Source organism: Nannobrachium achirus (assembly GCF_963921795.1).
Source record: "Nannobrachium achirus genome assembly, chromosome: 15".
In the NCBI taxonomy this organism is placed as follows: Eukaryota; Metazoa; Chordata; class Actinopteri; order Myctophiformes; family Myctophidae; genus Nannobrachium; species Nannobrachium achirus.
In genome coordinates, this window is record NC_137822.1 from 44573947 (window position 1) to 44718125 (window position 144179).

The following is a 144179-nucleotide window of genomic DNA, read 5'->3' on the forward strand; positions in this document are numbered from 1 at the left end:
AAGCGGGGGGGGGGGTATTGGAGCCGGCGTTGAGCCGGTCGTCACATCATTCTCGTTCAGAGCCGTGACCGATAATCAGTCGAGTTCAGTCAGTCAGTCAGTCAGTCAGTCAGTCAAGCACAAGCAGTCAAAAACACACCTCTTTCCTCTCTGCCTGACTGTTTCGGTCAGATGACAGACTCTGGATGCCTGGCTTGTGAACGTGACCTGACGAAGATGATGTATTGACATCGAAACGTTGCTTTTCCCTGTAGTGCCCTGCACCCTAAAAGAATAAAAATCGGAGTAGGCTTTTTCCACGACTGGTGCACGCACGCATATCAATCAAAAACATTCACACCGTCGCCGCACGCTCTATCATTATAAAACGTCCAAGATCACTCAAAAGCGCAAATTAACATTTCACCCGTTCAGAGAATGAACGATTATCCCTTACCATTAGCATTACGTTCACACTTCATGAATTAACATGACACTGGCTCAATGGTCCATTGTATGAGATGAGATGTGTTACTATAGGCTACTTGTAGGATAGATTAATGCCATAGTGTTTTCTATGGCTTATCTTCTAGCATTCTTTTGTATAGAACTGTACCGCTTTTTTTGCAAACTTAATACAGTAGTCAGTCAGTCAGTCAGTCAGTCAGTCAGTCAGTCTGCAGTCTCGTAGGGTAGGCTAGTAATCAGGCTAGTAATTAGAACATCCCGTCCAAAGAATGAACGATAACACCCTTTTCACTCGCAGGCAGTCAGTCGGTCTCGGTCAATCAATCATCAGTCACAACTCTTCTCGCGGTCGGAGGCAGTGCGCTGCTCCGTAACTGTAGGTCCCTGATTTCTGTTCCACACCCCCACGCACACACAGTCCTCAGAGTCCTGCTTCTCTGAGGGAGAGCCCGCCTCCAGCCCACTACAGTGTCCAATAAGGAAAGAGGAACGGTGGAAAGGAGGGACGGAACGGTCGGTCGGGTCTGTCTTCTCTTGTGAGATACGTTGAATGAACCGTCTCTCTCTCTCTCTCGTCGCATTTGCAACTGAACGCTGTGAACGGTTGAACGGGTCTTTTCCGGATGGTGACCCGTTCGATCTCGTTCACCATAAAGATCCGTTCATTTGAACGGGTCATTCATGACCGACACATCTCTAGAGGCTAAGTGCTTTTCTACCACAAATGAAAGAAAACACAGTTGTAACTTGCAATCTTGGAAATGTTACAACTGCAACACAACAGTGGGCAGGGTCCATGAGCCAACTCAAGGTTGTTGACTGATTTACCACTGTTTTAAGCTAATCTGAATCCAGTATCTGAACATGTGACCACAAAAAGTGGTAGAAGGACAGTTTGTTCTGGTCACCTCCAGTCCACAGATTTGGAGCTGGCATCTGCCAATGATCTGGTCTGTTCAGTTATCAATACCCTAAGCGAGAGAATCGCGTTTGTCATATTAGTATTATTCATTATTGTTTGTTGCCAAAATTCATGAGCCCCCGCCCTAAAAAAGCCAGCCCCCCCATAGCCCACCCCAGTCACAATTCTCTGGATCCGTCGCTGGACAGACATATGGACATAAACACACGGTCAGTTGTTGGAGCGGCTGGCACCGCTCAAAAAAGAAAGAGGAAAAGGAGGGAGCCGTCTAGAGTGGCATCAGTCTTCACATGACTGAGCAGAGTGCCTGAAGTTGAAGTTCATAACTCTGCTAACATTGTCCCGTTTCAAGGATGGCTGCCTTGCATTCACCAAATGGGAAGTTTGCACGGCCCAGAGAAATAGTACTTCACTATCATGTCGAAGCATTGTTCTTCAACTTCCTCTTTGGTGACCTTAATTTTAACAACAAGTTGTTGTACAGATTCAGTCTGACAATGAACTACAATGACTGAGGAAGTGTATGTCAACACCGGGCCAGACCTGACCAAGATGGTCAGATTTGTTCGAGGACTGACCAAGAAGTTCAGATTTGTTCGAGGACTGACCAAGAAGTTCAGATTTGTTCGAGGACTGACCAAGCTAAGTTCAGATTTGTTCGAGGAGAGAGACAGATGGAGAGGGAGCAGAGAGGAGAGAGACCAGAGCCTGTAGAACAGTGTTTTCCCTAGGCAGAAGCTGAAGGAGTGGGGGAGAGTTGCGGGGAGCGGCATAGCGTGCATGTACAGCGTGGGGCGCAGAACAATTTCCCTCTTTCGGGTCGGGTGTGTTTGTGCGATTTTAACTTATTTAAAAAATAAATATAGGCTATATACATAGATTTGTATTTTATAACAACATTAGCCATCATCTTCTGATTTCTTTTTTTTTATAATCAACATTGAACATCATCTTCTGATTTTTATTTTATAATTATCAACATTTGCCATCATCTTCAGTTTCAAAGTGCTTTATTTACACACAAAAATAAATGCTATTTGGCTCTTCAAGCTTAAGTAAATAACCTAAGTAAGTTTTGTTGTCAGATGTGTCAGTAGGAATAAACAACCAGGTCTATGGAAGCAAGCCCAAAATACGTGAATATAGGCCACATGAGCACTTTAAACCTCAATACTTCCCCTATTTGAAAATAGCCGATATACAAGCTCACAAGCAACCACCATTATTTACAAGCAACTTTACAGAAATAAAAGCCCAACATGGCTTATAATAGTCAGACCTGGCAACACTGCATGGTATTGCATCCAACCTAGCCCAACATGGCTTATATTATCAGACCTGGCAACAGCATGTTGTTATTTCTCCACACACTGTAGGCCATCCACGCGGGAACTAATAAATCTTAGGGGGGGCTGGGGCCGAGCTCGGAGACACGCACGCGTGTGGGACTTTTAGAAACGGTTTCGGTCGGTGATTTCCCCCCACACAATGGTGTATAGCAAGGAGCAACAGACAGACAGGCAACACACACACACTACAATGCCCTGTTCTGTTTCACCAACAGTGTGTTTCAAAAATATAAAACCCCCAGCTATGCAGAATAATAAACTACAGCGCAAAGCCCACAATAGCCTGAAAAAAACAACAACTGCACACTTAAGCTTGCTTAACAACAATAATGATTTTTTTTATTACAGGCCAGCCACATAACGTCTACAAACTGAACTGCACAGCGGCAGACGCACGTGGGTGGGTGACGTGACGTAGCGTTTTCGCTGTCCTCGGTGTCAAACATGTATAAATAAAAAATATATTTGTCAAAAACCTTCTGAATATTGTGCAGGACATTAAGCTTTATGTGAACTTACTCAAGATTAAAACATTTCATTCCTCATTTCTTCAGAATCTTCAACCAAACATGGTAAATGTCATCTGGTGTGACTGTCCCGACCTTGTTTCTCAAAGTGGGAACTTGAATAAAACTAAGAAAAAGAATTGCTAAAATTCATTTAAAAATGAATTTAGGCAAAAAAAATGTCTATTTGTGAGCCTATATCTTTTCAAAGTCCAAGCATAATGTTTTCAGTCATTTCTGATCAAAAAGATTTTGTCCCCCAAACCAAAATCATCTGGTGTGACACTAGTTTGGAAAAATTAAACAGGCAATAATTTGGACACCTACTGGGCTAGAGAGGTCCTTCTTCTGTAAGGCTATTCAGCACTCCCAGCACAACTGCAAGACAGGTGTCTGAGGTGAGTTATGATTTTAACATTTTCATGAAATGCCATCTTGTTGAAACTTTGACAAGTGTGGCACTTCTGGATGTCATCTGGTGTGACACCTTTTTCATTAATAAAGCAAAAGTTATTTGAAACTTTGGTCATAATTACATGTAAATCTAGGTTGTTTTGTTATAGCTAGCATGTTGTTAGCATGCTAATGTGTACCTGGTAGCCTCAAGGTAGTCCTAAATGCAGAAAACGTCATCTGGTGTGACACTTCGTCATCTGGTGTGACATATCTGCTTGTCACGCCAGATGACTTGATTGTCACACCAGATGATATATACTGTATTTTCCTACAGACATAACAATAAATAACAAGTCCCATGTTTCTTTTGTCCATTTAAAACATTTTAACATGTTTAAAACAAAGTTTTAAACATTTTTACATAATTTAATTTAGCTTCATTCGGTGATACAGCAAATTCATCAGACAGAGCAGAAACCCCTTCACAGAAACCTAAACCTTATATTGTGGTAACACTTTATAATAACTATCCGTTATAAGCAGTTAATATAAGACACTTGACAACAGAAAATGGGTGGTACAGAAAATGTGATTTTATTATTTCCAAAATACACAAACATACTGTATAGTGATGAATGAATGGATATGGAGGAAGGGCATAAACAAAACCATAGCTGTTCTTATCCTTACTTGGATACAGCAAAACAAAAAAAAAGAAGGAAAAAAAGTAGGACTACTAGTTATAGATTTAGCACAATTCAAATAAATTGATTAATTTGGACAAATTGCACATTGCACATAGCTTGCTTGCAAACAGTCTAGGTCCTGCTAGCTCAACCACCACACTTTAGCATAGCAAATATAGACAACAAAATACATTTTTTTAAAGAACATATAAATGAATTCTGGCCAACTAAATTGATACAAGATTAATTAATTAAGAGCAGGAAGTTGTCTGTGGCATAGCAGAACCGCAACAGGGCAAACGGTTTGCTACCCTCACCAAATGTGACTGGCTGATGTACAATACAGTCTAAATGTCTATACCCTCACCAAATGTGACTGGCTGATGTACAATGCAGTCTAAATGTCTATTCTAATCTAATCTAATACTTTTGTACTTTCACTCACTGGACTGGACAATGAGGTAAGGTAGGACCCGAGACAAACATAGCGAAAATAGCTGATCTACAAGCTCTCAACGCATTGTGCTGCGAGAGCTTGTAGATCATCTATTTTCGGAGTTGCACAACCCAGCACTCTTTAGCTAGTGGAGATGTGGTGTAACGACATGATTCGTAAATAAATTTGTTCAACTCAAAATGCTGTGTTCAAGTTCAGGAGACTTCGGAAAAAAGTAATACACCTGAATGCTGAGTTGTTTCCAATAATTGGTGTTAATAAAATGTTGCCTTGGCTCCCAGTGTGGCTATGCACCTTATTGTCTCTTTAAGATCCTTCTGCCGTGGGCCGGCAGAAGACTTAGGTGTGCGTAGCATTCCTTTGCACATCCTCATCATCCATCTACTACTACAATTCTTTGTTATCCTATGTTAAGGCCCAACAATACTATCCTGTTCAGAAATATTAAGGCCATGTTATTTAATGTTAAAGCAATTTTACTGTTGCTGTTTTTCCTGGGTAATTGTTTAATCAATCAGTAAAGTTCAGTACTCACTAATAGGTAGGTTAAAACACAGTTTGCTTTGACACATGAAGATATGGTCATCTGGTGTGACACTAAGTCATCTGGTGTGACATTCCAAATAGTGAGAAATCATACCTTGAAACCGAAAAAATGTGTATGGTTTACATAGAAAATAGTATCAGGAAGAGTCACAAATATTTGTGTAATTTTAAAGAAAGCTTTTGTCAGAATAAAATTAAAATATGTTGAAAGATCGACAACATGGGCCTCACACAGAGTGTTGATTATGAAAAAAATATACAGATTCAATTAATTTTCACAAAACTATAGTGGATCACAGGTTAGTTATGATAAAGGACTTTGATAAAGTGAGTAACTTAAGAAAGGTGTACTCCATTTTCATTTTATGAACAATTATTGTCATGTCACACCAGATGACGGTTTTAGGCACAAGTACAACAAACTGCTCAATAAAGTCTGATTCCAATAAAATATCTAAAAACAAAATGTGTTTCCATAAAGTTGAGAGTGAGTAGAACAAAAGTAAATAATTTTTATGCCTGCTATTTAAAGTTTTTTTAAAAACATGTTTTTTGGGGCGTCACGTCACTGACCCACGTATAAAGTACAGTATAGGCCGATCAGAAAACAAACTGGATCTACAGCCACAGAATCCACTGGTCTATTTTTGTGTATACAACTGAAACAAACACATATACTGGAAACAAGGCTCGAAATGTATGTATACAGCAATAGGCTATTACTGCACGGCGGCAGACAGTTTTGCAAATAAGTCATGCTTTTTGCATTCACAGCGGCAGCATTATAAGAAATATATTCCTCCAAAGGGGAGGGAGAGATAAAGAAAGAGAGAGAGAGAGAGAGAGAGAGAGAGAGAGAGAGAGAGAGAGAGCTCTCAGAGCACATTATAAAGTCAATCTTCTTACCTTGTTAAAACCTCACTTTATCCTTGATAGCGAATGAACTGTCCATGATGTCATGGATTTCATCTCCATCCAATGAGTGTACCAGAGGAGCGCTATAATCTCCTTCCAACCGTAGCTAACCGAGAGAACAACGCTATTCTAAACACGAATCACGTTGTTGTGAAAATAATTCCTCTGCAAAAAACAAACAACAAAAAAAACAGAAAAAATCATAGCGGCGGACGGATTTTAAGGGGCGGCGGCCCGCCGCTCCTGTGTGATCTGTGTGACGCTAGAGCGCCACCCATAGGATGGAGTTCTGAACTGAACAGAACGCAGATAAACACTTACTAGTAGGAAATAACATTTACAAATTAATTTATCCTGAAGCTATTCCTAACTGATTTCCAGTAAATACCTCAGCACTTTTTTTCTTAAAGGCTGAATTATTTTGTGTTAGACGAATGTTAAGTGGTAATGTGTTCCAATAGTCTATGGCTCTATAAAGACAGTTTTTTTCATTGAATTTGAGTTTGAACTTTGGTACAATAATATGACCATAAACAGCATATTTAGTATTGTAAGAATGCCTGTTATTACAATAATCTACCTGGTCAAACAGAAACAAGGGAATCTTTGAATTAATAATACAACAGAGAAATGTACAGAGAAAAGTAGGGGTGCGGAGGGGCGGCCGCACCCCCTCCCCCTTGACACAGCACCCTTGCAACTACCACAAGTAGTTAGCCTGGCTCCAGCCAATAGACCCGCCCACTCTCTGAGTGAACTGCATCTCTTGGTCTGGATGTGTCATATGACGCGTCTCTTGATACGGTGTCTTGGCGAACCGAGTCAACCGACCAATGAATTCAAAGCAAGAGAGAGGGGGGGGGGGGGTCTAACAGTAGGCTCGCAGCACTCAGAGAGTGGGAGGGTCGACGGAAGTGTAGTCTTCTTGTGATTGGGGATTTCAAATTTGAAATCCCCTCCCCTTTTCAATCAAATAGAATGGAGACACGTTCAGACTCAAGCCCCAGCGTAGAGTCGGAAATCAGGCTAACAAGTAGTAGCATGTTGCAAGGAGTTGCGTCTGGAATCATGGGTGTGGCCTGACCTTTACAATGAGGCTATAAGTTCCTACACAACCTGTAAGAAATAAAGAAGTCATTCATCATGATTAACAGACCGTGCCATTGATAGATGCAAATTCACCAGTGTCATTGTATTGAGTTTCCTCTGACATTTGTTGACGTTACATCAGTTAAGGTTATAGGCTGCTTGGCATTCATCAAATGGGAAGTTATAGCATTAGACTAGTTCACTATTCTTTCAAAGCATTCATCTTCATCTTCCTCTTTTGCGACTTTAATTTTCCAACAAGCTGTAGAACAGATTCAGTCTGACAATGAGCTACAATGACTGAGGTTGTGTATGAGGTCAGATATGGCCGAGGAGAGAGACAGATGGAGATGGAGGAGAGAGGAGAGAGAGATGAGACGATAGAAGATATCTATCTCACTCCAGACGACCAAGCACCCATCATCACTCCAGACGACCAAACCCATATCTATGCCACTCCAGATGACCAAGACCCCATCTATGTGACTCCAATCGACCAAGACCCTGTCTATGTGTCTCCAGACGAACTTGACCCTGAGGCACAGCAGGATGCTGCACAGAACAACACAGCACAAGAGCAGCAAGGAGGTAAAATTAAAGAACATGAATTACTTATGTGTGACAGCGTCACAACTTTTAAAACCTGTCACATCTTTAAGACCTGGAACGCAATTCTGTATTTAGCCACTTTAACCATTATTTTATGCTTTTAACTATTAAAAAATAACAACAGCTGCAAGCTTGTAGATCTGCTAGTTTGGAAAAAAATGTTGACAATTTGATCAAGTCTTTGATTATGTTGACCCGATTCTATAAATCTCTCCTAAATCTTAATGGGTTTCTGAGAAACCTATTTTTCTATGTCAGTGGTGCTCAAACCTTTCATGTCAAGGACCCCCAAAAATGATTTGGCCAAGAACCCCCATCCCCAAATATTTAGTTCCAGTGACTATCAAATCTGAAATATTCAAAGATTGGCACATATTTTCACAACTTTTCAAAAATAGCAGATCTACAAGCTCGCAGTATATCTGCTATTTATTAATAGCATGAAATAATGGTTAAAAGATAATGCGTAATAATGGTTATTTTGTAACAACACTCTTTTAAACCAAAGGTGAGTGATGATGATGAGTCTTAATGTTGGTGTTTTTCAGGCTCTGAAGATTCAAAGCTGAATCGCTACATAGCTGCTGCATTGTGTGTGGGGCTGGGTCTTCTCCTATTGGCTGGCATCATTATCCTGGTCATCCTCTGTGAGTAGCATTCTATAAACACTATTATATCTTGACTGGCTCTATTGTGAGGCAGGTGGAGTGGTGTGAGACATGCAGTGGACAGAGGCACATTTAAAATGTATGTAGGTGAAGTGTCTTGTTTTTTTGTGCTTGTGTGTTTGGTGTTTCAGGGACTCATGGTGAACAGGTGTGGGAGGAGAGGTGTAGTTGACTTCTCACACTGTTATATTTGGATCTGAGCTTCAAGTAGTCAGCATAATTGAATCTTTTCTTCAGCTGTTTATGTACAGTAGTGTTTAAACACCCACTGACATTTTAAAATTATTTTATTTGCTAATATTTTGATGACATACTTTTGGGCAATCACAATGAGCCAATCAAATTAATTTAATATACTTACTGTAGGCTACATTCTCATCCTACCGCCCCCTACAACTTCCTCGGCTCACACTCCGTGTACAAACAAGGAAGTAACTCTTTATAAATCTATATAAAAATATATTTCCACACACATCTGGTTGTTACATGAACATTGTTCACGTGAATACGTCTTAGTTATTTAAAATTAGCCCCTAGAGGAGGAAAAAATCCTAAAAAAGAGCCTTAGTTTTTGAGGTACCCCTACCCGGGGTAGAACAAAACGCGACATAGTTTTTTCATATCTTTAGGATGTCCCCTTCATGAAATGGATTGTCCCAAGTTTTACTTTGACTGCAAAAGTCATGAAATTGATCCATGAAGGGACTCATCACATAGGCAAAAAAACGCCTATCCTGAAAGATGGAGTTCCAAGTCAATCCTTTGTCATTTTCTACCTGCAGGTTGTTTTTACCTCATACTTGCACAGATGGTCCACAGGTAGTGTCCTTACATCCCAGAACAATCAGAATGCAAAAATATGGTTCTGTTTTGAATCTGCAGCCTTTTATATAAGGACTTTCTATAGGCGGAAATTACATTTCTAAGGAATGTTCCCCTGTAAGTCTGGTGATAATCTTCTATAAGGGGTAGAACAAAACGCGACATAGTTTTTTCATATCTTTAGGATGTCCCCTTCATGAAATGCACTGTCCCGAGTTTTACTTTTACTGCCAAAGTCATGAAATTGTTCCATGAAGGGACTCACCACATACTGTAGGCAAAAATCGCCTACCCTGAAAGATGGGGTTCCAATTCAATCCTTTGTCATTTTCTACCTGCAGGTTGCTTTTACCTCATACTTGCACAGATGGTCTACAAGTAGTGTCCTTACATCCCAGAACAATCAGAATGCAAAAATATGGTTCTGTTTTGAATCTGCAGCCTTTAATATAAGGACTTTCTATAGGCGGAAATGACATTCCTAAGGAAGAATCCCCTGTGATCCTGGAGATAATCTTCTATAAGGGGTAGTACAAACCCTGACAGTGTTTTTACTTGTCCTCTTCATGAAATGGATGGTCAGTAGTTTTACTTTTACTGCAGAAGTCATGAAATTGATCCATAAAGGTACCCACCATAAAAAAGCCTACCCTGAAAGATGGAGTTCCAAGTCAATCCTTTGTCATTTTCTACCTGCTGGTTGTTTCATCTCATATTGCACAGATGGTCTACAGGTAGTGTCCCTACATCCCAAGGGGGGGGGGGCTCTCTCCATTCCGACATGTCGCCACTCCGAAATGGACTTCTTATTGTCGGAGTGGCGACACTCCCATGGGCCTAAGGTTTAGGGTTAGGGGTAGAGATAGGGTTAGTGTCGGAATGCAGACATGTCGGAAAGGAGACATGTCGGAGTGGAGAGATGCACCCATCCCAAGGCCTAATTCTCTTCACCTCAAAAGCAGCAAACATATTGTTCTATAAGCAGTCTATGGTATTCAGACTTAAATGCAGTACATTATATATGTAAGCCTATATTCAGTAGAATACACTACACTTTGTGCGCCATTCTTAATGCCAAATAATCAGCAGCCTTTTCTCATTTTCATTTATTTCTTTTTCAATCAACAACTATTTTGAGCAGTGTAAGGGAGACTGACCAATGTTTGATTATTTGGCATGCAGTAAGCCAAAGATTCTCAGATCCTGAAGTTCATGAATGTGCTTCGCCAGCTTGTTGAAAGCTGTATTATTGCTTATTCTGAACAGGCTGCTTGTTGCATTGCATCCAGTCAATGCGTGCCATGCTAGAAGACTCTCACACAAAGCCACTCCCAATGTATTTGTAATATCAGACATTGGGATGTATCGTTGTCTATCCCATGACCAGCATGCATGAAAATGGCAGCTATTCCAAGGAGTTGTTGACTGACATAGTAGGCGAGCAACACAAGTATATCCATAGTACTGTACATATAAATTAGGTCAGGGTCTGAGAACCTTTGGCTTGACAGATAGTCTACCAGAGGCTTCAGGATGTTCAAGACAATATGCCCTCACTCTCTATGGCCTAAAAAAGAAGGCAAAGGGCCAGGTGTGTTCTAGTCTTGATGAGCTCCGTTGTATTCTTGCATCAACGACAGACATGCCAGTCTCACACCTGCCTCCCACTGAGGATATTTTTGAATGTTCAACAGGCTATGTACCAAACTGGTACAGTATATGGTGCCACAATCATGTCCCCAAACCCCTTTTGTGGAATCCAGTTGGGAAGGGTTGGATGCTAAAGGATACATCACTAAAGCCTGTCCTGTTCAAAAAATAGCCTGCACCAAGCAGTAAGAGACCTCACCCAACTCTACTGCTATGATAAGGATTGTTGCAGTCAAAGTAGTACGTGCCTCAATGTCTCTCTGTGGGATTGTGTTGTACATAATATTGCTCCTGTATTTACAGTACATTGCCTGTAAACTAAAATAAACAAGAAATGACACAATCCTTTTATACCAGCTTGTGCCTTGTGGACCAGCCTTGACTGTAGAGCATTGTAGTGGCCCTTGGTTGTAATCCACTGGGAACTGAATTCCTTCTTACCGTTTATATTATAATAATATATACCATCATACCATATTTATTACCATAACATAAATAGTAAGACTGAATTCAATTAATCCATTGACCAGCCATTGACCAATAGATACACAGCCGATTACGTCACGAACAAACTCCTGACAAAATTATGTCTGAATTTGGGAGATCACAGCTTTGTATCCATTGACCAGCTTTGCAAATTGGTCAGTCCCCCTCACACTCAAATTAGTTGTTGATATGAAAATATTGAAAAAGAAATAAACGAAATAAATTAAAATGAGAAAAAGCTGCTGTTTGATTATTTGGCATGCAGTAAGAATGGCACACATATATAGAAAAACTCCTGATTCACAATACAAGCATATTATTTATGACATATTCTTCTGGTTTATTTTGGTTGTTGGTGTATTCCCTATTGACAATCTGAATGGAGTTTGTTAATTTGTATTGATAATGAGCACCTTATCGATCCTGCTTATTGACCCATGGGCTTTTATCGAGCCCACTGTTGAGCGCTTTATAATATTTTGTGGGAAGATGTGAGATGTGAGATTCTGAACAGAACTGGTATCTTTTTGCATTGGCCAGTTGTTGTGAGTCTGAGTTTGTCTATGAGAATGAGAATTGACAAAAGTAAAAAATATTGTCATTTAATATCTTTAGAAAATCATTCATTAGTGTGCAGTAAGTGTTAAATGGCTATATATTATGAATAGTACTGTAACAATGTATTAATCGCCTCTTGTCTTGATTATTTAAACATGATGTCATGGGCCGCTATGCTTAATAACAAGCTTGATAAGCCCAAAGCTTATTGATACCGGGATATCAAGTTTGTAGTAGGCCCTTGTTTCCAGCTCCTTCCCTACCAGTAAGTGGAAATGGTGTATGATTAACTTGTGGGGATATTTCTGCCCTTTCTTCGTAAATCACTTTTTTGCATTCTGATTATTTTGGGATTTAAGGACGCTACCTGTAGACCATCTGTGCAAGAATGAGGTAAAAACAACCAGCAATAGAAAATTACAAAGGATTGACTTGGAACTCCATCTTTCAGGGTAGGCGTATTTTTTGCCTATGTGGTGAGTCCCTTCATGGATCAATTTCATGACTTTTGCAGTAAAAGCAAAACTACTGACCAACCATTTCATGAAGAGGACAAGTAAAAGTTATGAAAAAACTTTGTCATAGTTTGTACTACCCCTTATAGAAGGATTACAGGGGAATTTTCCTTAGGAATGTCATTTCCGCCTATAGAAGGTCCTTATATAAAAGGCAGCAGATTAAAAACAGAACCATATTTTTGCATTCTGATTGTTCTGGGATGTAAGGACACTACCTGTAGACCTTCTGTGCAAGTATGGGGTGAAAACAACCTGCAGGTAGAAAATGACAAAGGTTTGACTTGGAACTCCATCTTTCAGGATAGGCGTTTTTTTGCTTATGTGATGAGTCCCTTCATGGATCAATTTCATGACTTTTGCAGTAAAAGCAAAACTCGGGACAATCCATTTCATGAAAGGGACATCCTAAAGATATGAAAAAACTATGTCGCGTTTTGTTCTACCCCGGGTAGGGGTATGGTCAACTTCTGGCCTATTTTTTCCTCTACTATCTCCAGCGAGAGGCCAAGCTTGACTCTCCCCGCTTGACAGGGCTCTAGACCGGGCAGGGGTAGGAGAGACAGACAGCCTTTTCCTCGTTGGGAGAAATGCTGATAGCACAGCGTTTCTGAAACTAGTCATTTGATGAATGCAAGCTTCAATCGCTATGTTGCTTTCTGCAATGGAGAGCAGGGGTAGGATTAGGAATAGTGGAATAGACAAAAAACATACCAGCGAGGCATTTATGTAATTTCCAACATCAAAAACCCCAAATATTAACAACAATCAATGGGTCGACATGTCTCAGATCGTGCCTACTTTCGCCATTTGATTTGTCCTGACTCCTAATTGGCCTCCCCAGCCCAGAACGGGTGGGGAGGTGGGGCCACGGCCGCTTAGCTCATCCATTACACATGGCCACGCATCGCATGGGACTGGAGTTATTATTTAGGTGGCGTAGAAAATTCCAGTAACTATATACATATATATTTTTTTACCATTAGTGTCCATGTGTGCCTTTTTGTTAATGATAAATCTTGGATATAATCTCACTACCTTAATCAGAATACGTACCAGCCAGTCTGTCCGCATTTCTGCTAACTCTGTGTCCGTTGTTCAATTGTGTAAAAAACATAATACAAAAATGCCTCAGCCTCGCTGATCATGTACTTTTCCTGTGGCTGGGCAGGTGGCGCAGGGCCGGCCCTAGGTGGCTGTCTGGGGCCCCACGCAGTCAGGGCCGTGTTTTGCTGTAGGCCATTTCTTCCCTTTAACTGGCCAATAGGGATATGTGGGCACTTGGAGAGGTGGCCACCTAGACAACTGGGCACCAGGGACATAAGCCCCCGCAGGGGGCTTTTTTTCTAGTATATAATATATATGTATATGTGACGGAGAGAGTCGCAGCCCCAGCCTTGAAGCCTCAAAAGTCTAGTATCTCCCCCGGACCAAAGAGATGTCTCTTTGGTCTAGTGGTTAAGATATTGGACTTTCGTGTGGGAGACCCGGGTACGAAGCCGGGTGGGGAGGTTCGGATCACCTCCGTTACATTGGTGCCGTGACCCGGATTCGGGCTTCCCCGTAGAAGGAGGTCAAAGGGGGGTGAGTGTGACGGCGAGAGTCGCAGCCCCAGCCTTGAAGCCTCAAAAGTCTAGTATCTCCCCCGGACCAAAGAGATGTCTCTTTGGTCTAATGGTTAAGATATTGGACTTTCGCGTGGGAGACCTGGGTATGAAGCCGGGTGGGGAGGTTCGGATCATCTCTGTTACACATATATATATATACCTGTATATAACATCGTTCATAAGAAGTTGTTTTTTTATCCTAATTTATTGAAATTATAACGCTCACGCTCCACCCACTAATCGTTGTCACACTCTGTCACTGATGAGCCCTTGCGCCGCACAAAAGGTTGCGCACCCTCTCGTCTGTAGTAAAAAAAACAAAAAACATATGGTTTCTTTACTCACCAAAACAAAGACGGCATTAGGGAGTTGAAAGTCTACTTTCATTAGTGGGAACACTCATCGGTGACATAGCGTTAAGGAGAACTCATTCTAATGCTAGTCAGTTGAAAGATATCCTAATATATATATATATATATATATATATATATATATATATATATATATATATATATATAAACTCAGCACAAAAAGAAAGGAAACTTGACTTCAGCCCATTATATCTCCCCTTTAATAATACCAATTTGTATTGTGTTTTATATAATTTTTATTGTTTATTTGCCACCTTTACAACGAGGTACAGCTTGTAAGCATCAGGCATTCAAGGCATGAGCTACACAGCCAAACGTGTAGGTAGCGCCAACCAAAATGTTGCCAAAATGGCCTGCAATATACTGTTCTGCTGGCATTTACTCTCGTTTTGGGCTTCCCTGACATTGAGTTTAAAAATAACGAAGTGTAAAAATGGCCAATATATGTTTTCTTTTCTTCTTATTACTGTGGGAGAGTGCAATCATTCAATGAACCAAGCAACAAAGGTGAACACCAAAAGAACAGTATTGCAGGCCTGCCAGGCCATTTTGTGAATGAGTGTTTTGATTTTTGGAGGGGCGCTACCCTACTCGTTTGGCTGTGTTGCTCATTCCACGAATGCCAGATCCTGACAAGCTGTACCTCGTTGTAAAGGTGACAAATCAACAATATCAAACACAATACCATTTAGCATAATTAAAGGGGAGATATAATCAGGGCCGGTTCTAGGGTTCAGGTGGCCCTAAGCAAGACTATTTTTGGTGGCCCCCCACTGACGGACTCGCGCACTTATTAACCGTCTTTGAATCGCCAAAACCAAAGTTATAAATAATAATGTCTTCTTCTATCTAGTATGTTGTGACTGTTGTTAGCACTCAAGCATGTATCTACTACACACACATAGGGTTGCCAAAACCCCTGAAATGCATAGAAAACAACAATTAATTTTAATCTGATTCATACAAAACATCACAAACCGTTATCCTGTGTTCTTTTCGTCTCAAATTGCAACTTGCATCCAACTGTACAGTATGTGGCATATTTTCAAATCTGCTGTGTTTTGTGTGAGATCTTAATTTTATTGCATATTAAAATAATACATCGTTTTTGTATAGGGCAGGAGTGGGCAACTTTGATGATGGAGAGGGCCACTATATTTCACAATCATTCCAAAAGGCCACAATGCATACGTAGGCCTATAGTCAAAAATAGTTGATCTACAAGCATCGCAGTGTGATGCGTTTTGAGCTTGTAGATCTGCTATTTTCACCATTTAAAAAAGAAATTTGAATCATGTATTTATTTTTTATTTTATTTTTACCCTTATAATTTTTTGCTATTTTTTAATTGGAATCCTGAAAGGTAACATTATTATTTTATTTCAAATACATTTATTTGTATTATATAATTTGCATGTTTGAAATTGTAACAGCTGAAATCAATAATATATCAGCATTCCGATATTAACCTGCGGGCTGCATTAAGTGAAGGTCTTGGCCACACGTCGAGAGGTCCACTTCACGCTCACTCCAGAGGGCCACAATGCATATAGTGAAAAATAGGTGATCTACAAGCTCAAAACGTGTTGCAATCTTCTCCCTGTGATGTGGCCCCCTTAGTGGTTGTGGCCCTAAGCGACCGCTTTGCTTATGCCTAGAACCGGCCCTGGATATAATGGACCGAATGTTGGCAAATTTTGGGTCGGCGCTACCCACACGTTTGGCTGTGTAGCTCATGCATCGAATGCCTGATGGCTGATGCTTACAAGCTGTACCTCATTGTAAAGGTGGCGAATCAACGATAAAAAAGATATACAACACAATACAAATTGGTATTACCAGTAAGACTCCCTAATCGGGAGATAAGCGACCGTTGGTCGCTTATCTCCACAAATAGGCCAAAAGTTTGTTTTACCAATTATCAAGACATACGGGCAGTTGACAGTTTGCCATGGTTACTCATTGAAGTTGAATCTCCATATATGGAGATAACCTACGCATCACACTAAGTCTGACCTCACCAGCCCATATTTGGGCATGAGCAACTTATGTCTCCATATATGGAGATATGATGACATCACACAGTCCTCAGCCGATGATGTGGTGTGATGTCATACAATACACAAACGAGCCCTACAGTATAAAGGGGCAATTCTTGCCAGGAAAGAAGCATTTCTTCGACTCAGACCTTATCGCCAGGGTTGGCTTATAGCAGCTGTCGGTAGGACCATATATGGATTCTGTTAGTGTGGATCTCCTAACAGGGCATCATCTGGGATACAATCCCTATTATGCCCATATATGGAGATCCCTAACAGAATCCCTTTCATGCCCATATATGGAGATCCCTAACAGAATCCCTTTTATGCCCATATATGGAGATCCCTAACAGCATCCCTTTTATGCCCATATATGGAGATCACTAACAGCTAACAGAATCCCTTTTATGCCCATATATGGAGATCCCTAACAGAATCCCTTTTATGCCCATATATGGAGATCCCTAACAGAATCCCTTTTATGCCCATATATGGAGATCCCTAACAGAATCCCTTTTATGCCCATATATGGAGATCCCTAACAGAATCCCTTTTATGCCCATATATGGAGATCCCTAACAGAATCCCTTTTATGCCCATATATGGAGATCCCTAACAGAATCCCTTTTATGCCCATATATGGAGATCCCTAACAGAATCCCTTTTCTCTAACAGAATCCCTTTTATGCCCATATATGGAGATCCCTAACAGAATACCTTTTATGCCCATATATTATGGAAAAATCCCTGCTCTGAGTATCTGACATCAGTGTGATGTCACCTGTTTATGCCCATATATGGAGATCCCTGCTCTGCGTATCTGGTTGCTATGGTAAACAGTTGGTTGCTAGGGTAAAAAAACATGGTTGCTATGGTAAACAGTTGGTTGCTAGGGTAAACAGTTGGTTGCTAGGGTAAAACCATGGTTGCTAAGGTGGTTGCTAACGTACACTAACAAACCAGCAACAACAGACTGTTGCCACAGCAACGTACACAAAGGTTTGTTTATATGACATCAAACCGTACACAAACAAAGGTGTGACGTGTGACGGACGGACGGACGGACGGACGGACGGACGGACGGCCGGTGGAGGTTTTCATAGTAAACTGCTCCCTGACGGTCGCAATTAAAGGGGAGATATAATGGAATGAAGTCAAGTTTCCTTTCTTTTTGTGCTGAGTTGATGAAACGAATAGTTTCAGAAACGCTGTTATCAGCATTTCTCCCAACAAGGAAAAGGCTGTCTGTCTCTCCTCCCCCTGCCCGTTCTAGAGCCCTGCTAGGCGGGGAGAGTCAAGCTTGGCCTCTCGCTGGAGCTGGAGAACCAGAAGGGGCTAATTTTAGCATTTACTCCATTTCAATAATAAGCCTAAACAGACATATTCACATGAACAATGTTGATGTAACAACTTGATTTGTGTGGAAATATAATTTTAATTACACAGATTTATATATAATAAACATTTTCGCGAGGGCCGCACTACCAAGGTGGAAAGACTGGGGATGCGAGGTTAGTCATACATATATACATTATTATACTTATAATAACCGCTGTATGCGACGTGTTGTGAGCTTGTAGATCTTATATTTTCCAAAGATTACAGTACATTTTGAAAACTTTAAAAGGATATTCCACTTTCAACAGGGAGCAGTGGTAGGGCTTCTCTCCACATACAAACCCATTGTAACTTCAAACTCCATTTTAACCATGATAGATTCATTAAAAACACCCATTATTCTTTCTGGTGACTCATACTACCCTCCTAATATGTGAGCAGGCCGTGTTTTTTCGATAACTTTTTTCATTAATTTTTAATAATTATTTGGGAAAATGAAAAAAATGAAATACAACAAAATAATTATTAAAAATAAATGAAAACAGTTATCGAAAAAACACAGCCTGCTCACATATTAGGAGGGTAGTATGAGTCACCAGAAAAAAATAATGGGTGTTTTTAATGAATCTATCATGGTTAAAATGAAGTTTGAAGTTACAATGGGTGTGTGTGGGGAGAGGCCCTGGGCCTGGAGGGCCTGGTAACATTACATCAAATATCTAAATATTCAATCAAGCTAATTAAAAACTGTTCAGGGTATTCATAGAAGCCTGATTAGATGATAAAATGACCAAAAGTTTTTTTGAAAGTGAAATATCCCTTTAAAGGGGACATCGCTGCATGTTGAGTACTTTTGATTTTGGTACTTGAAGTCCATATTGATGCCAATACATTTGTACTTTTTTATATCAAGCTTTATTTTTTTTAATTGTGGTACTTTTACTCAAGTAAAAGACAGTACTTCATCCATCACTGCCAGTTTGTAAGTCCCTGATCTTCACTCCCAACCCTCCTCCTCGAACAGATTGTAAAATATCTCGATGAGAATAATCTGATTTACGAGTTCCAATCTGGATTCAGAAAATCTCATTCCACTGACACATGCCTTCTCTATTTGACTGACCAAATCAAACGTGAAGCGGATGACGGCAAATATAACGGCATGGGCATGATGGACCTCCAGAAGGTATTTGACACCGTAAATCATTCTATTCTGATTGAGAAACTAAAAGCCATCGGTCTTGACAGCGCAAGACCGATGGCTCCCAGTAAGCTGTGGTGTTCCTCAAGGTAGCATACTGGGGCCTCTGTTGTTCCTAATATACGTGAACAACATGGCATCTGCTTGCGACTGCAACCTGTTCCTGTTCGCGGATGACTCGGCTCTCCTAGTCTCGGGCAAGGACCACTTGCAGGTTGAAAAGACACTTAACTCTGAACTAAGCAAGATCTGCACATGGCTTAACGACAACAAATTATCAATTCACTTGGGAAAAACTGAGTCCATCCTCTTTGGATCAAATCATAACCTCAAAAAAGTCAATAACTTCACAATCAAAGTGGGTGACAAGGTCATAACACGAAAAAACGAAATCTCTTACTTAGGATGCATCCTTGAAGCTAATCTTTCCAGCGAAAAGATGACTTCTAAAGTAATAAATAAAATCAACCAACAAACTCGTTTCCTACAGAGGATCGCCCCAATGGTCAATTTCAACACACTGAAGACCATAGCTGGTGCAATAATCCAGCCCCTCTTTGACTACGGAGTTCACGTATGGTATCATGACGCCCCACAAGCCCTTAAAACTAAACTCCAAACAGCCCAAAATAAACTAATTAGGGTCCTGCTTAACCTTCCCTATCAGACTCACCTCACCGCTACTCACCAGTTAAAGGACCAGGTCACCTCTGGGTCAACCAGATCTTATTTTATTGTTGTGTGGGACACGATCAACACAATCCTGAATATTTTTTTGTGTTCAATCTCTGTTTTTAGATATGTTAGTATTTCAGCATGCTACAACTGGTCATATGATGCATTGCATCATATGACCAGTTGTAGCATGCTGAAATCGGCTGAAATACTAAAATATCTAAAAACACAGATTGAACACAAAAAATAACTTTGATTGATTGTGGATTGTGTTGATCGTGTCCCACACAACAATAAAAGAAGATCTGGTTGTCCCAGAGGTGACCTGGTCCTTTAAGAGTGGGGTGGCTCAGAGTAGATGACAGAGTACAGCAACTTGCAATGGGCCTGGTGTACAAGATACACTACACCACTATGATACCCAAGTACCTGTCAAAATACTTTATAAACATTAAGGATGTCCATAATTACAACACCAGAGGCAGCGCTACAGATCACTTCCAACCCAGAGTCAAAACCAACAAAGGGTCAAACTCGTTTTTCTGCTATACCACCAAAATGTGGAAAGCCTTACCGAAGGCCATAAAGGAGTGTGGATCACTAGCATCCTTTAAAATTGCCCTGAAAAACCACTTACAGGCAGCAGCCGTTCGCAACTGGTAAAAAAAAACTAACCTAGCCCAACCCTACCCTCCCCTGCCCCTTCTTTGTATATATACTTACTGTTTTTTTTTCTTTTTTTTTTTTTTCTATTCGTCTGTCATTCAATGTTATATGAGATACTTAAATGGTTTCCTGTGGAAATAAGCTTAGTCTTTTCATGGATCTTCTTTTAGTAGACCTTGTACCAGTGAACTGCACCGTCATGAAACTGTACCTTTTCCTATGCAAACTTCTAATACAGTCTTCAATCAATCAATCAATCAATCAATCCATGTTTGTTGACTGATCTTCACTCCAGTTCACATGTTTCTCCACAATAGGGCCCTCTGACCTCTGTATCATTGATGTCAAATGAAGATATCTATCAACAAAAAGTTGAATGTAAAACTCATCAGTTTGTTGATTCTCCTTCTTACAGATTCTCTATTGATTAAAGGGAAACACAACCTGCAGTCCAGTTTTGATCAGTTACAGACTAGACATGACAACCTGACTGAACTGAAGCGGATTCTTTGTGGTCAGTGAAATATCACTCTTTTTTTATACATTCTTACATCATGTTGTTCATCATTCGTCATTAATCTGTGCGCATAAAAACAGTGTCTAACATTATATCTTGTTGTTAGAATCACATGGATTTACATTTGGTGATGGTGTGTGCTACTACCTCTCTACTGAGAAGAAAACCTGGGAGGAGAGCAGAACCTACTGTACAGCCAGACAATCTGATCTGATGATCATAAAGAGCAAAGAAAAACAGGTAGTGTGTGTGTGTGTGTGTGTGTGTGTGTGTGTGTGTGTGTGTGTGTGTGTGTGTGTGTGTGTGTGTGTGTGTGTGTGTGTGTGTGTGCGTGCGTGCGTGCGTGCGTGCGTGCGTGCGTGCGTGCGTGCGTGCGTGCGTGCGTGCGCATGCATGCATGCGCTTGTGTGTCCATTAATGCATGCTGTAACCAATTCCATGTTGATGAGACAGACTATCTATTGTACAGAGTGTACTTCAGTAACCAGCTGCATTTCTGTCCAGGACTTTGTTGACAGAGTTGGAAACAGCTGGAAGTGGTGGGGGTGGTGGCTGGGATTGAGTGACAGAGAGACAGAGGGAGACTGGAAGTGGGTGGATGGAACACCACTAACCACACCAACGTAAGACTTTACCTTCATTCTTCTACTCTCTATTTCATCATACATTGTAATAACATTTCAGATATGTCCTCCTTCCATTTTTCCAAATGGTATTAAAGGCTATAAAAAGGACAATTGTACTGTATTTGATGTCATTATTATTGTCATTATTAGAGATTATCTTGAAGGTTTTGTAATTAATTAAATATTTCTACTTCTACAGGTACTGGTTTCCTGGTCAACCTGGTAACTATGGTAGAGGAGACTGTGCTATGTCTGGTTACAATAGTACAAGCCATTGGGGTGACATGCCATGTACTCTCAATTGCCCCTGGATTTGTGAAATAGTTATGTAGTAGTATACATTATCTACTATTACAGGGCTTGGTCGAATGATTCTGATTGTGATTGGTGAATCGCTGAAATCAGCGGTCTGTTATTTCTTGATAACAGAGCGCACCGCTCTATAACAGACTGATGCCTAATCAAAGGCTCAGAGCACCTGCTGCACTCAGGCTGCTCTGCGTGAAATTAGTTCCGTATCCAACATGGGAGCCATGTAAACAAACACATTGTCATTTACAACTAAACGTTGCTCTCAAGAATGTGTTTAATATATTATAATTATATATAATTAAAATATTTGAAGCGAGACTCAGACAACACAGTATCAGAAAATTATTTTTTATATATGTATTGCCCAGCCTTACCAGACGCTATCCCTTACATAGTTAACTAGTAGTATACATTATCTAGTAGTAGTTATGTAGTAGCCTAGTATACATGATCTAGTAATAGTTATATGTATCAGTTGTGTGGTGCATTGGTACAACAAACATATAAACTATACATGTAGTAGATTTGTTTTCTTTGGTTTGTCTGCCTGACAAGTCTACCCATTATGCACTGTATACTACTGAACCACTTTAACCCTCTCTCTTCTTAGTCAAACTGACTTATTTTTCTCTGTACACCAAATCTCTTCACCATGCGCTGTGAGCTTGTAGATCTGCTATTTTTGGCAAATGTTCCTCAGAGTAAAAGCATACAGGGGTTCAAGAGGATAGATAATTCTGATTCATATTTTAAACATTTAGTTAAAGGGAGCCTATAAAATGTAACATAATAATGAATAATAGTCATCTGTTTGATTTTAATACCACAGACAGACAGATCAATGAAGTGTTTTGCATTCATGTGTTATGTATTGTGATGGAACTGGGTTTGGATATTTCAGATATTTACATACTAGTCCATATCTAGACAACTATATCAGATGATTTTTTTAATATAAATATATGATTACCATTGTCTGTCCTGATGAAGGTCTAACGACCAAAACTTTAAATAAAGAGCATATTTCTTGCGAGTTCCTGACAGTGTGCGAGTCCTTTTCTTTGATGTCATTATCTGAGATCTCCTTCTGAATACACAGTATCTGAGGGATTGAATGTAGGAGTCTCAGAAGTAATGTTGGAGTGCCCATTGGGCAGATCTGTATGCCCATACATGGTGTTCTGTGTCCAGGCCAGTCTGTGATGTCAGTATGACGTCAGAGTAGCATGCAGACAGACGGTTATCATGGAAGCAAAACTGTGTAACAGTGATGTCAGCATGCAGATGGACAGACGGACAGACATTCGCTAAATGAATAGCTACTATTAGATGGAAATGATTTAAAATGAGAAGTTCTGAAAAGGAAATTTCACGGTGATGACATCGCCAGTGGAGGAAGTTACTAGTTGTACTGTAATGATGGTACTTGGTACAATATTGTTCTATAAATGTACATTGTAAATATCTAGCATTCAAGTATTTGTTTATAGGGTGTTAATGTGATTTTTCCAGGGTGGAATTCTAACTGCTCAGGGGAGGTGAGGCAGAATTAGCTGTTCAGCTGTTTGACACATTTACACTCTCCTCAATCCAACAGTTGAATAATGTTCTACTATTTTAAATGATATTATATAAAATACAAACCTACCACACTAAGACAAGTATACCTGTGGTCTATTACACTATCAATCCAGTTAAGAAACCCCCAAAACATCCTGAGTGGTCTGCAAAGAAATAAATGTAGGACGCCAAGTGCACTGAAACCATTCCTACACCTCTCCCCCAAGACATTCAGGGTAAAAGCACTGCAAGGTTTTAATACTGTAACGCGGGAACAAATGCCAGCCTATTACCTGCACCTATATTGTCAGCAGCCTATTGTGTGAGTGTTTACTCAGGGCAATGCATTCTTATTGGCTCTCAGGAAGAGCAGGTTGTATTGTGTATTGGTTCAGCCCGCCAACTCAAGTCAGTCGTGTTCCGGTTTCCAATGAGTATAGACGTCGAGTGATAGTCCTCCGCCTCTACCCGGGAACCACGGACAGATTCAACCAGAGACTTATTACAGAAAAGTGTATGAGACTGTGAGTTATTCATCCTACCTGTATGCTGTAGTACTGCATACCTTAGCCCCATATAGAACCTCACCCGTCGCTGCATACTGTTGTGCTCCGAGATGAGGTGGCGTACCGGTAGTTATCGCTGGACTGCCGCAACAACGAGTTGGAAAACACTCAAAACAAGACTTTATCCAAAAAGTAAAGGTAGTTCCGAGCTCCCAGACTGTGGTTACCTAACATCGGTACATAAAACATGAACTACGGCATGAAACAACCCCTTAAATCGCTAGTTTTGTTATGTTTTCCCATTCAACTGGAACTCCCCCGGCGGCAGTTGCCTGTAGGCCTATCTGCTACAATGGGAAAGATGCAGTACTTGCACCTGCCGCCGGGGGCTTTTCTGGATTTTATGAGACTAAATAAGCGATTTAAACCGTTTTCCCAACGCCGTGGTTGATGTTTTATTTACCGAGGTTAGGTAACCACAGTCTGGGAGCTCGGAAATACCTTTACTTTTTGGATAACATTTTGTTTCGAGTGTTTTCCAACTCGTTGTTGCGGCAGTCCAGCGATCGCTACGCCACCTTTCTAGGACCTCATCTCGGAGCACAACAGTATGCAGCGACGGGTGAGGTTCTATATGGGGCTATGCCTACCTGTGAAGCTGTTATTATTGCTGTGTCGTCCTGTGAACATGAGTTTAACCTGCCATCCTGCCAAGTAAACAGAGTTCTGCTATTCCTTGTTGTGGCATCATCATTGCACCCACGCGCCTCCATCATCACACAAAGTGTGGCCAAAGTAAGTCCGCAACAATACATTCATCTATTGTTGTGTCATTCTGCACACCAGAATGCTGCTCCCCTAGTGAGTATTTTATGGGTCACATTTAGAGGATCTTTCTCAGACCTTACTAGTATTTTCATTGTTCTTTCATAGTATATTCATATACAGTACATAACTGTTAGTTTAATTGTTCCATTACAGTGCCCCTGCCCTTTTACCCGTCTGTAAAAAAGTGCCCTCTCCAGACCATGAATTGCAGTTTTTACTATGGTGAAAGAAATGCAAATGCCCCCTTTCCATGCCATACCTGAAGGCAGCATTCAAAAATAATTAATTGCCATGTCCAAACTCTCCTGAACTTGAATGCAGCATCTTATGTTGAAAAATGTCCCTCTCTATGTAGAAATCCATGCTTTACGACACTTTGCCTTTTTATGCTTAGTTCAGTGTGGTATCAAATTAAGTACTGAAAATAGCCGACCTCCAAGCTCAGAACGCGTCGCAGTGCGACACGTTGTGAGCTTGGAGGTCTGCTATTTTCAATATTTTCACCAAAAGGCCCTTTTAGAAATGTGAGCCCCTGCCTCAATAACATTCTCTGCACGTCCCTGAGTGAGCTTGTAGATCCACTATTTTCTGTGAATGAGTCAGTTGTAGAGTCAGTTATTCTTTTCCACTGACTCTAATACAGGCTGATTGCTCAAGGACATGCACCTGGCTGGGTCGGGTGTGGCCACCTTATTGAGAGCCATATATAAGAGAGAGAAGCGAGCCGGCAGGAGGAGGAGGTGGTGGAATGAGAAGGTTTTGAGAGAAGGTTGTGTGGAGGAGTTGAGAGCAGGGCAGCTACCATGGGCTGGGAATCACCCACTCACGCACACACATCAGTGTTCACTAGTCCCTCCCTCAACATTTTAGATTCGTTTTTATTTGTTGACGAAATTGTCAGTACACTTAACCCTTTCCAAGCCACGGGGAGCCCCTTAATATTAAAACCGTACTATATCGGACTTCCTAGGGGGGGAGGGGCAGCCAATCGTCTTTTCCCGTACTTTCCCGTATTTACCGAAATAAATGATTTTCATCCGAAAATCGGCGATCGTCTAACCTTCCCTAGTCACCACTCGTGCATTGATAGCTCATGGCTGGTCTGACATGAAGCAGAAGTGATGTCATGGCCCTTTCCTTCTCCAAGGCACCTTCCCCCATTCGGTTACTGTCTGTACACAAGTGCTTCTACTGCAGCCGTGCTGGTGGCTATGCTAGTGATACTTTTCAGTTCTACTCTTGAGTCACACGTGGATTATTTGAGGGGACATTTACGTGAACGGATCGCGCACGCGAAACGCACGGGGACATGATGCGTCAGCCGAATCTCCCACTCTAAGCCAATGCAGATTGAGAACTTCACTGGGAACTGGGGTGAGTAAAACAACGGGGGATCGCGGAATGGTAATGGGGGATGAAGACCACGTGATATAGCGCTGGATGTCTGGTAAAATGAATGCGGTTCAGATCATAATATAATAATAGAAATTTCACGGCTAATCTACCAACAACCATTCTATTTCGGACGGCAAAGTGTTAAAGAGGTGGTTTGTATGTGTCTACGGAGTTGACTCTAATAGACCCCCACGTGTGGTTATAATGTGCAGATTTGTCTTCCCTGGGTATTTTGGATACGTCCTGAAAGCTGAAAGACTGGTCGAAAAACGAAAAACAGATTAAATGAAATCATAAACTCATCCCCTCCCCTTTTACCATTCACCCAACACTGTGGGAGTGGCTAAACTCAGCTGGGTCACCAGCCATGGCGGGGTAGTCTCCCTAAGCCCCCCCCTCCCCACAAACACAATGTGATGAAAAAAGTTTATGGAATAAATAAACTAAATATATATGAATATGCCGGTCACAATTCTCTGGAGCCATTGCTGGACAGACATATGGACATACACACACGGTCAGTTGTTGGAGCGGCTGGCACCGCTCAAAAAAGGAAGAGGAAAAGGAGGGAGCCGTCTAGAGTGACATCAGTCTTCACATGACGTGAGCAGAGTGCCTGAAGTTGAAGTTCATAACTCTGTCGCATTTCAAGGACGGCTGCCTTGCATTCACCAAATGGGAAGTTTGCACGGCCCAGAGAAATAGTACTTCACTATCATGTCGAAGCATTGTTCTTCATCTTCCTCTTTGGTGACTTTAATTTTAACAACAAGTTCTTGTACAGATTCAGTCTGACAATGAACTACAATGACTGAGGACGTGTATGTCAACACCGGGCCAGACCTGACCAAGATGGTCAGATTTGTTCGAGGACTGACCGAGAAGGTCAGATTTGGCCGAAGAGAGAGACAGATGGAGATGGAGATGGAGGAGAGAGGAGAGAGACCAGAGCCCGTAGAAGATATCTATCCCCCTCCAGACGACCAAGAGCCCATCATCACTGGAGACAAGCTTGATCCTGGAACACAGCAGGATGCTGCACAGAACAACCCGGCACAAGAGCAGTTTGGAGGTAAAACATAGAATATGATTATGTACAGAGATTAACTAACATTCTGTATTTTTTGGAGAAGTGGGTAAACATATTAAACACTACTCTTTCAAAAACATCTCAAGGTGTCATGCTATACATGAACCTTGCCCTGCTTATAAAAACTTAAAAATAACACTAATCATCATCAATAACTGTGACCCTGAATGCAACTCTGCAATAATTTCACCTCTGTCAATAAAGAACATAAATTACTTGTAGTATGTCATCCCAACTTGTTAAAAAGCTGCCACTTATTTTAAAGGTCTTATTTTGGGACAAAACTCTTTAAAACCTACAGTAAAGTGGTGATGATGATGAGTCTTAATGTTGGTATTGAATGTTTTTCAGGCGGTGAAGTGTCAAAGCAGAATGTTTTCAGAGCTGCTGCAGTGTGTGTGGGGCTGGGTCTTCTCCTGTTGGCTGGCATCATTGTCCTGCTCATATACCGTGAGTAAGAACACATGGCTCCCTTTTCACATTGGCCTTTTATAGCACCACTAGGTGGCCACAATAACCAACCTGACCTGGTGCAGACCTGAGCACCTTTTCAAGTTTTTGAGCGGTGCTGCTGACCACTCCTACATGTGACTTTGTGTGTATATTGTCCGTATGTCCGTCCTGCAAAGCTGGCCGTTGGCCAAGCTTTGTGGGATGTTTAATGAAACTCAATAAAGGCAGCGCTCACTTCACACTGGGTGTGATTATTCATCATTCTACCAGCTACCACAGAGAGGAGATATTATGTAATTGGCCCAGGTTTGTGTGTCATCTAAACTGGCCAATCCTTGAGTAGCACCGGCCCACAGAGCGAGAGAGAGTTTACATGATTGGCCCACTGCCATGCAGTGGTATAAAGTAACTAAGTAGATGTAAGTACAAGCTTGAGTTATTTGTACTTTACTTGAGTATTTCCAATTTCCAATACTTCTACTTCTACTGCAGAAGTCTCAGATCCAAATATTGTACTTTTACTCCACTATAATTATTTGAAAACTTTAGTTACTAGTTACTTTTCAGATCTAAATTACAATAGTATAAAACATATATAAACCACTTAAGCCTGATTTTATAAAGTGGCCATTTGAAAATAGCCGATCTACAAAGCTCACAACGCGTCGCATCGTTGTGCCAACGTTGTGCCAACACTTTCATACTTTTACTCAAGTACATTTTAAATTCTGGACATTTACTTGTAACGGAGTACATCTACAGTGCAGTATTGATACTTTTACTTAAGTAGAAAATGTGAGTACCTTTTCCACCTCTGCTGCCGTGTCTCTCATCTGAATAGCTCATATACCTCATTCGCTGCTGCAGTTCATTGCGACCTGCAGGGACGCACTGGGCCCCTTATTCAGAGAGGCCCTCACTGCGTGCGGCCATTGGCCGATTCTTTCACCCTCTTGATGCGCTGCGAGGCCCCAGATACTAACCGATGAGCGGTTACTGTGATTTTAGGTCTCATCGTTTTTCTGGTATAATATATAAAGAGAGTCTAATGATGTTATATGTAGACCATCTAGGAGTAGTCAAGGAAGCTAGGGCCAGTATGCAGATGAAAGACAAGCCAGTGGGGCCAATGTGATGGCTCTGTGGGCTGCTGCTACTATAGAGAGATCTCTCTCTATAGCGCTTCTGTTACTCAAAGATTGGACATGTCAGACCATGAGAGACAAGCCAGTGGGCCAATTACATTTGAGTTATATAAACTTTGTGGGACGGCCATTTCGGTCTGGACCAGCCAGGAATGGACTGGCCGTTCGGGAGTTGTCCCGATTTTCCCAATGGCCAGCACGTCCGACCTGTAAAAACGAGTGCTCAAAGTGTCTGCATGCTGGTGGTTTGGTAGAATTCATGGCTGACTCTGAGGGGTGGCCACACGTCAGTCCGATGTCTCATTACTCTGACTACGTGGCAACACGTGTGGTTAGGGTTAGGAATAGGATAAGAGTAATGCGTGTCAGAACAACAACATACACCCTGGCTGAGGAGATGCTGGAGCTGATTTGGACCTGAAGGACCTGAAACAATAGAAAACAGTCCAGGTCCAGAAAAACCTGCCAGGTATCTCACTGACAGTAATGGGAAGGGAACACATCTGTCAGTTTAGATTGTAACCACGTTAACCATTTGGCTATTCAAAAATAGTGAACATATGTGCATATATACTGTAGGCCTATAATATTTTTATACTGCAATCCTTTCCTCAGGGGGTCTCTGGAACCAAATATTTTTGAGATGGGGTCGGCGGCCAGAATACATTACCTTGCCATGAAAGGTTTTGATAACTGACACATAGGAACATAAGTTTTTCAGAAAAAAGACAATATTTTGTAGAATCAGCCTCAGGTCTCAGTGGGTTAATACAATGATACATACTCATCATCTGTGAATACATAAAGGTAGTGTTTCATAAACAACCTTTGTATTTACTGAAAGGGAAGTTTTCAGGGCCGAAGAAGAAATGAATTACTTCACTATTCTCTCAAAGCGTTCATGTTCACCTTCCGCTTTCCCGTCAGGCAATCGCTGTGGGTCCGGCCTGCCTCCAGGCCTGCCTCACGGCTGCGGACAAATACTTCTCTCTGTGAATCACAATGTGTGGATCTTGGCCCCTGTGTGTGTGTGTGTGTGTGTGTGTGTGTGTGTGTGTGTGTGTGTGTGTGTGTGTGTGTGTGTGTGTGTGTGTGTGTGTGTGTGTGTGTGTGTGTGTGTGTGTGTGTGTGTGTGTGTGTGTGTGTGTGTGTGTGTGTGTGTGTGTGTGTGTGTGTGCGTGCGTGCGTGCGTGCGTGCGTGCTTTGCAACTGACAGGCAGACATCGACTCACAGGAACCCACGCCTAGCCCACACATAACTAAAAGTCTGCCAATATTTTGAGTGAGTGCTCTCATTCCCAGTTCCAGGGACCCCCAGAAACCAAGATTGGAGTTAAGAATGTTCGCTTTAACTGACAGATGTCTAACTGTAAACTGTGATTGTGGGCTCGCTTTAAGCCAAAAAAAAACTGTATAATATTGCTGCAAGCAGCAATAAAGTGGCCAAGCCAGGAAAAAGTAGGAAAGGAAAAAAGCAGGAAAAGCAAGAAAAGTGGGAAAAGAAATCAAAGAAAACTATTAGCAGTGTTCTTCCACTATAATAGGCCAATGTGAAAAGGGTGCCAAGTGTTCTTGGGCCTTTCACGGCAATTGGACTTTGCATGCCTGATTTGAGGCACTTTGTTCCAAAAATCTGTTATGCAAAAGTTGACCCACTGGTGGCGCTATAACAGGCCAATGTGAGAAGGGTGGCATCTGTTCCTTGACCTAGTGGGAATGTGCGTGCAAAGTTTCACGCACATCGCAGGCTGTGTTCATGATTTGAGGCGTTTTTGGCCACTTTATCACTGCTTGCCTTCTCACCTTCTGCAGCGAGATCAGTGACAGTGACATGCAGATCAGCTTGGTTATTGCGACCATCAGGTCGCAGTTACTATCAAAACCTCCACCTGTCAGTCTGTCCGTCCATCACGTCACACTTTTGCTCTACTCATATCTCCTCCCCTCATCTATCACATGGCCCTCTTCTAGCTCCACTATGAGGCTGATTCTTGCAAAATACATTTATGGACACTGCTCCTACAGATTTTGCCCTAAAATCACGCAAAGTGGTACACAGTATCTCTACAGTCATGTCATCAACATGGATCTGTCCCATTTCCCATATTCCCTCCTAATTGGCTACCATTGCCTTCTAAAGTTTGTGTATGCGACCTGATGGTCGCTTATCTCCCGATTACGGAGTCTTTATTCTTTATTCTTTTATTCTTTATTAGGATCCCCATTAGCTTCCACAAGTGGTCGCTAGTCTTCCTGGGGTCCACACAATAATTCATAGAGTAAAAACAGACAATAGTAAAAATGTTGCTATCTAAAATAGACACAAATCTTACTGGTTATCCAACCAGCCACTGTATCACTGGTCACAACCATTGACCTTTGACCAGACATGGTGTGACCAGGTTTATGCTTAGTTCTGCTGTAGGATCATTTTGGTCTGTGGGTTACAATATTCTACCTGTCTGTGTATGCTATACACTAACATGCCACACTACTTTTCTTAGTTTTTATTTTTCAGGACATTTTCAGGCCTTTATTAACTCATTTAGTGCCACCCCTTTCACCACTAGAGGGCGCCCAGTGGCCAGAGAAAATCCCATAGAGATATGCTGGTATATGCAGAAGCCCTGCAGCCATGACTTGCCTGAACACTTTCCTTTGTGCATGACTGCATGTACAGGAAGAGGATGAAGTTAGCTTGAAGTTAGCTATTGGCTACCAAGCATTTTAGAAGCCTTATTTTCGTCAACTTAGCCATGATTAAACCTTGCACACCTCATGCATGGGAAAAAAACAGAGAAGAATGAGCTCTGAAAAATCCAATGCAATCCGGAGTGGATTTGTGCAGTTTGTTCACAGCTTTCAAACAAAAAAATCCGATTGGAAATCCGTTCAGGCATTCTTGAGATAATCGCCCTTATGTTTTACATGTAATGTAAACAAAAATGGCTGCCCTGTATGTTAGATGGGGTTGTATGGGGGTGGAACATGCAAAATCGCGATTGAAATCATGTTCACCAGATTTGATGGGGTCCAAAAAAAAAAAAAAAAAAATTCAAAAAAAATTTTTTCAAAAAAAAAAAAAAATTTTTTTTTTTTTTTTTTTTTTTTTTTTTTTTATCCCGAACTTGTTCGGGATAGGCACCCTGTGATACGATCATATATCCCGAACTAATTCGGGATAGGCACTCAATGAGTTAAGCAGACAGTGAGTAGTCGGGGGCGTTAGGGATATTTTGTGCTAATTAGTCTAAAAACGCCATATTTTGCACAGATGTAGCCCAGGGCATGCTCTAATGGTTTAGCTAGGTTGCCCGAGCCGCCGACCTTCGGGGTCGCCACATCGGCCAAATCAAGTTGTGCTCCCATCGACTTTCTATACAGGAGGAAAATACCCAGAAAACAATCTGCTTTATTTAGGATGTGAGGGGTCTAACTAGGGGTTTGTCATGATGCTGAATACATTGCAAGCATTTGTTATGCACAAAAAACATTCCTTGGGTTACAAATGGCCCCCCAAAAAAACACTTTTCATCACTAAACCATCGTTTTCTTGGGCCATTTATAGCCCAAGGAATGTTTTTTGTGCAAAACAAATGCTTGCTATGGATTCAGCATCATGACAAACCCCTAGTTAGACCCCGCACATCCTACTAAAAGCAGATTTTTTTTCTGTGTATTTTCCTCCTGTATTCACCATATTCCTGGCCCTCTCTATGGAGGCTGCCATTTTCTTTTACAGAGGGTGTGTGCTTCAAAAAACATCTTTTCACTTCCTCCCAAGTAAGGAAGTGACACAGAATTGTCTGTTGCCAGATTTTGCCAAATAAATAAGCCCAACAGAAGCAACTAGGCTATACTACTTTACATTTGAAAATAGCAGATCAGCAATTTCACAATGTGTCACATTGCAACGGGACGTATCTCCATACCGACATGTCTCCATTCCGACACATTGTGAGCTTGTATATTTGCTATTTAAAAAATATTGAGGGGAAAAAAAGGCAAGCTCACAACGCCTCGCAGCGCGAGGCGTTGTGAGCTTGTAGATCTGCTATTTTTTATATTTTTTTGTATTTTTTTAAGTTCCCAGAATATGGACACATAGAGTTCAAGTGGTACTGGTTAATATAAAACTTTTTTTTTATCACTCAAACATTTGGAGGACCCCCTGTAGTTACTCTGAGGACCCCATAGGGGTCCTGGACCCCCTGTTTAAGACCCTTGCTCTACACAATAAAAAAGGTTTTCCGACCCCTGGCCTAGTGAGCCTAGTCAGGCTGTGAGCTCTGATAATGATCAATAAGCAGAGTTTGGACTGTCAGTGACAAACAAATGCTTATGTAGAGGAAATGATGCCAAAACACACCAAACCTCGGCTGCTCTTTGGAGTGTGACCGCCTACACTGCACAAAATCCTCCTCTTACGGTCTGGTCGCTGACCACCAGCTACACTTCAGTGTTCTCCTCCTGAAGAAGAAGAAGATGATGAGACTTTTGGTGTCCATGTTGTTCCTCCTGAGCGCTGCGGTCAGCCTGGCCACAGCACAAACATCGTCCATCTACCCCCACCTGGAACCCCTGCTCAAGATGTTTGTGGATATGGCGATCGAGAAAGGGAATCAACAACTGAATTATGGTCATCTGAATTTCGAAAGAATTGGTGAAATTGCAGAGGTACTGTTGCTGCATATATCCTATATTATTGCATTGATGTGTGTTATTATGCATGTTATTGTCCATATTATTATCCGTGCATGCTGGGTTGTTTGCATGGATGCAACTTTCTTTCGAAACAGATCAGAGACTTTCTTATGTTTTTTTTGTTTTTTTCTTAAATGATCTAACTTCTGCTAAAACTAAGAGTTCAGATTTACAGATCAGGAATGTAAAAAAAGGAAAAAAAAAAAGAGAAAAAAAAAAAGAAAAGCCTTGCAGAAACAAAGCGTTTTGGACTATGGTGGACACGGAATACAAATGTAGAACAAAGATAGATATATATATATTTTTTCTTTTTTTACACAATACGCCCATTCCCAAGATGCACCACCATCTTTCATGGGCAGATGTGACTTATGAGGGCTAGTAGTGTTACTGTAGATTGTAATGAAGAAATCGCTGTCCTAATGTGTCTAAAAATACATATTGTAAACAAACCTGCAAGAGATGAGGCCGTAACTCGCTCCACCAAGCAGGCTAGTTTTCTTGGCATTGCGGGTTGTTTGCCTTGTCTGCTGAGTGGGGGACCGGGGTTCGCGTCCCAGTCGGGAGCGAGTTGCCTCACTCAGTCTGCTAAATGCTACAATATTTAGCCACTTGTATGTCTGTATGTACTTTTTGGTCTCGACCTTAGAAGTTTGGGAACTACTGATCTAGGTGAATTAGGCAATCTTGAGTAATGTTTGTTCACACTGAAGTGTATTTACCCCTCAGGCCGGGAACACGTGTGTGTTTTACAGTACAGTACAGTATGTAGTGCAGTCATTTAAAAAAAATCCTCCACTCCCTCTGGGAGTATACCGAGGTGTTCCCAGGCCAGTTTGGATATATATATATATATATATTTAATGTTTTTCTGAAAATGTTCGATGAAAGCCAAAGATGTAAACTATCAAATAGTTTTGGAAATTTGTTTCTAGCCGCTACAGAGGCTGAGTAATACATTTTCCAGAAAAACAGGGGGTCATTTTCAAATCGGACAAAGGTCTTAAGGCTTTTTTTCAAATCGGACTTCAGCCTAAATGGGTTAAATCTGCCTAACTCTACTCACCTAACACTGTTGATTCATCCTGACAACAATGCTTGTTACATTCAAACGTTTGCTTCATGTCTTGTTCTCTTGCAGGTCTCCTTCAACCGGGTGATAATGGGCGTGCGTTTGAGAGCAACGACCTGCAGAAAGGATCCTGGTAAAACACATCGCCCTGAGTGTCCTTTCAAAAGGGTAAGTGTGTGAACTAGCATGACGCTCTGATCAATACAATGCAATACATCAAATCGTTGTGAAAATAGCCAATCTACAACCTTTTGTATAGGAACGAGCTTGTAGATCGGCTATTTACTCTTGTTTCCCCTCCTTCCACTTCATTGCTGCTTGCAGCAATAATTATTTAAACATTTTACATGAAATAATGATGACATCACAAGAAGGACTAATTAAAAGTAAACAAATTAAAATATTATCTCCCATCTACTTTCTAAACAGACCTGTCTGTCTGTCTGTCTGTCTGTCTGTCTGTCTGTCTGTCTGACAGCTCCATGTTCACCCTGTCTGTGTGCTATGCTGTCTGTCTCTCAGCTCGAGGTTCGATGCATGGTGTGTGGCCGGTGTCCAGCCAGAGATCGTCCTTTCATCGACTGTGTTCGCAGAAAAGACCAGCAGACGGTAAACGCCTTTTACCTGTCTGTCTGTCTGTCTGTCTGTCTGTCTGTCTGTCTGTCTGTCTGTATTGTTTTTATAGCATGTTGTTCTTTAATCTATAACAGGTTTACATCTTGTTTGCTTTCAGCATCATGATCTATGGAATGCACAGTGTACTATTGCACCCATCACGCGTCTGCGTGGAACATATTCACTGTTTCTTGAAGAGGCTACTGACCGTGCCTTTGTAGAGGAATGTCCACCACTGACACCTCCACGACAGACAGGTGATCACAGAGCTTTAGCCATAAAGGACAACTCCTCCCTAAATCACTTCTGGGCTAATTTTCCTACTTATATTGATCCCAAAAGACTGTCCATGGGGCACAAATGCCCCTGTTGTCCAGTTTCCCCAGCAGAACCCAGCAGCTGTCATAGCATAGAGTGGAGCCTATAAGCCTATCGCTTTTACACGATTTGTTGTGTTCAGAAGTGATTTTATTTTTCATGAATGTGTTATTAGTTGTCATTACAAACACATCCATGCCTTGGTTGTCCAACACAAGCCACCACAATAATCAAATAATGTTTTGGGGTGAGCATTTGGCACTGGTGCCAATCAAGGTGACTGTACTGGCCAATCACAGGGCATCTTTTCCGGGACTTGGCAAAACACATAAGACATTAACATCTGTTTAGCAGAGTGTGATGGCTTGTGTGGGAAAAAGATGACATGGATGTACCGGTTTTTGTAATGACAACTAGTAACACATTCATGAAAAATAAAAACCACAACAAATAGTGTAAAAGCGATAGGCTTATAGGCTCCAAACTATGCCATGAGAGCTGCTGGGTTCTGCTGGGGAAACTGGACAACAGGGGCATTTCTGCCTAATAGACCCCATGGACAGTCTTTTTGTATCAATATAAGTAGGAAAATGAGCCCAGAAGTGATTTAGGGAGGAGTTGTCCTGTAATGTCTGACTGCAGTCTTTCCCCTAGGCAGAAGCTGAAGGAGTGGGGGAAGAGTTGTGGGGAGTCGCATCGCGTGCGCAACGCCACAGGGTCTGGTGTGTTTGCGAGATTCTAACTCAATTAAAAAAGAAATATATATACAGTTTATATATATATATATATATATATATATATATATATATATATATATATATATATATATATTAGGGCTGTCAGTCGATTAAAAATTTTAATCCCATTAATCGCATGATTGTCCATAGTTAATCGCACGATTAATCGCAATTAATTGCATATTTTGTATTTGTTCTAAATCTACCTAAAACTGATATTAATACTCATATCAACATGGGAGTAGACAAATAGCAATCACTAAACCCCAACATCCCTATTCTAAGGGGATATTCACCAAATGTAGCAGATTTACAAGCTCATTACAAGATGCTACAAGATCTTGTAGATCGGCTATTTTTGGTGAAGAGAGTTGGTGTATAAATATAACTCAAGTACAGTGCAACTCGGGTGTTTTACAAAGCAAGCATGAGGCATTAGAGGGTCTAAATTGGTTTAACTGAAGTAATATTGATACATTCTAAATATTATCAAAATATTCTGAGGCACCCTGGACTGGTGTTATTGGGCACCCTAGTTCACTATGAGAAACCCAGCTGTTATGATGTAGAGAGTACTGATGGCTTGTTGGAGATGTGTGGCACACAAGCCACAGTCAGCCAGACCTGCCGGATTTCAGCCGGAGTTGGGCCAGAACAGCCGGATGTGGGCCATAACAGCCGGATTTGGGCCAAACCTGTTTGCTATGTGGGTTCTCTGGCCGTTGTTGCATGCATTTGGTGGTCACTGTTAGTGTGTTGGTGCGGGGGTCTGGGGGGCACTGTATAACGAACGTAGGCTAGTAGGCTACTATGTGCTCGTGTACAGTACAAGTTGGAGCGCTCCTGTTCTTGGGAGCTTGTGTGTCTGGGGCTTGCGCTGTCTGCAGATGTGCCGTTTCAACGCTTCGGTATTTGATGCGAGCATAGGATGCGAGTTGTCAGCATAGAGCTATAAGGGGTTGTCAGCGCATTCGCTTCCTCACTCTCTATACTACGGAGCGCACCGAGGCTCAAACATCAGCTGCATTAATCGCAAGTTAAAAAAATTAGTGGCATTAAAAGGATTGTGAGTTAACTAGTTAATAGCGCACTAAATTTGACAGGTATAATATATATATATATATATATATATAACATTGGCCATCATCTTCTGATTTTTATTTTATAATTATCAACATTTGCCATCAGTTTCAAAGGGCTTTATTTACATACAAAAATAAATACTATTTGGCTATTCAAGCTTAAGTAAATAACCTAAGTAAGTTCTGTTGTCAGATTTGTCAGGAGGAATAAACAACCAGGTCAATGGAAACAAGCCCAAAGTAAGTGAATATAGGCCACATGAGCAATTTAAACCTCAATACTTCCCCTATTTGAAAATAGCCAATCTACAAGCTCACAACCACCATTATTTACAAGCAACTTTACAGAAATAAAATCCCAACATGGCTTATAATAGTCAGACCTGGCAACACTGCATGTTATTTCCTCGAACCTAGCACAACATGGCTTATATTATCAGAACTGGCAACTGCATGTTGTTATGTAGGCTAGGTTGCTTGCTACCACAAACTGCACATGAAGCCACAGACAGACAACCACAAACCACACCTCTCTAAAATCAATACGTTTTTAAATGAATCTTGAGAAATGTACAGCTAAGCTGCAATGATGTATGGGACAACAAGTAAACTTCTCCTGTGCCTGTTCCATAATGGGAGTGTTTCGCTGTTTTAATACAACGTTGCGACGCACAGACATTCGGTGCGCAGAGTGAGTGAGAACTGTTACATTCTCCATCAAATGAGTGTAGCCGAGGAGCGCTATAATCTCCTTCCAGCCGTGCCTAAGCGAGAGAACAACTTTATTCTAAACATGAGTCACGTCGTTGTTGTGAAAAGAATTCCTCAGCAAAAAATATTTTAAATAAAAATAAAAAAATAAATAAATACATAAATTAACTAATTAATTAATTAATTAATAAATTAATAAATTAATAAATTAAAATAAAATAATAGAGCGGCGGTCGGATTTTAAGGGGCGGCGCCCCGCCGCTCCTTAATACATATAGGGGAGCCTGCTACTTATGTTCTTTCTGTGTCCTCCTCACAGAACTATCATACTTCAATTTCTCCATAAATTCAATTAGTTGGATACAATCATACTTATCAAACCGTAAACAGTGTGTGGTGATAAACGGTGTCCAGTCCCCGTATGTTGATAATCCAGTAGGAGTTTCGAAGGGATCCATTTTAGGCCCTTTATTGTTTTCTTTATATATCAATGATTTACCGGATGTGTGCCCAGATTGCAATGTACAAATGTATGCCGATGACGGCGTCATCACTGTCCATGGCAAGACCACTGAGCAAATCTCTGAGAGTCTAACTAGTGCACTTGACAGGGTACACACCTGGCTAGGCAACGCCTGCCTCATGCTCAATGTGAAGAAAACAGTGTTTGTGTTGTTCAGCAAGAGACCAGTCACCATTGTGAGATCTGGTGTATTCTCGAAGGGGGTGGAACTGGAGTATGTGTCACATTTCAAGTATCTAGGTGTAATCTTGGACTCCAATCTAACCTTCAAGAAGCACATACAAAAAGTAACAAATACTATTAATTACAATCTGTGAAACTTCAAACAAATGCGACCCTACCTAACAATAGAAGCAGCCAAAACGTACCTTCATTGCATGATTTTCTCTCACATGGAATACTGTTTTACAAACTGGTCTTTTGCAAATACAACAACCACCAAACCCATTGAACAGGTATTTAAAAGGGCTATAAAAATACTAGACAAAAAAACAAACTCCTATCACCACAGTAACATCCTGGAAAAGTATCGCCTCCTCAGCTTTGCATGTCTAATATATAAATGCCTTAATGGTCTGGCTCCCCCTCCTCTTATGGAATTCATCCATAAGAAGAGGGACATTGGACGCAGTACTCACATCCAGGGGAGACTGTGAAATTGATTTTAGAAAAACTACCTTTAGTAAAAACGTTCTCTCCATAAATGGTTGCCAATATTGGAACCAGCTCCCTGCCTCAATTAGAGAGATCCCCACATTCGGTGCTTTTAAAGGGCAGTTGAAGCAATGGCTAAAACGCTCACAAACATGTAACCACCTATAAGAAATTACTTGATGCCTGTACTTAGGGTTTTCACTTCTAATGTCTCGGTCATCTTGTACTTGGATTTTAGCTGAATGAAACACACTCGCCTTGAGTCTCCCCCTCTCTTGAATCAGGAGATTAATCAATAACCAACAGGATTTAATATTGTCCGTCTTTTGGCTGTCTGTTTGAAGTGAGAGGGGCAGTACAAATATGATTGACATAAACCTTGAAACGTCATTCATGCCCAGACGATACCCCCGATTGAGAGAATGAACATTTCTTTTTGCTGTCAAATAATAGTAAAGAACCCCATTTTTAACAATATGCTTGTTTCCCATGACAATGTTGTGCTACTGTAGACCTTTATGTAAAGCAACTTTGGGTACTTAAAGAGTACAAAGATGAGGGTTCTTTGAATTGTATATTGTTCTGGGGGCGGTGCGGGTGGGTTACGTTCCGTGCAGGCTTGGGGGTTATAAGAAAACCTGACCCGCACATCACTATAGACTGACAGTATATATATACTCTATCTAAACACTATTTTTTTCAGATAATAGTAAATGTGTAATTTAAAATTGCATACCTTTCAACTTAATATTTTCTTTGTGGCTATTGATAAATACGATTTTTTGGCAGTGTAAAGTGGCGTAATGCCCTTCTTTCTTTCACTATTTAGTATTTCACATTTTATTGTACTTATTACATTGTACTTGTTATAGTGTAGTATTGTTTATTTGGGTGGCACTGACGGCCTGACTGTTGTTTTCCACTTTACAGTCAAGACTACAACACCTACGTCTCCATTGCCTACTACAACACCTACAGTAGTTGTAGGCAACCCCAACCCTACAACACCTGCATCTTCTACAACAGCTACAAAACACGATGATGGTAAACAAATACATATGAACTGCTGTGCTCCTACGGCCCAATTGGAATATACAGAAGTATACATTCAATAAATTTGAATACATTATTTAGAAATATACAGTAAATTTGCCTTTCTGTGTGGAGTTTGCATGTTCTCCCCGTGTCTCCTAGGGTAGATACCCTCACAAAAACATGCAGTAATCCTGGTCTCTATAATGCCTCCCCCTGGCCAGCCGGGGCGCCTGATGGAGGGGAATGGAACTGGTTGGAATAACGTGTTCCTTCCACGCGCTACGTCCAACCGGGGAAGCTCCCCCTGTCAGGTGATAAGAAGCGGCCTGCTCACTCCTCATGCATTGAAGGAAGCATGAGCTCAGTTCGGGGCCCTCCCCAGGTTGGCAGAGGGAGAGTAGAGCCCAGGATTACAGCTTAGGCAATTGGCACCGGGTGAAAAAATGGGTTACAAAAATCGTGGGATAAAAAAAAAAAGAAGAAATATACAGTAAATTGTCAGGGTGCGAGTCAGGGGAGAGTGTAGGATCCACATGTCGATTAATAAGTGTTTAATAACAAAAAACAAAAACAAGTTAAATCACTAAATGTATCAAAAGCTAAATGAGCTACAGGGGATACTCAAGGAAGTTAACTTAGCCAATACAGCACGTGTTACTCTCATTCATTTTCACAAGCTCACTAAAATATATTAAATATTTTATTAGGGCCGGAGCACTGCACAGCAAAACCCTACTGTAATCGCAGAGATTCTTATTATTATTCCTCCGCTTCCCGATAATTTTTGAGACGCCTTTTTGAGGCGCCAAATATACACAAAAAGTTGTGCAACTTTGCACACATCACAAGTGGCAAAAAATGATATAATATATAATATTTCAAAATTTGCAAAAGGGGAACTACAAGCTCACAACTTAATGTCTCAAAAGGGGCCCCTACAAAATGTCAACATTGCAGTGCCACTATACGGTTTCACCAACATGTTTGAAAATCGGTACACACCACCTGTATCATGTCCGGACTCAAGTCTCTTGGTGCTATGACCTAAACCAAACAGGAAGTCGGCTATTTTTACTTTACTGTGGCGTTTTGGTGCATTTTCTGCAATTTTCATGGCTCTTACTTTAACAAAGTCCTCCTAGGTGGATAATCGAATCCACCTCAAAATTTGCTCAGCATATACAAGATAGGCCTACCTTAACGAAAAGTTATCAAAAGTGTGAGTTTGAAGTGTGAATTTGACTTGATTCAGAGTTCTTGTCCTTCATTGGTGTAACTTCTCACCGCCTCACCACCCCTTCTGATTGGTCAATATTTGATAGTTCCTCAAACTTTGGTGGTGTAGTTTATGTTGTAGACCAGTAGTTTGACAGGTACATGGGTATCTTAGTGGTGTAGCGTATCTTATAGACCAGTAGTTTGCTTTGTCTGTTGGTGTTGCTCACATTATAGATTGTAGCCGAAATGTTTTATTCTAATCAAAGTCAGTGACGTCATTACGTGCGCGTCACGCGTCTCTGACGCATTCACGTTGCCTAGAGACGCATTCACGTCAGTGTCCTTGGGTCCCACGGACGCATTGCCTCCATTGGAGTCCACGTTAAAATAATTTACCACGTCGCGAAAAAAAAAATATTTTAAAAAGTCCACAGACGCCACCATTGTTCATGGGTGAAGGCATGCTACTTTACCCTACGTTAACACAAATGAAATCCACGTAGAAAGTCTTAAAACAGACGATAAAACTAACGACAGTCTGTGTTTTGAATCCACGACGCCATTTTGTGCGCCACTGAATGGTCACAGAATTCAATGGGTGCCTGAGTTTTAGCGTAGCACCGGGCCGCTCTCTGACCATAGTGGCACAGCGTGTTAGGTGATACATCAAAAAGGGTTCCCCCACAGGACGTGTATGGCAGGGCTTGGCGCAGAAACGTGACGTCACGTCTCTACACTGCAGCCAAGGAAGGTTAGGCAGGAACAGACAACACCCGGAAGTTGGCACACCATGGGACCCCGCCTGGACGCCGCCATGACACTTTTGGGTGGCGGAAGTGACGAAGTGCTCATAGACGCTAATGTTATTTTGGGTGGCACTTCCGCCACCCAAAGTGTCATGGCGGCGTCCCATGGAGCCTAAAATGACGAAAATGACGTTGGTGACTCTTCTTGCTGAGACCTTCTTTGACTGCAGCTCAATGCTCACTGCTCAGACAGGGACCCGCCTCCTTTCCCCTCCATTCAATAACAACTGGATATACAGTACACGCGCTATTGTTTATAGATGTGGTGGTGGACATTGGACAACGTGTTAGAAGCCACACAGATCTTCATTGCGTCTTTACAACAATAGCGACGATTAACGTTGTGGTGAACATGGTCAAATAACCTTTATTGGCTCAACTACAACACGGAGGAAGCAAGCTAGCCTAGCATGTATGCTATCTGAGACAGTATGTATGTATGTGCCTAACTGTTTGATTGATTATAGTGTTTTCGTGGCGGCGCCGTCCCTTTGGTGGTCCGCCGGGGCAGCGGACTACCGCGGCCGCCTGTGCCTTGCCCTCCCGCATCCATAGAGGGGCGGCACGTCCCTCTAGGATCAACCGTTCAAAACAAAAGTAGCCGATCTACAAGCAACCCAATCCACTGTTTTTGACCCAGTCCACTGGTTCTCTGTACAACAGAGCAAACACAAGCACGCCAGAGAGCATTTCCCCCATTCCATAGAAGCAGTAACAGTACAAACAGGAGACATCATCTCACTGAGAAGATCCATATATTATCGATGTATATAAAATAACAGGTGGCTGTTCATTATGAAGACTCGGTAAAAGCTTCTATCTGCGCCCCCAAGTGGTCAACATCCGATATTACCGGTTCGGTATAAAAGTCAAAACACATGACTATTTGGAAGTATTAAAATTGTAAGATTTGGAATTGTGGTTCATTTCTTTCAGACACATTTCTACGTAACATGAACATAACCATATAATAACCAATTCAAGTTAAATGCTGCACTTTGTCAAAAATGACATGCCGCGTAGAATTTTTGTGGGACCCATAAAATATCCCTGGGACTCATCCGAAAGACCCTTCGTGGGTCCCGGGGACTCATTACATTAAAAACCTATTAACATCACTGCAAAGTAATAATATTGCTTTTTACAGTTTGTTCTATTGTCTGTGTACAGAGTCTGTTGGTGTCAGGTTGGTGGGAGGAATCAGTAGCTGTACTGGTACACTGGAGGTGAAATACCAGGGAGAGTGGAGAGCAGCGACTGATTCAACGTCTGACTTGATCCCGCAATCGTCATCTGTAGTGTGTAGACAGTTGGACTGTGGTTCCGCTGTTGACACCAAATGGACTTCTGGTGTTGCACGTACACCTGTATGGACGATGACATCTTCCTGTAACGGACCCGAGACTTCTCTCAGGCAGTGTGTAACAATTTTGCCTGGTAGATCTGTGGAGAGACAAGAGGTGACCTGTTCAGGTAACTAACAATGACTTCAACATTGACACAAATCTATACAGTCTTTTTTAATCTGTGTCTGTCTGTCTGTCTGTCTAAAAGTACTACGAGTGACGCTGATGTCACTCGTTTGCGACCCCTCTTTCTTTGTTTATCTACTAGCCTAGCTCAGCTGTGTTTAGCCATTAGCTTACCCTATGCCTAACTCTAACCCTAACCCTAAACCTAACCTCAGTAAAACAATGCCTAACCCTAACCCTAACCTCCGTGGGGTGAGGCGCTATCATTCCTGCCGGCGCTACGTTGTCGTTGTCGTTGTTGTGGACCGCTTGTTCCGCCCCGCGCCGCACGACGAGCGCTCCGGTTCTCGATCTAACTGATTCTCGATCTAGCGGTGACATATACACCTGTTTCCAAAAGCATTTACTGTAGCATTATCTGTGGGACACTTCCGGTTAACAGCAGTCATACAAACTCACGTCGCGTTGCAGATGCAATGGTTGTGAGCTTGTAGATCACACTAGGCTGCGGCGCCGGAAGCTGCCGCACACCTTCTGCGCAATGCACGATGGGACGTTGGAAAGTTGTGTTAAAAAAACATGTTGAACTTTGTCCTTCCCGTTCATTTTCCATTCTCCATGTTGTCCAGCCCTGTTCCCCCAGTGTGGCAGAGCTGAGTCTGCCGCTGCCAGCAGGATCTTGGGAGGTGAAGGGTCTGTTGCTGGGACTCATCCTTGGCAGGCGTCTCTGCAGCGTAGACCTACTGGTTCATCTAAGCCCTTCAAACATGACTGTGGAGGCGTCCTCATTGCATCCTGTTGGGTCCTCACTGCTGCTCACTGCATGTAAGCTCCTATAAAGTACTACTTTATATTCATATTTTATGGTAATACAGTATGTAGGGATGGGTATCTGGTCCCGGTTCCAGTTGCGGTTCTAATTATCGGTTTCGGTTCCTAACGGTTCCAAAATGGTTCAAATGAAAGATGATCATGTCATGAATGAACAGGAGGTTAAATGTAATGTTTGTTCAGTAATAATAACAATAATAATAATAATGATAATAATGTTCAGTAACAGCACCAGGGACATGCAGGTGGTCTTGGGGGGAGTGTACCATAAGAAGACAATAGAAGTGTTTGACCAGGTCATCCCTGTGCTGAGAGCCATCGTTCACCCTGATTACCGGAAATCAAATACCCCTGATGGTCGGCTCAACGCTCTCCATAATGATGTCGGTGAGTGAATGTATGGATATAAATATGAAGAACTCAAACAGCGTTGTTCAACATAGTGAGGTTATCTATTGTAGACTGTGGTTCAATATATTATACTGTATACAGTATCCATCCATACATCCATCCATCCATCCATCCATCCACCCACCCACCCATCCATCCATCCATCCATCCATCCATCCATAACCGCTTATCCTGAATCAGGTCGTGGGGGTAACAGTTCCAACAGAGATTTCCAGTGTCTCCTGGATCAGCCACTTCCTCCTGGGGGATCCCCAGGCGTTCCCAGGCCAGTGTGGAGGGCTTGGTGTGCCAGGGCGTCTCCTCCCAGTGGAGATATAATCAATCTCGTGCTGCAATGTCGTCCACCCCTCCTGTTTTCGCTCGCAGAGCCTCTATTTGAGCGAGGTCTCTTTAATGGCCATGTCCCGCCCCCAAACACTTTATTATTATTTTTTTTTTTTTTGATTGGTTCAGGGCGCAACGCAATGGCAGACGTTCCATATACGGACAGTATTTTGCGGGACATCGCCATAGAGTTATATATAATAGAGAGCGGACCAGCCCCGCCCCCAGCTATCATTTCAACGTAAGTTGCTCAGTGGTGTTTGAAGCAACCGGAAGACTACAGGAGGAGCTGTTTTTTTTTTTTTTTTTAGTTCATCAGTCATTATTCAAAAATAACAACGCTCAATTTAGTGATTGAAGTTGTGTAATAAATCAAAATAAAATGTGTTTACAATCACATGCACTGTAATGATTGGATTTGATAAATGCCATGTATGTTAGTCTGTTATACTAAATAATGCATCATTCTGTGTGTCAGCTTTACTTCAGTTGAATGTCACCAACGGTCCTTTCTGTGCCATGGAAACCCGCTATGTTAAAACTGCCTGTCTGCCGAACCAGCTCTTCCCTGATGGCAAGGAGTGTGTGATCACAGGATGGGGAACCACTGGTATGTATCTTTCTACACACCACCTGAGTCACTGCTATGAATCTACAGTATCTACACATTACCACTGATCTGAATCAACCTCATACCAGAGACTGTTTCACTGGTAGATAGATAGTTCTACCACTTTTTGTGGTCACATGTTCAGATACTGGATTCTGATTGGCTTAAAACAATGGTAAATCAGTCAACAACCTTGAGTTGGCTCATGGACCCCGCCCACTGTTGTGTTGCATTTGATTGTAACTAAATAACCGTGCAAGTTACAACTGTGTTTTCTTTCATTTACATGGTAGAAGTGGTAGAAAAGCAATTTACCTTTCGAGGGTCGTGGGTTGTTTGCTGATTTACCACTGTTTCAGGGCTGTGGCACTCGCACTCGGCTTTGCCTCGTGCCACAACCCTGAAAGAGTGGTAAATCAGCCAACAACCCACTCCCTCACATGGTAAATGGCTTACATTTATCCCAAGAGGGAACATCGAAAATCAGGCACAGCAGTTACAAAGTTACTGGTAAAAAGTGTGAAAAAAGCAAAGTCAGCAGCAGAGGTAAAAACGTTTTAGAGGGGTGGAAAATGGAACGTTACCCTGTTAAAACATATTTCCTCTAATGCAATTTGCATATTTTACCCCCCGTTGTCATGGTAATTTGTGAAGTATTGTGTTTTTTAGCATTTTTTGCATTGAAGCTATCTAATTGAATTCCTCAACCTAAAAAATGCACACTTTTACTCCAATATTATTATTATAGCTCTAACAGAAGAAAAGATAAGGTCTGGTGTAATAGTTATTTTCGGCAGCATTAAAAAAGAAAAAGAAGAAAAATACATATATATATATATATACATAATATATATACCGTAAATCCCCAATTAGTAGCCCGGGCGTTTATTTCGCAAAATGGGGTCGGACCCCGGGCGCTTAAAAGGGACCAGGCGGCTATTGGTAACAGGCTTTTATTTATTTTGGCACTGGCCAGCACTGGGCCATTATTTGGTATTTTTTTCTTTCTCAAACTATATAATAGTAATAATAATCAAAATGTTATAATAAATGTTAGAATTATTATTATTTTAATTGTTATGAACACCCAGAAAATAGCACATTGCGATCTATTAGACCAAACCTTATTTAAAAAATATCAAGAGTGTATGAATGCCTTTTAAAAAAATATATATACTATTATTTATACTAAGGGAATCTTTCTCCAAAATAATCAATTACCGCATACCAGCAAAGACGCATCTAGGTCTGACTCTGTAGTCAACGAGTCGACTCAACGACCCAATTAGCGCAGAAGTCCTGCAGCTGGTGCTCTGACTGGACTCTGACATGACCACTGAACAGCTCCACTATCCTGACATTAAAATATTATGGTATTGCATTATGATTAAGCCTTCTGCATTCCCCTTGAACCTCAAAATAATGGATTACTTCTTCAAAATGCGGATAACAAGAGGCAGCAACAGGTAATGAGTTATTCTGATCCAGCTGGTGTTTATTGTCCAGTCTTTCTCCATCACAACGTTTTGCCATTAAAGTAGCCTACTCACGCAAACTTTGCATTGTAGCAACGTTTTAGACAGTAATGAATGGTGGTCAGTGAGCAGAGAGCAGCAGACTCCTTAGTCCTTTTTTCCTCTCTCTTTTTTTTGTGTCCTTTGGCAATCTGTTCCCCGACGCACAGACAGACAGTGCGTCCTGCGCTTCATATGGTAGCGCAGCACTGGGCTGGGCTGGGCACCATATACATTTGGCTTAGAAGTAGAAGTGTCTGTTCACAGGGCTGTGAGCTTGTAGATTTGCTGTTTTCAGCGCATTACCGTCATGCAACATATGACCCGTAGCGACGCACAGCGAGTGCGGTGCGTTGCAACGTGCTGTCACAGCACTGCTGTGAGCTTGTAGATTTGCTGTTTTCAGCGCACCACTGCCATGCAACATAAATGACCAGTTAAGTTGAATAAATAGCAAATAATACCAAACAACCAAACAAATAATAGCCCGGGCTCTTACGTAAAACATAATAAGGATAATATTAATTGCAAATAACGGCCCAGGCGCTTATACGGACCGTGCGCTTATTTGAAACAGGCGTTTATTGCGCAAAATGGGGTCAGACCCCGGGCGGATATATGGGACCCGGCGGCAGTTTGCCACCGGGCGATTAATTGGGGATTTACGGTATACGGTATATATATATATACGGTATATATATTATTAGTTACCCTTATTTTTTTATATAGCTGTATTTTTCTTCTTTTTCTTTTTTATTGCCCGCCGAAAATAAACTATTAGACCAGACCTTATCTTTGCTTCTGTTAGAGCTATAATAATAATATTGGAGTAAAAGTGTGCATTTTGTTTAGGTTGAGGAATTCAATTAGATAGCTTCAATGCAAAAAAAAAAACTGGGCGGCTGATTTTCCCTATTGGGATGAATCTATCTATCTACCAGTCAAACAGTCTCATGAGGTTGATATACTATATATACAGGTATATATATAGAGAGAGAGATAGACAGACAGACAGACAGACAGACAGACAGACAGACAGACAGAGACACACACACACACACACACACACACACACACACACACACACACACACACACACATAGACTCCACTATTTCTCTCTGTGTGTTTGTGACCTTCAGCGAATAACAAGCGTTCCAACAGGCTGTTGGAAGCTAGGGTTCCTTTGATCTCCAAGCAGAGCTGCACTGCTCCTCATGTCTATGGAGCCCGCCTGGACGACACCATGATCTGTGCAGGACACATGCAGGGAGGAGTTGACACCTGCCAAGTAGGCCTACGTGTGTGTGTGTGTGCGTGTGTGTGTGTGTGCATGTACACTGGGCATGTAACATAATGTGGAGAAACCGGACCAGAATAGACTCTGACGTTTAATTAATAATTAACAATGTAACAATGTAATGTAAGTTAATATCAAAACCTCCACCGTCTGTCAGTCTGTCAGTCTGTCAGTCTGTCCGTCATCGACCTCTGACCCTAGATGACCCTAGCCTGGTCCTCCTATATAAATTCAAGCTATTATTTTGTAAAGACCAGGGTGATTCAGGCGGTCGTCTGGTGTGTGAACAGGATACGATAGATCACTGATCTTTATAATGACCGTATTAAACATCACACTGGTTTTATAAGGTTTTTATAATAACTGTATTAAACTGATTGTCTCTATAGGGTGATTCAGGCGGTCCTCTGGTGTGTGAACAGGAAGGGATTCATTACATCGCTGGTGTGGTGAGCTGGGGGGAAGGATGTGCTCTGAGGAACAAGCCTGGCGTCTACGCCAATGTCCACAGATATGTGGCATGGATTCATCAGACGATGTCTAATGATCCCATTGATATCTCTGAGTATGATTATGATTACTCTTATGATGATTAAATCATCTCCATTCTATGATTACATGATAAGCATGTTCTACTGCTAAGACAGGTTTAAGACAAGCAGAAATGACAATACCTGATGAAGGTCTAACAGATCTAGACATTTAGTTAAGTTCCAACTATAATTTTTTTTCTTGCATTTGCAGACATCCCAACTTCGAGATCAGCATTTCCGGGAGGTCCCCTGTGCACGCGCGCGTGGAAAAATATATTTTTTTTCTCAGATTTTACTCATTTTCTACGGTTAAAAATTGTTAAAAACTGTTAAAAACGGTTCTGCACGGCGGCCGAACCATTTTAGGCTTAATATAATCTGGTTAATTTATAGCATGATGTATTTCTTACCTATATGGAGAAAGTTCTGTCACTCTCACTGTGAGACACACACAACAGCCTGCCTGCAGGCTGCCGTGCGTCGCACAGTCCGAAGAGTTTGATGACGAATGAGAACACATTTATTTGCATCGCGGGTCGCAGATCCAGTTCTAGACCGGATCCAGGCGGATATGGCAAGCATTTGCGGGAGCGGACGGGATTTCCGGGAGGTTCGGTGCTACTCGCAGGCGTCCGGGAGGAGACGCTGATTTCCGGGAGACTCCCGCAACATCCGGGAGACTTGGGATGTCTGCATTTGCAATACAATGTTACTAGAGAGATCAAGTTGATGATAATGCATGATACAATGTTACTAGAACGATTAAGTTGATAATACATGATATGATGTTACTAGAACGATTAAGTTGATGATAATACATGATATGATGTTACTAGAACGATTAAGTTGATGATAATACATGATATGATGTTACTAGAACGATTAAGTTGATGATAATGCATGATACACTGTTAGAGCATTAATTGATAAATACAATACATGATACAATGTTACTAGAGATTACGTTGATAAGTAGGCTGCAATACATGATACAATGTTACTAGTAGAGATATGAAGTTTAGTTGATATTAACATACAGTGGTGTAATGGTAATTATTTTTATCGGCAGTACACTATTCTAATAGAAAATGTTTCCACGACCCACAAGTGGGTCCCCACCCACCGTTTGGGAAACAGTGGTGTAGCCTATGCGAGGAGTCAGGCTGCATTTGCGCTCTCACTAGTAAACCTGCTATGCAAAGTAGCCATTGGAGTAGTTGGCTTGTTAATCGTGTTCTAGAGTTCACACATCATGCATTGAGTTCTTCCTTACTTCCTTCACAGGTGTTCCCAATGATGCCATTGATTGAAGGCCCTGTTACGTTTAGTGTAGCACATAGTGGTTCTCAAACTTTTTAATTTCAAGGACCCTCATAACACAGAGAGTGTACACTCTCAGAGTTACACTTTGGTACCCCCTCAAGGGACCACGAGGGTCCCTGGACCACACTTTGAGAACCGCTGGTGCAGCAGAGTGTTTCCAGTGAGCCAACATGCACAATATATCAGCACCCTGACACTGTTTGAGCTAGAAAGGAACAGAGCCTTCATTAGTATAATTGGTAACACTGACTCTGTTTGAGCAGAATGGAACAGAGCCTTCATTAGTATAATTGGTAACACTGACTCTGTTTGAGCAGAATGGAACAGAGCCTTCATTAGTATAATTGGTAACACTGACTCTGTTTGAGCTAGAAAGGAACAGAGCCTTCATTAGTATAATTGGTAACACTGACTCTGTTTGAGCTAGAAAGGAACAGAGCCTTCATTAGTATAATTGGTAACACTGACTCTGTTTGAGCAGAATGGAACAGAGTCTTACACCTCTATCATAGTCCAAGGTGACTCACCGCTGTGTCGTTTTCTAGCTATCACCTAGGCGTTGTTATACATCTTTATGTGATAGCTAGACAACTACACCGCGGTGAGGTGATAGCTCTTCAACCTGGACTATATGATGAAGCCTTGAGTATCATTGGTAACACTGACTCTGTTTGAGCAGAATGGAACAGAGCCTTTGTTAGACGTTAGTGTCATTAGTAACAAACTTTTAAGGATGCAAGGAAGAAGCCTTTACAACATAGCTGCTGTGTATATATCCTATAGTTGGGTAAACAGTGTAGGTGAGTCAATCTAAGAAAAAATATGGCTTAACCCCCAACAAATTGATAAAAAAGGTTTTTCAATGGATTCTGGTACCATTGGGCATGCTAAATAACATAATAAAAATCTACCAAAATCTACCTCCCAGAAAGCCGCCATTTTCAAGATGGCGTCCCAGATGGTTGCGGGGAGCTTAAAATGGCTATATCTCAAATGGATTCATTTTTTTTTTCTTCCAAATGCTTTTTTAACTGATTCTGGTACCTCTGGATATGCTTGAGAACATACTAAAGATTTAGGAAAATACACCTTCCAGAAAGGCTTCATTTTCAAGATGGTGCGTCCATGATGGCCACAAGGGGGCAAGCCCAACTTGTTGCCGATGGTTTTTGAAGACCTTATGTCCATACCCAACACCATGCCAAAAGTCAAAAAAGTGTCACTAAGTGCAGAATTGTTATGATTTTTTACATATTAAATCCCAGTTTATAGGCATTTAAAGCTCCTGCAGCCATCGTGGATGCCAGTCACACGCCATCTTGAAAATGAAGCCTTTCCGAAAGGAATATTTTCCTCTATTTTTAGTATGCTCTAAAGAATGTCCAGAGGTACCAGAATCAGTTGACAAAATATTAGCAAAATATTTCCATTCGAGATATAGCCATTTAAAGCTCCCCGCAATCAACTCGGACGCCATCTTGAAAATGGCGGCTTTCTGGGAGGTAGATTTTGAGTATGTTATTTAGCACACCCAATACTACCAGAATTCATTGAAAAACCTTTTGTATCATTTTTTGGGGGTTAAACCTAATATTGACTCACCTAGTGGGTGATTTGACCTGCTGCTCTAGTGTGTCATTAGAAAATGTTTTGATTTGACATTGCGTCAATAAAATTCACTTGATTGACTGTTTTTTTTTGTAACACTTATTTAAAGCACAATGAAACACTTTGACAGTTTTGTTTTAATAGTAACAACCAGGTGTGGAATTTCGCCATTTAAGGGGCAAGGTCACTTGGCCTTTAGTGTTTTAAATGTCTTTAGGGCACAAGGCCAAATGCCAGGGCAGGAAGGCCATCAAATAAGACAAGATCTTAGTCCATTGAAATAATTATATGAAATTTAAGGGTTAAGGATGATTTAATATGTAGACTATCTGTAGTTAAATAATTAATGTTCATAATCTGATCCATGCTAATTGCTAAGCCCTGCACCAATCAAAGTCACTGGATTTGTTTAAAGGTGGGGACTCGGGGGAGTTATGAATTCAGAATATCACCAAAAGACACTGGTGTCTACATGGCCAGACACAGGAGAAAGTGATACAGTCAGCTGGGGCATTAAGGCCACTGTGGCCTCAGGTCATGCCATTTGTTTTAGGGGCGCAAGGCCAAACTGAGGGGCAATGGCGGCCTGCGGCCATGGCCTTCATGGCCTCCCTGAAATTCCTGCCCTGGTAACAACGTATAAAAGTGTTTACTTCACATAGCGTGTAAAATACAGCTTTAGCAACATTGCAGGCACAAAAACATTTTGTATTTAGAGCTTCCTTTTTTAAGAGATCGCTACAACCACCCTGAGACCTGCTCTGGTGCTCTGGTCTCCTCTAAAGAAGGTGTTCATCATTGAACTCACAGTACCCTGAACCCCTGTACTATGGAGGACTCCAGTACCCTGAACCCCTGTACTATGGAGGACTCCAGTACCCTGAACCCCTGTACTATGGAGGACTCCAGTACCCTGAACCCCAGTACCCTGGAGCAGTGGTTCTCAGCCTGTGGGTTGGGACCCCCGGGGGGGGTGGTCTGGGTGGTCCCCAGATGATTAACTTAATGTTTAAAGGAGTAGTTCACCCCCAAAATGACTTTTTTTCTATTGATTACTCAGGCCATGGAGAGTAGAGTTCAATAATATTTTTTGGTTTTTGTCACATTCCTAAGACAAAAATGTGATAACAGTAAATTTACCCCCATTGATTCCGGATGGTGACCCGTTTCGAAACGGGTCACCATCCGGAATCAATGGGGGTAAATTCACTCAAATCAAAACATTTTCTTAGGAATGTGACAAAAACCCCAAAAATATTATTGAACTCTACTCTCCATGGCCTGAGTAATCAATAGAAAAAAAGTCATTTTGGGGGTGAACTACTCCTTTAATGTTGTTTTCTCTCAACAGTAAACAAACCAACAAAGTTCAAGTGTATAAAAGTGTATATGCACATTTCTAAAGTGACAATTTTTCATACCTCTAAAATGAAAAATTAAACATTGGCAAAATGTTTAAATATTAAGAGGCAGAAATCGTGAAAATAGCTGATCTACATTCACACAAGGCGTTGTGTGCATGTAGATCTGCTATTTTCACAATGGAACCGTATAATACAAAATGTAATGCCTCAACTCTTAGTGCTCGTCAGGGTGGGGGGTCCCCAGTTAAAATATGATTATTTTGGGGGTAGCTGCCTGAAAAGGTTGAGAACCACTGTCCTGGAGGACTCCAGTACCCTGGACCCCAGTGAGCAATCTCTGGGGGTCCGGCCTGCCTCCATGCCAAGACTTCTCTCTGTGAACCACAACATGTAGAACTGCCGTGTGTGTGTGTGTGTGTGTGTGTGTGTGTGTGTGTGTGTGTGTGTGTGTGTGTGTGTGTGTGTGTGTGTGTGTGTGTGTGTGTGTGTGTGTGTGTGTGTGTGTGTGTGTGTGTGTGTGTGCGTGCGTGCGTGCGTGCGTGCGTGCGTGCGTGCGTGCGTGCGTGCGTGCGTGCACGCTCACTGTCTAATAATGTCCTGAAAATGCCCAAAAAACAACAAAGGAAAAATTAAGAAAAGTAGTGTGGCATGTTCATTGTATATGTTCATACAGCATACACAGACAGGTAGACTATTATGTGCTGGTGTCCACACAGACCAAAATGAGACCACAACAGAACTCAGCATAAACCTGGTCATACCATGTCTGGTCAAAGGTCAACGTTTGTGACGTGATGCAGTGGCTGGCTGGACTATAACCAAGCTGAACTGCATGTCACCTTCACTGATCTCGCTGCAGAAGCTACTAAACATGGTCCAAACGTGGAATAAATTCAGCTGCCAAACACAGTGGCTGCAGGTGGTCTGGTGGCTGAGGAGACGCTAGAAGCGATTTGGACCTGAAGGATCCAAAACTCTGGAAAACAGCGACCTTGGACGGTTCGGAGAATGTACCAAGAAGGGGCCCGGCGTCAGAAAAACCTGCCAGGTTCCTCACTGGCAGTAATGTCATTTATAGCAGTGGTGTCAGTTCAGAAAAAAGCTAAGGTATGGCAACATGACTCGCGAGTGCAAGACACCAGTCATGTTGCCATACCTTAGCAACAGGCATGATACATTTATTTTAAGAAGTACATTTATCAAGCTTCATGTGACGCTTAATGAAATTAACACATAAATAGCACAGATCACTTCACACTAGGTGTGATTTTTGAGACGGGGTCGGCGGCCAGAATACATTACCTTAATGAGGGTATCTGATCCTTTCTAAAGTGACCATTTAAGGACTTTTTAATACTTCTAAAATGACACATTAAACATTGGCCAAATTATCAAATATTAGAGGCAGCAATTGTGAAAATAGACGATCTACATGCTCACAACGCAGCATAGATATGCTATTTTCATAATAGAACCGTGTTATACAAAATGTGATGCCTCAACTCTTAGTGCTCGTCAGGGTGGGGGGGTCCCCAGTTAAAATATGTTTATTTTTGGGGTTGCGGCCTGAAAAGTTTGAGAACCACTGAGCTATGTGACTGTAAACCACCCTGACCCCAAACCTGACCCCGGCAAATAAAGTCACACACCGAGTTTTATGAGCGGGAGGGCACTTTGGATATCAAATGTGAAATGTTCCATTTCAGGTTGTGTTATTGGCACACATAGCTTAGCTCAAAAACAGCTTAAACATCAACTCATCATGGCTGTGGGAGAGAGAGAGAGAGAGAGAGAGAGAGAGAGAGAGAGAGAGAGAGAGAGAGAGAGAGAGAGAGAGAGAGAGAGTAGCGCAAGGAAGCAGAGCGGCTTAATTTAATTAACTCATGAAAGGCAGTGCTCACTTCACACGGGGTGTGATTTTATCATTCCCGTTGCCACCTCCTTGTTATATTTTCTTTTCTGAGACACATTATACCTCATCCACCCTTTCTTCTCTCTCCTTTTGGTATCTTTATCCTCCTCCTTTTTTTTCTTTTTTATTCTTCTCTTTTTTTGTCTTTCTTAGTCTTGTGTATCCTTCTCTTTTGGCTACTGTCTATGACGGTAGTCCCATATGACATGATGGACTGGACTATCTCCATATATAGTGTTATCCACATTTCGTGTAGCCGCCCTGTACAGGAAGTGATGTCACAATTCGCTGACATCACACTGACATCACTCCCGTACAGAAGGAAGGTTACAGAAGGAAGGTTACGGAAGGAAGGAAGGAAGTAAGGAAGGAAGGAAGGAAGGAAGGAAGGAAGGTCACTCAAGCGACACGGTTTTTCAGAGTATATGCGACCTTCGGTCGCAATCATATAATTTGCCCATCGGTTTGTCTACCATTTAGGCCTGACCTAAGTTTTCCGAAAAACAATTGAATTTTAAACATCAATTTCTGATGGCTGTGGGAAAGAGAGAGAGAGTGCAAGGAAGCAGAGCGGAGGCACGGACCCCCGCCAAGCAATCGCCGGGGGTCCGACCTGCTTCCATGCCTGACTCACGGCTGCTGAGGACAAAAACGTCTCTCTGTGAATCACAACATGTGGAGCTGCCCTGTGTGTGTGTGTGTGTGTGTGTGTGTGTGTGTGTGTGTGTGCGCGTGCGTGCGTGCGTGCGTGCGTGCGTGTGCGTACTACGCCTTGCCCACACATAACCTGTCTGCACTATTTTGAGTGCACATTCCCAGATTACTCACGCCATGGAGACTTGAGTTCAATAATATTTCTTTGTATTTGTTGCATTCCTAAGACAAAAAATGCGATTATAGTAAATTTACCCCCATTGATTCTGGATGGGGACCCAAATGCATGGCACTGGATGGGGAACCGTCAGGGTAAATTTACTATAATCAATTTCTGTCTCCATATGGTGTGAGTAATCAATAGTCATTTGAACTACTCCTTTAAGAATGTTCGCTTTAACTGACAGATGCTTTCCCACATTTGTAGAATCAGCCCCAGCTCTTAATAGGTTAATAGAATGATACATACTCACAGGGGTGGGCTGGCCATCTGGCATACAGGCATTTGCCCGGTGGGCTGGTAGGCTAGGGGGCTGGGGGGGCTGGTGTAAAAAAAAAAAAAAAAGTAAAAATATCGGTCAAAATATTGGTCAAGATACTTTTATAATGAGTAGTATCGTCCTAATTCTGCCCTGCAAGCATTGTTTCAGAGTCTCAGTTTGGTGTCTGTGTCATGCTCTAGTATATAACATACAGTAGCCTATCCTACTGTATATTGAGCAATCAAATACAACTTGTTTGTCCAATTCTCAGATCAATGTGCTTATTTTCCATTCATTAGCTAACTAGCCAAAGTTCTGACACATTTTGACACTAATCATGTTCATACTCCGCTTGTTGGTGGTGAGAACTGTATGCTAACTTATACAATTTATGGATTGTGTAGTTGTGTAGTTATCATTTGTTGTCTGTAAAAGTTGTGGTATTAAACGCTTGTGTATTTATTTATTTTTGTACCGCCCTCGACCGGTAGAGTATCTTCACACGCGCTGGTTGTGGGGGCTGGTCTGGCCAAGATGCCAGGGCTGAATTTTAGTCCCAGTCCGTCCCTGCATACTCATCGTCTGTGAATACATAAAGCTAGTGTTTCATAAACAACCTTTGTATTTACCAAAAGGGAAGTTTTCAGGACCGAAGGAGAAATGAATTACTTCACTATTCCCTTAAAGCGTTTGTATTCATCTTCCGCTTTTTGTGACTTCAGTTCTCCAACAAGTCGTACTCTGAGTTCAGTCTGGCGCTCAGCTAGAATGAGTGAGCACGTGTACGCCGAGCCAGACCTCACCCAGAAGGTGAGGTATGGCCAAGGAGAGAGAGGAGACGGCATAGCAACCATCTATGCAACTGTAAACCACCCTGAGCCCAACCCTGACCCCGGGAGACAGCGGGATGCTGCACAGAGCAACACAGCACAACAGCAACATGGAGGTAAAAGAAAATAAATAAATAAATTATACAATAGTTAACATACTGTGTCTATGGATGTTACACAAGGGTATACTGTAGACAGTGTAGTCTACAGAAGTTGGTCTTTTTGTCTACAATCCAGTTTACTATACAATAGGTACATCTTAAATGAAATTATTTGTAAAAATAATATACAAATACATTTTTAGGCTAGTTGATCTGTCATTTTCACCTAAAATAAAGAATCTTAATAATAATAAAAACTAAAGTATAATTCTGATCCTGAGTTCCCATGCACACCTCAGGAGTGTTACTACTACCTCCTGAGAGCGAACTGTAGTGTGTGGAAACAAATCTGTAACATCAGAAATATGTTTCATTACATAGCATGGTTCACTTCGTTCTGTAGTCAAAAAGAGACATCATTTTGCAAATAAAGAATAAAAAATAAATAAAATGTTCACTGTGTTAAAACGTTCCCAGAAACCCTGAAAAGCTACTCTACATCAATGTTATCTCTCATAAAGCAGCATAAATGTGACTTATTTTAAATGTCTTATTTTGGAAAGTCTATAAAACCTGAATATAATGTAAGAGTGAGAATGTATATTATGTTGGTGTTGTATGTTTTTCAGGCTCTGAAGATTCCAAGCAGAATCTCTACATAGCTACTGCAGTGTGTGTGGTGCTGCTGTGTCTTCTGCTATTGGTTGGCATCATTGTCCTGCTCATACTCTGTGAGTAGCAGTCAATAAACACTATCTGTACATCTTAGATTTGACTCAAAATACTGCTAATGGCTGTTGAATGGAATATTTTAGATATTTTAAAATGTTTGAGGTAGGTGGATTGGCATGAGTTGTGAAGCAGATTGTTTGTTTCTTTAGATGATTTTTTTCCCTATGTGCACCGGTGAGGGAGGAGAGCTGCAGTAGGCTTACTGATTAGTCAGCTATATCAAGGGTTCCCAAACTTTTGACCCCAAAATTATAACATTTGAACTGAGGACCCCCACCCTGAGAAGCACTTGGAATTGTAGGCATTACGTTTAGTTTGACTCGGTTCCGCAGATATATTGTGAAAATAGCCGGCCTACAAGCTCACAACACCTTGCACTACTAGGCATTGTGGGCTTGGAGATCGCCTATGTTTCAATGTGTTATGTAACATTTGGCCAATTTGATGTTAATCAGTCACCCCAAAATAATTTGGGGACCCCCCAGATTTGGAACCAGATAGATTATTTAAAATCCACACACAGCTTCTGTTTGGATCGTTTCCAGACGTTATTGAGCTGTTTCTTCAGGCGTTTAGATAGAGTCTAAAGAGCAGACAGATTATGAACCTACTGCACATTTTTTCGGAATGTTTGAACATTATATATATATATATATATATATATATATATAATTTACAACGGCATAGGCTATATATATAATAGCCTATATTTATATTCTAACAGTTGAAGTATTTTAGTATTAGTAAGACGCCTCAGGGCGACATGCGACCTGGTCGTGCCAATTCTTTGCCTTCTGGCCAGTGATGTATATCAGACCAGTTACCCATATATGGAGACCTGTGCATAGGGTTGCCAACTCCCAGAGTTTCAAATACGGGATACCTCATAATATTTCTGAGGAGAAATATCGGGTATTTTCGGTTATAAAGTTGGCTAAAACAGGTATTTTCCTATATTAAATCATATTTTTCCTTTCACAATATAATTTCGGGTGTCTTTGGGCCATGTCCTATTACCTTAAAATCATGTAGTGTATTTTATTTCTTTTATTTTTCCAAAACAGGTCTACCTGGTTCTCATGTGCCCACTCTCTGGTTACCGAACAACACTAGTTTAATCATATTGGCATACAGTAATAACCATTTTAAAAACAAAATCAACGCATGCTTATGTTATTTCACATACCAGCCAGTCTGGGGTCGCTTTAGTTGGCAGACAAGAAATACTGTAGTGCTCCCAGAGGGTAACCGGTCTTCTCGCCAAAAATCCAACTCGCCAAATTGTCCACACTCATTGGGCAGGCTTGTCAATGCTCCTGGATTTGCCAGGATGATTGGCAATTACATCTACTATGTTAAATATTTTCTGGGGGAGGACCCCCAGATGAGAAGTCATTATTAAGGATGTCTTACTTTGCTTCAGTCATCAAATCTGTACACCTACATTTGGCATTTTAAGGCTGAAATTGTACCCATGCTAGTAAAGCAAGCCTGATAAAAGTATCAAACATGCACAAAATTCAACAGAACACAGGAAAATATATCTGTTAAGAAGTTTTGGGGGAAGGACCACCAGACCCCTGTTGGGGAGTTCCGTGCACCCCCTAAAAAATAAATCTCCTGGATTCTCCTGGACTGACAGTCCAATGTTGACAACCCTGCTCGTCCTAGCAAGTTGATTTGGCGAGTTGGAAATTTGGCGAGTGGACCTGTATTCCCCAGGAATACCAATATATCCATGGCTTATTTTCTGCTTGCTTTTTCACTTTGTTGTTTAGGCTATCACCTATCATGGATTCATGTCTAATCTGTTTGTACACAATCTTCTGTCACGCGTTTTCTTTTTAAAAGACATTAAACAATGTTCTGAGCAGAGTACTGTCGTATGCTCGCTTGCTCGCTCGCACGCACTCTCTCCCAGGCAACTTGTGGACTGAACCTACAGCCGATGGGAAGGGATTGGTGTAGGGGGCGGAGACTTTCTTAGCAACACTGTGTTAATAAGCCAATGGGCTGCTTACAAACAGCGCAGCGTCTCTCACAGCAATGGGATGCAGCACTTGACTCAGAGGAGAGCAGAGTGGAAGCTCATTGACAGGCAGAATCACTGTCATTTCTCAATTAAAGTTGTACCATGTAACTTTTTTTATAAAACAAATCTTAAAATTGTCCTAACTGTTAAATCGCTAAAGTTTTAGAACACCCACTCCGTTATTTTCAGCTTCTGAAGCCTTCTCTTTATATGTTTTCTATGAGCCGTGAGGGGGGGAGAATTTCGCGCCAAAATGACGTAATCTGCATCATCTGTATACGTTGTGTATACGTTGCCCAATCACATCGCCAATCATGCATACATGGTACACTACCGGCCAATCACAGCTTATCTGCTCTGGTCTCCAGGAAGCGCCTCCGCTTGGCTACAGTGTTTACCATGGTGAAGGATTTTAACCTCTTAATCCACAAATCCTGGCCAGAAAATTACGTTCTACCATGCGTTCTACCCCTCCACGGATTACTATCGGTGTAAAGATTGCCGAGCGGCCTAGGCAGCAAATCAATGGAGTCCAGTCCAGTGGCGACCTTCAATCATGTTTATTTCCTTTTTTTACAAACTTTTTCAACTTTTTCTGACAGTCTCCTCTGTACCTGTCATCTCACCAGAAGCACACAGACTGACTCCTTTTTATATGGTGGGCCCCTAGTCCCTAACTGGCCCATACCATTTCCCAGGTATCCAATACATTCACCCCCCCCCCCATAAAACACAATACAAATATACCTAAAACACTAGCACCGGGATATGCTCATCATATTTCCAGTTACCGCTATGCCCACTCATATATATACACCCACCATACATTAGTAAATGCATTAGAATCATTCTCAATCTCCCCTCTATCCACTTCCCACTTGGCTTGACCCTCCCAGGACTATAAATAGGGTGCATGTTCCCGGAGGGAACTCTTTTGCCCGAACACCACCCTGGGAGGAGGAGAACAGACAAAGGTAAGTTAACACATCACAGCTTGCCATTCTACTTGTCAATTCAAAGTATACCACTACTGTTGACTCCCAGAACTAATGTGCTTTATCTTTTCATTTGTAGGTGTACAATGGGACCAGCAAGTCTACACATTCAGAGTGAAATCCACATACAGTTCACCAAACATCTCAAACCCCCCTGACCTTCATTAAATGCCTTTGTTACACTCTGTGTCTTTCTTAAACCATTACAATACCTATGCAGAACTGTGTTCGAATATGAATTAGTTTTAGTAACGGCGCCCCGTCGTTACATTTCCCTCCCCCTCTCCCAAGAGTACAGTAACTCAGTCCTCATGTACCCGGGAGAGAAAGTCGGCCACCAGGTTGGCTTTCCCTGGTCGATAACAGACTGTGAAGTCGTAGGGTTGCAAGGCCAGGTACCACCCAGCTAGACGTGTGTTCGAGTCCCTCATCCTGTTTAGCCACTGCAGAGCCCGATGATCGGTCTCAAGGATGAAGGGCCGCCCCAGTAAATAGTACTTTAGTGACCCGATGGCCCACCTCATGGCCAGACATTCTTTCTCCACTGTTGAGTACCTCGTCTCCCTGTCCTCCAACTTGCGGCTCAGGAACAGCAGTGGGCGCATCTCCCCTTCTACTTCCTGCAGAAGCACTGCCCCAAGTCCTACACCTGAGGCATCCGTCTGGAGTATGAATGGTAAAGAAAAGTCAGGAGTGTGGAGAACAGAGTCACTTGTAATAGCACCTTTGAGATCCCTAAACGCTCGGTCACATTCGTCATTCCATCTCACCTTGTTTGGGGCTGAGTCTTTGGTGAGGTCGGTGAGAGTGGCTGCCCTCTTTGAACAATGGGGTATGAATTTCCTGTACCAGGAAATGAAGCCTAGAAACCCCCGGACCTTCTTCTTGGTGGTGGGGACAGGATATGAGTGGATGGCCTCCACCTTCCCCACTCTGGGTTTGACCACCCCCTGTCCGACAATATGACCCAGGTATTCCACTTGTTTCTGTGCCAGTGCACACTTGCCTGGATTGATGGTCAGCCCCGCCTTTTGGATCAGGTGGAGGACACTTCGAAGGTGAGCCACATGTTCCTCCCACGTCTTGCTAAAGATGACAACATCATCCAAGTATGCCGCTGCAAACTGTGGCACGTCCCTCAGAACTTGGTCCATGAGACGTTGAAATGTTGCTGGGGCCCCCTGTAGACCAAACGGCATCACCTTGAACTGAAACATACCATATGGTGTTGTGAATGCTGTCAGCTCCTTGGTCTCAGGTGCCAGGGCCAGTTGCCAGTACCCCTTGCTCAAGTCAAGTGTGGAGATAAATGTGGAGTGCCCTACCCTCTCCAGCAACTCATCAATACGGGGCATGGGGTAGGATTCCATCTTGGACACTGAATTGAGGTATCTGAAATCAATACAGAATCTCAGTGAGCCATCTTTTTTTGGCACCAACACAATAGGGCTGCACCACTCACTGTTCGATGTTTCAATTATGTCCATTTGTAGCATCAGATCAATTTCCTCCTTGAGCTTTGGCACCACACGTTCAGGAATCCTGTAGCACTTCCGGCGGGGAGTAGCATCCCCCTTCAGGTAAACCCTGTGCTGTGCCAGTGTTGTAAAGCCAGGCTTTTCTTGGAACAGCCTGGGATTCAGCATTGCTCTTATCTCCTCCTGCTGGCCAGGCTGGAGATGGGACAGATCTACTGCACTGGGCATGCTAACCTTGGTTGGGAAGGACTGCTCTCTCTCCTCCTCTCCATCCAGAGCACAGATCAAAAACTGCTGCTGGGCTGGCTGTGGGCGTTCCTGAAACTCCTTCAAAAGGTTAACATGAAAACACTGATGTTTTTTCAATTTGTCAGGCATGAACAGTTCATATGTTACCTCGCCCAGGCGCCTGGTTATTTGGTACGGCCCCTGCCATTTGGCCAACAGCTTACAGGCACTAGTGGGGAGGAGCAGCAACACCCATTGGCCTGGTAGCAATGTCCTGTCTCTGGCCTTCTTGTCATACCAGGTTTTCTGGGTGGCCTGTGCCGTCCTCATGTGCTCTTGTGCTAGGGCCGTCATCTGTTCCAGTCGCTCTCTCATGGTGATCACATAGGCCACCACACTCTCCGGCTCTGTAGCTGGCTTCTCCCAATGCTCCCTCAGGAGGTCCAATGGCCCCCTCACCTGGCGCCCGTAGAGAAGCTCAAATGGAGAGAATCCTGTTGATGCCTGTGGCACCTCACGGTATGCAAACAGTAAGTAGGGCAGCCACCGGTTCCAATCAGAGCCTGTATTGTCCACAAACTTCCGCAACAGGCTTTTCAGGGTTTTATTAAACCTCTCTGTCAAAGCATTAGTCTCTGGGTGGAAAGGGGTGGTCTTAATACCTTTCACTCCTAGCAGCTGATAAACCTGCTTCAAAAGTTTCGATAGGAAATTTGTACCACAATCTGTTAAAATTTCCCTAGGCACTCCTACCCTTGAAAATAGTTGCAACAGGCAATTGGCAACCTGTCTGGCCTTGATAGATCTGAGGGGAAAGGCTTCTGGGTAACGGGTAGCATAATCACAAATCACTAAGATATATCGGTGGCCTGACGAACTTCTTTCAAGGGGCCCCACTATATCCATGCCTATTCTGTGAAAGGGTGTGTCAATAATAGGTAGTGGCTGAAGCTGTGCACGGGCTACTCCCCTAGGTGACGATAGTTGACATGTTTCACATGAAGCACAAAAATCCTTCACCTGGGTGTACATGCCTGGCCAAACAAACCTACTGGCAATTCTGTTTAGGGATTTCTGAAATGCTAAGTGACCTGCCCAGGGTATAGAGTGGCCCAGCTCCATCACTTTCTGTGTAAGGCTCTGTGGCAAGACTAAGGCCTCAACCTGACCCTGCCGCTGGTAGAGAATGCCCTTCTTCACCACATATCGAGCCTCAGCTAAACAGTCTGCTTTGCCCTGTTTCTCCCCCTCAACCTCAGACACTTTATCAAACCAGACTTTTAGTGTAGGGTCAGCTTGCTGCAGTGATGCTATGTCAGATGGAATGTCAAAATTCGGTGGCTGACTGGGCTGTGTTGTTTCCTCACACTGTACCCTGGCTGTAGCCAAAACCTTTTCCCTCCTTCTCTGAGCTCTGGACTTTGGTTGCTTTACCGGGCCTATCTTCAACTCAGCATGATAAAAGGGTAACTCCTCTAGAGTATTCTTCTTCTGCTGTGCTCTAGTTATGACCATGTTACATGCTGTAACTGCTGGTTGGGGTTCTAGTTGCTGCTGTTCAACCACCTGACTCTGGGCCTCTCCTTTTGCCTGCTGTATTAAGTCTAGCAGTGTGGGGACGTCATTGCCAAGAATGACTGGATATGGTAATCTGGGCACCAACGTGACTGGCATGAGATAAGTCTGTCCACCTACAGTAAGATACACCTCAGCTGTGGGGTACACTTTCTCATCTCCATGAACACAGCTAATGTTGGACGTGGAGTCACTCCACATCTCTCTAGGGACTATGCTGGACAGCACAACAGACTGACAACTGCCGGTGTCCAGCAGAGCCTCCTCTCTCTGACCATTGACTAACACTGGTACAGTATGCATTTTTTTCTGAGAGGTGACTGGGTGGGTGGGTCTGGGGACTGAACATAACAAAGAAGGTTTATTCTGTCTGTTAGCAGGGCATGTGTGCTGTGTGTGACCGAACTCATTACATTGATAACAGCGTAGGTCTGGCCTCGAACTGGGGAAAGACTTAGTGGCATTAGGTTTGCTATAAGAGCCTTGCCTGGCACTAAATTGCTGTCTAGCCTGCGCTTGACCACTCCTTTCCCCCCCATTGGGCTTACTGCCAGTGTGGTAGTTGTCACGGCCATATGTGGGTCCTCTGCTCCCCGATCTGGCTGACAAAAACACCTCAGTGAGCCGGGCGGCCTCTTCCGCTGACTTTGGGTCCCGTTCCCGGACCCAGACCTCCACTTCCGGATCCACCATCCTTAAGAACTGCTCCAGAATCAGTAACTCTGAAATGTCCTTCACAGTGGAGGTCTCTGGTTTGACCCATTTAGTAAACACGTCCTTCAGGCGTACATACAGCTCCCGTGGGGTTTCCCCACGATGAATATCCAATGATCGAAACCTTCTTCGGTAGGTGTCTCTCGTGATTTCATATTTAGCTAGAATAACTTCCTTGATTTTGTCGTAGTCTTCAGAATCAGCAAAATCCATGAGAACATACGCACTGCGTGCCTTACCCGTTAGTAGAGGAACTAATTGAATAGCCCATTCCTCTTTCGGCCAACGACAAACAGTGGCCATCCTTTCAAATGTTGTCAGGTAATGTTCAATATCATCATCATGGGCGAGTGGTATTAACTTGGGGTCTCTATGGAGGTGCCGTGCCCTCTGTGGTGGTGCTGGCTCACTCCGGTGGCGTTGGGTTCCCAGGTTTCCATGCTCTTCCTCCCGATCATCATCACCATCATCATCATCATCGTCAGCATCATCATCATTTTCTGTAAAGTCATTCACCTGTGCTTGCATATGCAACACCTGCTTGTGGATCTTTTTCCATCTCTCCTCCTGGCGTGTAGCCTCTCTTTCCATCCGCTTAGTATTAGCAGTCTGGGCTTGGGCCAGCGACTTCACCAGTTGTGTCAGCTCCTCCATTTTGTCAGGTTCCCTGGCTGTTGCTTCACTGGCTGACGCTTCCTCCTGCTGGTCAATTATCGTCACTGGCTCCCCATCATCTGGCTCCTCCTGCTGTCCTTCTCTCTTCCTCTCCCTTCCTCTGGTCATGGTAGCCATAGTTATGTGCTGTTAAAGCACCTACCACTCCAGAGAGGCGTGGACCACTTCTTGACACCACTTGTAAAGATTGCCGAGCGGCCTAGGCAGCAAATCAATGGAGTCCAGTCCAGTGGCGACCTTCAATCATGTTTATTTCCTTTTTTTACAAACTTTTTCAACTTTTTCTGACAGTCTCCTCTGTACCTGTCATCTCACCAGAAGCACACAGACTGACTCCTTTTTTTTTATATGGTGGGCCCCTAGTCCCTAACTGGCCCATACCATTTCCCAGGTATCCAATACATTCACCCCCCCCCCATAAAACACAATACAAATATACCTAAAACACTAGCACCGGGATATGCTCCTTTAATTCATATTTCCAGTTACCGCTATGCCCACTCATATATATACACCCACCATACATTAGTAAATGCATTAGAATCATTCTCAATCTCCCCTCTATCCACTTCCCACTTGGCTTGACCCTCCCAGGACTATAAATAGGGTGCATGTTCCCGGAGGGAACTCTTTTGCCCGAACACCACCCTGGGAGGAGGAGAACAGACAAAGGTAAGTTTACACATCACAGCTTGCCATTCTACGTGTCAATTCAAAGTATACCACTACTGTTGACTCCCAGAACTAATGTGCTTTATCTTTTCATTTGTAGGTGTACAATGGGACCAGCAAGTCTACACATTCAGAGTGAAATCCACATACAGTTCACCAAACATCTCAAACCCCCCTGACCTTCATTAAATGCCTTTGTTACACTCTGTGTCTTTCTTAAACCATTACAATACCTATGCAGAACTGTGTTCGAATATGAATTAGTTTTAGTAACGGCGCCCCGTCGTTACAATCGGTCGCGGTGGTTTTGCGGCGCCGCTCCGGTGGTCCGCGGCGGTGGTCCGCGACGACTCCGGCCGAAAAACGGCCGAAAAAAGCAATACCGCTACTGACCACTAGTTGAACTTACACAGTATAGCTTTAAATCATCCCGTCATTCATATGTATCCCCCAACCTTCAAATACGGGACAAAGAGCGTCCCGTTTCAGTTCAATACGGGATACGTCTTTTAGTTTCCAAAACGGGACGATCCCGTATTTTACGGGACGGTTGGTAACCCTACCTGTGCATGATAGTCAACATTGTGATGTCAGAACATGCCCATATATGGGCATTACCAAATATGGGCATTTCCAGATGCCCTTAATATTGATGACATCGGGACAAGGATCTCCATATATGAGCATAAAACGGACAAGGACGTAATTCATTTGCAAGTGTGACTCGTGAGCGACAAACCCATAGAACCATAGTTTCAGGCGTGACTTACAGCCAGAGATATGTGGACAAGATGTGCCGGTTTTCATAGTAAACTTGCGTCGCAAAAACATTGCTGATGGAATCCGTATACAGACACGCATTTTTATTTTCAAAAGAAACATGCACAGCCCAGATTAGTCAATCTGGACAAATACATTAGGCCATGTAAAATATATGTAATCACTGCCTTCTTGTTAGAATTGTTTCTTGGTGGGAGTGGCAGCTGGGCATTCACCTTCACTGCAGCTGGTTTTGATCTAGGCGGCGTACGCGTCGTAGCAAAATAAAGTTGGCATCGAGTAACTTCTTCTTCGACGGTGGCTGAGGCAACCTTACAAGTAGGATATTGTAGCAGTACGGTGTGTTGCCAAGATGCTCCATTTATACAGCGTGTGAGGACGTACACCTGTAGCCAAGGTACTTAGTCAGGGTACTTGGCTCACAAAGCGAGTGGAACGCATTCTCGCGTGATTATGCATGCACAGCATGTACATTCATCTATGTGCGTGCACATGAGAGGCATGGCACAGCTCAAAAAAGATATAGGATGGCGTCTACCCTCCCCTAAACACCAAATGTGTATCACCACTCCCCACCAGTCATGTAGTCTTTATGGCTCGTTGTCAAAATGAAGATAACAATCAGAAGAAACTTGAATGTAAAGATAATCTGTTGTTGATTCTACTTCTTACAGATTGTGCATCGATTAAAGAGAAACACGACCTGCAGTCCAGTTTTGATCAGTTACAGACTAGACATGAGAACATGACTGAACATAACGACCAGTGTGAGGCTATGTTTGACAACATGACTGAACAGAGAGACCAGTGTGAGGCTGTGTTTGACAACATGACTGAACAGAGAGACCAGTGTAAGACCAGTTTTGATGACTTACAGACCAGACTTCACAACATGACTGAACAGAGAGACCAGTGTAAGACCAGTTTTGATGACTTACAGACCAGACTTCACAACATGGCTGAACAGAGAGACCAGTGTAAGACCAGTTTTGATGACTTACAGACCAGACTTAGCAACCTAATTGAACAACATTCCATTCAAAGAGATGACATCAAGAAGATTCTTTGTGGTCAGTGAGACATCACCATTTTTTTTACATCATGTTGTTCATCATTTGTCATTCATCTGAATCATGTAAAAACAGTGTCTAACCTTGTATGTTGTTGTTAGAATCACATGGATTTACATTTGTTGATGGTGGGTGTTTCTACATCTCTACTGAGAAGAGAAACTGGGGGGAGAGCAGAGCCTACTGTACAGCCAGACAATCTGATCTGATCATCATAAAGAGCAAAGCAAAAAAGGTACTGTGTGTGTGTGTGTGTGTGTGTGTGTGTGTGTGTGTGTGTGTGTGTGTGTGTGTGTGTGTGTGTGTGTGTGTGTACCTGCTGGGGGAAGTAAAACAATGTGCAAAGTAAACACAGCAGCAAGATTCGTGAGCTGCTGTGATAAGAGAAGGATATCAAATGAAACCCAACCACCTTAAAAACCATTGTATATATATCACTGCTCTGCCTGCACGTTACCATGATGCATGAAAACTGTTCTCACCTGTACATATTTTGTTCTGATTGTATTGTATTGTATTGTGTACACTTCTGCTTTGGCAATGTAAACGTATGTTTTCTCATGCCAATAAAGCCCTTTGAATTGAATTGAATTGTGTGTGTGTGTGTGTGTGTGTGTGTGTGTGTGTGTGTGTGTGTGTGTGTGTGTGTGTGTGTGTGTGTGTGTGTGTGTGTGTGTGAGAGAGAGAGAGTGTGTGTGTCCATTAGTGCATGCTAACCTATTCCATTTTGTTGAGACACAGACTCTATTGTACCAACTCAGAGTGTACTTCAGTAACCAGCTGCTTTTCTGTCCAGGACTTGGTTGCCAGGGTTGTTGACAGAGCCGTTGGAGTCCAGTGGGTGTGGCTGGGGTTGAGTGACAGAGACAATGAAGGAGACTGGCAGTGGGTGGATGGAACTCCACTGACCACATCAATGTAAGACTTTAACCTTCATTCTTCTACTCTACATTTCATAATTTCAACAACATTTCACATATTTCCATTCTTTTCCCTAAAGCTGGCCCTACACTAGCCGATAATCGGGCTACTTAATTACCCCCCCGACAATCGGGCTTCCTCCGACTGAAACGTGCCCGACTATCGGGCATGAGCGTCGTCTAGCATGAGGTCTCACAGATCCACTCGGAGCCCAGCCGAGTGGCTCGGAGGACGATCGGGGGTAGCCCGACTCTTTTCAAACATGTTTGATATTTTCCTGGATCAGTACTGGTCTGGAAGACTGGAAGAGCAGCAGGAGACTGACAGAAAATAGGTAGCCTACAGCAGCCGCTGATAGACGCAAGTCTCTGAGCATACATCTGACTGAGTGACGGATCCATCTCTTTTTTTTTTCCCTCTCTCCACCTCTCCCTCTCCCTCTGCCTCTCACTCACTCACACACACACACATACGCGCCCGCACACAGACAGACTTTTCATAGCGTCCGTCCGTCCGTCCATCAGGTTGTATCATGAATGATTGGGATTTAAATTAAAACTCAACGGCAGCGCATATCAAACAAACAGAAGAAAGACTGCGACCAGCACACGTCCCTTGCAAGTAAGTGGGACGTTCGCGAACGAATCGAGTATTTTGAACGGCTCTTTGAAATGAACGATGGGATCCGGTCGCAGTAGGGAGCCGTTCCTTTCTAATGAACAGTGGTGGGAAAATAGCCTACTGCAATCAATGTGGAAATACTCTGCCACAAGTAGAGGTTTTTGGAATGTTAATATACTTGAGTAAAAGTACAAACGTATTGGTATCATTCAACATTTAATTAAAGTAGCCTACAGAGTACCAATAGTAGAAAGTAGGCAGAATGTCCTGTTTCACAGATTTTCCAATGAATAAAATGTAGAAAAATCTTTTGAAAATAGCCGATCTACAAGCTCACAATGCAACGCATTGTGAGCTTGTAGATCGGCAATTTTCAAATGGCAGGTATGTAGGCCTACCTATATATGGCAGAAATAAATGTATATAGGGTTGAAGTTATTTGTAATTATAATCAAAATCTACAAAGTAACTAATGAGCCAGTCTTTTGAACGGCTCTTTGAAAGGAACGGATCCCAAAGATCTGGCTCACTTCAAAGAACCATAAATCCCATCTCTACTTGCGAGTCAAAGAAGTAGGCTACACGCCCATCCTGATCTACAAGCCTACAACGTGGCACGGGACAGACACAGTTTGGTCTTGGAGATCTTGTTCTGGGTGCGCTACACAGTCATACGACTAATTATAAATCAGGCAGCATGAGAAGGACGGAGCGGCACTTTAGCGCAGGAGAGAGAGGGGATGTCAGAGCTGGATGTAGGCTACATGAAACGTGTCAAAGTGAACTCAAATTATCGTCAAAATAGGACACAACTTCCATATTGAAGCTTTTTTTTTCGTTGCGTGAGGCGGTGTTGTGTGTTGAGTCAGTGGATAACGTCATGTGTTTGTATGTGCGTGTGCGTGCGTGTTGCAAAGCACTGCTCTCAGAACAGCCCCCGTGGCATCTTGTATTCATTATATTATTTATTATTGCTGTGTTCGAGCCCGACTCAATCGGGATAGAATCCTGTAGCGTGCGGAGCGCCCGACTGTTCAAAACGGCTAGTCTGAGCCCGTTTAGATTATCTGGTAAAATAATCTGAAAAAAATATCCTGTAGTGTTTAATTCTACCCGATTCAGTCGGGCCCGATTATCTTGTAGTGTATTGCCAGCTTAAATGATATTAAACACTATAGAAATAGAATTATACTGTGTGTGTTGTTTATTTTATTATCCAGTTGATTTGTATGTAATACATATAATATGATGATTAAAAACAAAACATTTAGAGAAAAAACATTCTTGTGAAGGTATTTTAATGAATGAAATGTTTATACTTCTACAGGTACTGGTCCAATGGGCAGCCTGATGATAAATACAATCATTGGGTTGAAGACTGTGTTATGTTTCGTTACATACGACTGTCTGGTGGAGGATGGAAAGGAGGATGGCATGACGTATCATGTGCTTCCAAGCGCCATTGGATTTGTGAAATAGTTAAGTATTAGTATACATGATCTATAATAGTTATGTAGTAGTACATGATCTAGTAATATTTATATGTAACAGTTATGTGGTGCGTTGGTACAGTACAACAAACATATAAACTGTACATGTAATAATTGAAGTGTTTGCTTTGGTTTGTCTGCCTTGCAATTCTGCCCATTATGCACTGTACTGAACCACTTAGTTGTGTACACCAAATCTATTCACCATATGGTGTGAGCTTGTAGATCTGCTATTTATTTTTTTTGCAATTTTCCTCCCACTATAAGCATGCTGGTGTTCAAGAGGATAATTCATAGGCCTATTCATATTTCCATTTCATTTTATTATTTAGTTAAATGTGAGAGTATGTAACTAATACATGAATAATAGTCATCTGTTTCATTTTAATACCACAGACAGACAGATCAATGAAGTGTTTTGCATTCATGTGTTATGTTATGTATAGTGATGGAACTGGGTTTGGATATTTCAGATATTTACATACTAGTCCATATCTAGACAACTATATCAGTTGCTTTTTAATATAATTATATGATTACGATTGTCTGTCCTGATGAAGGTCTAATTACTGAATCGTTGAATAAAGAGCAGTAGGCTATATTTTGTGCAAGTTCCTGACAGTGTGCGGGTCCTTTTTTGTCATTATCAGAGATCTCCTTCTGAATACATGCACTTTTGTCCTACGCTCCTGTCACCAAACTTTTTCTAAAAATATAATGATATGGAAATGACTTAAAATGAGAAGTTCTGAAAAGGCAGCTGTACAGAATTGCAGTGATGACATCACCAGTGGAGGAAGTTACTGGTTGTACAGTGCCGCTGCTACCATGACGCACGCATGGCGCACTGTGCATCGGTTATCATCATAATAACTAATATGTATTTGCTCCGCCTAAATAATCACGGCATAACCAACATCGGCATGCAAGTGTGTGTGATGACCGTCCTGATCATCCCTGATGGGGTGCCGGTGTGTCCTGCTCACTCAGTCAATGTGCTCAGTCAAACCCCGTTCCCTCCCCTCTCCTCTCCCCCACGATTGCAGAGAGCACTCAGCAACGAATATCAACTTTGGCAGTGATGTTATGGTGCTGTTGCTGGTGTTAGATATCTGTTGCTGTTGTTATATAGGTCTATGTTATGGTGTTATGGCTGGTTGCTGTTAAAGCGTGAAAAACTCGGAAAACACTGGAAAAACACGGGGGGGGGGTGGGGGGGGGGGGGGGGGGGCACCTGACGGCCAGTTTTGCGCTGGGCACCAAAATGGTTTGCAGCAGCAACATACTGTAATGGTGGTACTTGGTATATTATGTTTTATAAATGTACATTGGAAATATCTAGCATTCAAGTCTTAAACTATTACATGTGTTAATTATATGAGTATCCTAGTATTTATGTATAGGGTGTTTATGTGAGTTTACCAGGGTGGAATTTGAACTGCTCTATGTTACTCTACTATGTTAAATGCTATTATAAAATATAAACCGACCACGCTAAGACAAGTATATCTGTTGTCAATTACACTATCCAGGTAAGATTGCTACCCCAAAAAACGCCCTGAGTGCTCTGCAAAAAAAATACGAATAAAAAGCAAGACACCAGGAGCACTGAAGAGTAACCTTGTGTAGCCAGGCTTACTCATCTGCGAAGAGAAAAGCCTGGTTACCACATGAGGCAGAGAGTGCATAGAAAGGTGGGACATCCACAGTCAGGGGTGTCACAAGGGGGGGAGGGGCAACTGCCAGCTACTGCCAGTGGCCTGGCCAAGGGGCTTCAAGACGGCCCTCTAAAACTGCTATGGGCCGCGCAAGAAGCTGTTTGCCACCACGGCTGCGCCTGGAGAGGGGGGAGGTAATGTGCCAATTCACCTTGCCACTGCCAAACTCTGTTAACAGACTTGAGTATGTTTGCAGTGTTCCCCATATGTTTTAACTGACATTATTTCTCAACAGGGTCACACGTTTGAATTGCACTGTATTTATTGTTGGTTGCAAAGAATTATATGTGTTTGTTGGTATTGACAGATTGGGTGATTTGTATTGACTCCATGGTAGGGAGCCAATTGAACACACATGTGCTCAATTAGACCTGATAACCTGGTGAAACAAACCAACTCTATTTGGGGAAATTGGGACCTCTAAGATGTGTATAATTGAGATATGTGAAGAATTATTTATTGAGTAATGTGACTCTGGCTCCAGAAAATTGAGGCCTACCCCTACCGGAGGTAGAACCAGACACAACATAGTTTCTCCTCATCTCTAAGGCCTCCCATACATGAAATGGATTCTTGTATACAAATATTTTACTGCAAACGTGGTGTAATTGATATATAAAGTTATACACCCCAAACAAAAAAATAAACCATGTCCGTATGGGGGTTGAGGCATAAACTCATGTAGATTCCCTCTACATCCTAGAAAAGACAAATGTCAATATCTGAATTCAAATGGGAGATATAGTTATTTGAACACATACCTACAATAGGCGGAAATGTAAATCCATGTAGGAAATGTATCAAATGTCCCAAAGTTGAACGTGAGGTGTGGGGTACTGCCAAGGGTCCCAAAAGGACTCTTACAGATCTGTAATCCTCCCCAAATGAAAGAGGCAACATTTTTGAGAGAAGAGTGAAGTCATTTAAGTGTGGTAATTCACATCGCAGCCTGTCTTTAACAGATTTAAGGGGGTTTGGACGTACAGTAACTGGGAAAATGTCACAATGTGAGCAAAATGTTACGGCAAACGCACACTCAGGGGTGTCGCACCAAATTCTGGGCCCTGGGTTCAAGGATTCACTGTGGGCCCCCCATGAAAAATAGAAGATATACATCAGCTCACAGCGTGGCACCGAGTGCCGTGCTGCGAGCTTGTAGATCTGATATTTTTGAAAAATCTTGAAAATGTGTGCAAGTCTTTGAATATTTCAAATCCTTCTAAGGTTTTTTGAAAAACCTATGTTCTATGTCAAGTTGTGCTCAAATTATTTCATGTGAAGGACCCCCAAAATGATATGTATTTGGCTACAGACCCCCATCTCAAAATATTTAGTTCCAGGGACCGCCCCAGAAGCAAAATTTGAGTTACAAATGTTCGCTTAAAATACATAATTATATTCAAAATTAGCTAAAGTATAAAATAATGAAGGCCCCTCCACCTTGTGCCCTAGTAACTCAGTCCCATGAGGCAGTGAGGAGTTCCACGACACCTCAAAACAAACCTAGAGGCTTGAGAGAGAGTAGGGCCGCGCTCACACATGTGCGTCACGCATCGTCATCTTATCGTCTGAGAATGGCCACTGGGGGCGCCGTACTAATGCATTGTCAATGGAAGGTTGTTTGGTTTTTTGTCGTTGCCGTGTCTCAAGCTCAACCGCAGCCTGTACGCTCTTGAAGAGACACGGCAACGACAAAACACCAAACAACCTTGCATTGAGAATGCATTAGTACGGCGCCCCCAGTGGCCATTCTCAGACGATAAGATGATGATGCGTGACGCAGATGTCTCTACGGCGCCTAATAGAGTGTGTGTGTGTGTGTGTGTGTGTGTGCGTGTGTGTGTGTGTGTGTGTGTGTGTGTGAGAGAGAGAGAACAAGAGTCATGTGTGGGAGGGTATGTGTGTGCAAAACACCATGTAAATTCATGTATCCTTGAAGTGTGCTGTCAAAACACTGTGACTTGATTGATTGATTGATTGATTGATTGATTGATTGATTGATTGATTGATTGAAGTATTTATTAGAAGTTTGCATAGGAAAAGGTACAGTTTCATGACAGTACAGTTCACTGGTAAGGTCAACTAAAAGGATAAGCTCGAGGATGACACAGCTTATTTACATTGAGATCCTTTTTTTTAACTCAACACTGTATGACAGACAGAACACAGTACTATGCAGAAGATATCAGAGAAGTAGTAAAATACAATGCAAAATAAATGGTATTTACAATAGAAGGGTCAGGGGGAGGTATGGTTAGGCTGTTTCTGTTACCAGTTTTGAGTAGTAGTCAGAGCGGTTTTAAAGGGAATTAGGGATTTACACGCCAGAGGCTCTATAGCATTATGATCCTCCCTGTTCCCTTTTTTGGCATCTTTGACACTATTAGTAAAATGGACTTGGCTACTTATGTACTTTTTTTTTTCACCATGTGCCACCGTGGCACCAAATTACGGTGTTCTTGTTCTAGATTGCGCTGTTGTAACGGATATACATTTTTTATTTTTCTGTCCAAATAATGCTGAACCACCCAACAAATATTAGGGGGTCCGCAGTTAAGTGACAAGATAAGGACTTTTAGGACATTCTTAATACCTCAAAAGAGAGCAATAGGGAATTATTACATCAAAGAGTATCAACTACTATCAAAGTACTAAGATTGGTGAAATTGGCCAGATTGTCAAATATAACACATATAAGAATGAGGCAAAAACTTAATACACAATCTTCAGCTCACAACACCTCACAATGCGATACATTACAGAGTCAAATAAAATGTAAAGCCTCAACTCCTACAATAGACCCTATTCACGGCCCGCCCACGCATGCGCACTCAACAAATTTCTCAGCAACTTTCTGGTGCTGACGTCAGCTTTGAAGGGTAAAATAACACAGAAATTGCTGGACTTAAAGCCAACAAATCATTATTTCGAACGGTAAAGTAAATTATAACGCTTTGTGCCTTTTACTATCTTGTGTTCTTGATCATGCTAGCCGTATTTTATACTTTTCTATTCGGAAATTGCATTAAATCTGCGATTTCTGTGTTAACTCTATGGGCTTTCTATGGGTTTTCCCCTTCAACCGTGACGTCAGCACCAGGAAGTTGTGTAACGTGAATTCGGTCAATTCCAAGTGCTTATCAGGATGCATGACAATGATGTGCTTCCCATTATTAAGGCCAGCCGCAACACTTGCAACTGCCTCGAAAAACTAAACCTCCGGGACAGTGTTGGATGTGAGTGATGCCATGTCCACAGTTGTAATAGGACCCTGGGGTATCAGGCTTGGCATAAACTCCATCTGCCCTGCCTGCACAAAAGGAAGCACTAGGCGCTGTTTTGTTGGTTGCAGTTGTAGTTGTGTCAGCGGGCCCTTTGGTTGGAGATGGCGTTTCTACTCTTGTGTCAGTGGGCCCTTTGGTTGGAGATACCGTTTCTACCCTTGTAGTTGTCTCAGCGGGCCCTTTGGTTGGAGATGCTGTTTCTACCCTTGTAGTTGTGTCAACAAGCCCTTTGGTTGGAGATGCCGTTTCTACTCTTGTAGTTGTGTCAGCGAGCCCTTTGTTTGGAGATGCCGTTTCTACCCTTGTAGTTGTGTCAGCGAGCCCTTTGTTTGGAGATGCCGTTTCTACCCTTGTAGTTGTGTCAACAAGCCCTTTGTTTGGAGATGCCGTTTCTACCCTTGTAGTTGTGTCAACAAGCCCTTTGGTTGGAGATGGCGTTTCTACCCTTGTAGTTGTGTCAGCGAGCCCTTTGGATGGAGATGGCGTTTCTACTCTTGTGTCAGCGAGCCCTTTGGTTGGAGATGGCGTTTCTACCCTTGTAGTTGTGTCAGCGAGCCCTTTGGCTGGAGATGGCGTTTCTATTCTTGTGTCAGCGGGCCCTTTGGTTGGAGATGGCGTTTCTACCCTTGTAGTTGTGTCAACAAGCCCTTTGGTTGGAGATGGCGTTTCTACCCTTGTAGTTGTGTCAACAAGCCCTTTGGTTGGAGATGCCGTTTCTACTCTTGTAGTTGTGTCAGTGAGCCCTTTGGTTGGAGATGCCGTTTCTACCCTTGTAGTTGTGTCAGTGAGCCCTTTGGTTGGAGATGGCGTTTCTACCCTTGTAGTTGTGTCAGCGGGCCCTTTGGTTGGAGATGGCGTTTCTACTCTTGTGTCAGCGAGCCCTTTGGTTGGAGATGGCGTTTCTACTCTTGTGTCAGCGAGCCCTTTGGATGGAGATGGCGTTTTTACTCTTGTGTCAGCGAGCCCTTTGGTTGGAGATGCCGTTTCTACTCTTGTGTCAGCGAGCCCTTTGGATGGAGATGGCGTTTCTACTCTTGTGTCAGCGAGCCCTTTGGATGGAGATGGCGTTTCTACTCTTGTGTCAGCGAGCCCTTTGGTTGGAGATGGCGTTTCTACTCTTGTGTCAGCGAGCCCTTTGGATGGAGATGGCGTTTCTACTCTTGTGTCAGCGAGCCCTTTGGATGGAGATGGCGTTTCTACTCTTGTGTCAGCGAGCCCTTTGGTTCGAGATGCCGTTTCTACTCTTGTGTCAGCGAGCCCTTTGGTTGGAGATGCCGTTTCTACTCTTGTGTCAGCGAGCCCTTTGGTTGGAGATGCCGTTTCTACTCTTGTGTCAGCGAGCCCTTTGGTTGGAGATGCCGTTTCTACCCTTGTAGTTGTGTCAGTGAGCCCTTTGGTTGGAGATGCCGTTTCTACCCTTGTAGTTGTGTCAGCGAGCCCTTTGGATGGAGATGCCGTTTCTACCCATGTAGTTGTGTCAGCGAGCCCTTTGGTTGGAGATGCCGTTTCTACTCTTGTAGTTGTGTCAGCAAGCCCTTTGGTTGGAGATGCCGTTTCTACTCTTGTGTCAGCGGGCCCTTTGGTTGGAGATGGTGTTTCTACCCTTGTAGTTGTGTCAGCAAGCCCTTTGGTTGGAGATGCCGTTTCTACTCTTGTGTCAGCAAGCCCTTTGGTTGGAGATGCCGTTTCTACCCTTGTAGTTGTGTCAGCGAGCCCTTTGGATGGAGATGCCGTTTCTACTCTTGTAGTTGTGTCAGTGAGCCCTTTGGTTGGAGATGCCGTTTCTACTCTTGTAGTTGTGTCAGCGAGCCCTTTGGATGGAGATGGCGTTTCTACTCTTGTAGTTGTCTCAGCGAGCCCTTTGGTTGGAGATGCCGTTTCTACCCTTGTAGTTGTGTCAGCAAGCCCTTTGGTTGGAGATGCCGTTTCTACTCTTGTGTCAGCGAGCCCTTTGGATGGAGATGGCGTTTCTACTCTTGTGTCAGCGAGCCCTTTGGTTGGAGATGCCGTTTCTACTCTTGTGTCAGCGAGCCCTTTGGTTGGAGATGGCGTTTCTACTCTTGTGTCAGCGAGCCCTTTGGATGGAGATGGCGTTTCTACTCTTGTGTCAGCGAGCCCTTTGGATGGAGATGGCGTTTCTACTCTTGTGTCAGCGAGCCCTTTGGTTCGAGATGCCGTTTCTACTCTTGTGTCAGCGAGCCCTTTGGTTGGAGATGCCGTTTCTACTCTTGTGTCAGCGAGCCCTTTGGTTGGAGATGCCGTTTCTACCCTTGTAGTTGTGTCAGTGAGCCCTTTGGTTGGAGATGCCGTTTCTACTCTTGTGTCAGCGAGCCCTTTGGTTGGAGATGCCGTTTCTACTCTTGTGTCAGCGAGCCCTTTGGTTGGAGATGCCGTTTCTACCCTTGTAGTTGTGTCAGTGAGCCCTTTGGTTGGAGATGCCGTTTCTACCCTTGTAGTTGTGTCAGCGAGCCCTTTGGATGGAGATGCCGTTTCTACCCTTGTAGTTGTGTCAGCGAGCCCTTTGGTTGGAGATGGCGTTTCTACCCTTGTAGTTGTGTCAGCGAGCCCTTTGGTTGGAGATGCCGTTTCTACTCTTGTAGTTGTGTCAGTGAGCCCTTTGGATGGAGATGGCGTTTCTACCCTTGTAGTTGTGTCAGCGGGCCCTTTGGTTGGAGATGGCGTTTCTACTCTTGTAGTTGTCTCAGCGAGCCCTTTGGTTGGAGATGCCGTTTCTACCCTTGTAGTTGTGTCAGCAAGCCCTTTGGTTGGAGATGCCGTTTCTACTCTTGTGTCAGCGGGCCCTTTGGTTGGAGATGGTGTTTCTACCCTTTGTAGTTGTGTCAGCAAGCCCTTTGGTTGGAGATGCCGTTTCTACTCTTGTGTCAGCAAGCCCTTTGGTTGGAGATGCCGTTTCTACCCTTGTAGTTGTGTCAGCGAGCCCTTTGGATGGAGATGCCGTTTCTACTCTTGTAGTTGTGTCAGTGAGCCCTTTGGTTGGAGATGCCGTTTCTACTCTTGTAGTTGTGTCAGCGAGCCCTTTGGATGGAGATGGCGTTTCTACTCTTGTAGTTGTCTCAGCGAGCCCTTTGGTTGGAGATGCCGTTTCTACCCTTGTAGTTGTGTCAGCAAGCCCTTTGGTTGGAGATGCCGTTTCTACTCTTGTGTCAGCGGGCCCTTTGGTTGGAGATGGTGTTTCTACCCTTGTAGTTGTGTCAGCAAGCCCTTTGGTTGGAGATGCCGTTTCTACTCTTGTGTCAGCAAGCCCTTTGGTTGGAGATGGCGTTTCTACTCTTGTAGTTGTCTCAGCGAGCCCTTTGGCTGGAGATGGTGTTTCTACCCTTGTAGTTGTGTCAGCGAGCCCTTTGGTTGGAGATGCCGTTTCTACTCTTGTGTCAGCGAGCCCTTTGGTTGGAGATGGCGTTTCTACCCATGTAGTTGTCTCAGCGAGCCCTTTGGTTGGAGATGCTGTTTCTACCCTTGTAGTTTTGTCAGCGAGCCCTTTGGTTGGAGATGCCGTTTCCGTTTCTACCCTTGCAGTTGTGTCAGCGAGCCCTTTGGCTGGAGATGGCGTTTCTACTCTTGTAGTTGTGTCAGCGAGCCCTTTGGTTGGAGATGCCGTTTCTACTCTTGTGTCAGCGGGCCCTTTGGTTGGAGATGGCGTTTCTACCCTTGTAGTTGTGTCAACAAGCCCTTTGGTTGGAGATGGCGTTTCTACCCTTGTAGTGGTGTCAGCAAGCCCTTTGGTTGGAGATGGTGTTTCTACCCCTGCTGTTGTAGGTGGAGGGGGAGGGAGATCTATGGAGGAATAATGATTTACGTAAATATTCCATACAAAAGGGTTAATTTATTTTGAGATACATTTACACAAATTGTGGTGTAAATCGTAGTACTTATCCTACCTTTAAGTGTATCATCATTATCATCATCATCATCATAGAATGACATTGTTTGATGTTTAATTACTTACCTGAATTGAGAAGAGATTTCAGGTGAGTGATGAGAGGATAGCTGCCCTGGCTGCAGAACTCTCCTGCAAAGTCATCAAAGTCCAGAGCCCATACAAACGCTCCCCCAAACCTGTTGTCTTTTATGTAGCGGGCCTGAGGAAACGAGGAAGAACAAACACATCACTATTTACTCATAAGGCATTGCAATTGATACTAAGGTAGTGTTGATTTTGTCAACTAAAACTAAAATGTCAACGACGAAAAATGTTTGTTGACTATCTTTTTTTCACTGACAAAAACAAAATAAAAACTATACAAAAACTAAGCTATGAGGAGTAAAACTGGGACTAAATATATTGATAAATTCATCAACAAATAAAAACGAGAGTAAAACGAGCACAGGTCTCCACCAGGTCAGGTAGGTCCTGGTGGCACTAAATGCATGTGAAAAGGGTGCCATGTCTTATTTGGCCTTTAACGGCAATGTGACGCTGCATGTATGATTTGAGGCATTTTGTTCCAAACATTTGTTTGGCAAAAGTCGACCTGCTGGTGGCGCTATAACAGGCCAATGTGAAAAGAGTGGCATTTGTTCCTTGACCTAGTGGGAATGTGCGTGCAGAATTTCTCTGTAATCACAAATTGCGTTCATGATTTAAGTCATTTTGTTCAAAATGTACCAATCCTGCAAACTTTGGAAGCCAATGTTAGCCAATTAGGATGGAATATGAAATATCTTACAGATCCGTCTTGATCACATGACTATAGAGATACGGTGTACTGATTTGCATGATTTTTGGATAAAATCTCAAGGAATAATAGGAAAAGATTTGTTTTACATAAGTCGGCCTTTTGGTGGCGCTATAAAAGGCAGATATGAAAAATGCAGGGCAAAGGTATTTCCTTGGCCTCTAGGGAGTGTACATACAAAGTTGTACACTGATCGGTAGAGTTATAGGTAAAAACATGAATCGGCCTGTTATAGCGCCACCATGAGGCGGATTAGATTTTTTTAAGTGGCATTCATTCCACTGCCTATTGGGAATGTGCATGCACAATTTCACCATAATTGTACACTGCGTTCGTGATTTCAGGCATTTTATTCAAAACGGACCAATCCTGCAATCTTTGGAAGACAGTTTTAGCCAATCAGGATGGAATATGGAAAATTGGACAGATCCATGTCGATCACATGACTCTAGAGATACTGTCTACTGATTTGCGAGATATTTGGACAGAATCTGTAGGAGTACTGGCAAAGGTTAGTTTTGCAAAAATCTGCCTCTAGGTGGCGCTAGAACAGGCGCATGTGAACAAATTGGGGCAGAGGTTCTGAATTGGTATCCAAGGAGTGTGTGTGCACAGTTTGGCAGCCACCGGGCCAACAGCGCCGGAGATTAGCTGGTAACGGACTGACGGACGGACGCACGGACGGAGTGGAAAACATACTCTCCCCATGCCTTTCGGCTGGTGGAGACAAAAATCTATGGGAGGGACTAGTGGAGAGGAGATCCAGTGCTCGGGTGTTGCACTCTGGAAATAGCAGATCTACAAGCTCAAAACAAGTCGCGCAGCGACACGTTGTCAGCTTGTTGCGACCGCCAGGTCGCATTTACTATCAAAACCTCCACCGGCTGTCTGTCAGTCCGTCCGTCCGTCCGTCCGTCCGTCCGTCCGTCCGTCAGTCAGTCAGTCAGTCTGTCGGTCTGTCACGCCACGTCACGTCACACTTTTGCCCTACTCATATCTCCGCCATCGTTGCCCCTATTTCCACACACACTCCTTGCCTGCCAAACCACAACCTTCAGGACCCCCGGACCTCCACGGACCCCCAGGGACCCCCTGCCACCGCCGCCAAATAGTGCAATAATGTCCTAATCAACACCCTCATGGGGAATTCCCGGGGACCACCGACTCCTGCTGCTCGAACAGTCCTTCACCTTCATTGGTTTAACTTTGCCACGCCCCTCCCCTCATTGGCCAAAACTTTATTTGGCTTTACTCATCAACCATTTGTCGTACAAACTTGTGGGTGGTGTCAATTGACTTGATTTAGAGTCCTTCACCTTAATTGGTTTAACTTTGCCCCGCCCCCTCCTCTGATTGGCCCAAACTTTATTTGGCTTTACTCATTAACCGTTTGTCGTACACACTTGTGGGTGGAACCAATGCCACTTACAGGCCTCTTTGTGTATACTGTGACCTGACGGTCGCTTACTGGTACTTTGGATATTTTCAGCATGCAAATAAGTGTAAAATCAATCACGACACCATCAAGGCCTGCCAAAATACATTTTAGGCGACTAAATTAACTGTAGATTTAGTCAACTAAAGTTGTTTGATATTAAGTCAACTAAAACCATATTAACCAAAAAATAGTCTGCCTGGATATTACTAAAACTAATTTAATTCAAGAGATTGACTAAAACTATATCTAAATTTGCTGTAAAAAAATAAAACACTACACGAAGGATCACGATCTGTGAGTTGTAAAGATAATTTGCTGCACCACAGAATATATAGAAACAGACAATCGATCACCTTGGTCTCAATGCTGGCCTTGTTGATTAATACAAACGCAAGCAAAGGTGAATTCTCACTGTATTGAAGTAAATGTTTTCTCCAGTGTCTTGGGAGCCCTTGTACAGAGGACTGTAATGGCCTGTGACTTGCTCCCATGAGCCATGGAAGTCGTACGTCATCACGTTGATCATGTCCAGGTACCTGAGGAAATGGAAGTGAGATGTCGGTTCACCCACGTCCAGACTTAGCCATCAAATCTTTTTAACTCGTCTCATACATACCTAGAAATCTCTGCTATTTCATAACCAGCGTCGATGGTTGGTTTCCCAGCTGCCACTGCAGCAGTAAGTATGAGTCTGGGGCGACCAGTGGCTGCTCCCTCCGTCTCATAGGCCTGTCGCAGTTCATAGTGCGACGATTCGTAAGGATCAAAGCGAGTTCAGGGGGCGGTCCTAAGGGAGCGCGCGCGCGGAGGGGGGTGGGTCACTAGGTCCTGCCCCCCCCCTTACCCATAGTTCTTAGGGAAGTCAGATGGTGGGACTCAGTCTCGTTGCATAGCACTGCTACTGCTACCACGCTGCTACTACACGCTGTTTCTCTGCTCATTCCACTACCGTGTTAACTGTCGATGAGGTTGGTTGAAGTGTTGGTGTTAGGTTGTGTGTTACTCACCATGTTCAGCATGTCCGCGGCGGTATCAGACGAGGAGGGAGAAGTCTTCGACGAAGCGGAAGTAGAGGAGGCGATCCCGGATACCGGTGTTCCGGCGGCTCAGCTGGGGACGGTCGTTCCCCCCACCCCCCGCAGGAGTATCAGGCTGAACCCGCAGACCCCGCAGATAAAAATAGCCGACTGGCCAGTGAACAAAATACTGGAGGTGTTGTATGCAAATGGGCTGTCTGCCCCCGCCGGGCTTGACCATGAAGGCTTGTTTCAGTTCCTGGTAGAGGCCGAACGAGCAGCTCAAGTGGAGCCACAGACGTCCGGAACACCCAAAGCCAAAGCCCGGGGAAAAAGAGCGGCGAAAGTCAACAATACCGGCCCAGCAAAAAAGAAAAAGCCCGCAGAGGGCAATCCATCCAACGAAGGGGCGCCCGACAACGGCACCCCCGCAGGCACCGTGGATCCCACGGTCCTGTTAGCGCTGACGGATATCAAGAACGCCTTGTCCGGGATGAGCCAGCGCCTCGACTCGCTCGAGGCAGGAAGCGAGGCGGGCCCAAAGACCGGAGTCATGGAAGCAGCCATGCATTTGCCCTCCGACATGCACAACCTGCCACGGAAGAATCTGGGAACGGCCGTTCCCGCTCCAGCCACAGGATCCGCTTTCCTGTCCCCAGCCGCCGCCATCCCCGACGCGCTGCGCAGCCAGATCCTATCAGGTAAAGTGCCGTTTCTCTTTGCTTGCTGGTTAGTAGGGTTAGCTGTTTCTAAAAATGCGCTGCTTGCCTCGACAGGTCAGGACGTAAATCTGGTGAAGATTCTGCTCTGCGCGGCAGAGTCCTCAGCGGACCGCTTTGTGGATTGCGGGGACTTTTCAGTGATCCTTAAAGATAGCGACCCCAGGCTCTCCAGAATCTTGACCCTAGCAGAGTTCATTGTAGCATTCGGTGTCTACAGAGACACTCTGTGCGAGATATACCCAGAGCGCAGAGCTGAGCTCGATGCGTATTTGTCCATAATTGCCGATATGGCGTATACTTACGGGGGAGGGCTGTTCTATGAATATCACAAAAGTTTCTCATCCAAATCTGCAATGCATATCCAGCGTTTCAATCAGCGGATCGACTGGTCCGTCCAGGATCTAAGCTTGATAAGCCGCCATTTCTCAGCCCATCCCCCTTTGTCCTGCTCGCTGTGCAGCTCGTTCAGCCACAGAACCGAGCTGTGCCCCAAGGCTCTAGCCCACGAGGCACCGACCAAGCCCACCCCAAGCGGCCAGCAGCAGGCGAGGGGCCTCGGGCTTCAGGCTCCAGCCTTTACGAGACAGGTGCCGTACGATCCCAATCGTAAAGTTCCCATATGCATTCAATTTAATGAGAACGTATGTACCTTTCCACATTGTAAATACATGCATATTTGCAGTTGGTGCGCGGACAACCATCCCAGGTCGGTCTGTCCCAGGAGGTCTCGCCCAACGCCCAAGAGTGGGAAATAATAAAAGAGAATCACCCATCAACTCCCGTGGATGTCCCGGCTCTTACTGCTGCTCTTTCTGAACACCCAAACAGATGCTGGGTTAAATATTTGATTGTGGGACTAATGCGGGGGTTTTTAGCAGGGCTATGCTGGCTACCAAAAACATCATTTGTGTGTCCAAACCTCAGGTCTGCGCTAGCAGAGCCAGAAGTAGTTGACGAGCTCCTAGGGAAGGAAGTTAAGAAAGGTCACTTAATCGGTCCGTTCGCTAGGTCTCTTTTTAGCCTGTTCAGAGTCAGCCCGATAGGAGTAGCGACAAGGAAATATTCGGGAAAAAAGCGCCTCATATTTGACCTGTCCGCGCCCCATAACAGCCCCACTCCTAGCATTAATAGCTTGATTCCGCTAGCGCCGTTTTCTCTCTTTTACGCATCAATAGATAACGCTATTCAAATGATCAAAAGTGCGGGGCCGGGGGCCTGGCTGGCAAAAGCGGATATAGTGGATGCATTTAAAGTGATGCCTCTCCACCCCTCGCAGTGGCACCTGTTCGGAATTCAATGGCGCTCTAAATTCTATTTTGCGGTTAAACTGACCTTCGGGTGCCGCAGCAGCCCGAGGATTTTTGACACTTTGTCAGAAGCGTTGTGCTGGGTCCTGTATAACGAGTACAAACTCCCTTTCGTTTTGCACCTGTTAGACGATTTCCTCACTATTGATTACGCGTCGGCGCCTCCGGCAAGGTGCATTTCCATTGTACGTCATGTTTTCAATTCTCTAGGCGTACCATTATCCGAAGAGAAAACAGTGGGGCCGGCGACTCGCATCGAATTTTTGGGCATTATGCTTGATAGCGTGCGCATGCAGGCGGCCCTACCAGCAGAAAAATTGGTGCGCATTAGGGGACTCGTAAAGTCTTTTTTAGACAAAACACAGGCAGCAAAAAGGGAATTATTGTCTCTCTTAGGCCATTTAAATTTCGCTATGCGCATCATTCCCCAGGGCCGCTCCTTCGTTTCCCGGCTTATCGACCTGTCAAAATCAAAAAAGGAGATGACAGACATGATAGAGTTAGACGAGGGGAGCCGCTCGGATCTTAAATTTTGGGCGCTCTTCCTAGAGCAGTGGAACGGTATTTCGTTTTTCTATAATTCAGAGATAGAATCACCAGAGTCTATGCAATTCTTCACGGACGCAGCCCTGTCCGTGGGGTTCGGGGGTTATTGCAACGGGGAGTGGTTTGCCAGCAGGTGGCCAAAGGAATTTAATGACTTACCTTCTGTATGTAAATCTACTGCTTTGTATGAGATTTATCCGATAGTAGCGGCAGCATCTCTCTGGGGAGGCGAGTGGGCTCGCAAACGGATATGCGTCCTGTGTGATAATGAAGCAACGGTGCAGGTCATTAACAAGGGCCGCTCGTCGATTGCTATGATTAATAAATTTGTAAGACGCCTTACCTGGCTATGCCTCCAGGGTAATTTCATTATCCAGGCAGTCTTTATTCCGGGGAAAGAAAACAGCATTGCTGATGCGCTGTCCCGCTTTAAATTCCAGGAGTTCCGCACGCTGTGCCCAGGAGCGGCGGAGCTCGGCTGGCAAGTTCCAGCTTTCTCGGAGCTGGTACTGGATTAGGCCAGGAAAGGCCTCTGGCCTACCTCATGGATGCTGCCGCGAAGTACATGAGGAAAGGGCTGGCGCCCAGTACAATTAAATCATATGATTCTGCATGGTGGTTCTTTCGTTCTTTTTGTGCCAGGTTCACATGTCCCCCCCTCCCACTTAATATTCCCCTGATCTGCGCATTTATTGTACACTCGTATGAGTCTAGGAAATTACAGCCCCCTTCTATCAAGGCGCTCATTTCGGGCGTGCAATTCCACCTGCGCTGCCTCGAACCTACCGTCCCAAGCATTTTAAGTAACCCGGCCATCCAGCTCCTGCTCAGCGGTCTCAAAAAAGATCAAGCACAAGGCAATGACCGCAGATTACCCATTACTATCACGGTGTTGCACGGGATGGTGGGGAAGTTAAGGGGAGGCATGTATTCTCAGTATGATAATCTCTTGCTAGAAGCAGTGCTTCTAATGGCTTTCTATGCTTTTCTTAGGTGCGGGGAATACACAGCAAACTCACTGGCTTTTGATCCAACTAGGGATCTCTGTTTTTCTGATCTATCTATGCAGCCCACGCATTATACCATTCTGCTAAAGCATTCAAAAAATGATAAATTTAGTGAAGGCACCCCAGTCGTGGTAGCAAGAACTAACACTGTGTTTTGTCCTTTCACCTCCATGCTCAAATACCTGGCGGTCCGCCCGATGTCTTCGCTGAATGAGCCCCTGTTTCGCACGGACGGCGGACGCCCAATGACGCGCGCCTGGTTCAGCACCAAACTGAGAGAGATCTGCCAAAGCTGCGGCCTCTCACCGTTACTCCACACTCCACACTCCCTAAGGATTGGAGCGGCTACTACGGCAGCGCTGTTGGTGCCCTCGGCTACCATTAAATCGCTGGGCAGATGGTCATCGGCGGCCTACGTGCGCTACATCAGATTCTGCAAACCTGAAATCCTGCACGCACAGAGACTGATGAGCAATCACGGGGCCCAGCTGGAGTAATCAAGACGGCAATCGAACAGACTCTCTCCGATCAGCTGTGAGGTCGCGGCGTCATCGATAGGGCGTGGGCTGTTATCTATATATACTAGGATTGGCATTATTGATAGGTGTGTTCGTCATGTTATGCATCGCTGCGAGTTATAAATTCTATCATGCAAAAGCTAGGTGGTTGCTGGGGTGTTTAGTTAGGTAGGATGTGAAGCTGTATGACGCTGTAGTTATATGAATTAAAAGGTTTCATCGCTGCTTTTGGTTCTGCTGTCTATATATATATACGTCCATGTTGCTGCTTCCGCTTTCTCTAGGGTGTTTAGTATGGCTCAGTCAGATTGCAGTATATCGTTATAGTCAGCAGTACCACCTTCCTCACCGTTGGGTTCGGTCTGCAGCTGCTAACATTCTTAATTATTAAATTGCTTTAGCAGTACTTATAGCGTTTTGGCAAGCTGCCAATATCATTGCTTAATATTTTGCTTAGTAATATTGGCTAGCACTGGCATGGGATTCTGAGATTTTGGCGTGCTTTGGGGGTTTGTAGTTTTGGGGGGTATCGGGCCAGGGCTCGCTGTAATTAGATTATGCCCTCGATGCTCATGGTAACATGAGGATCGTGGGTTCAGCGAGCCATGGCCCGAGGCAGAACCCCATGCCAAACCATGCTAACTTAGGCTATAGATTCTATGCTGTCTTATAGTAGAGCTAAGGTAGACTGCCAATACTATGCGCTTAGATATAGGCTTAGATTATATGCTGTCTCTATAGTAGGGTGCTCAATATGCCATGTTGTGTGATGCTTGCTTTCTGCTTCATTCTGGTCAATAAAGTATATCTTAACCCAAGTGATCGTCTCCTGAACTATATAAGTTGTACAGACACTGTGTTATACATGAAACAAGCCTAGTGAAACCATTCATCCTCAAAACATGAATGATTTTCACCTAGAATGAAAAGTTCTGTTTTTGACAGATGCATAAATATTTCAAAGTAAATGATAAAACATTCTGTTAAAAAAACATGACAAACACAATCATATGGATTAACCACTTAAACCATATAGTTATAGTTTTCCAAATGCCAAATGTTATGATGACAAGCCCAGAATGCTAGGGTCCATGTACTGTAATTCAATTAATTGCGTGGATCAATGGCCACAAACACATATTGATCACACACTAACCGATTGTGAAAATCGTCTTTACGCGGTAAAAACAAGACGTGTGCACTGTACGTTCCTGACAGTGGCTGAAGTGAACTATGGATCTGACCTTGCACAACAAGGTGAACCTCTGTTTGTCCCCAGCAGGGCTTCCTCGTGATCCTGGATATTCCCAGTTCAGGTCTAGACCGTCAAAGCCATGTTTTGTCAGCAGAGCGATGGAGGACCTGATGAACGTATTTCTGTTGCCCGGAGTTGACACCATTCTGCTGAATCTGAAACATGAATACATGGATGTATTAAGGTTGTAAGGTTGTCAATAGAGTATGTCATGACTGAATGTTGAATGTATGTGGAGCATATAATATCAAGTGTCTCACTTTTCGGAGCCAAAATTGTATCCACCAACCGACAACAGTGTTTTGAGATTAGGATTCCTATGAGAAAATACAAAGCACATTTCAGCAGCAATGGTTATCTTCCCTAGGGTTGCATCCTAGAGGCAAATCTTTCCAGTGCCCAAATGAATTCAAAGGTAATCTACAATTTTTTTTGGATCGCCCGCTGGTCAGTAAGAACTCTAGCGAGAGCACTCATTCAACCCATTTTTTACTATTAAGTCCACATATGGTATCGCAGCGACTCATTAGCTGACAAGAGTACAGCATCTTGAAATGGGCCTGGTGTACAAGATACATGACACCACTAAGATGTACCTGACAAAATACTTACAAAATATCAAGGATGTACACAATTGCAACATCAGAGGCAGCTCCACAAATCACGTCCAACACAGATTTGGCTCAAACAAAGGGTCAAATGTGTTCTCCTGCTATGCCGCAAAAATGTGGAAAGCCCAACCGACGGCCTTAACCTACCCTCCTTTAAAACATCTCTGAAAAGTCACTTACTGGCGGCTGCAACTCGAAACTGGTGAAAAAGACAAAGCCTATCCTTTGACCCCGCTGACCTTTTTACTGTAAATACAATGTATTTTATTTAGTTTTCTGACTGTTGCTATTTTTTGCATAGTAGCCTACAGTGTTATTTGTCTGTCATTTAACGTTGTATGAATTGAGGAAAAAAAGGGATCCCATTTTAAACAAGCCCATTTCTTGCGGTGTGTAGAATCCATTGCACTGCTTTTGTATGTTAGTTTATTGTTATTATTTTCGTTATTATAGTTGCGGTTATTTTGTATTATTTGGTTTATTAGTTATATTAGTTAGATAAGTGATTTATTAGCTGATTTGGGCACCAAGGGCAAGCCTCTCCCAGGTCTAATTGATTGACCGGCAGCAAAGGCTGAAGTAGACCCAAGTAATGAGGGAAGGCATGCACCTGGGTGGACAAATGTTTATTTTTTATTTTTTATCAATGCCAGAGCCACAGTGGAGAGAACTATGCCATAACCTGAAAACCTGTTTGTAGGCCTATATGCACTTTATATTGGTGAATTAAACATGCAAGACAGAACGTCAAGTTGCTGTGGACAATCAATGTGTGCTTTATGCCTGCGTACAGCCTGCATCTAGGACTCTAGGTCCATCAGTGGGTTTGTTTAGGAGGTTTGTTTGGAACCGACAAACTGCACTTACATGGTGTTTATCCTTTTAGTTGACCGTATACCAATGAACTGTACTGTCCTATACATTTTCCTATGCAAACCTTTAATAAAGTATTCAATCAATCAATCAATCAATCAATCAATCAATCAATCACTAGCAATTCATGACTAACATGATCCGCATTCCATATGGTGGGGGCAAAGGACCAACCTCTCTTTAACCCTGCTTAAAGTGACATTATAGGCAGTGGTGAAAAGTACATCTAAGTACTGTACTTTGGTAGAATTTTGACATAGGCTATTTGTACTTGAGTATTTCCAATTTCCAATACTTTTACTTTTACTCCACTACAATTATTTGTAAACCTTAATTACGAATTACTTTACAGATGATTATATTATAAAAAAAATACATGAATCCACTTTAGCCCTATTTTATACCTAGGCTATTCGAAAATAGACGATCTACAAGCTCACAATGTGTCGCATTGCGACGCGTTGTGAGCTTGCAGATCTGCTATTCTGCAAGTACATTTTGAATTCCACCACTGATTATAGGTCTAATCATCAACATCTTTCAAATTATCATCAAGGTCTCAAGCATTGTGAGTTTAGTTTTTTATCTTTTCTTTTCTTTTTTTCTTTTTTACTATGCAAAGACCAACCTGTCTTTAAGTCCATTAAAGGACTTATAGAGTGTCTCATCATTCCATTCAAAGGTTACCAGCTCATTGGCATCATTTATCACAGCAAAGGCATAGAACAGGTGGGTGCAGAGGTTGGGATCGATGTTGGCAGGTAAAAACTTCCCCTGTCCAGGTCTGTATTGGGCCCAGTTGGTGAAGTAACATCCCAGCATGGACGAAGAGGCTGAAACACGGAAACGTGGCACAAGTTTGTCTGTCTGGTTGTTTGATTTGATGCACTTATTATCTCAAAAGGCACAAAAAGCCATGTTTGTTTTCATTGTGGACCTTTGGGCGGGGGCCGGGGGTTGTGCGTGTGTGTGTGCGTGTATGGTTTGCATGTAAGCGTGCAACAAATCTGTGTTGATGTAGGTGTTTAATGATGGTAAAAGCCCTATCAAATTCTAATATTGTATTTAAACATTCCATTTAATCATCTAATCACCATAACCTGTAGAGACTCACCTAAACTGCCCAGGCTGACGCCCAGACCTTCAAAGGTAGAAAGATTCAGAGATTAGTTATACTTTAAGAAAATATTCGGTCTGTTAAAATGTACAAATGGCTTACCCGCAATACCCAATACAAAGCTCCATGTACACAGATTAGCTTCAGGTACACACAGACGCACAGACAAACACTCTTAGGCCTGATTTACACTGCCACCGAAATCTAGCCTGAATCAGATCTGTGTCCGAGTGGAATCCGATATTTTTAAAATATTCTAAATGCAGACAGGTCACATGCAGGTCACATGAAATCCGATTTCTAGAAACCACATCCAGCGGTGGTTTCAAATCAGATCCGATCAGGACATCTGTCTCAGTCTGAAAGCAGTAACACATCCACCCCATAGAGTTATACGCAAGTCACATGCAAGTCACATCAAACTGTCCAAACGTCACTCGCGACCCAAGGGCGGAGCTCCGAATGACGTCATTACAGAGCGCAAGTATTTACTAATTGATTACATTACAGCGCGGCGCTGAGCACATGAGAAAAACAAGAGAGAAGACAGAAAACACGTGAGCTATATAGATAAAACCAGAGAGAAGCGCGAAACTCAAGAGCAAAGAAAAGAAAGGAGAAAAACAATATTGTAACGTGCTTGTTTTTGTTGTTGTCGCCTGTCTGTTATGTCGCATTTCCTGAACGTAATCAACTAGCGTCATTGTTGTGATGTAATGTAAAGACGCCTACGTCGTTACCACGGTAACCAAAGCAGATATGTAGACGCAGGGCAGCTTTCGGCTGCCGCTGTTAAAATCAGTCTGAACGCACAGATCAGATCTGGTCACTTGGAAATGCAGTGTGAAAAGTCTGGCCAAAAGATCGGATTTGAGAATCGGATTTGGGCTGGATTTTACTGCAGTGTAAATCCGGCCTTATAATGTAGATGCCTTGCCGCCTACTGAGCCACGTGATAAAAGAATTTAGGAAATGGGAAAAAATGGGAAATGGTTTCTCATGACAATGAGTAGTGTACACAAAGACAAATGAAAGTATGTCACTTCAAGCTGTTTATCACACAGCTGTTGCAACATCCAATCCAACTGAAGTAATGTACAAGACTCAATGTTTGTCTGGAAAACTTAAATTCTCCTTCACTTGAAAGATCCTTCAGCCACAGAAATGATTGTGTGCACATCTAAAGGTGGTTGCACACTGCACTGCGTGTTTTCGTTGCGTTTTGGAAATCCGAAAGCCGTAGGCCAGGTAAAGAGAGAGAGGAAAGAGAGAGAGAGCATCGGGAAAAATCAACCCTGGTCCGAAATTAAATACGAAACCGGCGGCAGTGTGCAAACGTGATTGACATAACGTGACGTTGATTTTTTTATTCACGTACTCCGAAATTCACTCCGATATTCGGCCCGAAAAACGCAGCAGTGTGCAAAGACCTTATTGTCTGTGTTTAGGCCAGGGCTGGACATCAAGGCATCAAGGCGAGAATCAAAGAAGATATACCGTAAAACACTGCAAACTGCTTTCAAGCTCCCAAAACGTAAGTAAGTGATAATGAATGGCTCTGCGGGGATTGACAGTACATAACAGACCGACAGCCTGATAACTTATGTTATGTACCGTCAATCCCCTGTTATGTACCGTCGGCGTCAATCCCCAAGGAGCCATTCATTATCACGCTTATTACCCGGCTGCTAAATATAAAATTAATAATTTGACTCAAAACTAAAAACAAAACAAAGTATTTCCTTGTTTACAGACAGTTGAAAGTGTTCCACAAGTGTTGCGCTGGGCGTCCCCCCCCCCCCCCCCCCCCCACCCCCACCGCGACACGGTGATTAGGCAGTGGTCTGTTATAGAGCGGAGTTGTCTGTTATTGGGGAATATCAGACCTCTGATTTCAGCGATTGACCAATCAGAATCAAGTATTCAAACAAGCCGGATAATCATTTTTATTAAGGCACAATGCTTCTACCGCTTAGGTCTTAATCAGGCTTCTTCTTCAGACAAAGGAACAGATACTGTACAGTTGTGGACAAAAGAATTGGCACCCTTGTAGCAGCTATTTGTTTAAAAAACACACAATTTCTTCCAGAAACTTGGCAAATGAAAACAGTGGCATGTTATTGTTCTGACATCCCATTGTTCCGACGTCCCACTAGTCCGACCGATGGTACCTAAACTGCTCGATTGGTATAGGAATTGAGAGTTGAGATTGATATGTAGTTGTGTAGTTCAAATGTGCGACGTGAAAATTGCTCTGGCTTATTTAGGCTTTTTCTGCAGCAGTAGCAAACTAAAGGTCCACTCTACAACCCCCTCAATTCTACCGACTCCTAGAAAAAGACGGAAAAAAGACTGAAAAAGTCCAGTTTCTCATCAACGGTCCCGACGGCTTTATCGTCGGCAAGCATCTCTTGCCGACAAGTTCCCGATGGCTCCCTGTTGGCAGCAGATGCATTCCGCCCTCTTCCGAAGCCTTTACAGTTTGTGGTACAGTAGCTTTGAGACCAACCTATACTCACTCTGGGACAGACAGGTTGATGAATGCACATCTGGGAGAACTCACTCAAGGGAAAAATTACCAACCTACATACTATGGGGGACAGGGCTTTTTGCTCAGCTGCTCCTCTGCTGTGGAATGTCCTCCCTGACCACGTTAGAGCACCACAGTCAGTTGACACTTTTAAAAGGGGACTAAAGACCTTTCTTTTTAATAAGGCATTTGCCTAGAAGGACCTTTTGGATGCCCTTTGTGCTTTTAACCCTTTTTTTGGTGACCAAATGCGCTTTTAAATCTTCCATGAGATGTGTTCTTAATTTACGGATTTAACAGTTTTTACCATGTTAGTCCTTTTTTTAATCTTTTGTTGGCTTTGTTTTGCTTTTGCTTCGTTTTTTGCCATTTTAATGTAGCACTTTGAGATTTGTTTCAAATATAAAGTGCGTTACAAATAAAATGTATTATTATTATTATTATTATTATTGTGAAGTGAAGTGATAATAACTGCTGACTATTATCGGCCAACTACAACAAAGCTGCATGATACAATTACAATTTAGGCATTTAGCAGATGCTCTTAATCCAGAGCGACTTAGAGGCAGACACCAAACGAGTCCTGGGATCAGATGCAGATTCATACTGTTCTTCACAAGCTATATTTGGCTCACGGCCTCAAGGAGGACCACCACATTGACAGCCCTGGTCTATGATCCAAATATACTGTACGTTACGTTGACTAATCAGTAAGTCAACTACACCTCTCCTCCCACACCTGTACTGTACACCCTGAAACACCAAACACACAAGCACAATAAAACAAACGCACCTACAGACATTTTAAATGTGCGTCTGTCCAGTGTCCACTGCATGTCTCACACCACTCCACCTGCCTCACAATAGAGCCCAAAGTATTCCAATCAACATCCATCAACAGTAAAGATAGTGTTTATAGAATGCTACTCACAGAGTATGACCAGGATAATGATGCCAGCCAATAGGAGAAGACCCAGCCCCACACACACTGCAGCAGCTATGTAGCGATTCTGCTTTGAGTCTTCAGAGCCTGAAAAACATACAACACCAACATTAAGACTTATCATCATCACTCACCATAGGTTTTAAAGAGTGTTGTCCCATAGGTCAAATAAATGACACTTTTTAACAAGTTGTGATGGTAAAGCCTACAAGTCATTTATGTTCTTAATTGACTAAGCTGAAATTAATTTACTGTAGAGTAGCATTCAGGGTCACTGTTATTGATGATCATTATTGTCATAAAGTATTTTTTTAAAGCAGGGCGAGGTTCATGCATAGCATGACCCCTTGAAATGTTTTTGAAAGAGCATTGTTTACCCACTTCTCTAGACACCGCTACACTGTCCTTATGTAACATCCATACATACGTGTTAGTTAACCTTTTTGTAGGTTATCTTTTACCTCCAAGCTGCTCTTGTTCTGTGTTGTTCTGTGCAGCATCCTGCTGTGTCCCAGGGTCAAGTTCGCCTGGAGTCACATAGACAGGGTCTTGGTCGATTGGAATCACATAGATGGGGTCTTCGTCGATTGGAGTCGCATAGACGGGGTCTTGGTCATCTGGAGTGGCATAGATGGGTTCTTGGTTGTCTGGAGTGAGATAGATATCTTCTATTGTCTCTTCTCTCTCTCTTCTCTCCTCCATCTCCATCTGTCTCTCTCCTCTGCCATATCTGACCTTCTTGGTCAGGTCTGGCCCGGTGTTGACATACACGTCCTCAGTCATTGTAGTTCATTGTCAGACTGAATCTGTTCTACAGCTTGTTGTTAGACTTAAAGTCGCAAAAGAGGAAGAGGACTATGAATGCGTTGAACGAATAGTGAACTAATCTGATGCTATAACTTCCCATTTGATGAATGCCAAGCAGCCTAACCTTAACTGATGTAACGTCAACAACAAATGTAAGAGGAAACTCAATACAATGATTGTGGTGAATTTGCATCAATCAATGGGACGGTCATGACTAATGACTTCTTCTTTTTCTTATATGTTGTGTAGGACATTATTGTAAAGGCCAGTCCCCACCAATGAGTCCAAACGCAACTCCTTGCTTCATGCAACTACTCGCAACTACTTGCACCCCAGGCCTCGAGGATACTGCAAGTGGGTCTCCAAATAATTAACAAAACACTATGATTTTAATGATAATATAAAACAAATATTATTATGAATTGTGAGACCGACGCAACTTAAACTGTGTGGTTGCCTATTTAAAAGGACCATTATCTCCTTGAGTGCCCTGTGAGGCCTGTTAGGTCCAGTCCAATGTTCCATGCTATTCCATCGACTGAAATATAATACTGTAGATGCACAGTGAATTCAGGCCACTTCATGGCATAACGTATGTTCTATATATGTCACTGGTTCTCAATGTCAGGTTCTCTGGACCATCAGGGACCAAATGGACCCTTGTGGGCCTGTAACTCTGAGTGTACAAATGCAAACCAAAATGGACCTTCACGGTTCTGTAACTCTGAGAGTGAACATGAACCAAATGGACCTTTACAGGTCTATTGGGTTCCATTTTTAAAACTGTGTGGAACCACGTGTACACTCCTAGCACTGAAGATGTTACTCTGTAGATTGGGGTCACTGAGATTTATTTAAAACGTGGTAATGGGGCTCTGTAGTCTAACGCATATCGTTGCTGTCGGGAAGAAACCTCTTATCTCCATATTTTAACCTTTTTCCCCCCCTCCATACATTAACGCCCTGATCAAACTATAGCATCACACAAAACAACAAAGTACAAGCTCGTGACACGTTTCGAGCTTGTAGATCTGCTGCTTTTGCTGTTTTGGAATTGGAATCCTGAAATGTAACAGTTTTGGACATATGAGGTTTCCACCCGACAGAGACCATGTTAGACTGGTGGTCCTTGAGAAAAATAAATGTTGAGACTCACTGCTCACTGTCAGCAGAATGTAAATAAGGACTATGACTTACCAGTAAGACTCCCTAATCGGGAGGTAAGCGACCGTCAGGTTGCAGCGTGATTTTAGGCCAAAATGTGTAGGAGTAGTTCCAAAATCAGCCTGATGGTGGCGAAATATGGGACAGATGCATGTTGATGAGATGAGTGGAGACATACTGTGTACCGATTTGTGTGATTTTAGGGCAAACTCTGTAGGAGCAGTGTCCAAAAATGTGTTTAAAAAAATCGGCCTGATGGTGCCGCTATATGGGACAGATCCATGTTGATGACATGACTACTGTGTACCGATTTGCGTGATTTTAGGGCAAAATCTGTAGGAGTAGTGGCCAACAATGTGTTATTAAAAATCGGCCTGAAGGTGGCGCTAAATGGGAGAGATCCATGTTGATGACATGAGCGTAGAACAAGTGTGTACCGATTTGTGTGATTTTAGGGCAAAATTTGTAGGAGCTGTGTCCAAAAATGTGTTTTGCAAGAATCTGCCTCATGGTGGCGCTAGAAGAGGGCCATGTGAGAATTGATGGGTTGTGGTTTGGCAGGCAAGGAGTGTGTGTGGAAAATTTCACATGGATAGGGGCAACGATGGCAGAGATATGAGCAGGGCAAATGTGTGACGTGACAGACAGACAGACAGACAGACAGACAGACAGACTGACTGACGGTGACGGACTGACGGACTGACGGACGGACTGACTGACTGACTGACTGACTGATTGACTGACTGACGGACAGACAGCCGGTGGAGGTTTTGATTGTAAATGCGACCTGACGGTCGCAATCAACGCTGTTAAGAATGTTTCTCTATAACGTGTTAGTGGTGATGAGTCAATAACATTATCATGTTATTGCGTGAGGGGCAGGTTTAGTTAAAGTGATCCCTGACTAATACGACAAATATGCCTTAATACATTATAATTGTCCTCTATAACTACAATGTAAAATTAAAAACACCTCAATTATTTTATTTCTTCTAGAAATAGCTAATCTTTCACTCAATAGGGGAAATGCCCGTCGCAAGTTGATGATGTCATAAATGTCAAGTGTGATCTATCCCTATGGAATGAATGGCATGCATGTGAAAATAAAAACAAACTTAATACTTCCTATGGTTAATATGAGCATCAAATCAATATTTCAAATGTGTTTGTGTTTTGTTTTTTTCCACATGCATGCCATAAAAATTACACATGACATTTATGACATCATCAACATGCGACAGGCATTTTCCCCTACTGAGTGAAAGATTGGGATGGTGTTTTTTACTGGTGTTTCAGTCCGAGTGTGGGGAAAGGGTGCGTTCGGAAATGCGCACCGGACTGCGCGGGCGTTTATCGTGGGCTTGCCCAGGCCTTACGGCCTGGGCATAAATATAACGATTGCATTCACCACGGCTTCGTAACTCGCGCGGCGCTCCGCCGGCCGCGCGGCCCTGGCCCGCTCTTCGCGGCCACTCGCGCCTGCGGCGCTCGGGGGCGAAGAGCAGGACCAAGGTCCGCTGGCCTTCGCGCCGCTTGCAATGTCGTGGACAATAAAACGAGCGCACCCTTTCATACACTCTGACTGAATCACCAGTAAAAAACACTCTCTCGTGAAAGATTAGCTATTTCTAGAAGAAATACAATATTTAAGGTGTTTTTAATTTTACATTGTAGTTATAGAGGACAATTATAATGTTTTAAGACATATTTGTCGTATTAGTCAGGGATCACTTTAATGATTCGAGGTTTTATACTCTACAATGTCATGCAGTTACCAAAGCCATATTAACCGGAAAGTTGGGAGTCACATTTCTTTTAGATATGGACATGGATATGGTAGTATGTAAATATATGAAGTTCCTTATTTGTTGCCCTTCATTTAACGAAGCCCAAGCCCACAGGTGTTTTGTATTCATTTTCACATACTGTATTTTGGTTGCAAAAGTGCCCTTTACTATAGAGGTAATAAACAGCAGAGGAACAGTTTATAACAACTCACTGATGTCACAGACTGTTTGATTAATGTGAAATTTACAGTAGCAGGACTTTACAGTGCAGTGCAGCTATTACTGGTCATGTACTGTTTTATCCACTGTTTCAGGGACCCATCCACTGTTAGGGGAAATTTTTCTTTTTCATTTTTTTTCATTTTCTATTCCTATAAAATATACTATACATTTTATAAGCCTATACATTTCAAAACAAAAATATATATATAATTCTTCGAAAAATAAACAAACTAATATAAGAAATTCCATTAAAAAGTAGTGAAAATTGTGGTTCCATCACAACTAGGGTTGCCACCTTTCAGAAATTGAAATAAGGAACACCTCTTCTGGGCACGCGGTGCGTGCGTTCCATGCGCGTGGCACAGCCGCCGGCCGGCGAAGAAATGCAGTCCCAAACCCATGAAATGCATAGAATAGTTATAACTATAACACACAACATGGTATAACCTATATTGTATTTTTGCTATGTTTGATTTGTTCTTTTCTTATTTAAATAAAAAATTAGAACTTCCCCATAGGGGTGCTGTAACACCTGCAGCACCCCTAGTTCCCATGCTGTTCCCATGCTCCTGCACAGTGGCCACTGTGCCAAAAAAATCACATTCACTTTCTCTTTCAGCGGAGATGCGTGGAAGCAAAGAAAGTCACCACAGTTTGATTTGATCATTGCTTTAGTCAATTATGAAGGGATTTTAAAAATTAAAACGTCTCCATATTGCTTGGGAAGTCTACTTCGCAGAGAAACCGTGGCCTTTGCGATCCGCTAATCGCGGGATTTCACATCGCGATTTCGGTTTGAAAACGATTAACCATGCAGCACTAGTTCTTTTCTGCTTTTAAAGCGCGCGGTGTGCAGTGATCACTGACTGTAACTAGGCAACGGTGATTGACAGCGACATGCAGTGCATGCAGACAGGGGCCGGGCTAGCGGAGAGGAGAGGAGACGAGACAGTAGGCAGAGCGTAGAGCGCACCGCAGCGACTGCGAGCCGCCTCACAGGCGGTCCTTCGTGCCTCTCCCTCCTTTTGCTGTGTTTTATTTCATTCATTATTGTTAAATTCTGTGTTGAGGTTTGTGTGACAGACCTTTATGGGGCATTTGGTTAAATACGGAACAAACCGCGTTCGGAACGCATCTTTTAATTGTCCAATACGGAACGATTCCGTATTATACGGAACGGGTGGCAACCCTGATCACAACTCAATACAGAATGCAAAAGGCGTTATTGATCTATCTGTGTGTGGTATTAAAATGCAATGACAGCTATTATTAATTTATTACATGTTACCCCCCCCCCCCCTTATAATTAAAATATGAATATTAATGATCCTCTTGAACACCAGCATGTCTATTCAGGTTGAGGACATTTGCCTAAAATTGCTTGTGTACACAGAAAAAAGTCACTGTTTGACTAAGAATAGAGTGGTTAAGAAATGATAGTGCATATTGGATAGAATTGCAAGGCAGACAAAAACTAAGCTAATACTCTGTCTGTCTGTCTGTCTGTCTGTCTGCCCTGCTAGAAAAACCAGCACAAGACCAGCAGTAAGACCAGCACCAGCACCAGCACAAACCAGCGCATGTTGTGTTTTACTGCTGGTCTGTGCTGGTGCTGGTCTGTGCTGGTCTGTGCTGGTCCCACCATCTAAACCAGCAAGAACCAGCACAGACCAGCACCAGCACAAACCAGCGCATGTTGTGTTTTACTGCTGGTCTGTGCTGGTGCTGGTCTGTGCTGGTGTGGTCAGGGACCCCCGGGGGACCCCCCTGAGAAGTGGACCAGGTCTTTGCTGGCTTAATTTGCTCTTTGCCCTGGTGCTTGAATCCTGTTCTGATGCTCTGCTCCATGGGTATTTGACCATATTAGATTGTGACATTATTTTTGACATTGTGAGTGGGATTCGAACTTACTACCTCTGGCACTTCAGTCCTGCACTTATCCTCGGCGCCACTGGAACCTGTTAGTTAAAGTGGGTGTTTGGCCCTATTTGTATATGACCAGCTTAGACCAGCACAGCCCAGCACAGACCAGCACCAGCACAGACCAGTACCAGCACAGACCAGCACCAGCACAGCAGTAAAACACAACATGTGCTGGTTTGTGCTGGTGCTGGTCTGTGCTGGTCTATGCTGGTTTATGCTGGTTCATGCTGGTCTGTGCTGGTGCTGGTCTATGCTGGACCAGCACCAGCACAGACCAGCAGTAAAACACAACATGTGCTGGTTTGTGCTGGTGCTGGTCTGTGCTGGTCTGTGCTGGTCTATGCTGGTTCATGCTGGTCTATGCTGGACCAGCACCAGCACCAGCACAGACCAGCAGTAAAACACAACATGTGCTGGTGCTGGTCTGTACTGGTCTGTGCTGGTCTATGCTGGTTTATGCTGGTTCATGCTGGTCTGTGCTGGTGCTGGTGCTGGTCTGTGCTGGTGGAGCAGCATGGGACCAGCACAGACCAGCATAGACCAGCACCAGCACAGACCAGCATGAACCAGCATAAACCAGCATAGACCAGCACAGACCAGCATGAAAAGTGTGCTGGTCTGTGCTGGTTTTTCTAGCAGGGTGTCTGTCTGTCTGTCTGTCTGTCTGTCTGTCTGTCTGTCTGTCTGTCTGTCTGTCTGTCTGTCTGTCTGTCTGTCTGTCTGTCTGTCTGTCTGTCTGTCTGTCTAGTTTAGCATCATTATATTCAGTAGATACACACCTCATCCACAAGAGGGCAACGTGTATTCAGGAAACCTGCCTGGATACTGTATTGCGCATGCGTCAAAGACGTTGACCAGGAAGTAAATCCAGTGCGAGCACAGATATAAAAAGCTAGATACCTCCTCCACCGCTGCAGTTCATTAGCGCGACTGGTCAAACACCCCTGGCGGAAGTGCATAACTGTGGAACTGCGGAAGGCACTCTGCCCCCTCCAATGGGAAAGAGGGAGTCCTGCCAGGACTGCATCTGATTGGACTACCGAGCTTCCCATTCTGTGACGCACAAGGAAGCGTCCTTCAGAATTCCCAAGAGCCCCGCCTCAGAATTCTGGAGGCTTGCATAGAGTTATTGGGAGGCTTGCCAGGAGTCTTGGACCAGCACCCCCCAGCCGGAAGAGGCGTCTACCTTTCTATGTCTGTGAGTGCGAGCGCTAACAGCGCTTTGTACTTCGGGAGAGTATTTTTTGCAGGTCTTTCAGTCTGAGTGCATCAAAAAAGCAACTGGGTTAAGCACCGTTGGTCCGACCTGTTTAACATTCACCACCACTCACCAGGTTAAACCTGGTGAGTGGTGGTGAATGTTAAACAGGTTTAGCATTCATCAACGTCGGCAGATTAGCATTTCACCAGGTTAGCATTCACCAGCGATAGTTTTACTGAGGTTAGGGTTAAGGTGTATCTCCGTACCCCCCGACTTTCGCAGCCAATCACAAGCTTCCGCTGCCTTAACCCAGTTGCTTTTTTGATACACTCGGACCGATCGACCTGCAAAAAAGAAAAACACTCTCCCTTTGTTTTGCATCGTGTGGTGGAGAACAATCGCTCGTGGTGAACCATGTCTCACAGGGGACGTTTATCATGTCAAAAGGAGTCCGTACGGCTGAAGATAACAGAACACATGACGTCGGTGGGAGAGGAAATATTGTGTGTTTTGGACAAACAGCTGCGCGGCGATGTTTGTAGTGTGCAGATTATCCTCAGAGTGTTTGTGTTGGAGCGCCTGGGTGCTGCGGCAGACTTCATGTTCAACCTCTTCCAGAGAGAGACAGAGACACTAGAAACTCTGCTGGAGAGACAAAACAAACTGCTGGCCGCCGTTTCACAGCCACACGTCAAACTACACAGAGCAGGTACGTGTGTTCTTGCTTCATTGTAAACATATGGTTTTACTCTCGTTCAACACGAGCGTACTAGTAGCTTAGCTACTAGTACTACTAGCTACTATAGTGCAACCAGTTGCTGAAATAAAACTGAAAATATAGCTGCAAGCAGTGATAAAGTGGCCAAGCCAGGAAAAAGTAGGAAAAGAAAAAAAGCAGGAAAAGCAAGAAAAGTGGAAAAAGAAGGTAGGTCAGGTGGGAGCGTGTTGCTGTTACTACATGTCATCTTTTCAACACCCGACTCTAACCCTAACCTTAACCTCCGTGTAGTGAGTCGCTAACCCTCCAGTCGAAATGATGGTATAATAGGCCAATGTGAAAAGGGTGCCACGTGTCTTTTCATGGCAATCGGACACTGCATGCGTGATTTGAGACATTTTGTTCCAAAAATGTGTTATGCAAAAGTTGACCAGCTGGTGGCGCTATAACAGGCCAATGTGAAAAGAGTGGCATCTGTTCCTTGACCTAGTGGGAATGTGCGTGCAAAATGTCACGCTCATCACAGGTTGTGTTCATGTGCCCCCCCCCCCCCCCCCCCCCCGGCCCCATTAACGGCCGTTGTCTTATTTTGAAGGCCAGAAGTCCATAGCGTAAACATCCGGTCTGACGTCATCGCGTCATTCACAGGAAGCGATCGTCGTCCACGTGGAGTTGTGTAATGGCGGACCGGAGCTTCTATAGCTGTGTAACATAAGCGAGCATCTGCCTCCATCTTCGCTTCTAAAGTGTAGTTTTGAGATAATGGACATTAAAGGAAAATTCCAGAATAAAACATAATACCACTTATTCACCCTTTTAGCACGTTTGTACATACCTGGTATGATGGATTTTTTTTATATTTGGTCCATTTTTTACTTCTCCAGTACTCCTCAAATCTCTCCCCACAGCCAAAACGGCTGACAACTGTGGTTCTGCAAAAGCGCTATTTTTCACCGCTCCAAAGTTACTTTTTTCTTCATAAATCTTCTATTTATAGTTCCAAGACAGCCAGTAATCCACTGTTTTTAACGCAACTTCTCTCCGTTGTTGAAAATGGCCGTTGTTTACATTCCCAAGACTAGAAGAATGAAGTCTCGCGTCTCGCGTGATTACCGCGCCCCCTGTAGCTTTTTCCTTAGCGCAAATGAAAGCTTTCTCCTGGAGTTATTACAGCCAGTATGTACACAACAAGGCATCGTGGTATAAAAAATAAGAAAGCAGAAGAATATAATCTAGTTAGTCTGTTGATCGCTAGAATCTAGTAATATGACTGAGAAGGATTCACAACATAGCATTTTAACGGACTTCCTGTAGTCATAAAGTAATTCTATTACCTTTATTTATTTTTATTTTCCTCAATACATTTATTCGATTTTATTTATTATTTATTCATGGATATACTTACAAAATAACTTTGACGTATGTATTATTATTTGTAAACAATGTAGGCTACAATATAAACACAAAATAATCGTATTTTCCTCAAGACATACTGCAATGCCTCACCAAATAAACTTTAGGTAAAAATGTACCTCATGAAAGACACGTTTCTGTGGTCATGAGGTAATTTTTACCTAAAGTTTATTTGGTGAGGCATTGCAGAATGTCTTGAGGAAAATACGATTATTTTGTGTTTATATTGTAGCCTACATTGTTTACAAATAATAATACATGTCAAAGTTATTTTGTAAGTATATCCATGAATAAATAATAAATAAAATCGAAGAAATGTATTGAGGAAAATAAAAATAAATAAAGGTAATAGAATTACCTTATGACTACAGGAAGTCCGTTAAAATGCTATGTTGTGAATCCTTCTCAGTCATATTACTAGATTCTAGCGATCAACAGACTAACTAGATTATATTCTTCTGCTTTCTTATTTTTTATATATATACCACGATGCCTTGTTGTGTACATACTGGCTGTAATAACTCCAGGAGAAAGCTTTCATTTGCGCTAAGGAAAAAGCTACAGGGGGCGCGGTAATCACGCGAGACGCGAGACTTCATTCTTCTAGTCTTGGGAATGTAAACAACGGCCATTTTCAACAACGGAGAGAAGTTGCGTTAAAAACAGTGGATTACTGGCTGTCTTGGAACTATAAATAGAAGATTTATGAAGAAAAAAGTAACTTTGGAGCGGTGAAAAATAGCGCTTTTGCAGAACCACAATTGTCAGCCGTTTTGGCTGTGGGGAGAGATTTGAGGAGTACTGGAGAAGTAAAAAATGGACCAAATATAAAAAAAATCCATCATACCAGGTATGTACAAACGTGCTAAAAGGGTGAATAAGTGGTATTATGTTTTATTCTGGAATTTTCCTTTAAAGATGAGATCCCCCGTCTGCCTCAATGTTATGGGATTACTATTTTGTGCTTGTGGATCCGTGATGAGGATAAATCAGCGACGGAGATCGACTCGGGACATTCCGCCATTGTACTCGGTAGGATACCCGCCGATAACAGTAATATATTACTTTTCACGAGTATACTCGTGATCGGCACCATGTACTTTTCGAGTATTTTTCACGAGTATTCTCTGGATCGGCCCAAAATGAGTTAAAAGAAATCCGATCAGACAGATTTTTAGATATTAGTCCAAAGTTCATGTAAAATTTGTTTTGTGCACGTGACACGAAGATCCCAGGATAAAACGGGTTTAAGCGCTTTACAAACTGCTCAAAATGGCGGAAAATCTAAGGGCGGAGCTTACATGACAAAGACACCAATGTTTTCCTCTTGAGGCAAGGCACGCGTGTAAGCAAGTTGCATGTCTTCAAGCCAAACGAGGCATGACTTATGCCCATTTAAATTTTGAATTCTCAAACGCTTCGTATAGCGTCCCTTTTGGCCAATTGGAATAAGATTGGTTTCAGTGATATTTGGATTAACCCTGTACATCTTTGCCAAAATAATGTCATGAACATGTGACTTTGCATGTATGATTTAGAGGCAGAAGAATAATTTGCATAAAACTGCAATATTTATTGAATTATTAAAACATATATATGTTTCAATTAAAAAAAGAAAAAATCTGATCAGACAGATCTTTAGATATTGGTTTGGCACAGTCCTCTACCATATTGCTGAGTTTCGTAAAAAGTGACTGCACGGTCAAGCCAGGACAGTAAAAAGTGGTGGAAGAATAATAATAAGAAAAACACCAATATCAATACCAATATCTAATGAAACTGAAATATGAATAAGCTGCTATAATAACACTGAAAAACTAAAATATGACTTCCTCAACAATGCCACAGATGAGATCAACAAATAAAACTAGAAAAGGAGCCTGCTGTTATATTCAGTCTATAAGATAATTTCAAAGAGGTCCACTTTCTAACACCACAATGTTAAAGTAACAACAGCAGTACAGTAAAAACCTTTGCACACTAGGACAGTTGCGTTTTTTTCGTTTGCGGCATGAATAAAACGCATTGGATTTGGTGTGCAATGCTGTGCGGAATCGGCGCTGCGGATCCAAAAAGGAGTCATAAAAGGAGTGATGAGTTTTTTACCGCATGCGACAAGACGCACGAATCGAACTGGGTTCGATCGAGAAAAAAATGCACGGTGGCAGCCACTTGTCGCACGGCTAATTCGGAGCCGGTGTGCATGAGGTCATAGAGAATCATTGTTTTCTTTTCAAAAAATTATATTGTCCGTTTTATCCGTGCGGTTAAACGCGCCTGTGTGCAAAGGGCTTAAGTGTAGCATTTGAAGTCTGGCACACATCATGTGTTGGTCTACTTGTTATCTTTGGCTTTAATGCATACATGGGCAACTGGCGGCCCGGGGGCCATATGTGGCCCCCACCTTCACTTAATGTGGTGTGCAGGTTAATAACAGAACACTGATATACCAGTAAGACTCCCTAATCGGGAGATAATCGACTGTCAGGTCGCAGCGCGATTTTAGGTCCAAAAATGTGTTAAAGAAATCGTCCTGAAGGTGGTGCTATATGGGACAGATCCATGTTGAAGACATGAGTGTAGACTTAGCGTGTACCGATTTGTGTGATTCTAGGGCACAAATTGTAGGAGCTGTGCCCGTAAATGTGTTTTGCAAGAACTGGCCTCATGGTGGCGCTAGAAGAGGGGCATGTAAGAAAAGAGGAGATCCATGTTGATGAGATGTGTGTGATCATGTTCTTTATTTTCAGTTAAATAAAGTGCAAGCTTTTGGTCATAGACCTTCTTCAGGCATGCAGCACCTCGATGAGCGGTGGTCCTTTCACTATTAATCTGTCCTAATGGAAGCAGATATTTTCTCAAGTTATATGTTTGTTAGGCCTATTATGGACAATATTTGTTATTATTTCAAATAATAGCAAATATGCTGCATTTACATAAAGCAAGTATTTTTCTACTCTCATGTTGATATGAGTATTATATCTGTTTAAGGTAGATTTAGAACAGATACAAAATATGTGATTAATCGCGCGATTAACTACGAACAATCATGCGATTAATCTGATTAAATATTTTAATCGACTGAAAGCTCTAATACACACACACACACACACACACACACACACACACACACACACACACACACACACACACACAAATGAGAAATGAAATGGTATCTAGAATGACAGTATGTCAGTATGTAGTTTTTATTGAACCAAAATATGTGTATGTTTTTCCTAGACGTTCTGCACCTACCTGTGTCTAAAGACAAGGTTTCCCCTGAAGGGAAGCAGAGGAGCCCCAGTCTGGTCCAGGAGAAACCACACTTTAAAGAGAAGCTACGTCAAAGACCAGAGGAGGCTAATGGGTCAACTTTGACCCACAATGATGATGAAAACCCAGAGACGGAGCCTCTAGCTGCCACCTCGACTTATCACCTGAGAACACAAGCTGATGTAGAGGGCTGTGGAACGTCACAACCAACTAGTGATGACCAGCTCCTCTCTTCAGACTGTTATGAATCTGAAGACAGTGAAGAAAGTGATGGCTGGGAGAACACCAGGGAAGCTTTGAAGGAACACTCATACAGCTGTATGAGGAACACTCATGCAGCTTTGAATTCACTGAAACCACACGAGACAAGAAATGTGGAAGGAAACGACAACGAGCCGTCTAAAGACCTAGAGACCTCCCCCAGGAGGAGTCACACAGGGAGGAAAAGCTTTAGTTGTACATATTGTGACAAAACATTCAAATCAAATAACCGTCTGAAGAGACACACAATGATTCACACAGGGGATAAACCCTTTACCTGTGGCAAAGGGTTCATTCGAATGTGGTGTCTAAAAGATCATGCAACGATTCATAAAAGGGAAAAGCCCTTAAGTTGTGAAATGTCTGGCAAAGCCAGCACCTCAACTGAGCACATGCAAACACAAGCTGATGTGGAGGGCTGTGGAGCATCACAACCAACTAATGATGACCAGCTGCTCCCTTCACACTGTTCTGAATCTGAAGATGGTGACGTTTGGGAGGAGACCAGTGAAGGTCGTTCAGCTTTAAACACTATGCAATCACACGACCAGACAAAAACATTGCTAGGACAGAACAAATCTTTGAGCAGCAAATTGTCCCAAGATGTGAAACCATCAAAAGTAACACAAATCACAGAGCATGGCACAGTGAAGAGAAGGTTTATTTGTACGGTTTGTGGTAAAGGTTTTGGTCATATGTCTCATCTAAAAGATCACACAAGGACTCATACAGGAGAAAAAACCTTTACTTGTACAGTTTGTGGTAAAAGATTTGTTCACAAGTCTAGTTTAAGAAACCACACAAGGACGCATACAGGGGAAAAGCCATTTACTTGTACACTTTGTGGCAACCGCTTTAAGGGCAAGGATGGCCTAAACAAACACGCAAGGATGCATAGGCCCATTGAGGAAAGGGGAAAACCCTTTATTTGTACAGTTTGTGGTAAAGGCTGTTCTAATATTAAATCTCACATGAGGACTCATACTGGGGAAAAGCCATTTACTTGTACAATTTGTGGTAAAGGCATTACTAATCTAAAAAGACACATGTTGACTCATACAGGGGATACCGTTTCTCCTGCCATTAATCAACCTCATCCTGCTGTTGAGTAGTTTAGCGAATTTGGCACGAACATCTAAACAATGACAAAAATAATAATAATAATTAAGTAATCGTATTAAACCATACGGAAGATAAGGTAATTCTGCTTGAGCGTGACATATTGTGACATCCGTGAGCCTTCACTAAGCACGTTATTTAAAAAAGAAATCGGAACGCTTGTGTAGACGTACATGGCAAATTGGCTAAACTGCTCAACTCCAGCTCATGAGATACGAGCGTCATGTATTCAGGGCTATTTCTCCCTCAACATTTCCCTGCCTTTTTAGTTTATTGAAATAATGTCATGCTAACTTTTACCGTGCATAGCCTACTGCAGGCCGTGTTGACTAAATTTAGGAGAGATTTCACTTGCTCCTGAAATTATTGTTTATTTATATGGGGAAAAGCTGTAACATGCTAATTAAATAAATATGGTTCCTTTTTGTTAATAAACACACTTTTATTTGGACAAAGAGTGGTTGTCTCCTTCAGTTATGCTGTGATTCTTGCCTTAGACATAAAGCATTATAACAGGTCTTTACTTGAACTGTTAGATGAACTGTAAAAAACAAGTCATAATTATTAATGCACACACATCACATAGTCTTCAAAACCCACTGCAAATCTGGTTTATAAGAAGAAGAAAGTCAACCCGATGAACAATCCATGCTAATAGCTCAACACAACTATTATGAGTGACCACTTTCGATGACTCCTGCAGTATGGGTGTAACAATATAGTAACTGAATCGAAATAGAAAGATGACTTTATTATAAGGAGGACGTTGTTGTGGCGACCGCTTGTTCTGCCCCGTGCTGCACGGCGAGTGCTCCGTTTCTCGACCGTACTGTTTCTCTAACAAACCGTGACATATATATACTGTACAGTATATATTTAATTTTGAAAAGAGAACACCAGCACTCACGGTTCAGTCCTCCCGTTGCATCAAGTTGCAACGCTGATGAAGGCTTAATGCCGAAACGCGTCCGTTTGTTGCTGCTCTGCCGCTTTCCTTACTGACCTTAATTCAAAATAAAAAAAAGTACCTTAAAAGGACTGAACCGTGAGTGCTGGTGTTCTCTTTTCAAAGTTACGTTTCCCGACCGTGCACCCGGTAAGAAGAAGTCTAGTACTGTGAAACTACTTGGAGTCGTGCGCGCATTTCTACTTTCAACAGTATATATTTAAAACACTGGTCATAACACACACACATGCACGCGCGCACACACACCACACACATGCACACGCACACACGCACACACGCACACACACACACACACACACACACACACACACACACACACATTCAACTCATAGTAGCGTGTCTCTTTGAAGCAACTGTACGTGGACTACATAATACATGAACACATGAATCAGTAATTCACACTCACCGTCTGAATGAGACAAAAAATAAAAGAAAATATTATTGAATTCAAGCCTCCCTGGAGTGAGTAATGAATAGAAAACAATACATTTTGGGGGTGAACTACTCCTTTAATTTTTTTCTTCTGTTCACCCACACCAAATGATCACCACCCTGTTGTGTTGCATATGTGTTAGTTCTAAAGATGATAGAAAAATGCAGGGCAATCAAAGCCCGGCTAATTAATTACAACAACCATCTTGGAATTATCAGAATTATTGTCGCGGTTGAATTGGAATCCTGAGTTATTTTTTGTTGTTTTTGAATTGGAATCCTGAAATGTAACATTTTTATTTAATTTCAAATGCATTTAGTTATATACCGGTACTCATGTTAACTTTATGAACCTAAATACAAATACATTGGACATAAAACAAAATACATTTTAATACTACTATACTAGTCATTAAGCAACTAAGATAGACTGACACAATTAAAGTAGGTTTTTTAATATAATTGTATACATTTTCAAACAAACTAATATGAGAAATTCCATTAAAAAATTGTGGAAATTGTGGTTCCATCACAACTCAACACAGAATGCAAAGGGCATTATTGATCTATCTGTATGTGGTATTAAAATGCACCCCCTTAACTAAATAATTAAAATATGAATATTAATGATCCTCTTGAACACCAGCATATCTATTCAGGTTGAGGACATTTGCCAAAAACTGCTTGTGTACACAGAAAAAAAGTCACTGTTTGACTAAGAATAGAGTGGTTAAGAAATGATAGTGCACTAGTCCTTACCCGTGTGTGGGGTTATGGGGTGTGCACAGTGCACTGTGCACACAGTATATGAGGGATGGAAAGTAACTTCAACTGGTGCTTGCATGATAATATGTAGGAGCATCAATGTAAGAAATACCCGTTTTGTTTAATGGCTACAGAGATACTGTGTACCGATCTGCAGGATTTTTGGACAACATCTGTAACAGGGCCAGACAACACCCCCCCACCCCCCCTCCCCCCTGCCTACACACACACACACACACACACACACACACACACACACACACACACACACACACACACACACACACACACACACACACACACACCTGGTTAAACATGTTGCCTCATGCTAGATGCATAATAGATATGCCTCATGCTAGATGCAGAATAGATAGTATACACCATAAAAATGCTAATATACAGCATATGATTTGTGAAAGTGACAAACGAGCTTCACAGTTATGTTAGGTATGTTCATATGCTAATGGTGATGCGATTTCAGATCAATTGCTCCAGCCACTGAGGAGAAACACTGTGACAGACAGACAGACAGACAGACAGACAGACAGACAGACAGACAGACAGACAGACAGACATTCGGAAAATTATATGTTTGATATTGGATAGAATTGCAAGGCAGACAAACTAAGCTAATTGTCTGTGTCTGTCTGTCTGTCTGTCTGTCTGTCTGTCTGTCTGTCTGTCTGTCTGTCTGTCTGTCTGTCTAGTAGTATCATTATATTCAGTAGTTACACACCTCCTCCACAAGAGGGCAACGTGTGCGTGTATTCAGGAAACCTGCCTGGATACTGTATTGCGCATGCGTCAAAGACGTTGACCAGGAAGTAAATCCAGTGCGAGCGCTTGGGCTTGGTTCTTCGGGAGAGTATTTTTTGCAGGTCTTTCAGTCTGAGTGCATCAAAAAAGCAACTGGGTTAAGCACCGTTGGTCCGACCAGTTTAACATTCACCACTCACCAGGTTTAGCATTCATCAACGTCGGCAGATTAGCATTTCACCAGGTTAGCATTCACCAGCGATAGTTTTACTGAGGTGTATCTCCGTAGGGCCTACCCCCCGACTTTCGCAGCCAATCACAAGGTTCCGCTGCCTTAACCCAGTTGCTTTTTTGATACACTCGGACCGAAAGACCTGCAAAAAAGAAAAACACTCTCCCTTTGTTTTGCATCGTGAGGTGGAGAATAATAGCTCGTGGTGAACCATGTCTCACAGGGGACGTTTAATATGTCAAAAGGAGTCCGTACGGCTGAAGATAACAGAACACATGACGTCGGTGGGAGAGGAGATATTGTGTGTTTTGGACAAACAGCTGCGCGGCGATGTTTGTAGTGTGCAGATTATCCTCGGAGTGTTTGTGTTGGAGCGCCTGGCTGCTGCGGCAGACTTCATGTTCAACCTCTTCCAGAGAGAGACAGAGACACTAGAAACTCTGCTGGAGATACGAAACAAACAGCTGGACGCCGTTTCACAGCCACACGTCAAACTACACAGAGCAGGTACGTGTGTAACACATGAAGCAAGAACACACGGTGTGTTCTTGCTTCATTGTAAACATATTATGGTTTTACTCTCGTTGAACACGAGCTAAGCTACGTGTAGCTAAGCTACTAGTACTACTAACTAAGCTACTATAGTGCAACCAGTTGCTGAAATAAAACTGAAAATATAGCTGCAAGCAGTGATAAAGTGGCCAAGCCAGGAAAAAGTAGGAAAAGAAAAAAAAGCAGGAAAAGCAAGAAAAGTGGAAAAAGAAGGTAGGTCAGGTGGGAGCGTGTTGCTGTTACTACACAATCTGAGTTCCCAGAGGTTCTTTTTTTTTTTAGTTACTAAATGTCATCTTTTCAACACCCGACTCTAACCCTCACCCTAACCTTAACCTCTGTGTCGCTAACCCTCCAGTCGAAATGGTGGTCATTTGAAAGAGCGCGATTTCCCCGGTCATGTAGGTTTTTTTGCCTCCTGGTGGCGCTATAATAGGCCAATGTGAAAAGGGTGCCACGTGTTCTTGGGCTTTTCATGGCAATCGGACACTGCATGCTGATTTGAGACATTTTGTTCCAAAAATGTGTTATGCAAAAGTTGACCCGCTGGTGGCGCTATAACAGACCAATGTGAAAAGAGTGGCATCTGTTCCTTGACCTAGTGGGAATGTGCGTGCAAAATGTCACGCTCATCACAGGTTGTGTTCATGATTTTAGGCATTTTTAGACACTTTGTCGCTGCTTGCAGTAATATTTATTATTATTATTAATTTCTGTGTGTGTGTGTGTGTGTGTGTGTGTGTGTGTGTGTGTGTGTGTGTGTGTGTGTACTTAATAGGTATGTTAGATAAAGATCCTTAGATTGTGTGTAGTATGTTTCATGCAAATTGCTCAAAGATCCCAGGATAAAAACAGATTTAAGGGTTTTACAAACTGCTCAAAATGATACAGTGCCCCCTTTGGCCAATTGGGGTAAGATTGGTTTCAGTGATATTTGGACTGACCCTTTACAGTATTTCATCATGAAAATGTGACTTTGCATGTATGTTTTAGAGGCAGAAGAATAATTTGCATAAAACTGCAATATTCATTGAATTATTAAAAAGTAATGTTTCAATTTAAAAGAAATCCGATCAGACAGATCTTTAGATATTAGTCCAAAATTCATGTAAAATTTGTTTTGTGCACGTGACACGAAGATCCCAGGATAAAACGGGTTTAAGCGCTTTACAAACTGCTCAAAATGGCGGAAAATCTAAGGGCGGAGCTTACATGACAAAGACACCAATGTTTTCCTCTTGAGGCAAGGCACGCGTGTAAGCAAGTTGCATGTCTTCAAGCCAAACGAGGCATGACTTATGCCCATTTAAAATTTTAATTCTCAAACGCTTCGTATAGCGTCCCTTTTGGCCAATTGGAATAAGATTGGTTTCAGTGATATTTGGATTAACCCTCTACATCTTTGCCAAAATATGAACATGTGACTTTGCATGTATGATTTAGAGGCAGAAGAATAATTTGCATAAAACTGCAATATTTATTGAATTATTAAAACATAATATATGTTTCAATTAAAAAAAGGAAAAATCTGATCAGACAGATCTTTAGATATTGGTTTGGCACAGTCCTCTACCATATTGCTGAGTTTCGTAAAAAGTGACTGCACGGTTAAGCCAGGACAGAAAAACGTGGTGGAAGAATAATAATAAGAAAAACACCAATATCAATATCTAATGAAACTGAAATAGGAATAAGCTGCTATAATAACACTGAAAAACTAAAATATGACTTCCTCAACAATGCCACAGATGAGATCAACAAATAAAACTAGAAAAGGAGCCTGCTATTATATTCAGTCAATAAGATAATTTCAAAGAGGTCCACTTTCTAACACCACAATAGAGAAACGAAGCCATGTCGTCATTTGTGCGTAATGACGCCCTCTAGGGGGTTCATGCTGGTATTGTTTTGTATTCAAATCGCCATTGGGAAATTTGCGTTTGCCGCATATAAGGACTGTGTTAAAAAAATAAACACACCATGTGCGCGTTTCTGTCAGCGGGGGGGTTCTGCATAGTTTATGATATTCATTCATATCTGATATAGCCTGTTGTCAGAGAAAATGTAATCAACGCTGTCCTAAATGTTGGAAACTACAGAGAGACACTCGTGTCTGGGACAGACTGTCGCTGAGAGCATGTCCGCGCACATGGTGTGTTTATATTTTTAACACAGTTCTTATATGCGGTCATCGCAAATTCCTCAATGGCGATTTGAATACAAAACAATACCAGCATGAACCCCGTAGAGGGCGACATTTCACGCCATTTCACGGAAGTGACATCACACTTCGCTGCTCTATGTTAAAGTAACAACAGCAGTACAGTAAGTGTAGCATTTGAAGTCTGGCACACATGTGTTGGTCTACTTGTTATCTTTGGCTTTAATGCATACATGGGCAACTGGCGGCCCGGGGGCCATATGCGGCTCCCACCTTCACTTAACTCTTATACTGCCAGATTATTTATTTATTTATTGGATCTGGTGCCATCAAAAAGCGGCTTACCTTTGCAACGTTATACTAGATTGATAGACCTTTTTTTTTTTTTTTTTTCCTCTTGCGCTTTCGCAGACCAGCCAGCAGAGGGGGGCGTAATGCCATTAATGTGGGCGTAATGCCATTAATGTGAATTTGGCCGCTTCCTCTTGCCATAGTCAGGAAGACACATTTGCTACAAAGCCCCTGGGCCACAGATATCAACACGGAAGCGAAATGGTCTCCGTTGATGTAAACGCATAATGGATTTTTAAGACCATCCCTGCAGACGATGTGATTACAGTACACGGCGCGACCCCTCATCAGCTTAAGGACATCAACAAGGTAAACGAACGAACGAGCGAACGAACGGCTGTGGCGCGGAGCGACCTGGAAAATTGGGGCGAACGGGAACGTTCAAAGCGGTATAAGAGTTAATGTGGTGTGCAGGTTAATAATAGAACACTGATATACCAGTAAGACTCCCTAATCGGGAGATAATCGACTGTCAGGTCGCAGCGTGATTTTAGGTCCAAAAATGTGTTAAATAAATCCTCCTGAAGGTGGTGCTATATGGGACAGATCCATGTTGAAGACATGAGTGTAGACTTAGCTTGTACCGATTTGTGTGATTCTAGGGCACAAATTGTAGGAGCTGTGCCCGTAAATGTGTTTTGCAAGAACTGGCCTCATGGTGGCGCTAGAAGAGGGGCATGTAAGAAAAGAGGAGATCCATGTTGATTAGGGATGAGGCCGAATATTCGGCACCGAAAATTTTCGGCCGAAAATGGCTAAAAATGCATTTTCGGTTTTCGGCCGTATAGTTTTTAAAACCGAATAGTATAGCACCGAATAGTGTGAAGAACAGGGGTCCAGTATAATCTCTCATAAAGCAGCCGCAGCACAGCAGCATCAGTAAACATTCTCTCTCTCTCCCCCCTCCCTCACTCACTCACTCCGTCTCGCATTCACTTCACTTCACTAGTCTGCGCAGCTGCCGGCTAACGAGTGTAGCCTATGTATGTCATTGCGACCTGTCGCTCGTTGTGTAAGCTTAGCTCCGTGCCAGCTAGTAAAAAAGGTGTGAGATGTAGGGTCCTGTCTGGACTCTGGAGTTAGATGGATAGATGAGGGACAGACGGTAGGAAGAGTGGGCACTAAGGAGGAGTGGGCACCTTGATATCAAGTTCTAATATTTCTATAACTGCTAAAAAAAACAATATACAATCATTTGGGCATAAAGAATAAGTTCAATGATAAATGTAGGGCTGATAATGACATACGTGATATGGCATGTTCAAATCATGTAATCAAAAAGTTAATTTTGAGCCCTGATAATGGTGATTATTATTATAGTTTTGTATGGTTTTGACATAATCACGTTTGCCATAATAAGGTAGCTTTACAACAAATGGTACAAAAATTAGTAATACAAAATAAATTATATACATGTATTATTCGGCTATTCGGTTTTCGGCGAAATGTTTCCACTATTCGGTATTCGGTTTCGGCCAAGAATTTTGCTTTCGGCACATCCCTAATGTTGATGAGATGTGTGTGATCATGTTCTTTATTTTCAGTTAAATAAAGTGCAAGCTTTTGGTCATAGACCTTCTTCAGGCATGCAGCACCTCGATGAGCGGTGGTCCTTTCACTATTAATCTGTCCTAATGGAAGCAGATATTTTCTCAGGTTATATGTTTGTTAGGCCTATTATGGACAATATTTGTTATTATTTCAAATAGCAGTAAATATGCTGCATTTACATAAAGCAAGTATTTGTCTACTCTCATGTTGATATGAGTATCAGTTTAAGGTAGATTTAGAACAGATACAAAATATGCGATTAATCGCGCGATTAACTATGAACAATCATGCAATTAATCTGATTAAATATTTTAATCGACTGACAGCTCTAATATATATATATACACACACACACACACACACACACACACACACACACACAAATGAGAAATGAAAGGGTATCTAGAATGACAGTATGTCGGTATGTACTATGTAGTATTCATTGAACCAAAATCTGTGTATGTTTTTTTCTAGACGTTCTGCACCACAAGGTTTCCCCTGAAGGGAAGCAGAAGAGCCCCAGTCTGGTCCAGGAGAAACCAGAGCCCCTACACTTTAAAGAGAAGCTACGTCAACGACCAGAGGAGGCTAATGGGTCAACGTTGACCCACAATGATGATGAAAACCCAGAGACGGAGCCTGTAGCGTCCACCTCGACTTATCACCTGAGAACACAAGCTGATGTAGAGGACTGTGGAACGTCACAACCAACTAGTGATGACCAGCTCCTCTCTTCAGACTGTTCTGAATATGTCCCTGAAGACAGTGAAGAAAGTGATGGCTGGGAGGACACCAGGGAAGCTTTGAAGGAACACTCATACAGCTGTATGAGGAACACTCATACAGCTTTGAATTCACTGAAACCACACGAGACAAGAAATGTGGAAGGAAACGACAACGAGCCGTCTAAAGACCTAGAGACCTCCCCCAGGAGGAGTCACACAGGGAGGAAAAGCTTTAGTTGTACATATTGTGACAAAAAATTCAAAACAAATAACCGTCTGAAGAGACACACAATGATTCACACGGGGGATAAACCCTTTACCTCTGGCAAAGGCTTCATTCGAATGTGGTGTCTAAAAGATCATGCAATAATTCATAAAACGGAAAAGCCCTTAAGTTGTGAAATGTCTGGCAAAGCCAGCACCTCAACTGAGCACATGCAAACGCAAGCTGATGTGGAGGGCTGTGGAGCATCACAACCAACTAATGATGACCAGCTGCTCCCTTCACACTGTTCTGAATCTGAAGATGGTGACGTTTGGGAGGAGACCAGTGAAGGTCGTTCAGCTTTAAACACTATGCAATCACACGACCAGACAAAAACATTGCTAGGACAGAACAAATCTTTGAGCAGCGAATTGTCCCAAGATGTGAAACCATCAAAAGTAACACAAATCACAGAGCATGGCACAGTGAAGAGAAGGTTTACTTGTACTGTGTGTGGTAAAGGCTTTGGTCGTATGTCTCATCTAAAAGAGCACACAAGGACTCATACAGGAGAAAAAACCTTTACTTGTACAGTTTGTGGTAAAAGATTTGGTCTCAAGTCTAGTTTAAAAAGACACACAAGGACTCATACAGGGGAAAAGCCATTTACTTGTACAGTTTGTGGCAAACGCTTTAAGGGCAAGGATGGCCTAAACAAACACACAAGGATGCATAGGCCCATTGAGGAAAGGGGAAACCCCTTTATTTGTACAGTTTGTGGTAAAGGCTGTTCTAATATTAAATCTCACATGAGGACTCATACAGGGGAAAAGCCATTTACTTGTACAATTTGTGATAATGCTTTTGCTGATAGGGGTACTCTAAAAAAACACAACATGACACACACAGGGGAAAAACCATTTACTTGTACAATTTGTGGGAGAAGTTTTGCTCATAGTGGTCATCTAAAAAATCACACCATGACACACACAGGGGAAAAGCCATTTACTTGTACGGTTTGTGGTAAAGGTGTTCATCTTCTAAAACGACACATGAGGACTCATGCAGACACAGGGGAAAAACCCTTTACTTGTACAGTTTGTGGTAAAGGCATTACTAATCTAAAAAGACACATGTTGACTCATACAGGGGATACCGTTTCTCCCGCCATTAATCAACCTCATCCTGGTGTTGAGTAGTTTAGCGAATTTTGCACGAACATCTAAACAATGACAAAAATAATAATAATAATAAAGACATTGTATTAAACAATACGGAAGATAAGGTAATCCTGCTTGAGCGTGACATATTGTGACATCCGTGAGCCTTCACTAAGCACGTTATTTAAAAAAGAAATCTGAACGCTTGTGTAGACGTACATGGCAAATTGGCTAAACTGCTCAACTCCAGCTCATACGAGCGTCATGTATCAGGGCTATTTCTCCCTCAACATTTCCCTGCGTTTTTAGGTTATTGAAATAATGTCATGCTAACTTTTACCGTGCATAGCCTACTGCAGGCCTTGTTGACTAGATTTAGGAGAGATTTCACTTGCTCCTGAAATTATTGTTTATCTATATGGGGAAAAGCTGTAACATGCTAATTAAATAAATATGGTTCCTTTTTGTTAATAAACACACTTTTATTTGTACAAAGAGTGGTTGTCTCCTTCAGTTATGCTGTGATTCTTGCCATAGACATAAAGCAATATAACAGCTCTTTACTTGAACTGTTAGATGAACTGTAAAAAACAAGTCATAATTATGAATGCAAACACATCACATAGTCTTCAAAACCCACTGCAAATCTGGTTTATAAGAAGAAGAAAGTCAACTCTATGAACAATCCATGCTAATAGCTCAACACAACTATTATGAGTGACCACTTTCGATGACTCCTGCAGTATGGGTGTAACAATATAGTAACTGAATCGAAATAGAAAGATGATTTTATTATAACTTTGCAAAAAGCACCATGATACATTATTACTAATAACTACTGGAAGTTTCGGCCTGTGTGTTTTGAACAGGACACCTAGTGGTTGAAACTGTGTTAGATAACATTCATCATTCAGTTAGAAATATATATATATATATACTGTACAGTGTACAGTATATATTTAACTTTGAAAAGAGAACACCAGCACTCACGGTTCAGTCCTCCCGTTGCATCAAGTTGCAACGCTGATGAAGGCTTAATGCCGAAACGCGTCCGTTTGTTGCTGCTCTGCCGCTTTCCTTACTGACCTTCAAAATAAAAAAAAGTACCTTAAAAGGACTGAACCGTGAGTGCTGGTGTTCTCTTTTCAAAGTTACGTTTCCCGACCGTGCACCCGGTAAGAAGAAGTCTAGTACTGTGAAACTACTTGGAGTCGTGCGCGCATTTCTACTTTCAACAGTATATATTTAAAACACTGGTCATAACACACACACATGCACGCGCGCACACACACCACACACATGCACACGCACACACGCACACACACACACACACACACACACACACACACACACACACACACACACACACACATTCAACTCATAGTAGCGTGTCTCTTTGAAGCAACTGTACGTGGACTACATAATACATGAACACATGAATCAGTAATTCACACTCACCGTCTGAATGAGAATGAGAATTATTGAATACAAGCCTCCCTGGAGTGAGTAATGAATAGAAAACAATACATTTTGGGGGTGAACTACTCCTTTAATTTTTTTCTTCTGTTCACCCACACCAAATGATCACCACCCTGTTGTGTTGCATATGTGTTAGTTCTAAAGATGATAGAAAAATGCAGGGCAATCAAAGTCCGGCTAATTAATTACAACAACCAACTTGGAATTATCAGAATTATTGTCGCGGTTGAATTGGAATCCTGAGTTATTTTTTGTTGTTTTTGAATTGGAATCCTGAAATGTAACATTTTTATTTAATTTCAAATGCATTTAGTTATATACTCAACTTTATGAACCTAAATACAAATAGGCCTACATTGGACATAAAACAAAATACATTTTAATACTACTATACTAGTCATTAAGCTACTAAGATAGACTGACACAATTAAAGTGTTGTTTTTAATATAATTGTATACATTTTCAAACAAACTAATATGAGAAATTCCATTATAAAAATGTGGAAATTGTGGTTCCATCACAACTCAACACAGAATGCAAAGGGCATTATTGATCTATCTGTATGTGGTATTAAAATGCTGCACCCCCTTAACTAAATAATTAAAATATGAATATTAATGATCCTCTTGAACACCAGCATATCTATTCAGGTTGAGGACATTTGCCAAAAACTGCTTGTGTACACAGAAAAAAAGTCACTGTTTGACTAAGAATAGAGTGGTTAAGAAATGATAGTGCACTAGTCCTTACCCGTGTGTGGGGTTATGGGGTGTGCACTGTGCACACAGTATATGAGGGATGGAAAGTAACTTCAACTGGTGCTTGCATGATAATATGTAGGAGCATCAATGTAAGAAATACCCGTTTTGTTTAATGGCTACAGAGATACTGTGTACCGATCTGCAGGATTTTTGGACAACATCTGTAACAGGGCCAGACAACACCTGCCTACACACACACACACACACACACACACACACACACACACACACACACACACACACACACACACACACACACACACACACACACACACCTGGTTAAACATGTTGCCTCATGCTAGATGCATAATAGATATGCCTCATGCTAGATGCAGAATAGATAGTATACACCATAAAAATGCTAATATACAGCATATGATTTGTGAAAGTGACAAACGAGCTTCACAGTTATGTTAGGTATGTTCATATGCTAATGGTGATGCGATTTCAGATCAATTGCTCCAGCCACTGAGGAGAAACACTGTGACAGACAGACAGACAGACAGACAGACAGACAGACAGACAGACAGACAGACAGACAGACAGACAGACAGACAGACAGACAGACAGACATTCGGAAAATTATATGTTTGATATTGGATAGAATTGCAAGGCAGACAAACTAAGCTAATTGTCTGTGTCTGTCTGTCTGTCTGTCTGTCTGTCTGTCTGTCTGTCTGTCTGTCTGTCTGTCTGTCTAGTAGTATCATTATATTCAGTAGTTACACACCTCCTCCACAAGAGGGCAACGTGTGCGTGTATTCAGGAAACCTGCCTGGATACTGTATTGCGCATGCGTCAAAGACGTTGACCAGGAAGTAAATCCAGTGCGAGCGCTTGGGCTTGGTTCTTCGGGAGAGTATTTTTTGCAGGTCTTTCAGTCTGAGTGCATCAAAAAAGCAACTGGGTTAAGCACCGTTGGTCCGACCAGTTTAACATTCACCACTCACCAGGTTTAGCATTCATCAACGTCGGCAGATTAGCATTTCACCAGGTTAGCATTCACCAGCGATAGTTTTACTGAGGTGTATCTCCGTAGGGCCTACCCCCCGACTTTCGCAGCCAATCACAAGGTTCCGCTGCCTTAACCCAGTTGCTTTTTTGATACACTCGGACCGAAAGACCTGCAAAAAAGAAAAACACTCTCCCTTTGTTTTGCATCGTGAGGTGGAGAATAATAGCTCGTGGTGAACCATGTCTCACAGGGGACGTTTAATATGTCAAAAGGAGTCCGTACGGCTGAAGATAACAGAACACATGACGTCGGTGGGAGAGGAGATATTGTGTGTTTTGGACAAACAGCTGCGCGGCGATGTTTGTAGTGTGCAGATTATCCTCGGAGTGTTTGTGTTGGAGCGCCTGGCTGCTGCGGCAGACTTCATGTTCAACCTCTTCCAGAGAGAGACAGAGACACTAGAAACTCTGCTGGAGATACGAAACAAACAGCTGGACGCCGTTTCACAGCCACACGTCAAACTACACAGAGCAGGTACGTGTGTAACACATGAAGCAAGAACACACGGTGTGTTCTTGCTTCATTGTAAACATATTATGGTTTTACTCTCGTTGAACACGAGCTAAGCTACGTGTAGCTAAGCTACTAGTACTACTAACTAAGCTACTATAGTGCAACCAGTTGCTGAAATAAAACTGAAAATATAGCTGCAAGCAGTGATAAAGTGGCCAAGCCAGGAAAAAGTAGGAAAAGAAAAAAAAGCAGGAAAAGCAAGAAAAGTGGAAAAAGAAGGTAGGTCAGGTGGGAGCGTGTTGCTGTTACTACACAATCTGAGTTCCCAGAGGTTCTTTTTTTTTTTTGTTACTAAATGTCATCTTTTCAACACCCGACTCTAACCCTCACCGTACCTTAACCTCTGTGTCGCTAACCCTCCAGTCGAAATGGTGGTCATTTGAAAGAGCGCGATTTCCCCGGTCATGTAGGTTTTTTTGCCTCCTGGTGGCGCTATAATAGGCCAATGTGAAAAGGGTGCCACGTGTTCTTGGGCTTTTCATGGCAATCGGACACTGCATGCTGATTTGAGACATTTTGTTCCAAAAATGTGTTATGCAAAAGTTGACCCGCTGGTGGCGCTATAACAGACCAATGTGAAAAGAGTGGCATCTGTTCCTTGACCTAGTGGGAATGTGCGTGCAAAATGTCACGCTCATCACAGGTTGTGTTCATGATTTTAGGCATTTTTAGACACTTTGTCGCTGCTTGCAGTAATATTTATTATTATTATTAATTTCTGTGTGTGTGTGTGTGTGTGTGTGTGTGTGTGTGTGTGTGTGTGTGTGTGTGTGTACTTAATAGGTATGTTAGATAAAGATCCTTAGATTGTGTGTAGTATGTTTCATGCAAATTGCTCAAAGATCCCAGGATAAAAACAGATTTAAGGGTTTTACAAACTGCTCAAAATGATACAGTGCCCCCTTTGGCCAATTGGGGTAAGATTGGTTTCAGTGATATTTGGACTGACCCTTTACAGTATTTCATCATGAAAATGTGACTTTGCATGTATGTTTTAGAGGCAGAAGAATAATTTGCATAAAACTGCAATATTCATTGAATTATTAAAAAGTAATGTTTCAATTTAAAAGAAATCCGATCAGACAGATCTTTAGATATTAGTCCAAAATTCATGTAAAATTTGTTTTGTGCACGTGACACGAAGATCCCAGGATAAAACGGGTTTAAGCGCTTTACAAACTGCTCAAAATGGCGGAAAATCTAAGGGCGGAGCTTACATGACAAAGACACCAATGTTTTCCTCTTGAGGCAAGGCACGCGTGTAAGCAAGTTGCATGTCTTCAAGCCAAACGAGGCATGACTTATGCCCATTTAAAATTTTAATTCTCAAACGCTTCGTATAGCGTCCCTTTTGGCCAATTGGAATAAGATTGGTTTCAGTGATATTTGGATTAACCCTCTACATCTTTGCCAAAATATGAACATGTGACTTTGCATGTATGATTTAGAGGCAGAAGAATAATTTGCATAAAACTGCAATATTTATTGAATTATTAAAACATAATATATGTTTCAATTAAAAAAAGGAAAAATCTGATCAGACAGATCTTTAGATATTGGTTTGGCACAGTCCTCTACCATATTGCTGAGTTTCGTAAAAAGTGACTGCACGGTTAAGCCAGGACAGAAAAACGTGGTGGAAGAATAATAATAAGAAAAACACCAATATCAATATCTAATGAAACTGAAATAGGAATAAGCTGCTATAATAACACTGAAAAACTAAAATATGACTTCCTCAACAATGCCACAGATGAGATCAACAAATAAAACTAGAAAAGGAGCCTGCTATTATATTCAGTCAATAAGATAATTTCAAAGAGGTCCACTTTCTAACACCACAATGTTAAAGTAACAACAGCAGTACAGTAAGTGTAGCATTTGAAGTCTGGCACACATGTGTTGGTCTACTTGTTATCTTTGGCTTTAATGCATACATGGGCAACTGGCGGCCCGGGGGCCATATGCGGCTCCCACCTTCACTTAACTCTTATACTGCCAGATTATTTATTTATTTATTGGATCTGGTGCCATCAAAAAGCGGCTTACCTTTGCAACGTTATACTAGATTGATAGACCTTTTTTTTTTTTTTTTTCCCTCTTGCGCTTTCGCAGACCAGCCAGCAGAGGGGGGCGTAATGCCATTAATGTGGGCGTAATGCCATTAATGTGAATTTGGCCGCTTCCTCTTGCCATAGTCAGGAAGACACATTTGCTACAAAGCCCCTGGGCCACAGATATCAACACGGAAGCGAAATGGTCTCCGTTGATGTAAACGCATAATGGATTTTTAAGACCATCCCTGCAGACGATGTGATTACAGTACACGGCGCGACCCCTCATCAGCTTAAGGACATCAACAAGGTAAACGAACGAACGAGCGAACGAACGGCTGTGGCGCGGAGCGACCTGGAAAATTGGGGCGAACGGGAACGTTCAAAGCGGTATAAGAGTTAATGTGGTGTGCAGGTTAATAATAGAACACTGATATACCAGTAAGACTCCCTAATCGGGAGATAATCGACTGTCAGGTCGCAGCGTGATTTTAGGTCCAAAAATGTGTTAAATAAATCCTCCTGAAGGTGGTGCTATATGGGACAGATCCATGTTGAAGACATGAGTGTAGACTTAGCTTGTACCGATTTGTGTGATTCTAGGGCACAAATTGTAGGAGCTGTGCCCGTAAATGTGTTTTGCAAGAACTGGCCTCATGGTGGCGCTAGAAGAGGGGCATGTAAGAAAAGAGGAGATCCATGTTGATTAGGGATGAGGCCGAATATTCGGCACCGAAAATTTTCGGCCGAAAATGGCTAAAAATGCATTTTCGGTTTTCGGCCGTATAGTTTTTAAAACCGAATAGTATAGCACCGAATAGTGTGAAGAACAGGGGTCCAGTATAATCTCTCATAAAGCAGCCGCAGCACAGCAGCATCAGTAAACATTCTCTCTCTCTCCCCCCTCCCTCACTCACTCACTCCGTCTCGCATTCACTTCACTTCACTAGTCTGCGCAGCTGCCGGCTAACGAGTGTAGCCTATGTATGTCATTGCGACCTGTCGCTCGTTGTGTAAGCTTAGCTCCGTGCCAGCTAGTAAAAAAGGTGTGAGATGTAGGGTCCTGTCTGGACTCTGGAGTTAGATGGATAGATGAGGGACAGACGGTAGGAAGAGTGGGCACTAAGGAGGAGTGGGCACCTTGATATCAAGTTCTAATATTTCTATAACTGCTAAAAAAAACAATATACAATCATTTGGGCATAAAGAATAAGTTCAATGATAAATGTAGGGCTGATAATGACATACGTGATATGGCATGTTCAAATCATGTAATCAAAAAGTTAATTTTGAGCCCTGATAATGGTGATTATTATTATAGTTTTGTATGGTTTTGACATAATCACGTTTGCCATAATAAGGTAGCTTTACAACAAATGGTACAAAAATTAGTAATACAAAATAAATTATATACATGTATTATTCGGCTATTCGGTTTTCGGCGAAATGTTTCCACTATTCGGTATTCGGTTTCGGCCAAGAATTTTGCTTTCGGCACATCCCTAATGTTGATGAGATGTGTGTGATCATGTTCTTTATTTTCAGTTAAATAAAGTGCAAGCTTTTGGTCATAGACCTTCTTCAGGCATGCAGCACCTCGATGAGCGGTGGTCCTTTCACTATTAATCTGTCCTAATGGAAGCAGATATTTTCTCAGGTTATATGTTTGTTAGGCCTATTATGGACAATATTTGTTATTATTTCAAATAGCAGTAAATATGCTGCATTTACATAAAGCAAGTATTTGTCTACTCTCATGTTGATATGAGTATCTGTTTAAGGTAGATTTAGAACAGATACAAAATATGCGATTAATCGCGCGATTAACTATGAACAATCATGCAATTAATCTGATTAAATATTTTAATCGACTGACAGCTCTAATATATATATATACACACACACACACACACACACACACACACACACACACACACACACACACACACACACACAAATGAGAAATGAAAGGGTATCTAGAATGACAGTATGTCGGTATGTACTATGTAGTATTCATTGAACCAAAATCTGTGTATGTTTTTTTCTAGACGTTCTGCACCACAAGGTTTCCCCTGAAGGGAAGCAGAAGAGCCCCAGTCTGGTCCAGGAGAAACCAGAGCCCCTACACTTTAAAGAGAAGCTACGTCAACGACCAGAGGAGGCTAATGGGTCAACGTTGACCCACAATGATGATGAAAACCCAGAGACGGAGCCTGTAGCGTCCACCTCGACTTATCACCTGAGAACACAAGCTGATGTAGAGGACTGTGGAACGTCACAACCAACTAGTGATGACCAGCTCCTCTCTTCAGACTGTTCTGAATATGTCCCTGAAGACAGTGAAGAAAGTGATGGCTGGGAGGACACCAGGGAAGCTTTGAAGGAACACTCATACAGCTGTATGAGGAACACTCATACAGCTTTGAATTCACTGAAACCACACGAGACAAGAAATGTGGAAGGAAACGACAACGAGCCGTCTAAAGACCTAGAGACCTCCCCCAGGAGGAGTCACACAGGGAGGAAAAGCTTTAGTTGTACATATTGTGACAAAAAATTCAAAACAAATAACCGTCTGAAGAGACACACAATGATTCACACGGGGGATAAACCCTTTACCTCTGGCAAAGGCTTCATTCGAATGTGGTGTCTAAAAGATCATGCAATGATTCATAAAACGGAAAAGCCCTTAAGTTGTGAAATGTCTGGCAAAGCCAGCACCTCAACTGAGCACATGCAAACGCAAGCTGATGTGGAGGGCTGTGGAGCATCACAACCAACTAATGATGACCAGCTGCTCCCTTCACACTGTTCTGAATCTGAAGATGGTGACGTTTGGGAGGAGACCAGTGAAGGTCGTTCAGCTTTAAACACTATGCAATCACACGACCAGACAAAAACATTGCTAGGACAGAACAAATCTTTGAGCAGCGAATTGTCCCAAGATGTGAAACCATCAAAAGTAACACAAATCACAGAGCATGGCACAGTGAAGAGAAGGTTTACTTGTACTGTGTGTGGTAAAGGCTTTGGTCGTATGTCTCATCTAAAAGAGCACACAAGGACTCATACAGGAGAAAAAACCTTTACTTGTACAGTTTGTGGTAAAAGATTTGGTCTCAAGTCTAGTTTAAAAAGACACACAAGGACTCATACAGGGGAAAAGCCATTTACTTGTACAGTTTGTGGCAAACGCTTTAAGGGCAAGGATGGCCTAAACAAACACACAAGGATGCATAGGCCCATTGAGGAAAGGGGAAACCCCTTTATTTGTACAGTTTGTGGTAAAGGCTGTTCTAATATTAAATCTCACATGAGGACTCATACAGGGGAAAAGCCATTTACTTGTACAATTTGTGATAATGCTTTTGCTGATAGGGGTACTCTAAAAAAACACAACATGACACACACAGGGGAAAAACCATTTACTTGTACAATTTGTGGGAGAAGTTTTGCTCATAGTGGTCATCTAAAAAATCACACCATGACACACACAGGGGAAAAGCCATTTACTTGTACGGTTTGTGGTAAAGGTGTTCATCTTCTAAAACGACACATGAGGACTCATGCAGACACAGGGGAAAAACCCTTTACTTGTACAGTTTGTGGTAAAGGCATTACTAATCTAAAAAGACACATGTTGACTCATACAGGGGATACCGTTTCTCCCGCCATTAATCAACCTCATCCTGGTGTTGAGTAGTTTAGCGAATTTTGCACGAACATCTAAACAATGACAAAAATAATAATAATAATAAAGACATTGTATTAAACAATACGGAAGATAAGGTAATCCTGCTTGAGCGTGACATATTGTGACATCCGTGAGCCTTCACTAAGCACGTTATTTAAAAAAGAAATCTGAACGCTTGTGTAGACGTACATGGCAAATTGGCTAAACTGCTCAACTCCAGCTCATACGAGCGTCATGTATCAGGGCTATTTCTCCCTCAACATTTCCCTGCGTTTTTAGGTTATTGAAATAATGTCATGCTAACTTTTACCGTGCATAGCCTACTGCAGGCCTTGTTGACTAGATTTAGGAGAGATTTCACTTGCTCCTGAAATTATTGTTTATCTATATGGGGAAAAGCTGTAACATGCTAATTAAATAAATATGGTTCCTTTTTGTTAATAAACACACTTTTATTTGTACAAAGAGTGGTTGTCTCCTTCAGTTATGCTGTGATTCTTGCCATAGACATAAAGCAATATAACAGCTCTTTACTTGAACTGTTAGATGAACTGTAAAAAACAAGTCATAATTATGAATGCAAACACATCACATAGTCTTCAAAACCCACTGCAAATCTGGTTTATAAGAAGAAGAAAGTCAACTCTATGAACAATCCATGCTAATAGCTCAACACAACTATTATGAGTGACCACTTTCGATGACTCCTGCAGTATGGGTGTAACAATATAGTAACTGAATCGAAATAGAAAGATGATTTTATTATAACTTTGCAAAAAGCACCATGATACATTATTACTAATAACTACTGGAAGTTTCGGCCTGTGTGTTTTGAACAGGACACCTAGTGGTTGAAACTGTGTTAGATAACATTCATCATTCAGTTAGAAATATATATATATATATACTGTACAGTGTACAGTATATATTTAACTTTGAAAAGAGAACACCAGCACTCACGGTTCAGTCCTCCCGTTGCATCAAGTTGCAACGCTGATGAAGGCTTAATGCCGAAACGCGTCCGTTTGTTGCTGCTCTGCCGCTTTCCTTACTGACCTTCAAAATAAAAAAAAGTACCTTAAAAGGACTGAACCGTGAGTGCTGGTGTTCTCTTTTCAAAGTTACGTTTCCCGACCGTGCACCCGGTAAGAAGAAGTCTAGTACTGTGAAACTACTTGGAGTCGTGCGCGCATTTCTACTTTCAACAGTATATATTTAAAACACTGGTCATAACACACACACATGCACGCGCGCACACACACCACACACATGCACACGCACACACGCACACACACACACACACACACACACACACACACACACACATTCAACTCATAGTAGCGTGTCTCTTTGAAGCAACTGTACGTGGACTACATAATACATGAACACATGAATCAGTAATTCACACTCACCGTCTGAATGAGAATGAGAATTATTGAATACAAGCCTCCCTGGAGTGAGTAATGAATAGAAAACAATACATTTTGGGGGTGAACTACTCCTTTAATTTTTTTCTTCTGTTCACCCACACCAAATGATCACCACCCTGTTGTGTTGCATATGTGTTAGTTCTAAAGATGATAGAAAAATGCAGGGCAATCAAAGTCCGGCTAATTAATTACAACAACCAACTTGGAATTATCAGAATTATTGTCGCGGTTGAATTGGAATCCTGAGTTATTTTTTGTTGTTTTTGAATTGGAATCCTGAAATGTAACATTTTTATTTAATTTCAAATGCATTTAGTTATATACTCAACTTTATGAACCTAAATACAAATAGGCCTACATTGGACATAAAACAAAATACATTTTAATACTACTATACTAGTCATTAAGCTACTAAGATAGACTGACACAATTAAAGTGTTGTTTTTAATATAATTGTATACATTTTCAAACAAACTAATATGAGAAATTCCATTATAAAAATGTGGAAATTGTGGTTCCATCACAACTCAACACAGAATGCAAAGGGCATTATTGATCTATCTGTATGTGGTATTAAAATGCTGCACCCCCTTAACTAAATAATTAAAATATGAATATTAATGATCCTCTTGAACACCAGCATATCTATTCAGGTTGAGGACATTTGCCAAAAACTGCTTGTGTACACAGAAAAAAAGTCACTGTTTGACTAAGAATAGAGTGGTTAAGAAATGATAGTGCACTAGTCCTTACCCGTGTGTGGGGTTATGGGGTGTGCACTGTGCACACAGTATATGAGGGATGGAAAGTAACTTCAACTGGTGCTTGCATGATAATATGTAGGAGCATCAATGTAAGAAATACCCGTTTTGTTTAATGGCTACAGAGATACTGTGTACCGATCTGCAGGATTTTTGGACAACATCTGTAACAGGGCCAGACAACACCTGCCTACACACACACACACACACACACACACACACACACACACACACACACACACACACACACACACACACACACACACACACACCTGGTTAAACATGTTGCCTCATGCTAGATGCATAATAGATATGCCTCATGCTAGATGCAGAATAGATAGTATACACCATAAAAATGCTAATATACAGCATATGATTTGTGAAAGTGACAAACGAGCTTCACAGTTATGTTAGGTATGTTCATATGCTAATGGTGATGCGATTTCAGATCAATTGCTCCAGCCACTGAGGAGAAACACTGTGACAGACAGACAGACAGACAGACAGACAGACAGACAGACAGACAGACAGACAGACAGACAGACAGACAGACAGACATTCGGAAAATGATATGTTTGATATTGGATAGAATTGCAAGGCAGACAAACTAAGCTAATTGTCTGTGTCTGTCTGTCTGTCTGTCTGTCTGTCTGTCTGTCTGTCTGTCTGTCTAGTAGTATCATTATATTCAGTAGTTACACACCTCCTCCACAAGAGGGCAACGTGTGCGTGTATTCAGGAAACCTGCCTGGATACTGTATTGCGCATGCGTCAAAGACGTTGACCAGGAAGTAAATCCAGTGCGAGCGCTTGGTTCTTCGGGAGAGTATTTTTTGCAGGTCTTTCAGTCTGAGTGCATCAAAAAAGCAACTGGGTTAAGCACCGTTGGTCCGACCAGTTTAACATTCACCACTCACCAGGTTTAGCATTCATCAACGTCGGCAGATTAGCATTTCACCAGGTTAGCATTCACCAGCGATAGTTTTACTGAGGTGTATCTCCGTAGGGCCTACCCCCCGACTTTCGCAGCCAATCACAAGCTTCCGCTGCCTTAACCCAGTTGCCTTTTTGATACACTCGGACTGAAAGACCTGCAAAAAAGAAAAACACTCTCCCTTTGTTTTGCATCGTGAGGTGGAGAATAATCGCTCGTGGTGAACCATGTCTCACAGGGGACGTTTAATATGTCAAATGGAGTCCGTACGGCTGAAGATAACAGAACACATGACGTCGGTGGGAGAGGAGATATTGTGTGTTTTGGACAAACAGCAGCTTAGTGGTGATGTTTGTAGTGTGCAGATTATCCTCAGAGTGTTTGTGTTGGAGCGCCTGAGTGCTGCGGCAGACTTCATGTTCAACCTCTTCCAGAGAGAGACAGAGACACTAGAAACTCTGCTGGAGAGACGAAACAAACTGCTGGACGTCGTTTTACAGCCACACATCAAACTACACAGAGCAGGTGTGTTCTTGCTTCATTGTAAACATAGGCCTATGGTTTTACTTTCGTTGAACACGAGCTAAGCTACGTGTAGCTAAGCTGATTGATTGATTGAATAATGTATTAGAAGTTTGCAATAGAAAAAAAGTACAGTTTCATGACAGTACAAATCACTGGTAGAAGGTCAACTAAAAGGAGATCCTAGAAAGCCGAGGCTTATTTCCACAGGAACCACACTTTAAGTATCTCATATAACATTGAAAGACAGACGGATAGAACATAGTACTTTATCTAGGTCGAGGATAATATCAGTTTCAAAAGCATAACATCAAATACAAAGGCAGAAAAAAAAAAAGGAAAAGAAAGGGGGGGAGGGGGCATGGGGGCTTAGCCTATTTACAAGTCACGGGTAGCAGATGTCTGAAGGTGACTTTTCATACCAATTTTGAAGGAGGCTAGGGATTTGCTCTCCTTTAAGGCTTGTGGAAGGGCGTTACACATGTTGATGATGGTATAGCAGTAGAACGAGTTAGCGCCTTGTTTAGTATTAAATCTACGTTGATGATGATTAGTGGAGCTGCCTCTGGTGTTGTGATCGTGAACGTCCTTGACCTTTAAGAAGTAGTTTGCCAGGTACATGGGTATCTTGGAGGTGTAGTGAATCTTGTACACCAGGGCGGGGTTGCACCAGCTGTTACTAAGTTATAACGTAGCCTAGTTGTAACGTATATGGCTTCTAAGTCAAGACTTACGCATTACTAAAATGTCAGGTGTTGCACCACACAAATTAGTTCTTACGTATGTCTAAGTAACAACTAAATATTTACACCACCCCTTGGGCAGCACTAAGTCTTTACTAAGTAACCTATCTCTATGGGAGTAGAGCAACTTCACTACTAACGTGGCAGACAGCATTATATCGGCTATTTAATTAATTCAACAATGAAACGACCCATCTGTTTAAAACATACATGAAGCCCTATATATATTTCGGCCATTTGAAAATAGCCAATCTACAAGCTCACGATGTGTGTCTGCTATTAATAGAGTATTTCTATATTGCAGGATTGATACTTTTTTAATTCATTTGAGTACTTTTCAACCACTGCATACAGCACAACAGCGAATTGAACGGTGCGCTCTCTTCCCCTTTGTCTCCAAATATGCGTTGCTCTGCGTGCGTTTCACAACGGGGGATACAATTCGTTTGCAGGGCAGTGCGCTGCGCAGGGATGCGCTCGCCCTGTGCGCGCATATCAGTGACTTGTGTACTGTACTGCATGCCAGTGGAGAGACGGAGGTCTCTGTTGACAAAAGACGACACAAGCTTTATTTCCTTACTAGAAACAGTTCGCTTTCATTGGATTCGGGAGCTATGACGTCATTTTATGCGACTATACATTACTTTAGGAACAGTCTACGCATTACTAGTTACGTTATGCCTTAAGCAGTCGTGGTGCAACACCTGTTAGTAACTCACTTAGTTACAAACTAACTAGTAGTTACTAAGCCTCTAGTAAGGACTTTACTCTCTAACTTAGGGCAGGATTTACGTTCTGGTGGTGCAACTGGCTCCAGGCCCATTGCAAGATGCTGTACTCTGTCAGCTACTTTGAGCCACCCCACGCTTTCGTGGTGATGATCGGTGAGGTGGAAGACCAAGCACAACCCTAATTAGTTTGTTCTGGGCTGTTTGGAGCTTTAACTTTAAGGCAGCTGGGGCGTCGCGATACCAGACAAGGACTCCGTAATCAATGAGGGGCCCAATAAGAGCACCTCCTAGTGTCTTTCGAGATTTAATATTGATCAGCGGGGCAACCCTTTGCAAGAAACAAATTCGTTGGTTCCTTTGTGCAACCAGTTGCTGCTATAATAACACTGAAATAAAACTGAAAATATAGCTGCAAGCAGTGATAAAGTGGCCAAGCCAGGAAAAAGTATGTCCTGTATGAAAAAGTATGAAAAAGTATTATAGTGCCGCCTCCTGGCGGCACTATAATAGGCCAATGTGAAAAGGGTGCCACGTGTTCTTGGGCTTTTCATGGCAATCAGACGCTGCATGTGTGATTTGAGGCATTTTGTTCCAAAAATGTGTTATGCAAAAGTTGACCCACTGGTGGCGCCATAACAGGCCAATGTGAAAAGAGTGGCATTTGTCCCTTGACCTAGTGGTATGTGTGTGCAAAATTTCACGCAGATCGCAGGCTGTGTTCATGATTTGAGGCATTTTTAGCCACTTTATCGCTTCTTGCAGCAATGATAATAATAATAATAATTATTATTATTTTGTGTGTGTGTGTGTGTGTGTGTGTGTGTGTGTGTGTGTGTGTGTGTGTGTGTGTGTGTGTGTGTGTGTGTGTGTGTGAGAGAGCGTGCACTTCATAGGCATGTTAGATAAAGGTCCTTAGATTGCATGTAGTATGTTTCATGCAAATTGCTCAAAAATCCCAGGATAAAAACAGGTTTAAGGCTTTTACAAACTGCTCAAAATGATATAGTGCCCCCCTTTGACCAAATGGGGTAAGATTGGTTTCAGTGATATTTGGACTTCTTCAAGCCAAACGAGGCATGACTTATTCCCATTTAAAGTTTGAATTCTCAAACGCTTCGTATAGCGCCCCCTTTGGCCAATTGGAATAAGATTGGTTTCAGTGATATTTGGACTAACCCTCTACATCTTTGCCAAATGTCATAAACATGTGACTTTGCATGTATGATTTAGAGGCAGAAGAATAATTTGCATAAAACTGCAATATTCATTGAATTATTAAAACATATATGTTTCAATTAAAAAAAGAATCTGATCAGACAGATCTTTAGATATTGGTTTGGCACAGTCCTCTACCATATTGCTGAGTTTCGTAAAAAGCGGCTGCACGGTCAAGTCTGGACAGAAAAAGTGTCGGAAGAATAATAATAAGAAAAACACCAATATCTAATGAAACTGAACATGAATAAGCTAATAACACTGAAAAACTAAAATATGACTTCCTCAACAATGCCACAGATGAGATCAACAAATAAAACTAGAAAAGGAGCCTGCTGTTATATTCAGTCAATAAGATAATTTCAAAGAGGTCCACTTTCTAACACTGCAATGTTAAAGTAACAACAGCAGCACAGTAAGTGTAGCTTTTTGTATTTGAAGTCTGGCACACATCATGTGCTGGTCTACTTGTTATCTTTAGCTTTAATACATACATGGGCAACTGGCGGCCCGGGGGCCACATGCGGCCCCCACCTTCACTTATTGTGGTCTGCACGTTTATAACAGAATACTGATATATTATAGCCTGATCTCAGACTCAGCTCACGCAGTAGTCTGAAACTGTGCCTATTCTGAGTGATTTACGGGGGAGGGACCGTTTTTGCGAGCGTGCACGTCATAACAAAAGGGACATGTGGGCATTTGGACGAGTGGGCACTTAGGGGTGGAGACATCTGGGCAACTGAGCACCTACATTAGGATTGCCCACATGTTGCCCCATGAGAGGGGAACATAGAACCTTTGTGTGGGGAAGGTGGGTGGGGAACATAGAACCTGGGGAATATAGAACCTTTTGGGGGGGGAGTGGGGAACATAGAACCTGTGGAACATAGGGTGGACCCGTGGAGGGAATAGTGTACCGCAAAAGGCTGACGTGTATTTATTTATTTATTGATTGATTTGTTTATTTTGATGCTTTACGTGGGCCGAATAGATTATATTAGATGTCTTTATTATCCACAAGGGAAATTTGTTTAGCTCAGGTCAATGCATACAAACAGGACAATACATAAATATACAAATGAACAATAAAACACTCAGCAAAGAACTTCAGAACTTCTATAAAAAGATAAATAATTCTAAATATTTAAAAGGCAAAGTCCTCTATCCACACTGTGGAACACTCATGTTTGTCTCTGTGCGTCCGTGTACACATTTTTACGGTCTATATTGGGCAAACCCATAGACCGTAAAAATGTGTCATCATGATGTCATCATGCTCTGATGTCACTGATGTCAGGGGAACCATTCTACCAGAATGGGTTTGCTGCTCTGACATCATGCTCTGGCTTCACTGTGATGTCACTAGGGCTGTCTTCTAAAAATCTACGAATCGACACGTCGTTTTAAGCCCCCGGAATCGACGCCAATTGTTTGAGTCGAGCCGTCAAAATATATATATATTTTTTTATCACACCAGTTAATGTGGTGCGGTATGAGAGCGCTGGACGTGTTGTTATTCTACTTGCAACTAGAGCTGGCCAAGAAGCAGCAGCCAGCAGTGCGACGCGCTTTCACTTTCACTGCCGTGGGTGTGTGGTGGTCTCAGGCTGAGGAATAGCGACGGGCTAACTGTTTTCTTTTTATTATCTCGCACCAGATCGGCAACATAGCTCTTTGATACAGCAGCGCTGTGCTCTGAGAAAATACAACTTGTGGAAATAATACACAACATGCTGTCAAATAGATGCATTATTCTCGCCTCCGTTGTTCTACTCTGCTCCACAATTCACAATTACGCACGGCTGGACGCAATCTTATCGCCATTATGTCCACCGCTACCATGTCTCAATATGCACGGTACGGTAGTGCATGGATATAATTCACTTTAAAGGCTTAAAACAATGTTCATATTACTGTTTTATTGTGTTAAGCAAAAAAATAAAAACATTACATAAACGATTCGCCCCCATAGCAACCCCATCTTTCAAGCATGGCAGCCATCTTGGCAGCCATCTTTGTTAAACATAATGAATCTCATGAATGCCTGAACGGATTTCCATTCGGATTTTTTTGTTTGAAAGCTGTGAGCAATGTGGACACACGTGGTGCATTATCTAGGCATGGGTGTGCATTATCCGTGCACTATGAATTACATGGAAGTCTATGGAGACGAATGGCAGGTGGGAGTACGGAGGTATGTTAAAATGGCGGCCAATGTGTTAATGATGCCCTGTTAGAGATCCCTGGATACATGGATATCCATGTGATGCCAGGGGAACAATCCCTTTTATGCCCATATATGGAGATCCCTGATGTCCACATCACTGTGGTGCGAGGTCGCGCCCTAAAGGGCACTGTGATGTCACAGTGATGTCTCAAGGGAACCATAGTGTCACAATCCTTTTTATCCCTGATGCCACTTTGTTGACTGATACACCCTGATACAGTTTACAGTTTACAGTTTAGGCATTTAGCAGACGCTTTTAATCCAAAGCGACTTACAATAAGCAGATAACATTACAATAATAAACAAGATAATATGTCAGTACGTCATCAACAATATAACAAATACAAGTGGATATCTATCTAGAAAAAACACAGTATAATCAAAGTTATAGAAAAAACCTAAAAACAAAAAATAAATGCTAGCTAGCTTCATGTATGGTCATTGATTTCTTGTAGTGCTAAGGGTTTAGGTGGAGTCTGAAAAGGTGAGTCTTCAGTCCACGGCGAAAGCTAGGATGTGATACACATCCGTTGAATAATATTATTATTAATAACGGATACAATTTAAAAAGTCCATATATGGGCGTTCCCAGAAACATACTCCCTTTTATGCACATATATGGAGATCTCTGATGTCAGCAACCACAGGTGCTAACTGGTCCCGCTTGTCCTTACTAATTAGCATACATTACTCCTTTACCTTCCCCCAAAACATCCATTTTAAGTCCATATAAGTATAAATGGACATAAAGAGAGATGTGGTTGCTTATGTATTGTTGCTTATATATTGTAGCCAAAATGTTTTTGAAACTTGACCAAATGGTTGAATTCAATGGACTCTATAATCACCGAGAATGCTGCTTTGTGATTGGCTAAGTTGACCGTAATCATTTTTGCTGCTTTCTGATAGGCTAAGTTGGTCTTGCAGCTTCCTGATTGGCTAACTTACTCTATAATGGTGACGTAGTCTGGTTGCCCTACTGGCAACCACACTAATAAAAAGTCCATATATGGGCATTCCCAGATGATGCCCTGTTAGGGTCCCCTTATGCCCACATATGGAGATCCTTAATGTCATCAACCCCCGGCTCTAACTTGTGCAAGCCCCGCCTGGCCTTACTAATTAGCATACATTTACGCCCTACCTTCCACAAAAACGTTAAGGCATTAACGACATTGTTTTCTCACTCAACTGCAAACAAACATTAAGTTTAAGTGTATAGAGGGTATCTTCACATTATTTTATCAGGGCTGTCAGAATGAAATTAGTTTTTCGACTACAAGTTGAATATTAGATAAATGTATTACGGTTGAATACTTAAATTGTATTAGAATGTTAAAAAATATATATATTTTTTAAATTTTATTTCCTAACTTACCAATGCGAAAACAAACACTTTCATCGTGTCACGATGATACAACAATACAATTTGAGAGCGTGAGATGCACTGCAGTGTGTGTGTGTGTGTGTGTGTGTGTGTGTGTGTGTGTGTGTGCGCGTGTGTGTGTGTGTGTGTGTGTGTGTGTGTGTGTGTGTGTGTGTGTGTGTGTGTGTGTGTGTGTGTGTGTGTTGTTTGGTCACATTGAGACTGTGAGAAAGTAACACACCGACACCGCTCTTCTCTTTCTCACCACGCTGGGTCAGTGCGGTGAAAAGGCAGGAAAAACAAACTCGCTAAGTCCTCCCCCCAAAGTTTCCTACTTCACTTGAAAGTTACTTTAAGAAACCTAATCATTGACAACAGCGTGTAGTAAGATTGTTGTCCGTGTCCATCGGTAATGTTATGTAGAAGAATCCTCTCTGCTTCTTTATGTCGTGACTTGCAGTGTCAGTGTGGAATGCGCGATCTGTGTGGATTGGAATGTTCTCACACAGCTAAGCATCAACATGCTGTAGCTCCGCCCCAGCCGATCTCTAAACCCAATACATTGCTGAGGCAATGTGATGAGGCTTGTTAGATCAGTGTAATTGTTCCATGACACATTAAGCTACAACATTATATACGCGAGATAATAAGTTGTGACTGTATGTGTGGATTTTGGTGTTAATTGTTGTGTAACCATAAATGTTTTAATTGCGACCGTAGGTCGCAGTTACTTGCACTCCTATACTATCCAAACCTCCACCGGCTGTCCGTCAGTCAGTCTGTCACACGTCACACTTTTGCCCTGCTCATATCTCCGCAACCGTTGCCCCGATCCATGCCAGATTTTGCACACACACTCCTTGCCTGCCAAACTACAACCTCCAAGGACCCCCGGAGCTCCAGGGACCCCCAAGTCCCTGGGGGACCCCCAGGTGTAAAAAATGACCAAATGTGCAAAAATGACCAAATGACCACCCCAACAGGGCTGCTCACGGGGAATTCCCGGGGACCACCGACTCCTGGTGCTCCAGAACGGATGCAAAAGTGGTGGCGCCCCCACCCCCCAGTGGAGGACCCCCTCCCCTGCAGCTCACATAAAATGCCTTAACTCGGGCTAGGAGCGACCGGGAGAGCCGGGGCGGTACCTATTTGTCCGCCTCAGCGGCGCGGAGACCCCACCCCTCATTTCTCACATGGCCCTCTTCTAGCGCCACCATGAGGCCGATTCCTGCAAAACACATTTTTGGACACTGCTCCTACAATCTTTGCCCTAAAATCACGCAAATCACTACACAGTATGTCTACACTCATGTCATCAACTTGGATCTGTCCCATATAGCGCCACCTTCAGGCCGATTTTTTTAAACACATTTTTGGACACTGCTCCTACAATCTTTGCCCTAAAATCACGCAAATCACTACACAGTATGTCTACACTCATGTCATCAACATGGATCTGCAAATCGCTACACAGTATGTCTACACTCATGTCATCAACATGGATCTGTCCCATATTGCGGCACCTCTCTACAGTCATGTAATCAAAACGCATCTGTCCCATCTAGCGCCACCATCAGGACTATTTTGGAAAAACAAATTTTTGGTGTAATTGTGGAGATAAGCGACCGTAGGTCGCTTATCTCCCGATCTCCCGATTAGGGAGTCTTACTGGTATAATTATATATTTATGATGGAAATTAGATAGCATTGTTGTTAGATATCATGGTTTTTTGTCATGTTATAATGTAGAACAGTGTTTGTCAGTGTGTTGTCACACACACAAATGAGAAATGAAAGGGTATCTAGAATGACAGTATGTCGGTATGTAGTATTCATTGAACCAAAATCTTTGTATGTTTTTTCCTAGACGTTCTGCACCTCCCTGTGTCTAAAGACAAGGTTTCCCCTGAAGGGAAGCAGAGGAGCCCCCGTCTGGTCCAGGAGCAACCAGAGTCCCTACACTTTAAAGAGGAGCTACGTCAACGACCAGAGGAGGCTAATGGGTCAACTTTGACCCACACTGATGAAAACCCAGAGACGGAGCCTGTAGCGTCCACCTCGACTTATCACCTGAGAACACAAGCTGATGTAGAGGGCTGTGGAACGTCACGACCAACTAGTGATGACCAGCTCCTCTCTTCAGACGGTTCTGAATATGCCCCTGAAGACAGTGAAGAAAGTGATGGCTGGGAGAACACCAGTGAAGCTTTGAAGGAACACTCATACAGCTGTATGAGGAACACTCATACAGCTTTGAATTCACTGAAATCACACGAGAAAAGAAATGTGGAAGTAAACGACAACGAGCCGTCTAAAGACCTGGAGACTTCCCCCAGGAGGAGTCACACAGGGAGGAAAAGCTTTAGTTGTACATATTGTGACAAAGAATTCAAAACAAATAACCGTCTGAAGAGACACACAATGATTCACACAGGGGAAAAACCCTTTACCTGTGGCAAAGGCTTCATTCGAATGTGGTGTCTAAAAAATCATGCAATGATTTATCAAATGGAAAAGCCCTTAAGTTGTGAAATGTCTGGCAAAGCCAGCACCTCAACTGAGCACATGCAAACACAAGCTGATGTAGAGGGCTGTGGAACATCACAACCAACTAATGATGACCAGCTCCTCTCTTCACACTGTTCTGAATCTGAAGATGGTGACGTTTGGGAGGAGACCAGTGAAGGTCGTTCAGCTTTAAACACTCTGCAATCACACAAGACAAAAACATTGCTAGGACAAAAAAAATCTTTGAGCAGCAAATTGTCCCAAGATGTGAAATCATCAAAACTAACACAAACCACGGAGCATGGCACAGTGAAGAGAAGGTTTACTTGTACTGTGTGTGGCAAAGGCTTTGGTCATATGTCTCATCTAAAAAGTCACATCATGACTCATTCAGGTGAAAAGCCATTTACTTGTAAGGTCTGTGGCAAAAGATTTGGTCTCAAGTCTAGTTTAAAAAGACACACAAGGACTCATACAGGGGAAAAGCCATTTACGTGTACAGTTTGTGGCAAACGCTTTAAGGGCAAGGATGGCCTAAACAAACACACAAGGATGCATAGGCCCATTGAAGAAAGGGGAAAACCCTTTATTTGTACAGTTTGTGGTAAAGGCTGTAATAATATTAAATCTCACATGAGGACTCATACAGGGGAAAAGCCCTTTACTTGTACAATTTGTGATAAGGGTTTTGCTGATAGTGGTGTTCTAAAAGTTCACATGAGGACACACACAGGGGAAAGACCCTTTACTTGTAAAATTTGTGGTAAAGGTTTTACTCATACGGGTGGTCTAAAAAATCACACCATGACACACACAGGGGAAAAGCCATTTACTTGTACGCTTTGTGGTAAAGGCGTTCATCATCTAAAAAGACACATGAGGACTCATGCAGACACAGGGGAAAAACCCTTTACTTGTACAGTTTGTGGTAAAGGCATTACTAATCTAAAAAGACACATGTTGACTCATTCAGGGGATACCGGTTCTCCTGCCAATGATCGACCTCATCCTGGTGTTGAGTAGTTTAGCGAACATTGGCATGAACATCTAAACAATGAAAAAAAAAATAATAATAATAATAATAATAAAAAAAAAGAAATCGTATTAAACAATACGGAAGATAATGTAATTCTGCTTGAGCGTGACATATTGTCACATCCGTGAGCCTTCACTAAGCAGGTTATTTAAAAATGAAATCTGAACGCTTGTTTAGACAAGCGTTCAGATCATGAGATACGAGCGTCATGTTTCAGGGCTATTTCTCCCTCAACATTTCCCTGCGTTTTTAGTTTATTGAAATAATGTCATGCTAACTTTTATCGTGCATAGCCTACTGCAGGCCTTGTTGACTAGATTTAGGAGAGATGTCACTTGCTCCTGAAATTATTGTTTATTTATATGGGAAAAAGCTGTCATATAACATGCTAATTAAATAAATATGGTTCCTTTTTGTTAATAAACACACTTTTATTTGTACAAAGAGTGGTTGTCTCCTTCAGTTATGCTGTGATTCTTGCCTTAGACAAAAATAATTCTAACAGCTCTTTACTTGAACTGTTAGATGAACTGTAAAAAACGAAGTCATACATATTAATGCACACACATCACATAGTCTTCAAAACCCACTGCAAATCTGGTTGATAAGAAGAAGAGAAAAAAAAGTCAACTCTATGAACAATCCATGCAAATAGCCCAACACAACTATTATGAGTGTCCACTTTCAATGACTCCAGCAGTATGGGTGTAACAATATAGTAACTGAATCGAAATATCGATTTGAATTTGCAATGATCTACTATATCGTTTGCAAAAGCAAAATGTCATACCGTTTTGGCTTTTTATCATTCTAAAATGCAGATAATCTGTATTGAATCGTTTTGCAATGCAAATAATCGATTGTATGGAAACTAAGTATTTGTGCCTTGCATTTAGCAATTTTAAACATTTGGGTACCAGAGGGAAAATGAAAAAGAGGGGTCTAATTACATTTCCATTCCATATAGCTACTCTTGGTCTATCGATAAATGTCTCTAATCTCTGTGTCCATGTGTGTTGAATAATAACAATAAGGGTAATAATAATAATAAGTGAAACGTGTAAGTGATAGGAAATAAGTAGTTCTTTGGGTGAACTACTCCTTGGCTTTAATTTGAATTAATTGGAAGTAATCCATAGCACAATCACTAAGAAAATAATCAATAGTTACAATCTTAGTCCGCTCTGCCTTTGAGCCCTGTTTGCCACAATGGAGAGCCTACAGTAGCGGAGTGGGATAAATGGTAAATGGTGCACTTTTCTCCTTTTTACCCAAAGCATAGATTGCGCATTACAATCACCCATTCACACATGTATACATTCATACAATGAAGGAGGAGGAAACCATGCAAGGCGCCAACTTGGTCATCGGGAGCAACTAGGGGTTCATAGTCTCGCTCAAAGACACTTTGACACCAACTCTGAGGGAGCCCGGGATCGAACTGTTGACGCTCTACCGGCCACTCTAGACCTGGACCACTGCTGCTGCGGTACGGGTCGACTCCCTCAAAGCCATCCACCAGAGCAATGACTGATGCCGTGCACGCACACACACACGCGCGCTTATGCACGCACACGCGCACATAATAGATCTGTGTAATATATAGTAGTGCTTCTCAAACTATTTCATGTCAAGGCTATTGTCGCAAGTTTCAGCATGTTTATACCATGTTCAGTCGTAAGACAGTCAGTGTTGTGTGTCAAAAGTAGCAGATCTATAAGCTCACAACACGTCTATCCGTGACACATTGTGCATTTGTAGGTCTGCTGCTTGTGTTCCGCGTCCACCAGTAAAAACCTCTCACAGCCAATCAGTGACTGTTATTTCACGCACCCCGCCTTTTGTGTTTTAACGATTTATTAGCTTACAAAAATATGATGTTTCACCTGTTGAATACTCGACTAATCAAATACCTTTAGGGTCGAATAGTCGAATATTAAATATCAATATTGGTCAATGCCCTAATACACAGTATCTCTAAAGTCATGTCATCAACATGGATCTGTCCCATTTCCCATATTCCCTCCTGATTGGCTACCATTGCCTTCTAAAGTTTCTGTATCCATCGGAAAATCTCCTTACATGGAGTTCCGGTCTCATACTGACACTCATACAGAAATACGGACCTACACTCAAAGCCAAGATGTAGGAGCGGTTAGCACCGCTCAAAACAATACATCATAGC

The 144179-nt window shown here is 42.4% G+C and overlaps 2 protein-coding genes across 2 annotated transcripts; one reads left to right on the forward strand and one right to left on the reverse strand.

Annotated features, from left to right (window-relative positions):
* Window positions 1-27069: 27069 nt before the first annotated feature.
* LOC308299888 (uncharacterized protein) lies at window positions 27070-52434 on the forward strand (the record flags this gene model as incomplete). The annotated part of the gene is made up of 12 exons (XM_080743669.1): window positions 27070-27147; window positions 33343-33627; window positions 34796-34894; window positions 35249-35335; window positions 35460-35598; window positions 40297-40410; window positions 43596-43898; window positions 44527-44722; window positions 44952-45115; window positions 45942-46073; window positions 48728-48876; window positions 49275-52434. 12 exons carry the CDS (start codon window positions 27070-27072, stop codon window positions 49479-49481), a joined length of 1953 nt encoding a protein of 650 aa, XP_080599795.1. The 3' UTR covers window positions 49482-52434.
* Window positions 52435-69412: 16978 nt separating this feature from the next.
* Window positions 69413-96040, reverse strand: LOC308299890 (acidic mammalian chitinase-like; the record flags this gene model as incomplete). Its single annotated transcript, XM_080743671.1, has 11 exons — window positions 69413-69522; window positions 80645-80777; window positions 83225-83348; window positions 83429-83541; window positions 89161-89338; window positions 89444-89500; window positions 91296-91500; window positions 91782-91808; window positions 95246-95344; window positions 95719-95874; window positions 95983-96040. The coding sequence occupies 11 exons, from the start codon at window positions 96038-96040 to the stop codon at window positions 69413-69415; spliced, it is 1260 nt and encodes a 419-aa protein (XP_080599797.1).
* Between the last annotated feature and the right edge of the window lie 48139 nt (window positions 96041-144179).